Below are 144179 nucleotides of genomic sequence, written 5' to 3'. Positions count from 1 at the left end.
AAGCCAAAACAGTTTCAAAGACTGATTTCCATTACTAGGGCCGCGGAAGCGGGGGGGGGGGGGGTTGGCTGCGGGGGGCTTCAGCCCCCCCCCCCACTTTTTTCCAAATTCATGTACAAAAACGTAAAAATGACCATACGATTGTGATTTTTTGCATGGTCAGCCCCCCCACTTTTGGCTCAGCCCCCACCTTGAAAACCGTTCCGCGTGGAACATAATATACAGTTGACATGATAAACATTAAAACCAGTCATGATAATTTGGAAAAGAGCTTCTTCGCGAAAATCATTTTGAACACGAGTATAGGCCTACGTTTTGGGGTAAAAAGAGGTGCGTTTATGAAAAAATCCAGATGCCCTCCTTTCTAATGATGATTCATCAGGAAGTCTTCTCTTTCCCTTCAGCTCCTAAAACTGTTCAATAATCCAAGGTTTTATCACAGCAAGTCCCTCACACAGACGCAAACACCTTTTAATCTTAGCAAGATTTATTCGGTTTAGTAACAATTTAACTCGATTTAGTCGTTGGTATATTTGTTAAGAATACGAAGTATTTTTAATTATACTGCCATCTACGATCGAGATGGTTGCAGCAATAAGTTTACTTAAAATCCCCAAACTGTAAAGTTAGCTGGATATAATATAAATACGGGTGTCTGGAAAACGAAGACCGAAGACCGAAGACCGGGGACTCATATCACACTCGTGTGAAAGCGTTTGTAGTTCACGCCCGAAGTGTGTACAAACATGGACCTATTCGTAATAGGTCCATGGTACAAAGCAGTGCAAAGTGTGTACAAAACACGTGCGCGGGTTAGAATGGACTTTGGACCTTGCCCCGACACATGTTCTCCCATTGACAATGCACGGGTCCCCGGTCTTCGATCTTCGTTTTCCAGACACCCAACAACAGGTTTGGAAAACGAAGACCGAAGACCGGGGACATGCGTAATGTCAATGGTAGTAAATCGGTTGCAAACGCCAGTTGAGTTGAGTCTGCTTGTACGTGATTGCGCAGTATGAGGTGTATTGTATGCAAGTTTTCAGTTTTATGACAGTTTTCAGAATTGCAATGGCTGAATTCCGTGGGTGAAATATGTACGTTATCCTTAATATCATGCCCTAGCTGATAACGAAATTCACACAAATAACCATAACTTATCCGCAGCCAATCATAGCTGATGACGTATCCAAGATCAGAATATTCTTAAACTGGTGCTGAATATTATAGGCCTATCTTAGCTAGACGAATTGACGCGATCCCCGGTCTTCGGTCTTCGTTTTCCAGACACCCAACAACAGGTTTGGAAAACGAAGACCGAAGACCGGAGACATGCGTTATGTCAATGGTAGTAAAATTGCAAATTAATGTCAGCCAATTAAGAAGGAAAAACCAGTTCACAGAATGTAATTCTGGAAAATGGAAAAACGGCATACTGGTCTAACTGGTCGAGTTCACTTTACTGGACCAGTTAAGAATTAAACTGGTCTGAAATTACTGGTCTAGAGTTAACCTCTAACTGGAAATTTGAAACTGGTCTGATTGATTACTGGAGTTTGTTACTTGTCTCAGTGGAATAGTGGTGTAAAATGGGAGACCTATCCCGCTTCAACTGGTCTAACTATACTATTTATTGACACAAGCAATTAACATGACTTCATTATTAGCCAATTAGTGACATTAATGTATTCTAGATCAGAATATTCTTGAATTTGAGCTGAATAATAGAGGCCTTCATAATGACATTTATAAGTGGTATCTTAGCTAAACGAATGCGATCCCCGGTCTTCGGTCTTCGTTTTCCAGACACCCAACAACGGGTTTGGAAAACGAAGATCGAAGACCGGGGACCCGTGCATTGTCAATGGGAGAACATGTGTCGGGGCAAGGTCCAAAGTCCATTCTAACCCGCGCGCGTGTTTTGTACACACTTTGCACTGCTTTGTACACACTGGGCGTGAACTACAAACGCTTTCACACGAGTGTGATATGAGTCCCCGGTCTTCGGTCTTCGTTTTCCAGACACCCTATAAATACACTATATAGTTGTCGGTTATATAAGTTAACCTACATGAACATTTCGCAGTTGCAAGTTGCAACAAAAACAAGCGCGAAAGTAAAGGCCCAACCCCTATCGTAATTAAATCGAACAAATCATTTGATTACCAGTACTTCAGACATGTTTGACTAATGCCTTTGTTGCACGTACGTGTTACACTCAGTGACCAGTCATGTCCTGTATTTTGGCGCAAGTCATTTTGAGACCCTGGAAATTGTGCTTTTATCGTAGTCAGATAGAGAAGGCAAGCAAGGTTTCCACTTTGGCGAGTTAACATCGCGAGTTATGGCGAGTTAAGCAAGGTTTCCACTTTGGCGAGTTAACATCGCGAGTTATGGCGAGTTATAGCGAGTTGCCAAAATGAGGCACTCGCGATAACTCGCATAAAGCTCACCATGAAACTCGGGATAACTCGCGACAACTCGGCATGGCTCGGCGGAGCTCGTTCAAGCTCGGGACAACTCTCCTTGAAGTCGTGAGCAGTTTCAAAATTTTTGAACATGTTCAAAAATTTTGCTAACTCGCTGTAACTCGTGCTGAACTCACCTAAACTCGTTATATACTCGCAGTACTCGCAATAACTCGTAAGAAGCTCGAGATAAACTCACAATAACTCGTAATAACTCGCCACATCTGAGTATACGCGAGTGCGTTCCGAGTTTTCAAGAGCGAGATACGAGCATTGCGATCGTTTTACGAGTCAAGTGGAGGTGCCCACGAGATTAGCGCGACTTTAGATCGAGCACCCCGAATTACAGCGAGTTTCGTATGAGTTTATTCCGAGTGCGTGGCAAGTGCTCAGAGGCATGCCAGCTGAATAATAAATGTCCAGCGTTCTACATTTTCCCCACATATAAACCCCTCAAAAAAAGTTTGGAAATCTGAGTTTGGCCATTAATTTCTCCCAACTCCAAAATTTTCACATTGCATATTTGACATCATTTAAAAGGTAATTCAATTCTCTTTACAATGATACCATGCTTGTTATGATCATGCCATCACAAAAAGAGCAGGATTCAAAAGTGTTGGATGAAGTCTGAATTGAAAAGCTGCAAAACGAGCAAAAAAGTTTGGACATCTGAGTTTGGCCATTAATTTCTCCCGACACCAAATTTTACACAATGCATATTTGATATCTTTCAAAAGATAATTTGATTCTCTTTAAAATGGTCCCATGCTTGTTATGATCATGACATAAAAAAAGAGCAAAATTGAAAAGTGTTGGATGAGGTCTGAAGTAAAAAGCTGCAAAACGAGCAGAAATAATCATGAAGGGTCAATACAGAACATGATTCTTTTGTCTGCGTCAATAAAGATGAAAATCCATTCAAATCACACCCCTGCTTTTTCATTTCATAATGTTTTGTTGTGGTTTATGTTTGTTTGTTGTGTTTTTGTCTGTGCAGAGGTGTGTTTGATTCCATTTGAATGTTGATGTTAAGGCGCATGAAAACAATTGCTGAGAATCTCACTCATCATCATGGAAGAAAAGAACAGTGACTTTCAATATTGTGTCATTTTGCAAATTTTGAATTTTGACCTTGCCCCACATTTCAAGGCACTGCACCTCCATGTGAGCCAAAATCATATCATGAAAAGTATCATTTTAAGGAAAATTAAATGATCTATTCATTGATATTAATTCAAAATTGGTATTTACTAAAACCGAGGCGGGATTACCGATCAAACTCAAAAGAAACCGCTTAAAAAATTCACTCATCACTACGGAAAAGGGAACTGTGACTTTCAATATTGTGTCACTTTGCAACTTAATTTTGAATTTTGACCTTGCCCCACATTTCAAGGCACTGCACTTCCATGTGAACCATAATCATATCAGGTAGGGTATCATTTTAAAGAAAATTAAATTATATATTCATTGATATTAATAACAATTAATATTTACTAAACCGAGGAGGGAGTTTTGATTAAAGTCGGATTTCCAAACTTTTTTTAGGAGTTTATTTTAAAGTGAGAGCACATTTTAACTGACCCACGCAATGTACACGTACTTTTAAAAAGGCTGTTGCCACTGCATTATTACAACTTTCAACAAATAAGGAGAGAAATATGCCTCGATCCAAGTTGTGGCCATTCAGGTAGGGAAACAGCGAAAGAAGATGACACTCAACAAGGGTAGAAGAAGTGCAGGAAGAGACAATTGAAACTGAAGAGGAAGTCAATGACGAGCAGAGCCAAGGTAAAAGAACAAGACATCAAACTAGACAAGGTCCAAGTGGAGCGCCTCCTGCAGTCTCACCTGCATCACACTATCCAATATAGTAGCAGTGCTGACTTTGAAAACTACTATAAAATAATTATTCACAAAAACACCATTCATACAATGATACAATACTACGTTCATTGACAATAAATGACATTTGACCTTGATCATGTGACCTAAGACTTGTCAGTGATACTTGATTACCCCTATATCGACATTTTATAAACTGTATCTAAACTTTGAAAGTTATGTCAGCAATATAGTATTAATCTCCAAAATGGCCAAAGTTCAATAACCTTAAATGACCTTTGACTCTAGTCATGTGACCTGAAACTGGTATGAGATGTTCGGTGATACTTGACTACTCTAATATCCAAGTTGATGAATCATATCCATAAGTTTTCAAAGTAATGGCAATTCAACAAATACCCCCAACATGGCCAAAGTTCATTGACCTTAAATGACCTTTGACCTTCGTCATGTGACCTGAAACTTGCACAGGATGTTCAGGAATACTTGATTACTCTTATATCCAAGATTCATGAATCAGATCTATAAACTTTCCAAGTTATGATGGTAATTCAGCAGATCACCCGAACATCACTAAAGGTCATTGACCTTTGACCTTGGACATGTGACCTGATATCCGCACAGGATATTTAGTGATTCCTGATTACTCTTATGTTCAAGTTTCATGAATCAGATTCATAAACTTTCAAAGTTATAATGTTAATTAATTTAACAAATACCCCCAATTGGCCAAAGTCCATTGACCCTAATTGACCTTTGACCTTAGTCATGTGACTAGAAACTCAAGCAGGATGTTTATATACTTTAATAACCTTATGTCCACGTTTCATGAACTAGGTTCATATGATGACATTTCAAAAACTTAACCGTAGGTTAAGATTTTGATGTTGATTCCCTAAACATGGTCTAAGTTCATTGACCATAAATGACCTCTGACCTTGGTCTTGTGACCTGAAACTCGAGAAGGATGTTTAGTAATGCTTGATAAACCTTATGGTCAAGTTTCATGAACTAGGTCCATATACTTTCTAAGTTATGATGCCATTTCAAAAACTTAACCTTCGGTTAAGATTTGGTGTTGACGCCGCCGCCGCCGGCATCCATCTTTGAGTGCCAAAAATGTGCATATCCCGCCCCTTGGTCGTATGAAACTCTTATCACTCGTAACAAAATCTTTATAACTCGTTCAGAGCTCGCTTTAAGTCGTATAAAGGTCACCGCAACTCATACTAAGCTCGGCCTGACTCGTTTCGCGCTCGGTTCACTCGTACAGCGAGCGTAGTGAACTCGATGTTGAGTCGTTTGTCACTCAAGCAAATTCCAGGAAAAAATGTAAATTTCACGCGAGCTTGTGCGAGCTAAGGCGAGTTAGAGCTCGCGCAGCTCGCGTATGACTCGCAACTCCAACTCGCCAAAGTGGAAACCTTGCTTTATAGCGAGTTGCCAAAATGAGGTACTCGCGATAACTCGCATAAAGCTCACCATGAAACTCGGGATAACTCGCGACAACTCGGCATGGCTCGGCGGAGCTCGTTCAAGCTCGGGACAACTCTCCTTGAAGTCGTGAGCTGTTTCAAAATTTTTGAACATGTTCAAAAATTTTGCTAACTCGCTGTAACTCGTGCTGAACTCACCTAAACTCGTTATATACTCGCAGTACTCGCAATAACTCGTAAGAAGCTCGAAATAAACTCACAATAACTCGTAATAACTCGCCACATCTGAGTATACGCGAGTGCGTTCCGAGTTTTCAAGAGCGATATACGAGCATTGCGATCGTTTTACGAGGTGCCCACGAGATTAGCGCGACTTTAGATCGAGCACCCCGAGTTACAGCGAGTTTCGTATGAGTTTATTCCGAGTGCGTTGCAATAGCTCAGAGGCATGCCAGCTGAATGATAAATGTCCAGTGATCTATATTTTCCCCACATATAAACCCCTCAAAAAGTTTGGAAATCTGAATTTGGCCATTAATTTCTCCCAACTCCAAAATTTACACATTGCATATTTGACATCATTTAAAAGGTCATTCAATTTTCTTTACAATGGTACCATGCTTGTTATGATCATGCCATCACGAAAAGAGCAGGATTCAAAAGTGTTGGATAAAGTCTGAATTGAAAAGATGCAAAACGAGCAAAAAAGTTTGGAAATCTAAGTTTGGCCATTAATTTATCCCGACTCCAAATTTTACACAATGCATATTTGATATCTTTCAAAAGATCATTTGATTCTCTTTAAAATGATCCCATGCTTGTTATGATCATGCCATCAAAAAAGAGCGAAATTAATAAGTGTTGGATGAGGTCTGAAGTAAAAGCTGCAAAACGAGCAGGAGTAATCATGAAGGGTCAATACAGAACATGATTTTTTTGTCTGTGTCAATAAAGATGAAAATCCATTCAAATCAAACCCCTGCTTTTTCATTTCATAATGTTTTGTTGTGGTTTATGTTTGTTTGTTGTGTGTTTGCTTGTGCAGAGGTGTGTTTGATTCCATTTGAATGTTGATGTTAAGGTGCATGAAAACAATTGCTGATAATCTCACTCATCATCATGAAAGAAAAGAACAGTGACTTTCAATATTGTGTCATTTTGCAAATTTTGAATTTTGAACGTGCCCCGCATTTCAAGGCACTGCACCTCCATGTGAGCAAAAATCATATCATGGAAAGTATCTCTTTAAAGAAAATTAAATGATCTATTCATTGATATTAATTCAACATTGATATTTACTAAAACCGAGGCGGGATTACCGATCTAACTCAAAAGAAACCGCTTAAAATTATCACTCATCACCACGGAAAAAGGAACAGTGACTTTCAATATTGTGTCTCTTTGCAACTTAAGTTTGAATTTTGACCTTGCCCTACATTTCAAGGCACTGCACCTCCATGTGAACCATAATCATATCATGTAGGGTATCATTTTAAAGACACTTAAATGATATATTCATTGATATTAATAACAATTGATATTTACTAAAACTGAGGAGGGAGTTTTGATTAAAGTCGGATTTCCAAACTTTTTTTGAGGAGTTTATTTTAAAGTGAGAGCACATTTTAACTGACCCACGCAATGTACACGTACTTTTAAAAAGGCTGTTTCCACTGCATTATAACAACTTTCAACAAATAAGGAGAGAATATGCCTCGATCCAAAAGATCCAAGAGTTGTGGCCATTCAGATAGGAAACAGCGAAAGAAGATGACATTCAAACAAGGGTAGAAGAAGTGCAGGAAGAGACAATTGAAACGGAATAGGAGGTCAATGACGAGCAGAGCCAAGGTAAAAGAACAAGACACCAAACTATAGACAATTAAGGTCCAAGTGGAGCGCCTCTGGCAGTCTCACCTGCATCACGCTACCCAATATAGAAGTAGTGCTGACTCTGAAAACTATTATAAAATAATTATTCACAAAAACACCATTCATACATTGATACAATACTGCGTTCATTGACAATAAATGACATTTGACCTTTATCATGTGACCTAAGACTTGTCAGTGATACTAGATTACCCCTATATCCACATTTTATAAACTGTATCTAAACTTTGAAAGTTATGACAGCAATATAGTATTAATCTCCAAAATGACCAAAGTTCAATAACCTTAAATGACCTTTGATTTTGGTCATGTGACCTGAAACTGGCATGAAATGTTCGGTGATACTTGACTACTCTAATATCCAAGTTGATGAATCATATAAGCTTTCAAAGTTATGATGGTAATTCAACAAATACCCCCAACATGGCCAAAGTTTATTGACCTTAAATGACCTTTGACCTTCGTCATGTGACCTGAAACTCGCACAGGATGTTCAGGAATACTTGATTACTCTTATATCCAAGATTCATGAATCATATCTATAAACTTTGAAAGTTATGACAGCAATATAGTATTAATCTCCAAAATGACCAAAGTTCAATAACCTTAAATGACCTTTGACTTTGGTCATGTGACCTGAAACTGGCATGAAATGTTCGGTGATACTTGACTACTCTAATATCCAAGTTGATGAATCATATACATAAGCTTTCAAAGTTATGATGGTAATTCAACAAATACCCCCAACATGGCCAAAGTTTATTGACCTTAAATGACCTTTGACCTTCGTCATGTGACCTGAAACTCGCACAGGATGTTCAGGAATACTTGATTACTCTTATATCCAAGATTCATGAATCAGATCTATAAACTTTTAAAGTTATGATGGTAATTCAACAGATCACCCGAACATCACTTAAGTTCATTGACCTTTGACCTTGGACATGTGACCTGATATCCGCAAAGGATGTTTAGTGATACCTGATTACTCTTATGTTCAAGTTTCATGAATCAGATTCATAAACTTTCAAAGTTATAATGTTAATTTAACAAATACCCCAATTGGCCAAAGTCCATTGACCCTAATTGACCTTTGACCTTAGTCATGTGACTTGAAACTCAAGCAGGATGTTTATATACTTTAATAACCTTATGTCCACGTTTCATGAACTAGGTTCATATATTTTCTAAGTTATGATGACATTTCAAAAACTTAACCGTAGGTTAAGATTTTGATGTTGATTCCCTAAACTTGGTCTACGTTCATTGACCATAAATGATCTCTGACCTTGGTCTTGTGACCTGAAACTCGTGAACGATTTTTTGTAATGCTTGATAAACCTTATGGTCAAGTTTCATGAACTAGGTCCATATACTTTCTAAGTTATGATGCCATTTCAAAAACTTAACCTTCGGTTAAGATTTGGTGTTGACGCCGCTTCCGCCGGCATCCATCTTTGAGTGCCAAAAATCTGCATTTCCCGCCCCTTGGTCGTATGAAACTCTTATCACTCGTAACAAAATCTTTATAACTCGTTCATAGCTCGTTTTAAGTCGTATAAAGGTCACCGCAACTCATACTAAGCTCGGCCTGACTCGTTTCGCGCTCGGTTCACTCGTACAACGAGCGTAGTGAACTCGATGTTGAGTCGTTTGTCTCTCAAGCAAATTCCACGGAAAAATGTAAATTTCACGCGAGCTTGTGCGAGCTAAGGCGAGTTAGAGCTCGCGCAGCTCGCGTATGACTCGCAACTCCAACTCGCCAAAGTGGAAACCTTGCTTTAAGTGCGTCTACCTCATTAAAAAAACATTTAAAAGAGATATTTTTACAACTTTTCTAAATTTGTAACGCCCTGTATATTACTAAAAACATGGTCACATTTCCAAAGAAATATAATATTTATATTCTGTCATGTGTTCTGTGTTAAACCAGCAGGTAATTTGGTTACACCTATTTCTGTGGAAAATGCACATCAATGAGTGATCGTGCGTGAGGTTCATTTACTGTTAGTGCATGATACGATTCTTTAAATTCTCCCAGTTAAAAGAAACTCTTCCCTTGTTAAAAAAAATATAACAAAATACTTGCTTTGATACTTAAAAAAATTGGTTTTATCGCAGGAAATCAGGATATTATAACTCGAGTCTGAGTGGAATTATAGATGTTGAGGTAATTTTTGAAATTATGTACAGTATAAGGGTCGGGAACGTTTAAACTCTAAGCAATAAAAAAATTAATATGGGAGACAGAACACAAACTCGATTGTAAAAATGGAGACCGCAAAGAGTGAGTAACATGGCGGGAAGCCAAGTACTTAGGAGGGAAATTTATTGGAGAAGTTAGGGAAAATTGCACCAAAATGCTATTTTGGGAAAAGGCGAAGGATAATAATGTGTATGACTTCTCTTTCGACACTGTTTACGAGTGACAAATCTCATGTGCTATTGGGCCTAGACCGACATCCTTTTTGGAAAGTTATTCTTTTTGTCAGTGTTTGTCTTTTTATCAATTGAACGATTTTCATTCTTGTATACGTGTTTTGATGTTGACAGCCATACATTTTAAAACAAATAGTTGTATTTATATCAAAATTTGTTAGAAATTCTTTTTTTCATGAAATGGTACCATGTGCGGTTCTGCACCCCCCCCCCGAAAACGAATAACGGAGGGTGGAGGGGGGGGGGGGCTTGGACCATGCAAAAAAAAAACAGACGGGCGATTGGAGGGGGAGAAGGATGTGGTATCTGTTGCTGAGAAATTACTCTACAATAATGAATGTTGTGATAATCAACATACTTTTCATGTTGTACAAACAAATATATCAACATGTAAATACATTTATAGTGAGAATGATATCCGGCTTTTTTCTAATAATACCATATACACCAGATACCAGTATAACAGGTAGTGTACCACACCGACAAATGTAAATATACATTCCTGACTATTTAGAAGGAAATTAGTGACAATTTCTGGTTTGTAATAACATTTGTTTCTTATTTTGTTTGTCGGGGAGGGGTGGGGGGTATGGCCATTTTTTTTAATTGATAACCTGTTATTCCAAATAACCTTCCCTTCTCCCATTTAAAAATTACGAGCTTAAGAATTGGCTGATTACTTAGAAAAACGTCATTTATATCATGATGATGATTTACCAACTTCTCAAGAACAATAGAATCGAAGACAGTCCTCGGGATTTTCTTGCTAAAATCGCTAATATCATTCATTTATAATTTATTTCTAATTTCATAGTTTGCGATTGGATCCAAGCATGAAAGAACCATTCTGATCGGTTTCTGGGCAGTGTTTTAAACAATCCGCAAATGTAACATTGATCTGGATTGACCATCACCATTTAGCGATTGATCGCTAATTTTTGTGTTACGGGGCCCTGGTCTGGTTTTCATCACATTATTAAAGAGATGCTCCGGGCTGAAAATAATATGATTTAAATAGATAAAGTAAAATCAGACAAACAGAACACTGAAATTTTGATCAAAATCGGACAACGAATAACAAAGTTGTGGCATTTTAAAGGTTTGCATTATTCCGGTGAAACAGTTCTAGGCATGTCTCATGAATATTCAATGAACAAATTGATGATGTCATGTCCCCACTTGTTCTTTTGTATTTTATTATATGAAATTAGGTTTATTCAAATTTTTGCTACCAACCTTGAACCTTGAAGGAATAATCCCTTAAGCAGCTCTTCCAAGCTAAATTGGGATGGGATGTGCTGTGACAGAAGGTGGTGGTGCAGACAATTTTGTTGGAATTCATTTACAATAAAATTAGTGAAGTGCAAGTAAAAATCATGCTCCTAGTGCTTACAGCATCCTGGAACCTACAGGAGGCTGTAGCCCTCTGATGACAGGAAGAGCAGCCCCCGGAAGACAGCAACTGATGGGGCAGTAACTGCTTTACTTATGTATGGAGCCTGGGTTATGAAGTGTGGAAGCTGGAGATTCACAAGCTGGTGGTGTATTTGATAGACCAAGAACTGAAAAAATTGGATTGACAACTAATTAGTGTATTTGATATCAATTGCTGCAACTTATTTCATTATAGAGGAGATATTGTTCACACATGTATGAACAAATGAAACAGTTATGATTTCATGTAATAACATAAGAAAAGGGAAAGTGGGATGTGACATCATCAGCCCACCTAATGAATATTCATGATGACGTGCATATAACTACTTAAAAAAAATAGTGCTGAACTTTAAAATTCAATGACTTCGTTATTTGTTATTCGATTTGATAAAATTTTCAGCACTTTGCTCTGTGAATTCTACTGTATTTATTAAAATTGAGATATTAATATTTTCAGCCCGGAGTATCCCTTTAAGACATACTCTCATCCGTTCTGCCATTGTTCTGTGAACAACCAAGTGCATAGGCATTACGAGTACTTTGATGGGGGCATGCGCTATTAATCAAACGCAACTTGATGTCCAATCAATTAGATGAGCGCGTTTAAGATTTGGCTATGTATTTTTCAGCGTTTAAGCGCAATTACTTCCGCCATGGACACCTGAACCATTTTCAGAAACGACCCGGTAGCGTTCCATACCAAGTGCCTATTGCAACGCTATGACTGATGTCAAACTTTGCAAGTTCTAATTGAATTAAAAAATAGTTCGCGCCATTTTGCTGAGCATACGACTTTTTTTTTACTAAGCTGTCGGCGTCTCTCTTCTATGACACCACATTTCTGTCGTCTGCTCACATATCATATAGTCCATGAAGAATACTCGACAAATCGATGGTGATAACACCCTGTGCTTCCTGAACACAAGTCTCCGGTGACTCTTTATGTCATTCTCGCTGCCATTCCACAATTTCAACATTAAATCATCGTTTGTAAAGGGTAACAAAATAAGCTTAGGTCTACGCTAGTTTTGTCCTGACGTTTTTCCTTACGAAAAATAAAATAAAAAGATAACTTGATTGATGGAACAAAAACAATGATTTAAGGCCCGTTTGATTTTAGGAACTCTTTCCTCCCACAGCAAAACATATAAATCAGCATCATTCGGATATTTTTCTCTATTTTATTGAACAAATTACGAATCGGATCACCTTTAGACATGGTTTTGATCAGAAGGAAAAATTTTCATTGTTTTTTTTTTATTGGTCTTGTGGAAAAACTTTGGGTTTTGCCAGTGATGTCATGTGTGACGACTCTTTTTGTGTGTATTAGACAAGGAAACGGAATTCATGCAGCACTGAAAATCACTGATGACTTATAGATGATGTATAATGTCTCACGAATCGCATAAATTGTTCGTTCTGCCACATATTTCCAATTCAGTTTGCCCTATGGATACACCATTGGGAAATCAGAGATAGAATTTCTAACTGTCCTCTGGATGGCTTCCCCCACACCTTGTTGACAGTATTCCAAGATTTAGAAAGGCATTATTAACAAATGATGGCTACAATTCATATTGATTTATTTTAAAGATGGTGCTTCTATATATAGTTATTTGTTATTGGTATATACATGTACAATAAAATGCTCTTTAAAGGAATGAATCCATGTGAACTAGAGGCGAAATTTTGTCATGAGAAGCAGGATATGACTCCAAAGGTCATGGGGACATTGAAACTTGTACAGGAAACTTTGCCAGGGATGAACAGCCTTGTGTGCATTTTTATTATGCTTAATTAAACCATCATCTTTCGAGATCTTTCATTGTACTTTTTCATAACATTTTTTTTAAATTGAAAATACTCTTTATTGATACTTTGATAGAATATGTCATTTTATATCTACACAGTAAAAGAAAAATAGCACGTTGTTTAAGTATGTCACTCTAACAAAAAGTTGTTTAAACTTTTTTGTAATTATCAAAACTTTTCAAACAACTTGTTAAAAAAAGATTAAACAGTTGTTTGAAAAGTTTAAACAGTAGCAGTTAAAGTGACGGGCTTAAACAACGTGCTTAAAATTTTAAACAGCGTTTTTATGGTGTAACAGAATTCTGATTACCCTTGCTTCCATGGAGTATGTATGTGGAGGCACGGAACCAGTCATTGTAGTCATACGGGGAAAAGGGCGATGAAGTGTTCTGTTCCGCCAGCAAAAAAAAGGGGGCTACATATTGACCCCCTATAGCCACACCCTTCCACGAACCCTCACAAACTCCAATCGATAATATGTGGTGTCAACAGCTTAACAAAATCTAGGCCCGGGCAATGCCTCACCGTGATCATCGGGGAAATTATAAAAATAATATTTGATACTGTGGACTTATAGGTAAATATCCTGTCGAACTGTGCAGCTTCTATGATTTCACTGCTCCCGCACTGCTCTTGCTAATTTTGGAAAGATATTTTGTTTCCCGGATTAAAGACGGGTCACATTTCGGGTTTAACCAATTTGCCTTCTACCCTCAATAATTATCAAAAACATTCAATACCATCAATGGCTTGAAAGGCATTAAAAGTGCAAAGATCATGTTTAAAACGTCGTATGAATTGTTTTATATTGCGAATTGCGGTAACCGACCAAAAACCAGAGTATTGTTTAAAAGAATATTATTACTATAAGACAGGTCATCTACAAAAGAATTTAAAATCATACAAATGCTCACTGAAGAAATGGCATTGTACCTTTTAAGTAAAAAAAAACGTATTGATCGAAATTACCAATGTGCCGGTGAATATACTTTTATGTCCCATCTAAAATATTGGTAAGGATTGGATTTCTCCCAACGTATATTATCACATTTCAGCAATGAATAACACATTATACAATTAATGACATGAGTAAAGAAGTGAGTTTTTTATTGACTTACACCCTAAAAAAGGTTTACCCAATATTGGGTAAAATGGGAACATGCATGTTGGTTGGGTAAAAAGATTTTTTACGCAATGTTGCGTTGAAATAGCCCAATATGGGGGGGGGGGGATACCCAGCAAAGCATGCATGTTCCCTTCCTACCCAATATTGGGTAAAATTTTACTCAGTGTTTTTAGAGTGTAATGGTACATGATTTTGGATCTTTAAAACAGGATCATATTCATATTTTTCATACCTAAATAACGGCCACAATTGAATGATTAAGAAATAAAAGATAAATAATTCGTGTAAATGGGAGAATACATATGACAAGTGAGGGTATTTTTATGGTCATTAGCATCAAATATTTTGATAAACTTTGTGGTTGATTTTTTAACCTTTATTTTCGTAGAGCATGACTTACATCTAATTTCAGGAAAAATAACAAACAAGTAGTCACTAATTTATATATTCTTCAGGAAAACGAAATTTATCAATCAGTAATCGATTTCTGTCGAAATAGATTGTAAAAGACCTGGACCTTTGGTTCAGAATTATTCATGAGCTATGAAAATGAATATATTTTTAAGTTATAAGGGCACATATCGATAAATATTCAAAAATATAATTTCTACATGATTTCTTTTAACAAAGACTTAATTTCATATCTTTTTGATGGAATTACAATCATGAGATTTAAATCATGAATCAGCAGTGAAAGCTCCGTGGCAGTGACACTGTCGAAGTATCATCTAATTATTTTTTCAACATACTAAAAATAGATACCAATTACTCGTCAACGCACATCACGAGTATTCTATTATTCCATATTTTCTGATTTCCGCTGCTGGTTGTCTCCAACCCCACCCTCAAAATATTTTTAAACTTTTAAGGAGTATGTAGAGCATGGCCCTGGGAAGCCAGGGTGCTGGGGGTCTATAGCACATCCCAAGATTTGCAGGTAAATTGCCAATTCGTCCACTGCCAACTCGTCCACTCACCACATGGTCTACCTTCAGTCTAATGCCATTCCGTCCATCAACATTTCGTCTAACAACCATTTGGTCCAATAACCATTTGGTCCAATCATCACTTCGTCTAATCACCATTTCATCTAATAACCAGTTGGTCTAATACCCATTTTCTTTTCATTCATTTTGCACAATTAACACTTAAGTGTAATTAGACCAAATGGTATATGGAATAAATGGCTATTGGACCAACTGGTTATTAGACGGAATAGCATAAGACTAGATGAAAGTAGACCATTTGGTGAGAAGAGGAACGGATGATAGACCAAATGGTAGTAGATGAGTTGGCAATTGGACGAATTGGCATTAGACGAATTGGAAGTAAACCGATTTGTCTGGGGGTGTTGCGTATGTTATACACCATAATAGGCAGCACCCCCTGGAAATCAGGTTGACCAACTGAAATGTAGACATTTGACCAAAATACCTTCTACTTTGGAGTGTAAATCTATTTTTTTTTCTTTTGGCATGTTATTTCCCCCAAACTAGTTACACCCCTCTTCATAAATCGGCCCAGGCCCCTGATGGAGAGAGGTAATCAAAACGTTTATGAAAATCGGATGAATAATCGATGAAAGTTTGAAAATCCTCGTTTTCGAATAATTATTGATCCTTCTTATTTCTAAATCTATGTCATTTGATGCTCTTGATTGCAGCTACTCTGCTTTAGATGTTTGTTTCGTAATACTTATGTGGATGATGAATATTGTAAGTCTTTTGTTTACAATGAGGAAAAGTTTGAAAACTGAACTGAAGCGATGGAAAGCGTGGGGACAGGCAATTGGGAAAATATGAAATGATGCGGTATATTAATCACATGAGTCCCCAGTCACATGAGTCATAATTAGGCCTACCCGTATCTAATATCATAGAATGGTCGACCAAACTTGGGTTCTGGGTTCTGACCGCTAAGTCTATGCTTCGCGAAAATATCAAACACGTGTGAAATAAAAACCCTCGGAAACAGACAAGTTCTGGTGGGTGTTTCATAAAGCAGTTCGTCATGTTCGTAAGATACGAATGACTTTACGCACAACTGGTAATCCTTTCTTGTGCTATGTGATATCCGTATTTAATTGATTTATGACCTAAGAACATGTTCCAATCGTTCGAAAAGTTGTGCGTAAATTTACGAACAGCTTTATGAAACACCCACCAGTTCATAGTTACCAAATGGGCAATTTCGGTAAAATGACCTTTCATTTCTTTCATTATGATAGGCAGATTTCAAAGAAAGATCTTATGTAAGCATGCCTCACATAGCAGGATGCAGAAATTGCATAGACCAGGTGACCAGAATAGCACACCAATGAACACTCTTTGAAGGTTTTTGTTGCATTTCTTCTTTGAGTGCAATGTACTTGGCCAACTGTTAAAAACCAGTGTTAGTGGATGCATTTTTTTGTGGATGTACTGAAAAACACATTTCAAAAGAATATATGAATAATCAAGACATCTAGAATGGTGCTTATCTCATTAAATATTAAACCACCTCGTCACGTTAGTACAAATGACCTTCTTCTGATAATGCGCAGAATCTTCTGATTATGCGCAGAATGGAACTACGAACTGGCTGTGTCACTCCCCCTTTTTCAATACACTCGATCTCTTTCTAGAGCTGAGTATGTCCTTTGGAAATTTATGAAAATCCTACTTTTTTCAGAAATAGCCCATTCAGCAGTTGTCTCAATCAATTGAATCATCTGTGCGCTTATCTTAAAAAAAGTTTATTCCTTCCTTACTCCATGATGATATCCCACTCATTTTGGTTTTAACCCGTTTTTCTTTAGTTGCTCATGGTTCTATTTACCCTTTGTTACTCATTTGCTTTGCCTTTATTAATGTATTGCCAAAAATGTTGAAATTGTGAAAGTCTTCGAATTGTTATGTTGCTTTGTAATTTTCGAGAAGGCGCATCGAAAGGGACTTACTATCAGTGATACCTATCCGGCGGACGACCAGATCATCTCTCTGGTTTAATTACACAATAGGCGAACTCTTGATAATCTCACTTCTAAACTTTGTTTCCTCAGGCCCTGAAATAAGTCAAGTATAATCATGCTCGCATTGTTTTTTATTACCCGGAGAATAATGTATTGCATTATATTCAGTGCCGTGCGGAATAGATTTACAGATGGGAAAATACCGAAATACTATTTTAAACTAATCCTTAGGATTTCATTGCAATTTTATCATGTGACTGTGATGGTTAAGGTTCGGTCGCATTTCCTAGCATTTTGATTTTTCATAATCTCTGACACAATCTAATTTCGGGAAGCCATTCGTGTTCCCTTTAAAATCACAACTTTTATTTTTGAGTTAAAAGGGTATTAATAGGGAAATTCAAGCTATCATGTATCTTGTATAGGCCAAATTAATGACTGATAGATCGGGATCATTCGCAAGAAAAATAATTCATTCAAAAGATTATCCACCAAGATAGATACAGAGGGCGCAATATCTACGTGTACTGAAAGAGCCGGTTAAAATTCACCGCCAATGCCAAAATATCAGTTTTTCTATAATTATGATGATGTACACTTGCTCTACATTTTTGGTCTCGTGCATCACTTCATGTTTGTCTAAAACACTTTATGTGTGTTATAAATTAAGTCTGAAACGTTTAAGTAATGTCATACTGTTTATTGATAACCGTATGTTCCACAATTGATATTCTACATAGTTGATGGCAGATAATGGATAAAAACATTGTGTGCATTATTTTAATCTACGCTCTTTTTTCGTCTGACTATATACCTTCCTTAAAAGGTATATGTATATGAATCAAGTAAATGTTATTCATGTCTTTTCTTTCGAAATTAATCAAATTATACTTGTCCATGAATCTCATTACACTCACACTTTAAAAAAATTAAGTCTATTTGCGACAGTGTCTGCTTTGAAAGAAACGGTGTTTTCAATAATATTATTAGGCCTACGAACTGTGACATTTTCGGGACTTATATGACTAAATGGATAGATTTACTGAAAACAGCTGGTGTTAAGAGTTTTATTCCGTGACAAATACATTGGACGTAAACATGCTCGATTCGTAAGCTTCTTTTATCCACATGATCCCCAAGCGTGAAATATGACGTATACGTACAGAAAACATTCTAAAAATACCCCCAAATAATCATGATATCAGCTTGATTTGCATTCATTGCAACCATTGTTTCGTCGTCATATATATATATTTTTCTGATGGAATATATTGAAAACAAACATGCTAGCGTCTTAATTTGTATAATTCTGTATCTCATATCAGACTACAACTGATTATTTGGATGTAAATGTCATACTTTCAAATTACAAACACAGCCTACTATTTCGTACGATTTCAATTTGAATTTGAAAGTAATAGACATACAAGAGAGAGAGGGGAGAAATATCGGAATAAGTTATCAGTGGAGCGTTGTGGTATGGTGGATCTGATTTGATTTGATTTATTGTTTTCTTCTGCATCTATGGAACATTCGTATAATACATTTTCCATAACATAATAAACACAATATGTTAGCATTTTTGGCATGAATCATAAATAAAGTGTACTAAAAAAAAAAAAAAAATCCAGACAAAAATGATTAACTACCAAATATTATATGATATTCACAATTTGTTTCGTCATTATATATAATGAAAACAGAGCGTCGCGAGTTCGACTCCCAGCAACGGCGCAATTTCCTTTAGCCAGAAAAAGATCCACTTTGTGTTGTACTCTACCCAGGTGAGGTGAACTATTACCACCTTGATGACAATGACGGCCACTCCCACTACCATCACTATTACTACTACATACTACTACTACTACTACTACTTCTACTACTACTACTACGACTACTACTGCTACTACTACTACTACTACTACGACTACTACGACTACTACTACTACTACTACTACTACTTCTACTATATACTATTCTACTACTACTACTACTACTACTACTACTACTACTACTACTACTACTACTACTACTATACTACTACTACTACTACTACTACTACTACTACTACTACTACTACTACTACTACTACTACCTACTACTACTGCTACTGCTACTACTACTACTACTACTACTACTAGTAGTAGTAGTACTACTACTACTACTGCTACGACTACATCACCGTTTGGACTACGGGTTAGCTTGTTATTGTTACTTGTAAGGGTAAAGATATCATCTGTTATTCCTTTTGATCTGGGGAGAGTATCATGAAAGGATTTGTCAGTGAATTTAAATAAAAACCACCTGAGAATCTTGTATCTTACTGGCAGAGATAAGTTCTTCGGTGTAATTACTGACAAGTTGCATGAAAATAAAAAGAATATTGTTGTTATTCATTGCAAAGTGACTCCATTGCGACAAGGATCCGACAAACCGCATAAAATGAAACAAAATCCAGCAGGCATGGATGTGTTTTAAAGGCAAATTATTACTTCAACTGTAAAACGGGAGCTGTTTTTCCTCACTTTATACTATGTCAACATTATTCTAAAAAAAGGGAAATAAGAACAAGAAAGTGTAACAATAAACCGAAATCATCAAAACAATTTTATCGACAGAGAGTTGTACAGCAGGGAAACATAGCTTGTCCTTTAGAGTAACGACGAGAGTATGGTTTCGGGATTTTAGAGACTGACATTTCAAAATATTATATATATAGGCACATGGCATATTTTTGATTAAGATATTGCATTCATACCACAAAAAGGTATCTTTCCTCGCTCACTTTGCTCGATCGTAATATAAACCTCAAAATGATTTCGGAATAGACTGTAGAAGTGCATAAATTCATATTTAGCAATAATCGCATCAACCCATCTTTTTCCCAATGAATGGTCTTTTCAATTTTTTTTCTATGGCCCAAGACTCTTTGTCCCCTTTTTGATCTAGAATCACGCCTTATGCTATATACGTCACAAATTCTTTTACTAACATAGTGACCGTACGAACAATTTTTATATATAGCAATAAATGGTATAAAATCGTATGTGTTCGTAGAGGCATTTGTGACCGTTGCTTTAACTAAATGCTTTAACTTAATCCTGCAGAGTCGTGTCACAATGAAAAAAAACCCAAAACATTACTATAATACTATTGCTCAAGAAATTGAAATTAAGAAATTTATAACAAATAAGATTATGAAAAGTTCTGCTGGAAGACCAAATTGTAAGAGTCGAAAAAAAAAGAAACCTAACATCTTAATTTGCATTCTTGTATATTCTCCCAACGAGTCATCTTCAGTTAGTACATTTATATTTATTTATTTATTTATTTATTTTGTTTTATTTATTTTATACTGCAGGGTAGGCCTGTTCAGTTCTTAAAACTGCTTTACAAAGGCGCCCTGCAGTTTAAAATACATATCAAGATAACTATGAACAACAACAACAAACAACATCAAAAATACAAAATACAAAATATCTAACATCAGAAACAATTAACACCAAAATATAGAGTGGGAAGTGACAATTTAAACATACATAGCATTGTAAATCAATGGAATATCATTTCGCTCTTTATCAATTCGTATGAAAGGCTTTGCATAATTTTTTAAAAACTAACAAGGAGGTACAAACTTGTAAATTTGAAGGAAGTGCATTAAATAATTTGGGTCCGACATATGCGAAAGATTTTCGTTTATGTTCAATTCTAGCTTTGGGAAGCTGAAGGGGGCATCGTAAAGAATACCGTGTCCTGTATTTCACGGGCCGTTTACATACTAAAGGTTTTAAATAATTTGGAACTAAATCATTCATTATTTTATATACAAGAACACAATACTGATATTTTATACGCTGATCTACTGATTGCCACTTCAGTGACTGCAACAAAGAAATTTGTGATGTATTATAATCTTTTTTCAAAAGCATTCTGGCATATTTAATTTGAAGTTTTTGTATCTTATCTAAATGTATTTTTGCACTGCTTCCCCAAGATGTAATACAGTAATCAATGTAAGGTAAAATCATTGAAAAGTACAGCTTCTTCATAATATCAAAGGACAGTAAGTGCTTAACATTCCTACTACAGTGGCAAGGCTTATTGTGATTCCACGTGACAAGATGCCTTACAGATCTTGGAAGAACACTAAGATTAGAGTCCTCTTAAACATAATCTCTTCCCCTGCCACTCCCATAGACGACAATAATGTCCTTAGAGTTCAGATCAAAGACTGTCCATTTTCGACAATCTTTTCTCCTGTGAGGTCGGCTATTCCTGTCTGGACCATCTCGCCGAGATGTTCTGGAAGGAAGTGTCTGAGATCTGGTTTCTCGGCCTCGATACATCTTGTCACAATGGAGTTGGCGACATCGTCTGCCATCATGACATTGTATTGTCCTTCTCCAATAGCCGATTTATCAACGAATCCTTGAACATGTCGACGGTCGATGATGTTGAGGGATTCGTCATCGAGTATGGCGTCAAAATTCTTTACGAGCCCGTGCAATAAACTGGTTGCTACTGGCCCAGGCTCCACTACACAAATTCTGAAAATATTAAACAACTTTAATTTTGCGTGCATATTAAGAAACATTGGTTCTCCACGATGAATTTTAAAATAGTTTGAGACACCATAGGTGCCTTGAAAAGTCGTCTCCTTTACTATGAGCTAAATGTAATTGTAAATGAATGTCCACTGGTACTTCTCTGAATAATCGAATGATCATATGAGAGCTAATTGTTTCTGGATATTTCTGGAGATGAAAGATTAATATGAAATAACCCTTGCCAGACGTCACACCCTAAAAGAACATTAACAACCACGAATGCCTTATGACTGAATGTCAGCTCACCTAATATTGAACGCACGTAATCCAACAGCCAGGACCTCGAAGAAACCTTCCAAGGCAAATTTAGTCGAACTGTACATCTCGGCGTATGGCATTGCTATGGTAACAAAAAAGACGTGATTAGTGATTGTAGGTTGTTGGGATATTTTGATTAATGAGCAAGCAGAAATGGCGTTTAGCATGATATTTAGTCAAATGCCATCAGGTCCATATTTGGCGTAATAGTCGGTACCTTGCTGGGTATAAGCCAGTACGTATTTAGGCTGTCGGACCTTGGTCGGACTAACTTTTTACCAATTGTGGCTCTTAGAACAAGAGTGTTTCATAGAGCTGGTACAGTCGTCTATTTGACGAGTTTCCTTCTTTCTTTCACCGAATGCGAAATGTCGTACCATTGTGCAAAGAATATTTGCTATTAAGCTAAGAGTAGACGTTGTACACAACAATATGCGCTATAAACAAATTGAATATAATCATAATTCATGCGATTTATAGCACCTCTGGTAAATATGCATTCGATAGAGAGAGAGAGAGAGAGAGAGGGGGGGGAGAGAGGTTTTCATCATGCTTTTGTAATGATATTATGTAGCCTGTTTTCAAAGCTATTACTGCATGGGGTAACTTCTTCGAGTACATGTATTTCAGTTCGATAGTACCTATTTTGTTGTTTTGCTCGCTTCAAGAGAAACTAGGAAAATTTAATGATTATTCTGAACGACATTATTGCTAAGCCCCTCTTACCTATTCTTCCTGACAAACTTGTTATGGTTACAATCTTTCCATCTTTTCTTTTTTTCATCTGAGACAGAACTGCCTGGGTGAGTCTCATCGCTCCAAACACGTTGACGTTGAAGATCTTCTCTATCATGTCACGCGGGACTCGCTCGGGAATCTCAACGAAGCAGATGCCAGCGACATTTACTAGGTCGGGAAACAAAGTGAGAGTTAATACTGACTATACGCTTTCAATATTTTCTACACCGAAACATAAATCAAAGTAGCAAAATGAAATTGGAAACATTTACATGGACGTCAGAGGACAAATTGTCGTAACACCAGTTGGATCGTTATTCCAATTTTCATTAATTTTCACGAGCATAAGGGATGCTTTAGTCTATATTAATGATCGGAGTCGAAAGATGACGATTCGGTGAGCCATCTAGGCGTCTTTAGCGTTCTGGACAGAAATACTGAGAACGGTTCTTATTCGGTATGCTTCGGTCTTCAGTGGTTGTATTAAGGTCTATTGTGGCTGTATTACTGCATGATTGCGGTCAACAACGGTTAAGGCGGTTTCTTAATCGTCACTGACAGTCATGACTGATACTGGACCGGACATCTGAGGATGCCACGAGCCTAATTACATCAGGAGGGCTAAAGATACTCGTTCGACCCAACCCATTCGAATTTTTTCAATTTGATATTGCTGATTGGCAAAAGTGTGTGATTATGATTCAAAATCTAACACTGATTCTAGAAATGGTAACTACTGAACTTCCTTTGCCCAAATTGGGAAGATATATCGATGATTTGGAACTATTTTTTGACTGGTGGAAGAATTGGGGCTATTTTACTGTTTCAGTTGATGAATTTGATCCCATCATAGTTATCTTCATAAATGGCGATTTATTTTTAAAATGAGCTGGCTACGATACCCTTCTCTGGTCAGATATGGAATGTCAGATATATATCCTATCCAAAGGTAGTAAACATTTGACCCTCTAATTTCACATTTATTTTTTATGAATTTTTCTTAAGTGCCATTTTAATACACAAGTCTATGGGGAATGTTTTACGCGCGTGACACCTGAGACCACTTTGAATACATCATCAATGACTTACTAAGTATATCATGGACCTATTATAGGTCCATGAGTATATCGATTCTCCCGTACTCTTTAAGAGTTTTATCCACTACGGACGTGATGTCATTATCCTTTGTGACGTCCAATTCCTCAATAAAAATTGTCTTATTGAGAGCGTCCCCTACGGCAGATACCAAGTCAGTCTTCTCGGATATCGCGATGACGGTAGCGATGACGATGTATCGCTGATTCGGTACCAGAGCGAGACGTTTAGCTGTCGCAAGACCGATACCCGATGAACAGCCGGTCATCAGAACAATTTGAGAAGACATTTCTCTGCAAACGAATGACATGAAAATATGTATGAAAAAAAATCCATACAGTCCATAAAACGAATAGCAAATGATTCTGCACTTCTTGTGTATTTACCCTTATCACATTGATTGATGGTTAATTCATAGGTAGTACTTTTGATACTAAATGTTTTGTGATTTTTAATATCAAAACAGTAACAAACTTAATCCTGAGTGGTATTTTTACTTAGAAGTTCTATTGATCTAAAGTGTCAATCCATCGGGGTTCACACTTTTTTCACAATTTTGCCACTTATTACAGAAACACTTTGGAGAAAAAAATATGGATCTATTCACTCTGCAAAATATTAAACCAACCTATAAGTTCGTGAAAATATGGATCTATTCACTCTGCAAAATATTAAACCCACCTATAAGTTCATGAAAATATGAATCTACCAACTGCTGGATAGAACCGATTTTAATGTAAGCGAACTGTTTGTATGTTCATTTTTTTTTTAATCGACCAATGGATTGCCTGGATAAAATATGTTTAAGGGCGTGCTGTATAGCATGAGCACTGAGAACAGCAAAGGTCATCAAAGTTGACTTTAAATTCCTTCAACCCGTCCAGAGGAACGTCTCATCAATATTTTTGTCCGACAAGTTGTCAGATCTGACAACTTTCCTTCATTTTGATTGGCTGAGAAGTACTGTTACTATGGTAACTGTCGGATAAAACAGGACTTGTCTGATAAAACTTCCGAAATGTCCTTTCATGAAACGTTTTCCTGATTTACGAAGATATCATGCTTCCGCACTGCGACTCAGAACGAATTCAAGAATACAGTTAATGTATTGAAAATGCCCGTCAAATGACAATGAACAGCTGGGAGGTCTTTCTCGAAAATTTGTGAATCGGAACAGCAGTTCTTCCTAGGTTTCGGAGCTGACGAAAAAATACAAATATGTCGTATGTCCAGAGTCCAGGACGAAGTTGCTGCTTTGATTCATCAATTTTCGACAAAGACTTCTTGGTTGCTTATTGTTATGAAGGGCATTTGACAATACATTTTCTATGTTCTTGAAAGCGTTCTGCGTGCCAGTGTGATAACTCCTTAATAACAACAAAAGTAATACGGACAACTACGAACAAATCCCTTTATTCCTGCAAAATAAAACAAAAACGTCATTTCTGGATATGCCTGGTATAAATACTACCACAGAGTATCAATGAATATAGTTGAACTTACCAAGAATATATACCGTGTTTCCATGCTTATTGGCACCGTTTGCAGGGATCTCCTTCCTCTGTAATGTATGAAGCTCTGTAATGATCTTGCTCGATAATAACGGGAATTAGAATGAGACATGCGTTGTTGAATATGGAATTTAACCACTGACGAATATAACGCAATCTTGAATGAAATTCAGTCTCCAAAAAACGCTCTAAGCAAGCCAGGTTTTCAATAAACATGACAAAAAGGGGCTGATTGTGCACACGCGAAGCGCACTTTCAAGGGAGCGGGGATCAGACGTTTCACTCTGCCGTTTTTTCTATGTCCTCTTTGTTTGGTAGAAAGGGTGGGACTGCCCCATTGCCCCTGTCTTTAGTCGTCTATCCTGTAGCCTGGTTTTTGTAAGGTCAGCATTAAAAGATACAAGGTACAGATATTTCAGTCACAAATTGAATAATCACGTACAGTATTACCATCAATGCCATTGATACTAGGCACCAATATAAAAGATGTATGTTGTCATTATACCCCCAAGCTGAACACCACCATGATCACCGCGACTCGTTAACTTAAAGGTTGATAAGTGAATTAAAACAAATTTAAATGCATCTATTGTCATTTTGACAAACATGAAGCATGTACATTTACAGTCCCCGTTCTTTCGATGGAAAGATCTCGCATATTTATTTTGGCATATTTTAGTATATCATATACATCTGCTTTTCTTTGTATATGTGACCTGCCACCCCAAAACCAACAAATAAGTCGACAAAAATGAATATTGAGATTTTTATTGAGCTTGAAAATTCATTTCCTAAGCTTTAAAATGATATATAAATATGTTCAAATTGACCAACAATAACCATTACAAGTGCTTGATTGAATGCAGAGGAAATTCAGCAAGGGCTTAAAAAACAAGGAGAAAACAAGGTTTGAAGTTTAGGGTTCACTCAAGCATGAGATGTGCATACTGTATAATCTCAGTGAAACTTCCAAGCAGTCTGAAAAAGTAGTGTCCAAGAAACTCTTGTACCTTTTCTTTTAATCAACTTCACGACTTCAAATTTTCACAGTATGAAGAAGGATTGTTTTTCAGATAAGCTATTTTTCAATTTTGGATTTTGGAGACTAAATTACTAATTTGGGTATTAACAGAGAACCTTACCAGGAAACCTATATGTGGATTTGGGGTGGTAGGTCACATATACAGTATATATATTTCCAATATATATCACAGCAGAGACGTTCTTAACAGCAAGGTCTCCGTAAACATGCATAATCATATATACATATATATATATATATATATATATATATATATATATATGTTTTATACATGTATATATAACACAAATCGTTGATTTTAGGCAAATTAACTGTCTTTGTTATTGTGGCGTTTTGTTCTGAATTACTCAAATGTGACCGTAACGTGACTGTAGTAAATGGGAAGTGAATACTTCCCACTTACCTTCTCATATCATGTATCATAAAGTCCATGAAGTCAAAGGTGACTGGAATTTCGGTACATAAGGGAAGTGAATACTTCCCTCTTACTTTCCTCAAATCATGTACCATAAGGCCAATAACAATGCACCTCTCTGCTTGTCATGAATTGTGTAATTGGGATTTATATAAAGCTAGTGAGTGTATATAATTCATATACAAGGATATAAGGATGTTTTTGTGTGAGTACATACATGTAAACCCACACCCACTCCCACCCTCACGCACACACCAAACTCACCCAACCTCCCCCCACACACACACATATATATATTTTTTTTTTTAGTAATTTGATAAATAAAAGTAATTTGGTTGAAGTTCTTTCCTCCAGATGTGAGACAGAGAAGGAAGGTCCAATGGACTCGATACTCTGATGCAGAAGAGGCTGAGAGTTTCTATCTAGTTTTTCGTTACTACTACAGCTGCTACTACTATTACTTTTACTACTGCAATTACTACTACTACTACTACTGCTGCTGCTGCTGCTATTTCGACTATTACTACACCACCACAACTACTGCTTCTACAGACAATACGATAATGATGTTGATAATGGAAATGATAATAATAGTTATGATAATGATGATAATGACGACGATAGTAATAGTGATATTAATAATAATAATAATAACAATGATAATAATAATGATATTAAAGATACCAATATCATCTATTGTAGGATTATTAATAATATTATAAGCTCTTTTAAAGTTAATCATTGATCGCAGGATATGATTGAAAAAATATGTATTCTCGCAGTCCAAAAATTAATTTAAAAAATAATTACAATAAATGGGAACAACAATAAAGCATTCGATTCCAGTCAAGTGAATTTAATCTATAGTAGATTTTAATAACGTAATACAAGTAACCATGAAATAGCCAAATATCATGTCATATATAATTATTGTGAGAGAAATTAAGGAGCAGGTTCACTATTATACATATTCAGGAAATCGTTTTTACCATTGACAAAAAACTGTAACAAATTAATATTACTATTATTATTATTATTTTCCATTCATCTTTTTTTATACAATTGCAACTTATTTAGTCATTAAATCCATAAAAGTATCATATACACACAATATATACACAATTCACACAAAAAAATGAGCATTGGATTACATTATGAGAGGGACTGCAAGAAAGGTATATAGATGCCTTATATTAAGATCATCATCATTATTAACAAGTTACATCTTCTTGTAACATACTAGCATTAGAAATTCTGAATATTCGAAGCTCATTTGTTATATAATTCTAGCATTGTTTAAAATATGGTTTACATGGGCTGCTCCTTAGTTTCTAGATTTTGATAATTTAAAAGTGCTTAAAATACACATGTGCACATTAACATTATCGTTAGTGTGTCTTACGGCTTACGTCCTTTATCCCAGGACACCAAGAACTCAAAAGTATAAGTTCATCATGTCTTCTGGTGCGTTAGGTTTGTTTTGAATTCAACAATAGTAACAACCAATATACCGACTTCCCCTGTAATCGAACAACGGAATAAAAAATTGCTTACATTCGATCTACCCGAATTCATGAAGAAATTAACATTCATCCGTGAAATTTAAACGATTTCCTTTCTGTTAGACCGGTCAACCTGTCTGGTATAGGGGTATCCAATGTGAACATCCCACAACTAACCCCTATACAAACATTGCCACAGGCACTATTTGACCAAATCTTATTCATGAAGGAACTTTAATCATTGATTGCTGTGCATTTTCGATGGTCTTCTCTCCCGTAAGGTCGGCCATCCCGATTCGGACCACCTCATTGAGATCCTCTGGAATAAGTAGGTGTCTCAGCACTGGCTCGTCAGGTTCCACGCACCTTGTCACAATGACCTTGGCGACATCCTCTGGCATCAAGGCATCGTAGGAGCCCTTTTCTGTTAATATATTATCTAGTAGTCTTTGGAGCTGTTTGGTGTCTATTTCATCGATGGACTTGTCCTGGTGTCTGGTGCGGAAATTCTCCACAACCCCATCCCTTAAAGCGGTGCGTACTGGACCAGGCTCGACCAGACAAATTCTGAAAAATAGGATGATAGTATAACTTATATGGCTTGTGCAATTAAGATGTGTAACCGGACTATAGTTACATTGAGAGTATATCTCTGTGCTATTCACAGGATGACAATACACAGACTGTTCGACTTTCAATACCACCACATAACTGCATAAGGTGATGGCGTTACGATGAACACCTTTTCCTTTTCAAGATAATTACCCTGGTTATAGTTAGGATTGCCAGGTATTTGTGTTAACTTGGATCTTTATTGGAGTGCCTATAATATATTGAATGTCTATTAGACAAAGAATGAAAGATGACCTAATCCATCTCTCATTGCCTCTTTGAAGTAAAGTTGTTGTATTTTTATCGTTTTCAAAATATTCGAATTCGAGAGGTTGAATAGTGGGCCTGAATTAGATGACGTCATAACGTGTACAAGTTTCTGCATCAGGCATAGTGCGCATGCATGCACATCCAATGCACACGTATATCTGCTCATCAACCATTCAGCTTCTTCCGATGTAATAAATTGACGTTTTGATGTTTTTTGTTCAGCATAGAAACTAGCATAGAAACTGAACGATGGTGCTGTTTATGTTATGTTAGCAAGGCTTGTAGCTCTAATAGGTAAATTGTACTCCTATGTTACCCAAGGTCAACATGCAATTTTCCAGTACGTAAAAGTGCGTATGTACTTAGGGGAGTATATTATGCAACTGAGTTCTACGTCATGTACTTGAAGTTGGTTATCGACCCAAACGATCGCTTGATAATCCCTATAGTGTTGTGATAAAAAGGCGTTGCATGATGTCGCCACCCACTCACCGGTCGAGGATACACAAACATACTACCCTGCTGAATATTCTGTTATCTCACCTAATATTAAACGCACGTAGACTAACAGCCAAAGCTTCGAAGAAACCTTCCAAGGCGAATTTAGTTGAACTATACATGTCCATGTAGGGTACTCCTAATATAAAAGAAAACGGTCAATGTAAACTTCCATTTAATAGGCCGGAAGTAAATCTTAAATTATGCTCCTTCATACTGTTTCCTTTTCCAACACTATTTCTCTCCTCCCCTTTTTATGGGGGCGCGTAATCCGCCTGTCCCCCATTGTTGTTACCCCCAATGCAATCCGTGTCTATGAGAAGACTTTGTACTTTAATGGGGTACTCCAGGCCAAAAATAGTATGATTTGAACAGATAAAAAAAACTCGGACAAAACAAAACACTAAAAACTTGATCGAAAATCGGACATTGAGTAGCAGAGTTATGACATCTGACTTTCGGTGAAACAATTCTTTACATGTCTTCATGAATATTCAATAAGCACTGATGATGCCATATCACCACTAGTTCTTTTACATTTTATTACATGAAATTATGTTTATTCAAATTCCTTAATCCAAGAACGACGATATTGGATTGACAAACTGATTTAATTTATTACTACAACTTAATTAATCAATAGAGAGACATATCATTCTTGCATAACTGAAAACTATGATTTAATGTAATACCATAAGAAAAAGAAAGTGGGGATGTGACATCATCAACCCACGCGTTCAAGACGACGTGCACACACACACACACACACACACACACACACATATATATATATATATATTATATATATATATATATATATATAACTGTTTTGACAATATTGCTTGATTTTAAAATTCAATTACTTCGTTATTTGATTTTGAGGAAATTTTCTGCATTTTGCTCAGTGAAAAATACTCTATTAAATAGATTATATCTAAAAAAATATTTAGATATGATCTTGTTCAACACGGAGTACCCCTTTTAAAACATTATCATGCACTTGCCTACTCGACTGAATTCAGTTCTCTATTGATAATAGCGAGCTTTCGCAACTCTACGCAGAACGAAATCTAAAACACAGTAAATGTATTGACAATGCCCGTCAAATCACAATAAACAACCCCGAGGCCATAGCCGAAAATGGGTGAAACGGAACAGCAGATTGTCCTTATTCAGTTTCGGAGCTGACGAAAAATTGCTAATATGTCGTTTGTCCATCAGAGTCCAGGACAAATCCGCTGTTTTGATTCGACCTCACTGTCACGAAGGGCATTTGTCAATAATGTTCCCGAACCCGTTGTGCGTCGTGGGGGTGAAAACTCTATATAAAGTGTTCTCGGGAACGTTCGCTAGTGTACTGTAAAATAACTATTACCCCACGAAGCCACTGACAATTTATTGTTATATTAAATGCATTTCAAAATGCTTTTGGCTTTTTTTAATTTCATTTTTAATCAGTTCAATTGATACGAACGAAGGAGACCATTTAAATATAGAAATAAAATCGCAATCGATCTAAACATTCATACATCTAAACTACACAAATTTAGATCAATCACAACTTGAGATTGATTTGAATCGCAAGTCTTTGAAAGACGATTCTCTGCTTATCCTTACCATTTCTTCCTGCTGTACTTGACATGGAGATTATCTTCCCTGATTTTCTCTGCTTCATCTGAGGTAGCACTGCCTGTGTGAGTCTCATTGGTCCAAAAACATTAACGTTAAAGATCTTCTCGATCATGTCACGCGTGACAAGCTCGGCAATGTCACCAAGAGCGATACCAGCAATATTCACTGAAGGAATATGAGAGAGAGAAGAAAAAAAAATCAGATGAATGCCAAATGAGAGTAACATTCAAACCATTTCAGATTTACAGACCCGACAATGACGTCTTTTGTCACAAAAATGATGCAGAAATGCCCGTTTTTGTAAATTAGGCTTTCGGGGCATTTGCAAATGACATCAAATGAACTACACATAGCGCATATCTCGGCCCTTGCTATCAGGGTTCATATAGCCTGGCTCTGAGCTCTGAGTTGCGAAATGCTCTGTGCAATCTGAGCCTTATTTTGCAGTAGTTGACAAGTTTAGAAATAAAAATTCAATGTTTTAACATAAAAATTATGTAAATCTTTATTAATTCTTTAAAAAGGGAGGATTACGGTGCTGATAGTAAATAAGGGTAAGTGTTAGGGCCATTTTTGGTAGCCTAACGACGAAATCGTAAGAGTTGGCATCCTTTGAATTGTTTTCTTTGGTGAGAAACCTCAGGGTTACGGTTTGTCGCCCTTCCTTTTTGGACAGATATGCATGTTAGCAGCTAACTATCCTTTAAAAAGGTTATTATTTGAGTTTTTTGATAGTACAGAAAGTGAAGTGATAAATTACTAATTCAGTCGAAACATTGATAAAATCAAAGAATAGTCATTCACACCTTAACAATGAATTTACTTACTACACTGCAATAGTTAATATGATGGAGGTTTTTTTTACGGTAAACACCATGTATGTAGTCCTGAAAAGGACTGTTTTTTATTCTTTCTTGAATGTATGTTAGCTCTGAAAAGAACTGTTAACGACGTTCCGACCAGCGTGTTCTGGTCGTCATCAGGAATGATGGTCCACTTGAAAACTTGGGTTTATAACCAGGTTGGTTATAAAAGTTAATATGATGTCTGGGGTCCGTTGCAGAAAGAGTTGCGTTTAAACACAAGTAAAAAAATCAATAGCAAGTCCCAAATGCGCGCTGTTGATTGGTTGAAAATCAAGTTACGCATGATTTTTAGAGTTGCGTTTGATTGCAACTCTTTCTGCAACGGGCCACTGGTTCAAATTGACACCTCATAAATAAACTTGCTTGTCTTAACGATGTTTCATATAAAGAGCAAAAACACTTACAGAGGATGTCAATACGCCCATGTGATTTGAGAATTTTATCCACTACGGTTGTGATGTCACAATCCTTTGTGACATCCAATTCCTCAATGAAAATTGTCTTATTGAGAGCGTCCCCTACGGCAGCTACCAAGTCGGTCTTCTCCGACATCGCTATGACGGTAGCGATGACGACGTATCGCTGATTTGGTTCAAGAGCGAGACGTTTAGCTGTAACAAGACCAATTCCTGCTGAACAGCCGGTCATCAGAACGACCTGAGTAGACATCTTCGAAATAAATTATACGAAAAATGGAAAGATTTTATAAATTCAAAGGGTTCAAAATCATGTTCGGTATGTCATGGAACCAGGCCTTCGAACCAACAACGTTGACAGGAAGACGATTCTAAGATTATGCAATTTAGCATTACTGACTTTCACACACACACACACACACACACACACCCTCACCCCCCCCCCCCACACACACACAAGACACACAATCGTTTGTGAGACCATTGGGCGAAGAAAACATGGGTCCGTAGGGTAAGCAAAGTCAGAGGTAAATTCTTCGAGTTTATATACCAGTCAAGGGTGGTGATGATAGCAAAAACACTGGCATATACTAAAAGACTCGCTACTCATCCAAAGAAGATAAACAAAGACATGCCCCCATAGCATAAAAGTACAGTGTGTGATTGATCGTGAGCTGATTCCTACGATCGAATGTGTGTGATCAGTAATCATCCAAACAATCAGTTGCTAATTATATTTATTTTCGGGGCCTATGTTTAAAAATTACTCGACACTTGTTACTTGAATTACCTTCTCTCAATGTTGATGAAAAAGTGCAGAGAATCCTGATTTCAACAAAATTGGAAGGCCACCTCAACCAAATCAACGTGGATATAATTTACTTCCAATGCTGCTGGCCTCATTTAACAATGGTCAAATGTAACGCTAACCTTTGGAATCACAAAGCACTCTCGTAAATCAAACATGTGTATAAGATATAGAGGGTGTAATTGGGTACGTGAAGTGCGGGTGGCGTGGGATATTATAACCTATTTGTGAGGTCAAGAAGATCTCTCCTCTGTGCCCATCCATACATGTACCTTTAACCTATCATCTTAATTGATATAATTATTACTATGGTTCTTTTCACTTCTCTTGCACTTTTTACTGTATAACTTTTGTGGAAGGGGTTGGACAGCCCAACCGCTCCATGGCTACTAGTCATATCAAACACCAAGATGACCTATGATCCAACACGAAGAACAAGGTTTGTTATTTGCCATATAAGGTGAATGGCCTCTAAGTGTAGACGTAGATCCAGTTTTTCATCGAGGGCGAGGAATGGGTATACTATACTTCCTTTCCAAGGGGGATCCACAATTTACAAGCTTTGCTTTTTAGTGGATCCCCCTCATTTCCATTTATGCTCTATATTATACTGTATAAGTAAGAATGCCCTTCTGTAAAATTGTACTTGATTTGTATTACTTTATATTACTTTGTATTATGTTTTGAATGGAGATGAAATAAAGAATTGAATTGAATTGAATTGAATTGGTATTTATCAAGAGTTGTTGGGGAAAGAGCCCATCGAGCCCATTTTCTGGTACTTTTACGGATTTTCCAGTGACCTCACCCCCTCAACCATTACTTTCACGGATTTTCCGATGAGCTCACCCCTCAACCCACCATTCTTTATGGGAATCAGATTTACTTTATCCTGACTTACTACATCTGGGAAGCATCCAAACGATGTGATATTTTGTTATAACAGTTGGAATGTTAATGTTTGTAAACATATTTAATTTTGTTGCTTTTCTTAACATGCAGTAAAGTCAAAAGGTTATTATTTCTACCTTTATATATGTATATATTGGATGTTGGCACCAGGGGTACTTTCTGAGGTACAGCGTATGCCACCTTAAGTGTGTTAAGGGTTGAACGAAATCATGTGGAAGCTTATGACAATTTAAAGGCTTCAGCACACTCTACATTTGCCTGATCTTTTTCGTTCGTGTCCGACATCTAAACACATCAGTCAGATACTAGGTTTTCACCAGACACATCACAGAGCTTTCTCATTTGTAGCTATCAGTTCTTCCTGGCTTCACTGAACTACAATGTTTGGACAATTAAGAAGATGCTGCGTGGTCTCAGACACTCCACATTCATTGCTTGTGCTGTAGTCGCTGGTGTATCCCCGTTTGCACTTTAATAACCTGGGCCATCCCTGTGCGAAATCAGTTGAGGGACTTCTATATCTTCCAGACTTGTTGTTCTTGTGATATTATATCTGTGGTAGATGCGAGAGCTTTTCAAGATGATGGTCGTCACTTTAAAAATATTCCTCATGAGGTTTACATGGGGATTCGACTCAGGGCTGGACAGAGAGTAAGACGTCTGAGATTTTAGCCGCTCCACGATTGGTTGTTTTGGTTGTTTGGCGACTATCCTGGCTTTGTTAGAAATGCCTTATACTACTGACTGCTGACCGGTGGAGCAGAATGTACAGACTGTCGATATTTGTGGATATGCATACTTTGGCACAAAAGTGCAAAGGCCGACGGAACCGTTGAGCAAAGTGTAGATTGTTTGGCCTCAACTGGAATTCTCCTGCAGGAGATTGTTCCGCATTTGCGTATCCAGCATCAACTATGACAAAGCAATGTATTGTCCCAAGAGAATTGGGCCCATGAAATGCTTTGTAGGATCTGATGCTGGATACGCGCCTGTTCCTGGTCCTCACTTCTCCCTGTACCTTCTCAATGTGCTGCTTATAAAAGTGACCGGTCTAGGTTGCATAATGCCTGGTTACATATGATGGACGAAGTGGACAATTGGGGAACCATCACATGATTGTGACATCTTGTTCCCAACCTCATGATTACGTAGGTGGAATATCCTAACTTTGGTCTTGACATGGTTAGCATGTAGTATAGTGTCAGGCTGCCTGTGGCGAATGTTAAGGTGGCTTCGTTCTATTTGTTGTTGTCTCGAGCAGCAATACCAATATCGTCTGTACAGATGAAGCCCCTTGTTCTTTGCAAGACAGATCGATTGTTCTTACATATGGCAGTGCATGGAGAACAGGAAGAAGTAATCCAGTATTTATATAAATTAATAGTATTTCCCCTCTTGACCAGCTTTCGTTAGATATGATGACCATCACGGATCGCACCCTAATTCATACTGCCCTTGCCTTTTTTATTTTGTCATACTTGAAACTTTTCGGTCGAGGACAAGGTCTTTCAAGTCAGATCTTATGCTTGAGAAACGCGGTTGTCGAATCTATCACAACTTAGCAAAATCTACGTATTACCGAACTACGTTGTGTCGTGTTCCTTTTGGAATTTGAGTTCTTTCTCCTGTACATGTATGATTCAACGTATTTTTCGAAACCTTTCTCTTTGAATGACTCATATCTCCCAGAGAGACTGGCAAAATATACAATGTTCTTGGTGTGATGTGGAGATGTCTTCATTATTTTCATGACATCACTTTATATTCTCAAGAACGATATAATTTGTCCTTGAAATAAAGGAGACTCACGTTTCCAGAGGCATTTTTAATTCCGACTGTGATTTTCACAACAGACTTTTCCTCGGGTTCTTCATGACGTTTTAGATTATTTCCCTTCCAACGACGATATACAGTCATACCAATGAAATTTATTCCAGATTAAACGAAACGATTGCATTATTTAGGATGATGTGGTGTATGTCAGTGTGATAGGGCCTTCGGTATAACCAAATGAAAATAACGAGTTTTCGCAACTGCAACGGGGACTGATTGAAGAATACGGTGTATGTATTGTACATGCCCGCCAAATGACAATGAACAGCTGGGAGGGCGAACCGAAAGGCAGTTTCGTCCTTATTAAGTTTCGGAGTTGACGAAAGCAATTCAATTAAGCCGTTTGTCTGGAGTCCAGGACGAAACTGCTGTTTTGATTCACCAATTTTAGACCAAGACTTCTTGATGGTGCTTTGTCATGAAGGGCATTTGACAATAGGTTTTCTACGTTCCTGAATCTGTCGCGAGTCGTGGAAGCGGAAACTCCCTATTGAATCCAGTCGTAGACCGAACCAAATGATTGTGTTATATAAAGTTAATGCAGTGCTGTCAGGGTGGTCGGGTATTTGGTGTAGCTAAGGCATAACTGTTGTCACACAGTGAGGTGTAGTTTCAATACGTCCCAAAACGTGACCTGATAACATGCCCATGATGAGTATTTTCTGAAAATTTATATTAAAAAAATCTCCTTTTCATGACTCTGAATTTTGATAGCCCTATCGAAACAAAACATGTAGGTGCACCTCATATGGATTTGGGGTAGTAGTTATTTCGGAATTGCATTTTGCCCCACTTATGTCGTGTTCCTTAAAAGGAGATGAACTCGGGTACTTTGGCAAGGTGATTTTGGAGACCTAAATGGGATGTACAGTTCCCCAGGTACTCTCTGTAGACAGTCTTCTGTGAGTCAGCCCACGTGGACAGTTCGTGACATTATCACACGAAATTATTTCAAACTTGTCTCAAATCGGCTAACATCACGTGAACACCTAGACATTCGCAACAGCGGCTGTTGAACACATCTCCAAAAATAACTGGCAGAAAGTGATAAGATTGTAAGCGTCAATTTTAAAGCGTTCATTTAGAGTACTTTATGTTAAGTGTCATGTTTTTCCCAACAGTTGTACTTTTGCTGTCTCTTGGACTTGAACTAAATTACAAGACTTGACCAAATTTAAATGACATGGGATATACATACACAGGTGTTACTGTAGACAAAGTGCGTCAAAATGAAAATAATTTACCATTAATGTAATATTGTTCATCACAATGAACAAAGAGAAGCTGTCACTAATCATTTGATATTTAATTTGAAAAATGTAAACAATCAATTATATCATTCCATGCTTCCGTAAAAGCATGCACGTAATCGAATTCAATAAAGTCATTTTTACAAAATAATGCCACACATATAATTACAGAGATTTTGAACAGTACACCATATTAAACGGTAGAATCAAAACAAAATTCGAAAAAGAAAACCTAACTAAAAAGTATTATCATGAAGGAACACAGCGATAAATCTAGCAAATATAGTAGTAGTGAAAAACGTGTTTTTCAAAACGACGATTCAGCGAGAACTAACCCATTAATAAAAAAAAATATCATGTACAATGAAGAAAAATGATAACCAATAAGGTGCACGCCAAACCATTCAAACCATTCACCAGTTCCACTGTGCGTCATCTCTGAATTCCTGACATTATCTTTGATCTCTCACGTCTTTATCTCTCCATCTCAGTAAAAGATGTTGCGCACCAGCATTTAAAACATATAACAATTACTTTTACTCTTCGAACCACCTCGTCGAATGATTTAATCTCGGTGCATTCATATTCAATAAGCCAGTTCACGGTTAGCTCATGATCAACTTTTCTCCAATGACCTTTGTGATTTTTCATTAGGATAAGCACTATCATTTCAAATGTAGATGTTGCGTAAGCTTTACCGGTAGAGTATTCAAATTCTAAGAACAAAAGGCATTGTATAGACCAGGTGACTAGAATAGTACATCAGGGATAAAATTTGAAAATCTGTTTTGTTCGCCTTTGGCACATTTGACTATTGTTTAGGCTACTGTCAAATACCAGTGATTATGAAGGCTCTATTTATTACTCTTCAGCTTGGATGTGATAAATATTTTGAAAGGAATACATGAATAATCATCAAATCACAAATGCCTATGTCAGTGAATTTGAAAGCCACCTTCATGGTTGTCTCCAATGACCTTTTTCTGCTCGTGTGCAGTTTACAACCGTGAACAGGCTTATTACATTGACACAATGGGACTATTGACGTCAGATCTTTGAAAGGATGGAGGAGGTAGAAAGTTCCATATTGGAGTGATCACGATCTTGATGATTAAGATCGACTCAACGAGAATTGGCCTCGTCTAACGCAGGTAGGGCCTCCTGAATGACGCATTATATCACAACATGATTCCAGTGGGCCCAGCTTTCACAATGAATCTGTGCCAACATTATTGCAACTTATATATTTTTTTTTAGATTTATTCATTTTCCGTTCACAAAGCACAACAAAATCAAACAATACATAGTCAAATTTGAAGTACAACATCAATCGGAGTAAGGTATAAACAATGAGAACTAATGCGAACTAAAGTAACTTTGACTATAATGACTATATAAAACAGAACGGAGGGGCTTGCCAACAAAAGCAAAGCTTGTATGAGAGGCAAGCCCCCGTAACTTAGTTTCAGTACGTATATTACAAAATTATAATATAAAGGAGAGACGGGAGACAGTTTAAAAGGAGGGAAAAGGAGGCTATATACAAAATATCAAAGGTAACAACGAAAGAGTAACACAAATTAGAATAAGTGATAATAGTAATAATAATAATAAAAAAATAATAACAGTATGGTTACAATAATTGTGATAATGAGGGAGGAACTGAGAAGCAAATGTAGGGAGAGAGGGGGGGTGCAGGTACAATTGGAGGTGCAAAGAGGAGCATGGCAGGTGCGGGAAAAGGTCGGCAGGCAAGTTGTATCCTGGGAGGTTTAAAAAAAAAGTTTTTGTTGTATATAGTTTTGGTTATATGGTAGATTGACTTGTTTGTGTAAAGTATTGGCTAATAAGCATCTTTTTAAGGTTATGTTTAAAAACTGTGATGTTTGGGGATTCCTTAAAGGCGTTGGGCAAGGAATTCCAATATACGGGACCAGAAAAGACAAAAGAATTTTTTGCAAGTAAAGTTCGGGTTGGAGGTAGGTGATAGGAGTTTCGTTGTCTTGTAGGATAATCGTGTACAGAGGAGTTTTTGCAGAACATAATTGAAAAAATTGCGGGGAGATCATTTTTATTTAGTTTGTACATAAATTGGCCGAGTTGGAACAAATATATATCATTAACTTTAAGGATTTTATTTTCAAAAAATAATTTATATGGGGGCCGTTTCATAAAACCTGTTATAATAAGAAAACAATAGCAGCTAAAAGCTACTAAAATCCTTCAAAGGGACCTAGTTCTTCCCGACTAGAGAATTTTGTTAGATCTGCGTAGGTGTCTTGTTAGATATGTTCCCCTCTAAGAACAATATAATGGTATTTACGAACTATTTACATTTTACCGTTAAAGAATTTGTCACATATTGTTCCATGGTTTTATTCTTTGCAAAGACACGGGTTTTTTATATTTTATCTTTAAGGCTACTCTATATAGGACATGCATTGGCAGGGAATCCTCCAAGTCATTGAATCTTCCAGAATAAGAAGAGAACAAGATAGTATCAAATCTATTCCCCTCGATATCTTTTAACCTACACTTGTATAACTTTAGAAAATAGAGTCACAAATGATTCGCCATGGGATATTCTAATTTCATTTGCAATTGCCTTTAGGATTTCGAAGTTCACTACGAAAGTACTGTTCGATTGCATGTGCGGTAAACCTCCCCATCAGTTCATCTTCAAAGGATCTTTCTTCACGATGCAACCAAAGTCTTCATGATGTGTTAATATCAAAGTAAGATGACCCGTAGACATGAATCAGGTCATACACAGAATGGCCCCTTGTGGTTTAGTGAATGCGTCATATACTAAACAGTTACCTAGACATGTTAGTAGAGCCTCGGGGAAAACCCACCTGTCGTAACATGAAATAGCTATGTGCTTATGTGTTATCATCTGTTTAGCCCGTTAACATGCTCAGCCTAGGCATTCGTGTATATCGTTAGAGCCCTTGTCATGAATCTATCTATAACTTCAGTGTAAAGCTTTGCTGACCGTAGACAGGTCACATTGTTGTATGACAACAGATGGTATTACATTTATTGATTGAGTTCTTCTGAGTTCTGAACACGAAAACTGTAAGGGAAAACGTATAACTTTGCACCTTTAGATTTAGAAAGAACAACATGATGTCACAGGACGAGCACCTTTGCACCTTTCTACTATGGAAAAAAACCTTCTAAGTGCAAGGTTGTATCTTTCACACCAGAAAGGTACGAAAATGCAGCTGTAAAAGGTAGACGCCGAGTGGCATTGCTAAAGGTGTTAAGTGTAATGTTTATCTTTTGAATAGAGTGAAGAAAATATAGCTTACAGAATAAAAATACATTGTAGTTTACACTATTATTTGGGGATGGTCTTTGGCACTTTCAAACATCATACGAGGCCCCGCCCCATGTGGTGCCGCCACTTGTCTTTGAAATAAAAATCAAGAGGAACACTAGGAGATGGAATTAGAAGACACCTGTAATCGTGAATATGTTGAAAATACAAAATACATGTCAAAATACAATAGTGTTGGAAGGAATTGTTCGATCATGATTGTGATTATCGTTGGTCTGCAACAGAAAAATCAACAGGCCCCCTATATAATGTGTATATTACCTCCTTGTTGTCAAGCGCGTCATTTGTTGCTTTATTCGGGTAAAGCGGAAATCACATCATCATTCTTCACTGACCCAGACTGGATGACCAATTAACTTAAAATGAGTAAAAAAGGGGTTTCATGTCGATACTTCCCAGACTTCCAAATCGAATGAGTAAGAAAACGTCATTCGAATAATTGGGACAGTTGCGATACGATGAAAAGTTGGACTTCTCTGTCTGTTAAAATTCTCTACTGGGTTAACCAGGGACGTCGTACTGCTTTTTCAAGGTCACCATTTGATTTTAAACCAGACTAATGTGATAATGAACCTATTCAACCTTTTGGCCAATATTTGTTTGACCCGTAGACTTTCAGAAACCTAATCTCTTGGGTCTCTTGTGTACATTAGTCATGGGATAATACGGAGGATTTCTACATACATGTAAGCTTTAACTGTCTAACCTGCTTTAAGTACGTAATATGTGTTGCCAATTTGATGCATATCAGGACGACATATCTAATTATGGGTTAGCTTTAATAAGTTGAATGAATAAAAAAACTACTTTAGAAATATGAAAAAATACTAATAAAAATGATAATGATGAAAAGAACAATAACCATAAGGATTGAAAAAATAATGATAACAGTGGTTATAATAATAATGATATCAATAATAACAATTAGTGATGGTTAATAGTGAAAATGATAAATACAATAATAATGATAATAAAAATGATAAGAATGAGAATAATATTTTTGATGAAAATAATATCAGTAATGATGATGATGATGATGATAATAATAGTAATGAAAAAAATGCTCATAATATCCTGGATATTCCTTAAACTGGAAATATTTTTTTAATTATTTATTTTATGTGATAAACACATTGAAAGGTTTTGCCTGGGAATTTCAAAAAAATTACTTATTTTCCATTAGCTCTTTGAATTCAGTTATACAGGTATCAAATTATTAATTTAAATTGCATTTTTTTTTTTGAAAATTGTGTGAAGATTATTCGTATTCATAAAATGTCAAAACTTGTTAAAGTGTTCGTATTCGATGATTGTCAAAACTTTAAACTGAATTTTTTTTTTCAATATAAGATATCAAAACACTTGCACTGAGTCCTGTCTTTAGCACGCTAATAAACAACTCATTTCTAATCTCATAAACAATAAAAATTTGTCCGACAGAAAATCTATTGTTAAGTGCTTTTAACTAATTCATAGTCTAGAACTGTTTCATAGTGCAACTTGATCTTATTTGTATTTGTATTATATTTTTAGTCTCATTAATAGACTTCCGACCCGTTAATCACAATGGTTCCTATGATATCATTGTTTCTCCAACAAAACCACAGATTATTGTTAGTTTGCCCTATTTTGGACAACGCCATAACAAAATATAATACAATATTCATCAAACTAATAGCTTCTTCCTCATCATGAATCATTTAAAAAGTGATATCAATCCAATTTTGTGATCTAATGAAATTGGATTTTGATATACCATATGGTTTCCTTGAATTCAGGAGGCCGTTTCATAAAGCAGTTAGTTAGTTGAGAATTACTTTAAGAGCAACTGGTGATCATTTCTCTTGGTAAAGGGTATGCACCAAAATGGTCATTGGCAATGGTTTGGCGCGTAAAAAGAGGTTCATCAGTCGTTCTTAAAGTCTCTCTTAACTTACGAACAGCTTTATGAAACGGCCCCTGGTATTTAGCGGAGCTTTTTTGTGGAATGTTAGCATGACAGACAATGCATGAAGAACTGAAAAGGTATAGTTCATTTACCATCTCTATGATACATCCGTCTTTCCTATTAAGCCTTTCGTCCAAACTCTATGTGTTAGAATGTTTGGGCTCTTTTATGAGCAAAGATTAAGAAAATCTATATTTCTCATGGACGATGGAAACTTGTCTATAGATTTGTATATTCTTTCAACCAAACCCATAAATTTCGGTGACAAAATTCATAACCGTTCATATAGTATTTCAATGGATTTAATAGATTGATACCTCACATATAGAAATATCGGATAGACATTTTTTGGACTATCAATCCTGTTAGTGGAAAGACTTTATCAAGCTGGGGAAAATATTGTGTGCTTTTTATAGCTTTCTGAAGTTTGTCATCTGGCTAAATAGAAGGCTTCTTATAACTATGCCTCCAGGTGAAAATTGCAATTTTGTCTTTTTATAGCTCAGATATGTCATTTATTTAAGCAGGTTATCACTATATTTATACATTTTATCAAACTGGCCTGGGTCTCCTAATTTGTCTCACCTTAACATGACCCTTTTAGACTGAGAAAAGTCGACATTAAACGTCGCGCTTGGATTTCTGTTTCCTGCGAATATATTTCCCGACGGGAAAGACCAATGTTAAAGGGGTTCCCAAAATTTGATTTGCATATAAAAGGAATAAAATGCGAGGTTTTTACTCAGTTCGTCATATGGTCGATACTTTAATCTTCCTCTTAAAATATTTTATGTGTACAATCTACTTTACTTGATCTACGTTTACTAAACTGAAATGGATTATTGTCATATTGTCATATGTTATGATTTTCCATTAAATCTTTAATTTCACTTATCAATTATCACATTTTGACTAAGCGGGAAATCATTATTGGTGAACAAATGTAATTACTTTTAAATTAGAGTAAAAAAATTGAAATAATAATTTAATTGTCTCGTCATCAGGGTCACGTTCTTTGTAGGGATTATTAGGTCAGACTGTATAATCAGGTAACATAATTAAATTCTTCTTGTTTTGTTATTCGTTAGTTAGTCTAATGAATATTTACTGTCTCACTCGTTTTAAATTCAACAGTTGTGTTATTCTTAAGAGTTAACTGATTAACTTCACTTTAAAATATGCATAATTTATCCAATTCTGGTTTTAGGAATGATTTTCGTATTTCTATTATGAATTTCAACAAATTTGATAAATTATGTAGTAGTAGTAGTAATTGTAGTAGCATGTTTACAAATAACGAATACTACAAAACGGCTCCATCAAATTACAAAGGTCAAATCATAGAACCATAAAAGTTTAAATACAGATACAAGAACGTTCTTCAAGTGCCCCCATCAAAAAGAAATAAACATGATTCAAAACTCTTTTGATTTGCCCTGACACATGGGACATATTGTAGTGAAAAGATAAAAATGGGCATAAAAATAGGAACTCATGTACACCCTTACAGTCATTCTATGTTAACAAGTTCTTGGCAGTATTAAAGAGAAGAAAATACCACTGATCGTGAACATATATACTCTAGAGATATTACAACTTTCCATCTACATTAAAACGTAAAACAAAATCCTCCTTAAACAAAAATACCCCCAAAGACACACATTAAAGCCTGAATGTACATTATACCAGGCAATCACCCCTAAACACACACTGGCAAGAAAGAAACATAAATAACGAAAAATAAAATGAAAAAGAGCCCTTTCGTCTCACGTTTTATGTTTAATTCCCGATCTGTAGAGGAAATGGCAGCTTTGAATACAAGACATTATTATCATCATTATTATTATCATCATTATTATTATTAAATAATAAAAATAAACTCTTCGTAAAACTTCATAACCAAACAGCTTATTCTTGCAAATACAACGTTGTTCCTGAAACTAACCCAACTGTCATCGTTCTGATAATGCAGTCGAAGAAATATTTTGAGGATGGTGATCAGTTTTCAACGATCAGATCGAAACGCAGACACAGTGGAGAGATAACCATTGATGACAGATCTAATTTCAGGTCGCTTCCTCCGGATTGATCGCGGGAACCCACCGGCCTTTTTTATTCAAATCACCTTCAACTCATCAGAGAATATACAACAAATTAATATCAAGGAAATATAAAGAGAGGGATCGGTGTGCGTATGTGTGTGTGTGTGTGTGTGCAGGAGAGAAAGGGGAGGGAGAGAGAGAAAAAAGGAAAATAGTATGAATATGTTATTTTCGAGAGGCTGTCAGTTGTAGGTATATTAATGAATGATCAATATATAAAGTAGTATGTATGGGTTTGTGTGTGTGGGGTGTGTGTGCGTGTGGTTAGTTAGATCGTGTGCGATCATGTGTAAGGTTGTACATGCGGGTGTGATTGGTGTGCAGTATACATGTATGTGCACTTGCCGTGCTTGCTGAAGCCAATCACTTTTAATTCCGATGCGAACGAGTGTGCATGTACTATGTATTTTTTTTTAAATACCGTGCAATTGTTTATATTTCTATATGTTCATATAGTCCATGTACTTTTTCATTGTATATTGACATGTTGGAGTTCGAAATTTTAATATAAAAACAACATATTAATCAAGCATGTCTATATTTTTTCTACTATGATTATACAAAATACTAATTCCTATATCCGTTTAACTATCACAATCTTGTATTTTTATTATAATTAATCACTTCTACTTTCATCATGGTGGCTCCTTCATGATTTTTTAAAATGAGCATTCATTTTTTTTCCAGCAAAGCCTCCCTCTCTTAGGGATTTGATATGAATGCGTGTATACAAGCTGACGTATGTGTATTAATAATCAAACATGATTTTCTAGTCTGTAAAACAAAGTACAGATGAAGTTGCTTCTTCTGACACATGGATTTCGTTATGGTGGTATATAGTGACTCAAACAGTCTACATCCGATTTAAACAAACTGGTTGACAAGCAAACGATATTAAAGAATTTATTTCACTGAAAGTTTCCCCATATGAACTCATGCACGCGCAAAAACTGAGTCTAAAGATCACGTTTAGATCCAGAATGATGTAGAACAAGTGGAATTTTAATTACGATTTTAGTGAAACTTAAAAGTTTTCAAAGACTATAACATTAGACTAAATTTAAACCAAACGAAAAATGTAACACATAAAGGAATTCTTAAAAAGTGCACCGAGCTTGATAGTAATGATTTAAGGTAAACGTTTAGATTTAATCCCCAAAAGAAATAATGTCAATGTCAGATATTTTCAGAAAAAAAGTAACAAAAAAGTTGTGCCACATTCCCTTAAAAATCATGAAATGTAGTTAATGAATCAAGGATAAGTGATAGAGATTAAAAGACGGTAGGAAGAAAGGTAGAGAGAGAGATAGGAATAGATGTTCCATACCCTAGATTAGGATTTTATTGATTTTAAATGTATTTTACATTTAATATGGATAAGCTTTTCATTTTTAGGTTTTTATTTTTATATTTTATTGCCATACTCTCTTCAGTGAGCCGAAATATACAAACTCTGTGTTATTTCCCCTTACCTTATGGAATGTATAAATACCCTGCTACACAAAGTGAGGATGAGATGAAAAACATGTGGTCGTGCTCGAGGTTACGAGATTTCTGTTTGAACCGTTTCATGAATCAGTCTATTTTCATCAGGCTTTCTAATGAAAAAAGAGCAAACATATTCTCTGCCGCGTGACAATGACTGTTACCTTGACAATGAGTCTGCTATCATACGAACATACCCTGTGGGGGTTATTTCCAAGCTATCGATGATAGGAAGTACGAAACTAAATCTTCAAAAAGTTAAGGAGATCAATTATTTGTGACTTTCCCTCTGTTTATTGCTGTCTATTTTCACTTCTTAATTTATTGGACACTACCAAATGAAGGTCCATATGTTAACGAGTCCCTGTAAATATTTGTAAGGATGGATGTGTGAATGGGTGTGTGTGAGGGTGTGTGCGTAAGGGTGTGTGTGTGTAGGATGTGTGTGAGGGAGAAGGGAGTGGGTTAGTGTGTGTGTGAGAGAGTGTTTGTGTGTATGTGTAGACCCTTAAATGCCTTATGTGTAAATCAATTGGTTTTCATGTTCAGTTTCGAACAAGACTATGCCTTTAAAACAGAATGAATACCAATATCCCATCCTAAAACAGAATAAGTCCTTTCAATCAACATTTGCATCCATTAACAGGCAAAATAGATCATTTACTCATTGTGAGATTTACTGTAAAACACTTCCTTTTCAATATCAATCCAACAAATTTCAGTGTATTCTTCGGAAACAGAATTTCTTTTTACTACTCGAATGCGTTTCCTCCGTATCCTTCTCTCCGTTGAGACAGGGTTTCGGCAATATCACACAAATAGAATGGGATACAATTTCACATAGTCCATTCATGATTCGCACAAAAATACTTTTTATCCCAGTCACCGAATCTCTTGTTCTGTCACCAATATCCTCTACAGTCTGGAACTAAATCAGAAAAAAAAATCAAGCGTATTTGATAATTCATAGTAATGGAAAACAAAGTAAAAAATGTGATTTTTTTTTAAGTTTGAAGTCATCGTCAGATGGCATGAAAGATTACAATAAATGCATCGAGTTTTTTTCTATTTCAGTCATTCTTTCATAATTTGACATGCATAAATGAACCTTTAACATCAAAACATAATAATAATTGGGATTGACTTGCTACAAACTGTAGAATATTTGCAAAACATAGTGGGTGTGTTTGTCATTGGCAGGTCTATACCTCGTCTGGGTGCTCATGCAGAGGTTCACTGCATTTCATGACATAAAATAAATGTTGTATTTAACGCCTATTCAGACTGAAGTGAAAACCATTAATTATTGTGTGATATCATCTCGCTTTTTCAAAATGATGTTAATCAAAAAGTACTTTAAGTGAATATTCTACATGCTTCAGAAACTGCATTATTTCTCCACATTTTATGGAAGGGGGTAAATCCCTAAACGGCCAATGCTCACGAATGTAGCAAATTTTGGACTCAAGCACATAAATTGTCGTTTTTCGTTTTTGTAGATCCAAAAGGAAACGAAAAATGCACTCTTATTGATCATTTAACATATTTATACATCCACAGCCATTTGTAAAAAGTGATGTTATCAAGGCTTCTTTCACATTAGCAAGTTTTCACAGCCACTACGCAGACAATTTCTGGAACGTTTAGAAAACATTGACAATGCCTGTGAAATCTCAATGAACAGATCAGCAGTTTCGTCCCAAGTTTCGGAGCTGACCAAAAATTGCAAATATATTGTTAATCCATTGTCCAGAACGACTCCGCTGTTTGGATTATTCAATTTTCAACAAAGACTGCTTTGTCACGAAGGTCTTTTGACAATATGTTCTCAACGTTCCAGAAAGCGTCTGCGTAATATTGCGAAAACTCCCTATTACTTGATCAGGGGGCCGTTGCAGACAGAGTTGCTTTTAAACGCAAGTCAAAATATCAAGCGCAAGTCCCGAATAAGGGTGTTTCATTGGCTGAAAATTAAGTTGTGCAAGATTTTTTGAGTTGCATTGATCGCAACTCTTTCTGCAACGGGCCCCAGAAGGTCGTATTCTTGTATTGAAAGCCTATACTGTTTCACTCTTTGTCTTAATGCATTCTTTAATGTCCAGCTGTTTCTACCTACATTAAGTTGTGTAATTTACTTATTTACTTACTTTACAATCTTGAATGATGGTTATTTCTAGTAGGTCCATGGTCTGTGTAAGGAATTATCATGTTCGCCATTCAGCATGACAGTGTGACTCATCAAAACATTTTCATTTGACAAAATACCATATCTCTTAGAGTCACCCTTCTCAACCTAAATCCTTTCAGAAAGCCAAAATTGGAAGGAAAACGGAAGAGCTTTTCATTTTCAGACAGGCTGGATTACGTTTCAAAACAATCTCTCGTAGGTTGGGAATAATCATTACAGGATGAACATAAAGACTCCCGCAGACAACAGTGAAACCATTTACAGTTTTCTGATCAGTGGTTTTTGCTATGATTATTCATGCATATCCATTTTGTCAATTACGTGTAGTATAAATTACATTTCAATTAATCGTTTACATTGAATATATTATATATGTTATATTATCAAAGTCGAGGATTTCAGCTGTAGAATTATGCCTCGTTCGTCAATTACAATTGTAATTAATTTATCATAAAGCATGAATTAACATCGGTTTTGTTTCAGTCTTCTATGATCATGATAATCCTTACTATTTTAATGTGGGTCTCTGATCTGTAGGCAGGTCACGGATCACTGAAAAAAAAAGTGTAGAAATGATTACAATAAACCCAATTATTGTGCATACATTCGGGTACATGAAACACAATCACAACACACAGACAGGCACAAAACACACACTCATAACAAACAAACAGGCACAAAACACTCACGCACAAACACGTGCCCCACACCGTGTACCACACCCTTCGTTACAGTGTTACAGGTTTCTCTGCACCTGCTGTTATAAAAGACCTTTTCTCCAGGTCCCTTACTGCATAACAGGATCTAAAATATTCGTCATTACTGATTCACCCACCGCAGAAAATTAGGGGATAAAAGACTACTTTTTTGATAGTCCATGGAGTTATTTAAAACCCTTTCTTCAGCGAAGCTCACGAATATAACTTTTTCAGTCTGTTTTTTTATTATTCTATTAATATTCCCGTGTGGTCCCAAAGATTATCTTGTGTCATATGAACACAATCGACCAGATATTTAACAGTCATGTTGTGGGGCTCTTTCAAACTGCTAAGATACGATCGGTTGTTTCATATCCATCGCTGGCAAGGACCCATTTTCAGTTCCGAATTAGGAAACAGGTAAAGGGGGAACGGAAAGAAAGTTTACGTAAAACTACTACAACTTAGCGTTAGTAATTATTTCATTCAATGTTGTGATGGCTAAATTTGAATGCAATAGATAACTTCTGGTTGCTACGCATGCATTTGGTGCCAAAATGGCGGGTATCCAAGTACCAGATTAAGCACATTTATGCAATTTGTTTAACTGCGATACAGCCAAGAAATATAACGAAAATAAAACAGGATCTAGTTTGCCATGCTAATAAGTAATATACTTCATGTTTATTACACTTTGATATTTTCATAAACATTACTAGATTAATTTCATTTATTATCTAGTGAATTCTTCACTACACTTACATATTTTCAGAACCATTTCCAGATCCCTATCAATATTTTTTTTAATTTACAGTATAATATGTATGAGTGTGTTATGTGGATCCGAAGGTTTTCATTGTAAATGGCTACTTTGTCACAAATAATATTTTTTTATTGAAAGAAGCATGTGATACATGTATATCATGTCAAATTGTGTTTATTAATTAGTGATGAACACCAAACCCTACTCCCACATTCATCCTCACACTTAACTTGAGGCTTGCTAAATCAAGTTGACTCGAATTTTGTGTAATATCAGATACATCAACTTATCAACCCGAAAGATCATAGGAAAAAGACTGAATATAATTAATGAATGCATCACTCGTCATTATCGTCATTCGTTATTCTTCTTTAATATTTCTGTAAAAATATGAAGAATATGAATCTAGTTCCACTAGAAAAACATCTCCATGTTGGTCATGGACTGTACAAAATGGAAAATTGTCTCCGTTAGCCTGCTGTCTTGGTCTAGAACTGGTTGGATCTTTTGTCATTTTGATGGGAGATACGTAGCAACACGAGATCTTAAAAGACTTCTAAAAGGTCGTTTTGACATATATATGGCAGGCCCAAATATGTCAACTCCCCGTGTGCAAGGTTGTTATTAACGTAAAAGACATACTTCTTTTGGACCAAGTCGGAAATTTAGTTATGTTCCAACTGATTAGATTCTGCACCCCTCGAGGTTACCTAAAATAATATTTGGAAGCGGAGAATTGCAAGCAGATAATACGATTCGATATTCAGTATTCCCGGCCAACATGCCAATCGAATACGAGGCAAAATTACAATAATATAGATGTTTTTGTCACTGAAATTGCTAGCCCAGCCGATGCAGCTTGAACACAAAGTGAATTTGACGCTTTATAAGTCACATGTGTTACTATTATTATCAAATAAAAGTTTTAAAAGCCAATAATATAGTAAAATTAGTCTTGATATTTACAATTCTTTTTTATATACATTATATGTAAACAGTAAAATTCAGTATAAGAATAAAATTAAAAATATAATCTTTGAAACTGTAATTATGATATATTTTTGTTTATCAAAATGTAATACTTGCGATTATACTCCATTCGGAAATAATACATGGATCATTATCAGGGAACACATTCATCCGTCATTTACAAATATTCTTAATCTAGTGAAGACGAGAAGAATATTTTACTTGTGTAGCCTGCAATCAACTTTTGCTTGACTTGGAAAATACATGACTTTTATTTCATTGTCAGGAATATTTTATTATCATGATGAGAGAATGAGATTTAACAATCCACTTGACTAAACAGGTTGCTGAAAGGGGAAAGGAAAGTGAATTCCCGATTACGTTACTATTGCGCTAAATATAGATGATTTTGATCAACCCATGGAGGCCCATGTTCAACCTAATACCACTTTGAAGCATTCACCTGTGCACAATTCAGTATGGAAAATATTTTAGTAGCGTGAAACTTGGCCAATACCTACTTCCTCAGTAATGGTCCCAGAAGCAAAAGGTTCAGGTTATGGTCACAAGCTACACTGAGCTATCTGCAGTAGGGAGGTGGGTGTTCCATGAACACACCGTTGCGGTTAAAAACCAGGCAGTCTCAATGTTTCTTACCTTCATTCCATCCCCTTCCTTCGTTCCTTTCATCGATTATCTGTCTTTACTTATCTATCTACATTATATGTATATGTATGTATGCATGTATGTTTGTATGTATGTCCGGGAGGGTGTATGTATGTGTGTATGTGAGTATGTATAAAATATATATCCATATGTTCTATCTGTATCTAAACTTAATATTTATATACTTAATTTTCGCATTAAATACAATATTTAATTGATAAAACACTTTATGGTAAAATTGTTTCTCCTATCCCGTTTTCCTCCGCGGTTTCTGCAATGATATACAAAACATCGCTCACACACAGTCTCCATTCCTACAACTCGCTATTCCTCTCTTCGCACACACACCCACACACAAGTTTTAAAACTTGCCATAACGAGGTATTCCATTGAGCATGCGAATGTGTACCCGTTGCTGCAACAACATTTTCAAAACATCAAGGGGAGCTAAAAATGGCACAAGGCCATCGGGCAATGTGAGCTTTGGTCTGTTTTTCTCTTGTCGGTATAAGATCGCCACTCTTATCCTTTGGGAGTTCAGCACAAGGTTACAGAGGACAGCATGATGACTTGACGGGATTACATCCAGAAGAAAATACCCTTTCTACGAAAATAGGGAGGGGCCATGCGATGAAGCGTGGCGATCAAGCGCAAACTCTCAACACATAGGCACGGGTCATGAGAGGAATCACATGTTCATTAGAAAGATTCGTTGGCTGGTTTCTCTGATTATGTTTAATGGTTTAAACTATCAAGGCTACGGTTTACACATGCAAACAAAATACAGGAAGTGTCGCACATTGTTGTTATCCAAACGGTACTCCCAAGCAGGCATAGACAATGATAAGGGAAAAGGGATAAGTTAAGTGCTTCTCCTTACAACTCCCATGTATATAGTTTACTAAATGCACTGCATTGCTACGAATACTGAAGCTGTGATTTGCATTTTCCCACTCAGATCATTAATCCTGTCTTAGATAAGGGATAGTTGTTCGGTAATTTGAGATGCAAGGTGAAAGAAACCCGCTGTCTAGATTAAACAAGTCTGGAAAGGGAAGGTCACTAGGCCGGTTTCTTAAATGAACACCAAACCCCCAAGAGAAGAGAGGAAAGGATATAACGTCAAGTGGATTCCCCCCGAGGTGTAAGATGAATACTGATTTAAAGTAGCTTACCAAGGGATCGTGAACTGATCATAGATAAGTGAAATATAGAGGAATATGGTTCTTTTAATAATTCTTGCATGACGAAAGGAAAAAAACAACGGGATTGGGTGATCACCTGGGTGGAAACGTTCACGTTTTGAGCGGGATTTGGTTTTCGCCCAAGACGTTTTCATCATAGGATCTGTTTACTAAGTATTAATGATAGAATTGGTATTTCTTAAACGAATTGCTATATCGTAAAGAATTTGCCATTTGTTGTGTAATTCTAAATGTCTGAATATAACATGTTTTACTATATAATCGACTTGCTACGATACCAATTAGACAAAAGTTAAGATTCTAACTGAACAACAGTGTGCAAGATCATGCAGCTGGCCATGATGGCGATTTATGCCATCGGATGTAGTAACCATAATGGTATCCTGTAATGCTCCAAAAAGTTGATCGTCATGGAAAAGTACATTGTGAACTCAATTGATATCTTTGCTATCCATCCTGTTCCATCAAATTAATTAACATTTGGATGATAATTATCATTGAGTAGCATGTCGTGCAAATAGTACTCTTAACACAAACAAACTAGCCATTCGTATAAGTTTTGATGGATTATTGACAGATAATTTTGATAAAGAAATCAAACGTAATTTTATTCGTGGTAATCATGAATATTTGAAAGGACCATTAAAAACCATCAGTAACAGGATAAACAAAATGTGTTCTGTCTTTTCTTTCCATTTCATTTGAGTTAAGAGTTTTGAATGACGTTTATTGTGACCTTAACTGTCATTCAATATTTATGCAGATATGAGTTACAACGATATTACACTTGCCTGGGTGTCGAAATCAAATTTCATTCATGTTTATAATGTCATTACTCTACTGCCATTTGTTCAATTCAATACGACGACCGACGGGCATGACCGTTTGCATTTTTTCATTTACCTGTTTTTGCGGAAAAGCTGAAGTTGACGATCAATTTCAAGTCTCTATGAGATCACATGCTTTTGTGCCATTCGTCTGAGGGAATTAAAGGCACAGATCCAGTAGCTTAATTTAATTTCCATCTGCATGTAACCAACCATTCCATTGCATGACTTTTGCTGGATTATTCACATTGTCAACGACAGGAGGGTGAGGTCTTGTGCCGTTTGTCGAGGGAATCGTCACGTTTTGAGTGTGGCCTGAATCATATGCCTTTTCCGTCCAATATAACAGGCTTTAAAAAAGGAAAGGGCCAAGCATTCAAAGTTAAAATTAAAGGTATTCTTCCATATTATATAAAAGATTTTGTATTTTTACTTTTCCGATTTTCCTACGGAAGATATTTTTCGAGTTTTAGTTGTGTATGTGCAAAGTCATTATGGTGAAGATGACTTTGACATTTTTGTTGGTGCTATGTCAGTTATCGTGAGGAAATAGGTTGCAAATGTCAAAGCAAAAAAAATGACATCGTTATTGGTATATTTTCCTGTATACGTTCCTCAAACTATTATCCGTGGTTCTTAGTGTCTATTAACATTGTATTATTAGGGATTGAATGTAGATGTACGCCACTGCGAAGTACGGAGTATAAAAAGGAGGGAGGGGGAAGAAGTAGAACATAGCCGAAAAGAAGAAGGTGATTATCCTTGAGTCAATCCACTTCTAATAGTCTTGCTTTAAACTTTTATTTCAAGTTATTCAAATGAAAAATGGAAGCATTGGAACTGATAGCTCCTCAATGATAGGAATCTCACATCTGAAGGGCATGGCTCCAATCAAGACTGATTTCTAATAGTGTAGCCTATTATGCAAACACATCTTGGGGTGGATGAGCGTGCTCATAAAATAATATGTGTGGGTCATATAATGTGAGTTTGCAATGGGACTACGTGATATTTGCCGGACGCGCGTTTATGTGTGTGACTTTGTGTTAAGATGTTTGTGGGTGAGGGTGTGTCAGTGTGTATATATTTGGGATTTTTTTCTGTTTTATTGCAACAGGGTAGCCTCTTTTTTATGAATGATTTTCTTCATATGTTGAAAATAGATAGGTACCTGGAGCGACATCTATTTACTTTTCAAGTAAAATAATGTCATCAAAATAGAAAAAGTCTACCCAAACCTGATAATGCTTATAGGCAACTAGGTATTGACACTCTTCTGCAATTTTCCGAATTGTGTTGGATTGGGATTTTTAGAGAAAAAAAATTAAATAAATCTCTTCAGTTTTTAGTTGGTCATTTTATATTTGACATTTCTTTGTAGTTTTCACCAAAATAGATTTGAGTGATTTATATAAGCTTGAGAGCCAGAATATGGGGGGGGGGGGTGTACTCGGCTCAATCCATGACGCGTTGATCTTCAGCCTCGTCAGCCCGACGAGTGTGATTCATCAATTATAGGACATAAAAATTTCACATGAATTGCTGACTGTTTTGAATATAATACATTGGTGTCATCTCATCTCATGTTCAATCTCCCAAGTTAAATATACCTCTGGAACAGGAAACTTGATATTCGGGTCGCATCAAGAACAACCGATTGCATCGTTTATGGGTGCATGGCCGGCCGCATTATTGTGTGTGTGGGTAGGTGAGTTGGTGGTTGAAAGTTGTGGGTTCGTTTGAAAAAAGAAAAGCGAAACGTATGTTCAATCAATAAAAAATGTTTTCCTCCCTGTTTTTTTTTGTTTGTTCTAAAGGCTATCCGCATTGCCAAATGTGTTTTTATTAGCAAACAGTATTATCATGATAATGTCACTCAATGTAAGTTAATGCTGCCAAATTAAATTTAAATCTATATATCTTTATAACCTAAACCCCTCGTCGACGAATCCATACTTCGCCCATCTACTCATTTACCTCTGAGGACTTACGTGTTCCAATCGGTCATTTTTTTAAAAATGAATTTACAAACTAATGTATACGTGAATTCACTTTAAAGGTCTATTCTTGTTGTGTCCCCTTCGTTTTTAAATTTTAAACTTTGAAGAATAACATAAGGAGATTGTTGAAGCCCTATATATGTTTCGAAATATACAAATTCCTCTATCTTGTTAGAAGAATAAAAAACTGATATGTTCATTGTAAACCTAATGTGATACATTCTTCATGATCTATATACTGTTTTCGCTTCATACCTGATTATTACTTTCAAAAGCTGGATAAAATTACCTCCTTAAAAAGAGTGTCTCTTCGTTTCAGGCGAACATTGTTGGAGACAGGTTTTTTTTTCCGCATCCGTTTCTATGTCAATCAAGCACACCTTCATCCTTCTCAAAATATATTCTCTTCACTGCCTTTCACTGTGATACCCTGTTTAAATTGAATCAATTTGTTTACTGTCACAGGGAGGTAATTGATTGCAAATAATCCGCTTGATACCTGCCAAATGTATTCTTTGATCCATGTTACAGGTAAAATGTATTCTTCAATTGGCATTAAAGCATTCAGTACCAAGATTACCACACCCATTTTAATTTTTTGTTTATTCCAAACAGATAGATGCGTCGTTCCCAGAGTTAGCATGGATTGCCGAAGGGTCAGGATTAGTTCCTCACTTTGCTATAGTTTTCATTTTTGTCTTGATATTTTTGACTTGATAATTAATTTACATCCCCCTCTCAAAAAGAAGATAACAAAACAAGAGTAAGGTGATCTCTTTCAACCGAACTTTTAATAAAATGAACTATCTCTACCTACATGTAAATCACCCTGATTGCTATGGATTATCACAATTGGGACAATCTGAAACGGCATGTAGGACATGGGCAGCACTTTGTGAGGTGGGGCAGACTGGCTACCCCAACCCCAATGGTTTTCAAGAAATGGGACAACGAGAAGGAAATAGATTTAAAAAAAAAAGAGAGAAAATCCATTAAACAAACCTTAAAATGATGTAAACCCTAATAGTTCGTCAGGCTCCGCCACATCTAAAATACTTTGGCGCCACCGCTGATTTTGGGTGTGTGTGTGTGTGTATATAAAGTTTGACACTTTTTAATGTTTTTAGATATTAAAAAAATGTTTTTGTCGTAGATCAAAATTGCGAATGTATTCACATTACCTTATGCTTTTTGGAAGTTAAACCGAAGCTTGGTAATTTAGTCAAAATTGTCATAACATTAATATGTGACATGTATTCATTAATGGAGTCAGATATTATACTTCATGGCAAACTGTTGGTGATTGGATTTCATTTGGTTCAGAATCAAACAATAAATTAAAAGAAACATTCACAATAGACGTATAACCAATACCATCACGTGATTTATTTCAAGTATTCATTTGAAATTCATGTTATTTCATTGCTAAATCACTAATGCCTGATGTGTATCATGATACACATCAGTCAGGCTTTATATTCAAACATGCAAGATGCAAAAGCAGTTCTTAAGCAAGGGACCAATAAACTTAATCACACTAATGCCAGAACAAACTGATGTGTATCATTTGTTTTATAAAGTAATAATGTGGATTCTGGTCATTTGGTAATTGAGTATCATATCAAATCAGAACCACACCAGGTTCTATACTTTAAATTCCTTGCCCATGTTGTCACGTGAGAGCTCTCAATCAATTTTATCATCTGATAATATTCACTCTTGGTATTCACGTCAAACTCAAAGGAGTGCCACTACATGTATAGCACTTTTCCTTGCGTTTTGATTGAAAGTCAGCTAACCCTCCTACATGAATTGGCATAGGCAGATCCGTTGTTTGGTATATCAAGGATATTAATTATGATTGTTGCCTCCGAGACCAGCGTCACACGTAAAACACGTGGGAGTTGATATCTAGATTATAATGTTCTTGAAGATGTGACGTAGCATCTGCGTTATTCCCGCGTCACTCGTACGTCACCAAGAAAACGCACAAGTACATCTCAAATAAAAGATGTAGTTCTAGAACTCTCTTAAGACAAGGGAGTTCATTTTTGGCGGAAGGGTTTATCATCAATTTACCTGTACATGAAGACAGGTGTGATCTATCACTCAGTTAATAGCATTCAGACAATGAATGGCCCATTAAAGAACCAATTCACAATTTGGCTTCGCCTCATGTTTGCGCCAATCAAAGGGTGCAGTTCATCCGCTAATTCATTTCGCTCGTTAGTGGATGATTGATGTGTTGTTACATAATGTTATATTTCCTACACGAAACAGGTTTTATTACGATGCTTGATTATTCTAATGTAAAGCTCGATCCTGTGATAATCTATTATTCATAACAACAAACACCTTCATGTTTTTTAGGAATACATAGATTCATAGCATTTTCATTGTTTTAACAATAATAATAATAATAATAATAATAATGATAATAATAATAATGATGATAATAATAGAAGTCCGGTTACTGTTTAATATACCAACAGAACATCAAGTTGTGGACAATGGAAATAATAATGATAATAATAATAGTCAGAAACGCTACACCACGACGCTACCACGCTAACAGGACTTTTTCGTCCACTTGTCTAATTACTATCTAAAGGCCATGTAATTTCATGGTTATGAAAGTCTCTGGATTTCGGAAACAAAATAATTTATCCAGTCATTTAAACCTTTAACAAATTATTATCAGAAATTGAAAACATAGATTTTCTACTTATCGAAATCCACTAAAAGTACAAAGAATGTTCAGTTTTCTCTTTTCCATTTACCATCACATTTTAGTAATGAAAGGCCTATAAAAATCAAAACAACAGGAATTATATGGGTACGGGAATGTTCGTCATCACCAACATTATAACCATCATCAACGTCACCATTAACATCATTAAAATCATCTTTATCATCATCATCATAAACATCATCATCATAATCATCACATCATCTTCTGAGACTCCTCCTCATCATCATCGCCATCATCATCCTAATCATATTAACTGGTCATCATCATACCTTTTATTATTCGTAACTTTTATTATCATCAGCATCATAGCCATACTCACTATCACCATCACCGCTATCAACACCAATTTCCTCATTCCTTTACTTTGTCCATGGACAAACGAAAGATACCCAGTTTCGACTTTTTATTCAATGTGACTCTGTCGTCGACAGTGTCGAAACTTTCATGTTGAAAGGTTAATAAAAGTTCAAGATGTGATCAGTTCATCTTTGTTTTTCGTCTCAAGTGAGACGCACATTTAGGTTAGGATTAATGACTAAAAACCACGTATTTGTCGCTAAATTTGAGAAGCCATGAGATAAGTGCCGTTCTTATGATACAGCAGGAGGACTCCACGTGCAGCGTACATTTTCATGGTCGAACCTCATCACCACTGTTATTTTGGGCGCAACCGGAAATAAATGATAATATCGCTGGATGGCACGGGGTAACCTATAACACCATGAAGACGGTATCATAATCATATATTCTTGTTTTTTTTAAACGTCTATGAGTGGTTGTCACACTGGATCAAAGATTGATGTACACTTTGATAGACACAATGACGTTTCTGCATGTATGCAGGAACGTCATTGTTAGAGGTGAATGAAACCCTTGGAATATTCTCATTTTTATTGACAACACATGAAATTAACAATGGTTATCGATTGAGCAATTTTCGTTTTAGATGTACATCATTAACATCAGGACCATCATCATATATTCAGAAGAAAACCAGGCGTGATAAGCTGTAATCACAAGATGGGAGACAGAATTTGATTTAAAAATTATCTTTCGATATTCCATAATGGTTTTGTCTTATCTCTGATATAAACTTTAAATCTGCTTCTCGCCTAACTCATAGTCTGTATGAACCATGGACCTATAGGTATATGGTATGAACTAAATACAGTATATACCTACCCGTCCAGAGGTTCACCCTGTCGACGAAAAGAATCCCTAAGTACATAATATAATTTTGTGATAATTGGTTACACTGTAAAAACGCTGTTTAAAACTTTAAGCACGGTTTGTAAGCCCGTCACATTAACAACTACTGTTTAAACGTTTTAAACAAGTTGTTTAATAAGTTTAAACAATTACAAAAAACGTTTAAACATCTTGTTGAAAGAGTGACAGGCTTAAAGAACGTTCTATTTTTTTTTTACTGTGTAGGACTTTTAATACCACACCATTGCTAACTTAAAGGTGTTTTAATGCAAAAAAAATGGTTGCCTACTCTCACCAGACTACCACGTAAATAGTCAAAATTACGACGTTCCAACAAAATCTTAGTACCTCTCCATCTTCACGCTAGCCCACCTGTACTAACTTACACCTGTAACTGACCATTATTAATCATCAATGGAGGAGGATTAATAATAATTCAGAGAGAATGTTGCGGTGACCTGTCCATTCAGGAAATACACGTCACCGTATGACATGAGAGTGAAAAGACTGTCCAAGGTGTTTTCATCGGGGTCTCCGAAGTGTCAATCGTTTCTGACATATACAAACTTCGTCAGCGAGAGGGGTGGATTTTCGTTTCAAACTCAGAAGAGGACATGTCAGTTATTAAAGAGGTACACCATTGTCAGTGATTGTAATGGGTGTGTATAGAAGGTAGAGAGTCATAGTGTCCCTTTAAATGGGAACGAAACCTTAGGAACAAGTAAGTTGTGTTAAAACAGTAACAAAAATTAAAGAATAAGATCAAGGAAATTTTTAAGAACAATAAGAAAGTTTTGGGCATTTGATCGTTAGGACCACTGATATTACCCAGACATATCCAACGTGTTTTAGTATTATTATCATTATTATTATTGTTATTACTATTTTCATTATTATAATAATTATCATTATCATTAATGTCATTATTATTATTATAATCATTATTGGTATTCTTATAATTATTATTATTATTGTTAATATCAAAGATATTAGACACCGATGTACTAATGTATTCTAAAATAAAATATATGCATTATAGGGATGAAATATCAATATTTTCATGATGAAATGAGAATTTCCCTCATGTACACATTCCATCTTAAATAGTTACCAAAGTAACAGGTGCAACATAGAGAACGTTGCTTTGGGCCCCTTGAAAAGTATATCACACCTGTTGAGAAGGATAGAAAATATAATTGATACATTAATCGTGATTCACATTGATGATCCATCATAATCAACGATTGCATAATATTCAACCATTCATGTACGATCATACGGTATATGTATGTCCACAGACCTTTAATTGCCAAAGCGCAGCTCGGGTTATTCATAGTCTGCAAGCACAGACCCATATTTGACACCTTAACCAATAACAGGTCTAGAGTAAAGAATAGACAACAAAGGCTCTGCCTGTAAGAGCCAGCCACAGTATATAGTTTATCTAGTCTCACTATTTCAGACTCTGCATTATGCTCTATGCGAATTGCTAAAACCAAGGGTCTGTGCCCGCGGACTAGATTATCCCCAGCTCAACGCTAAATTTCGTTCATAGCTTCCTCCGAATATTCATCTCAAACCATGATAGCCAGCCCTGCGTCAAACACTTGGTAATATCTAGAATCAACCTTAAACCAGATTAATCATGATAATAGCTAGACCATTGTCTCACTTCATCTTTAATCTATAAAAAAAAATCCCTATAACATACTAGATTATTGAGTAATTGTAATTTCTAGTACACCTGTCTATGACTATGTCAGCTATTGACGCATTGCAAAGTCAGGAAATAACGCAGTGGGAATGAATAATACCTCGTCATTCAAAAAAATATGTATCTGATTGTGTTACATTGTTTGTCATAAAGTGCGTTTATGAGGACACGATTGCCTGAATCGGGCCTTTTCAAAAAGACCGATGTCATACTGAGTCATTCGATTGTACTCTACAAAATGTTAAATCCATTGTTTCATTTCGAGGGCATCTTACGTATTGTTTCATTTTTAAGTAGCCCTAATCACTGCATACAATATAAAAACAAAACCTTAATAAGAATAAACGGGATACGGTCATGGATTTTAAGATTCATGTTTTTTTTTTCAGCAGAAAAGTCGCGTGGTTACGGGACGGGACCACCTCTCTCAACGCATTCAGCTTTTCATTATTGAACTGCGATCTCATGCTTAGGGAGTTCTCGCAACAGCTACACCGACTTTTTCTGGAACATAGATAATATATCGTCAAGTGCCTTTCATGACAATGAAGTCGAGGGCCGATAAATAGAAACAGCAGTTTCGTCCCTCACTCTGGAAAGACATTTGCAATTATTGGTCAGCACCGTAACGTCGGACGAAAGTACTGTTTCGATTCACTAATTTTCGACAAAGACCTTTCAGGTTTTCATTACGATTTGACTTGCATTTTAATGCATTTGCTGCGTGCTCGGATTGATTCTGCGACGCAGTGCGAAAACACTCTTAAATATGACATGATGCAAGGGCGACAGAAGACCTGCGCATGTCCAGGGCAAAAAAATAGGAAATTGAGCATGTCGGGGAAAGGTCATTACAAGTCGAAGACGATTATACAGTTTCTGTGTTTATGGTACGCATGAAATGTGACAATATCAGGAATTTAATTGTCTACCTTTAAGATTGAACCTAAGAGTTTGCCTCAACGATGATGAGTAATTCGATAATCCATGGTCATATCACTAGTATGGTGACCTATGCATCATCTTGGGTTAATAGGCTTTGTAACATAATTCTGTGGTCAACTGATTTGCCACCTGTTACGTACGTTGTGGACACTGATAAAGCAAACGCAAAAGCTTTGTAAACTAACTTGATTGATTTTTATATTTTGTTATAACTTTTGGTGTCCAGTCCCGTTGCCGTTCAGCAATTTCTGTCTAGCTTTGATTCAGTGCTGAAAAACAAAATATAATGCAACTGCAGTAATCCAAACACCTTTTCTATTATATAATGCACACAAGTCATATGCAACATTATTTAAGGTTGTGTCAGTGAGTGTTAGAATAACTGCATCGCTGATAATATGCAATCATTTCATATTAATCGAATAGATAGTTTTTCATATTCTTAAGACGTGACTTTGTCAAATAAAAAAAATTATTAAAAATTTCCGTTCTCGACTGCTTTCAGATAATCAATGTCACGCAGAGACAATTGATGTTCATTAACGGGGAGTATTTATAGCAGCTATACGTGATAGAGATCAACTGATAGCAAAATGTCAACATGATGCTTTGCTAGATTGCTCATCCCAATTCATGTAAACCACAGTGATCTGTTTTCACGGAGGAATTATCGAGCCTAGCAACTGAAGTAGGTTAGGTCTATGATCTAAAAAAAAGGTAATACTCAATGACACAATCTGTTAATTGAATTGAATTTGAATTTACTTATTTATTTATTTTTTTGAAATCAATTTTCAACATACAAATTAGAAATACAAAAATACATATAAATGCCAAACAAAAATCAACAAAAAATCACGAGCTTACAGATGGAAAAGGGTAATATCATTGCAACGAAATACAATAAACTCATATCGTCATTTTTTAAATAAAAAATTATTCACTTTCAAAGGAAAATAAATTATTGAGTGCACTGTAAAAAAAAATATTGGGTAAAATTTTAACCAGAACGAGGGTAATTATGTGTCCAACAAATTTGGGGCAGTATTTTACCCAATGCGGGAAGCATATTGTCCAGTAAGGTTAAAAAATACGCAGCAATTACTTTAGAATGGGCAGAATTTTCATCACACTGGATAAATAAAAATGCCCAAAAGAAATACCCAATGTTGGTTTGACACATAATTACCCTCATGGAGCATTTTTACCCAATATTTTTAGAGTGATTATAGAATGTGTAAAAATGTGAATAGAATAACATGGATAATCCTTAGTCTCCAATTTATGAAAAATGGCCGCTGGATTGACCAGTCTATGGATTTGTGTAATTGTTTTCTTAACTGATTTTGTGGTATGAAATTGGGAACGTGGTATTCACCTCCTATTGAACTCATTGAACGAACTGATTGAAGATGTATCATGTTATAAGCTGTCATTCATCTTACGAAGTCTCTCCACTCTCTTGGAAAAACAAAGTTGCCCTCGTGTGGATCTGGCTCATTAAGCTCCCCCCCGACCTGCGCCTCTAAATTTAGTCTCTAAAATCTCCTTTTCCGTTCGGCGGTTGAGCATGTTGACTCGGCAACTGAGGAGAGAGAGGGAGTTGTGTGAGGAGCGTCAGGGTAACTCGTCATACCGTCGAACTGCATGCGATATCCGCGCAACCGCCGTGGGTTTGGAGGGGTCTCACACAGGGGAGTAAATAGTTTTTACTCTCACACCCAGCGGACAGCTTTCAGCCAATCAACGCACAACTTCTGCGCAGCGCGATGCGATGCGTTTTACCGGCAAGCGGTAGATTAATATAAATGAGCGCTCGCTTTGGGAGCATCTATATTATTTTGTCTGGTTTGAACGCTTCACAGGCAGGTCTCAAACCTGAGTTCCACTTGGTACCAACCATTGGAAATACAAAGGACCTTATCATTCCAGATAGCGTCCTCGGTCGTTGTGGAAGCGACTTTAATTATTATTTCAGGGGAAGAGTCGGTGTTAGCAGGTCTCACTGGAGTGCTCCGGATGAGCTAAAACCATTGCATTTTCGTCCTTCAGAGTGCTGGTTCATTCGTGAAGGATTGAAGTCATCTTATTTTTCTACCCATTTTTTCGTACTTTGTACTTTGTGAGAGTTTGTATCGGAAGGTGGAGCGCTGGATCGCCAAACAAGCAACTGATCAACATGAATACATATATTTTACTCAGCCTTACAACTTTGACGTTGTTCTGTCAAGAATGTTTAAGTGAGTATTGAGCATGGCAGAAATGGCAGATACAGAAACACACTCGCATTGTTCTTCTTCCTTTTCTTCGTGGCTTCCTTTTTTATGTTGCGGATTTTTCTTTTATCTTGATGTGTTTGAACCTTTTTCTTGATTTGTTTTAAACATTTCGCTTGTAGCTATTTAAATCTAAGCTAATAGATTCTTAACTGTTGAGTTTGAAAGTAAACGATATTCAGACTGTCAATTTAGATCCTCTCTCCATTGTGCATGAAACAAAACTAGTTCAATACGTTCACTGCAAAGCAGCAGTTCGTCATACAGGGACCTCTCTGAATTAAATTATCTGTGAAGCCAATATAGAACTGGTTAATGTTATAGCTGTGCAGCTGCTTATGTAGAATCTCATTGGACAACAGAGATATCCCCTGAAAATGATTAGTATCCGGTAATGATTAGCAGGGGGGAAACCCAAGCTCTCTTTCTTTCCAGTCCCGTTCTGGGTTTCTCAGTAGGCTAAACCCAAAGGTTTTAAGAACTTTCTTCAAATAGTCTAGGGATCCATTTCAGGATTTACCCTTCTCTTCTGAAGAAGGGATTTTTTTTGTTAATTATAATTATACACCCGATACCTTCCTGCTTCTTGTGGCTTTCCTGATTCTTTTTAACCGACGGCGCATGAGTTACTTGCTGCATACTCAATACCTTTTCAATGAATATGATACCGAGTAGCAACTTTATATTTCAATCATTATTTTGAGGTACTGTCATTTACGAACGATTTATTACCATAATAAACAAATCATAAAATCGCACTGTTTCAAAAACACATTTTAGACTTATCGCATGCCTGTAATTGCCTTGGAACGTTTTAAATAATAATATATATTAAGACTTGTGGAGACTAAGTATTTTTTGTCTACTTTTATCTGATTTCGGAAAATAAAAAAATGAAAGGCCACATCTTTTTAATGAAAGATGGTGAAGTCAATGAACATTTCTGAGAAAGTTTAAGAAGTGGAATTTCGACCGAAGTGCAATTAGTAACACCTCGAGGTCATTGAAGGAACTGTTCGTTTTTCCATTATGATTCGACCCTTGAGCGGAACTCCTAATGAAGCCCTCTCTGGTGATGACTTTCCCTTTTATTATGAGTTTTTATCTAATATCGCATTGTTGATTGGCGGGAAATGATGGACTACTGTTCCGGCTGTTATCTCATTTTGATGATTAAGTCTTATGAGTAATACTTCGACACATCCAATGGTCATGCCTGAAGAGTTGTATTCCAACACCACCTCTTGAAAGTTTCGATGTCCAACTGCCTTTCAAGGGAATTCAATACAGCTAACATTTTTTTTAATTATAAAGTCGAAATTTATTGGTAAAGAATATTGGCAATTTATCAAGCAAATAGCTATTTTTTGTTTATCAAAGTCGCACTCATACTTAAACGGAATGCTATAGGTCGAATAGGTAGTAGGATAGGAGCAATGTACTCCATTACCTACCATAACTTCAAATGTATTTTTCAATTTCCATGTGGATCGACATTTTCATACACTATATATGTTATAAATGTATTTCAACTATAATGGAAACGGCGGATAAAATCGTCAAGTAATTAGGGTTGATTGGGCAAACATGACAAAAAGGAAATCTCATAATACTAATAATCATTTTACAGTTAAGTTTCAAAACAGTCGCCAATTGAGACTTACCTGTAGATCCTACATATATACATTTCAGGAAAATGATAACACTATCTAACCATCTCGTACTTCTTGTCTGAAACTTTTTCTAATTTTCACCACCATGGGGTTTTCTGCTTTTACACAAATGATTTGATTACCAAGATTAGGTTATTTACAAACATCTATAAGGATATGAGCATCGGTATTTTTGGAAGGAATATTTAAACATTCCAGTGGGCTGTTTTAAGTAGTATGATAGTTTGACAACTTGGACCAAGGAAATATGGGGATGGGGTAAGATAAGGAGTCAAACCGGTATTGACCCCGCACCCTGTCATTTGAAGGTCGTGTCGCATGGTCTAAAAGGTTTTGTGAAAGGTTTGCCTTCATTATATCAAATTGGTACCTTGGACCTTTTCCAGTATGATGCACGTGTATTCCTTTAACCAGACAAGTTGAGTGATTCACTCTGCTAAAAGGAGGAGAGTCTGTTTCAAGGAACACATACCCTGTTTTTAATATCAAGAGGGTGCCACTCTACTACTAAGGAAACGCCTGTCCATGCTTATAAGGATGTATACGCAAGGACGCCTTTTTCCTACGGATTCTGTAGTCCCTGGAGAAGTGGAAAACAAACTAAATATAGCCTCAAACTTTACCAAGGATGGTTCTACTTTAAGAGTTTCTACGCATCCAAGGGTTGCAGGAATTAAGTGACCATGGCCGCTTCGGCTGTCTGTTGAGTGATATGACATTAAAATGGGCGATTTATAAAAGTGACATCGTGCCCGACTGCATGCACTTGTCTTAAGGACTTTATTTGGGATTTGTCAAGAAGAAAGTCTCGTCTAGAATGAATCAACTATGGTTTGTAATGTAAGGACAAGTAACACCAACGACCGCTTTATAGAAGTATTTGTTATTGAGATCATTTTCAGAGTAATCAATCATTGATAAAGTTGTGCCACAGATAACCGTAATTTGATTTCTGACATTTGCATAGTAAAGAGGATAAATATAAGCATTTACTTGCTATTGAAACTTATTTTACATATAAATAGAATAGAATGGATAAAGATTAGGTGAGCACTTTAAATGACATAACTTTAACATTTTTCATCGACGTCATTATGAGTTAGTTAAGTAAACAAAAGGTGAATGAATTAGTCTTCGTATTCTGATTTAGACATTCATGGCATCGTTGGATTATATAAGTCAGGAATGGATATTCCACAGTTGGTGCCAATCAATTGTATTGAGTCACAATATCGTGCACCCCATCTTTGGGATATGATCAAGCCCTACTCCAAAACGGGGCCTTAATGCTCTAACGAAACACAATTATGGCTTCATGGCGACTTACAAAACAATAGACGTGTGATTTTTAATTGAGTTATACAATTTAGAGCCAATTCTATTTTAATTGGAATGTATCCAACATCATCAGCATATTTACAGTTGTTGATGAATTTTAAAGGTATCCATTGTGACAAACATCTACCAATGGTTAAGTGAATCAACAACATGATAACCCTACAGATCTGCACAAGGGGTGCCGATGACATTTTAAATCATTAGGTATGTGTTCGGTAAGATGGACGTTGTCTTGAATTTTCTTGCATTCAGTTTGATTAACTTTATTACAAATATTGATAGGAAAGAACGCGTCAGTTTTCTGTTAGGGTTCCCCCTTAGTCCCCTCACTTAACAAGGGCTATGGGACACACCCGATGATGTAATCAACCCGTCTGCTTCTTGTCATGATAACCCCTATTCAGTCTGAACTCCGGCACCACGGAAAGTCTCCTGACGACAACACCCAAATTCGGGTTTTGCATGTTGTGTGGAAGTTTTCCCGCCAAAAGCAAATTCTATTTACGAAAAGTTACATATGTAATTTTATTATGGAAGCAGTGTGAAGATATTGTTTGCATTCTCTCCCTATGTCTGATAAACTGACTCGAATTATAAAGTAAACAGATGTCAAACATTTTTGGCCATCCTGACGATAACAATTAATCAAGAAAAAAGAAGAAAAATAAATGCAATAATCTAATAAGCGGACCTGATAATGAACTCTAAATATTAAGCCGTATCTAATCTTCTCGTAATCCTCACCAATATTCAGTGTTTTATCCCGTCGTTTTCTTTCTTCTTTAGAACACCTGTTGAGTTTCATTTTTTTTAATATGCAGCAAAACAAACTTATCATGCTGCAAATGAAATTGGACAGGAAGAAGGTGATATAGCAGGATAAAAAATCTTTAAAGACAATTAAAGGTGTGTCTAGGACGAAAATTAAACCTCAGGCTTGCAACATGATGAAAATCATAAAATATCCCCAATATCATTAGAGGTAGTATTAACATAAATTGGATTGACCTTCCCAGTATCAAGTACAAATGTAGTATGAATCACAGTTATGTCACACTGACGAAGTCGACTTCAATGCCGAACAAAAATCTGTTGTATTATTTCAACGACATTCCATCGGTCGGTTATAGAAGCCCATGTTTCTTTCCGTCCTAAACAGCTCAAAGATCATTTTGTTCTGATTTTAAAGATAGTCATTTTGGTTCTTAAAAATGGGCTAAACAAAATGTTCATATAGTGTAAAAATACCAGTCTAAAAGCCTCAAAATATCATGATTATGCACAGGATCTATTTTAAAACACTGGATAAGGAAACCAAAGTTTAAAAATGGATGAGGGTTGGTTTCAATGACCAAAGTATTTAAAAAAAATGTACTACTTATGAACTCTGGATGAACCCAGCATGCCTATGTACAGTTTTAAAAAGGCTACTCTGTTCGTCGAGGTTACATTCAACAGAAGGCAGTCCAAGTCCAGCAGAAGTCCAGCCCAAGGACTGTTTTTTTTAATTTGAGAAAACTGGGCAGAAGCTAAATGCGTCTCGGAGACGGCTATCAAAATCAAGTTAATAAATCGTTATTTTAGTCTAATTTATTTATGGCTTTTGAGGACAAATACATGCACTCATACAATGTTTCATCTTAGTTTTAGAATTTTTCAATTCAGCTGCTCACAATGTGAAACGATCCTTTTACAGCTCAAATTAAAGAGACCTACTTGACCTCAGTAGCTCTATGGTATAAACTCATGTAATCTGAAATTGAAGGCCTAAACCCCAATGTTTGCATCCGATTATGTGCATTTAAAGAGATAGTTTGGGGTTATGGAAAAATTGCTGACAGAATCTAGGCTTTTGATTTAAAAATACATTTGCATATTTTTTCTCTACTATGATATTAATGATATAACACCATCACTTTATTGATTGCGTGTGAACATCGGAGACACTTATTTCAAACATAAATTGCAACTTCTAAAAATAGTAGAAAAGTGATATATGTGGAATGGGATTCAAGCATTATGATCCCTTGATCAAGAGCCACGTGAGGTCTAGTCACTTTGAAAATGGGTTTAGGGTGAGCCAATGTAGTAGAGGTATTTTTGGATTCTATTCCAGTACCAAGGGACCATCTTGGGGTAATTTGTCCGCTCGCCTCTCCAAGTTCTCCAACACGTACCGTGATTTGTTTTAAAGATATCAATACTTGAGATGATTAAGCAAACGAGGTTTCTTGAATCATGGAGGGTCCATGCTTGAAGTGACACCTTTTTAAGTCACCTTGGCGATGTCAAACAGTAAAAGCCCTTTACCCCGTGCATGCATACCAATGGAAGTCTTCTCATAAAGTTTCACCTAGGCCATCCTAACGGACTTCTTGTCAGCCCTGTACATGGAGGCATCCTTTTGCTTCAAACTGTCACACATCCCAGGAACTGCTTTGGCGAATTGAAAGGTCACATGTCTGCTAGTAGGTGTCGTGTATTTTAGTAGATCATTACTTGATAACATCCTGGACCTACTACAAGTAGGTCCATGCGATATTATGTATGGGAAGGAAGTTAGTAAGTCCGTAACGCCGCTATCCCACAGGATACAAGCATGATGCTGCATTTTTTTTAAAGATTAAACCAGCGCCCGTTTGGACCTTCTTAATCAATGTAAGCAAGGAATATGTTGAGTACATGGAGACCACAAATAGGAAAGGGTGAAGTACTCTCTGAGTATTATGATTTCGATAAAAAGTAACCTTAAGTTCCTTTTAGCATGCTTATCAAGGTACAGACTTTATCGTTTTTGTTTAATACCCCCACACCCCTGGACATATTTAGATAAAGTGATTTTTAAGAAATAGAAATTAAAATTTTCATAGTTTGGAACGTCAAAAGATTGGACTAAAGGGTCTGGATAATGTTTATTCGTTTATTTTACTGTTACAGACCCTTAAAAGAACTGCTTGTCCGACATGACTGTGTACAAGCGTTGCGCGTGAAGTTCCAATCATGGACGTAGAAAGACCTCCATGTTCCAATTAAGCACGTTGATAAAAATGAGTCATACAACCTCACGGACCCTTATTACCCGGCCACGTTTAAAAATGCGATATAATTTTTCACCGGTGCACGTCAAGGTATCCCCTTCTCCAAATTAATCCGGTAATGACCGATGATGGATCTTTAGTATAATCCACTGACGAACTTTCTGCAGCCCCTTCCTAAGTCACGACTTGAGGCTTTTACACATCTGTCATGTCGTTGACTAACCCGACTTCAGCTGTCTTTGCTGATAATCCTAACCCGTTGTGTTTGAGAAGAGATATTGGGAACTGAGAATCCGAGGTGAAATCCCCTGTTAATGTACAAGACTTTGTGTCTATTGAGAAGTTCGGTCATTAGGCACGTAAGAGATATAAATTGATGGATTCCCTAAGTTACGAAAGATGCATGCTTGATCATACTCAAGAGTCGTCGACGATCTCCCTCTTTATGTAACGGCTGGCGTTCCAGGCAAACGTTCGTTGTCGAAAGATATCATGTTTGTCTTTGATACATGATTGTGAGTTCTGTTTAATATGTTAAAGCGTGCTTGATGTGATGAATTGATCTAAACATAAGTTATCATATATCCATGTCATAAAGTGGTCAAAATGACTGAGACCCCAAATTCACTACATACATGATTGTAACTTATGATACTCAACCTCACAAACGGAACTATGAAAAAAGGGGGAAGGCATGATTTTGATCGGCAAAATAAGAAAATTGATATAGCCGGCTAGGCCTATCGACAAGATCAGGGGATCGGTTCCGCAGTCAGCTCCTGAGAAATGTCAAGAGAATTTCTTGACGTCATTCTGTATTTGCAATCTATCCATTCACTGAAGACAGAGAGAGCAAAGAGGGGGAGAGAGAGAGATAGGAAGAAAGGGCGAAGATGATGAATAAGAAGAAGGAGAAGAAGGAGAAGAAGAAGAAAAAGAAAAAGAAGAAGAAGAAGACGACCTTGTAGAAATGAGAAAAGGCCGGTCACAAGGTCTTTAGACTGAAGGGCTAAATGAGTCAGCTCCGTGTTGAGATGACCGTAAAGTCTGACGAACTGTCACGTTCAAATGATTGCTGATATCCTAACCACTTTCTCTTCATGACGCTTAACCAACCTAAATGCTAGAACGTCACAACGTTTAATACAAGTAACAAGCCACAAATCCAAGGAAAGGCCGAGAATTAGAACATTCTCTTGATTGATTAACACCTACAGTATATGTATCACCAGGTGAAACTGACAAAAATAAATTGGATGATAAATTCGTTTGGACTGAAAATCAGAACCACTTTTAGTTTTGTTTGTCTACATGCTTGCCAACTTTGATTTGTATACGTTATCAATGTTTACAACCACAAGCCAAACCAATAAGCTTTTATCAAATCATGGATTTGATCATTGATTGAATCACTCGTTCCTTAATTTGGTGTATCGGTATTGTCAAGAAACTACATCATTTCTCAAGTAATTTCCGAAGTATATCAATATTAAATTTTCAATCATATGGAAGATATTAAGGTATTTTGTAAAACATTAAAGAGCACGATAAAAGAATGATCAAATCATCTGTTTGTTTGTTTTTATGTAAAATTTTCTTTCCTGGAACAATTCTTTTTACATGAAGGGTATCGTAATGTCCAATGTGACGTTTGTAGTGCCAAACATAATCCCCAGGTTCTTCCAATGTTTGACGAACCGTTGCTTGTTGCGTGGTACTTACAGAGCTAGTATTTTCATTGAATGTCACTAAATTAGCTAGGGCTTGGTATTTGAAACCTCGGATATGATATTATGTACAGATTTTAGAAGTAGTTATTACTTGTAATGTATAAGCTACTGGGAAGACAGTATGATGACTGCTCCGCTTCAGTGATGTGTCCATAATGTTACGATTCAATCTTTATTTTGATTTCTCTTTCAATGACAGGCGCAAACTGGAACTACCATCACCATAGCCCACTGGGTAAGTTGTTAGATATCTCCTTTCCGTTAGATCATATCCATTTTGACGATCAAATGATAATGATGATGATGGTGATAGTGGCGAGGATGATAATTATATTTACTACTATTGTCATCATCATCATAATTATTGTTATTATTATAATCATTACTAATACTATTATTTGTTTGGCGTCACCTGTGCATGGGAGGCGAAAAGTGAAATGAATGACTTTGACCCGCAGGTCTCTACTCCTGATATAACTGATGGGGGTGCAGTGGGTTCTTAACGTGCAATGGTGGTGACATTCCTCTACAAGGGGACTCAATTTATCGTCATATCCGAGGGACGGACTATTTCCAATGTAGCATAGCCCCTGCATCAATGAAACAGGAGAGGGTCACGTTTACACACAATGCAGGCTTCAGCCGTTTATGCATTCACATATGCCTATGCAAATTATTTTAATTAGAATAATATTGTACCCATCCTACGTCTATAGAACCCACTTAGGTCTATAGAACAGAAAATGTAGCACAATCCTTAAGTAGAAAAAATATAATTATTATGATTTTTATATGCTGAAATCTCTATACACCTTCTCATCCTTGCATGTATTTGCCTATTATGTATCAGGCAAAAAATTCTATTTCCTCATTTTTCACTTTCTTCATTAATTCTATTCCAGGACCTGATCATTGGGCGAGTATACCTGGATCGCATTGCGGTGGTAGAAAACAATCACCCATCAATATCGTATCCCAAGAGGCCGTCCAGTCTAACCTCGGAGAATTCATCTTCGAGGGTCTTCAAACGGATTACGGCCGACCAACCCGTAGAAGACACCACGGTTTCAACGCGGGACAGCAAGGTGGTGGTGCTGGTGGTGGTGGCCACGGCGGTCAGGGCTTTGGTGGCGGTAATGGCTGGTTTAGCAGCTGGTGGAGTGGAAACGGTTGGGGAGGCGGTAACGGATGGGGAGGCGGCAACGGAGGGGTGCAACCCAACGTCGGAACCGAACATCCACAATGGAGCAATCCTTTCGGAAACCTTCGCATGGGGCCTAAACCAACACGAAATCCATTGCAGCCTTTTGGCATGAACGGACCGGAAAGGATGTTCACCACGGACAACAATGTGAATAATTACGGTCCTCGGTCACTCCATGGGTACAACAGAGCTCCTACGACCAAAGTAGAGGTTTCAAACGACGGGCATACTCGTAAGTATCTCTCTGAATATAGGCCTAATTGCGTCTCTGCATCAACACCTGAAAGTGAGACGTATACTCTTAATTGAGACTTCACACAATCTAACGATACAATACCATGCATTCAATATTCATACTTATTTAGAATTTAAACAAGTGAGCAGAATATGAATAGGCCAAAGTGAATTTAAATTATGATATGCAATGGCCCTGTTCTCAGTAAAGTGTACCTTATCACGTTTCAAACACAAAACGAACGGGGGAAGCAGACAAATTAGAGACTGTCGATTTGCATTACCTGAAACTAATTATCATGAGTACTCAGTGTCATTTATTAATCTGAATCTACCAAACCTTTCGTTGATTTCGTTTCATAGTGAAAGTAAGTACAGAAAATATGTACGTACTGAGAGGTGGAGGACTTCCATTCGATGCTAAACCAGCTCAACTTCATTTCCACTGGGGAGCCTCTCATGAAAAAGGGTCAGAACATACCATCGACGGAAGACCATTCTCTGCAGAGGTAAGAATCGTCTGGACCGGTCATTGACCCGACGCGTAGATTTACTAATTGGGAGTTATCGCAATAACTACGCATTCGCTTTTATTAGATTCAAGATTCAAGATTTATTAAAACATATGATCGCAGCTTGTTAAGCTGAATTGACAAATGTTTTACAAAAGAGCATAAAAATATATAAAATAAACAAAAAAGTAATGTTACAAAAGATTCAAGAAATTACAAAAACAATTACGGTATAATCATGATAATAATGAAGTGATCTTAGTTTTGGAAAGCTTTGAAAAAAGTAAATATGTTGGAAAAAAATACACTAAATATAAAATTATTGTGATGTAATATGGGTTTAAAGAAGAATTGAAATTAGGCCCCATTCCACAGAGGGGAGACCTTTGAAGGACCTTTGAAAGACCAACAATTGGCAAGGTCTTGCAGCAGTCTCCAAGATAACTAAAATTTTCCATCTCTGTGGAATGGCTCAGAAAGACCCCTCAAAGAACTCTGAAGGACTGATGGATATTTCTTGTCTTACTGGTCTTAGACTAGTCCTATAGAGATCTTTCAATGGTCTTTCAGAGATTGTTTATGCAACAAGATTAGTGATCTTTCAGAATTCTTTCCATGGACTTTGCCTGGTCTTTCAATGATCTTTCACTGACCTTTCAATGGTCTCTCATAAGTCTTACAGTGATTTCCGCAAAAATCTTGAGAGACTGTGGAAAGATCATGCAAATACTAATAAGAACTTTGAAAGTTTATCGAAAGACCACTGAAAGACTGCTGAAAGACTATCAAAAGACCATATTCCTGTAATACCGCCGAAAGCCTGAAAGACTGTTTTGAACCGCTTCAAGAAGTTTTGGAGATCATGAAGACCATGAAGACCACTGAAAGATCCACTAAGAACCGTGAAAGACCTCGAAAATCTTTGAAAGTTCATTGAAAGACCCTTGAAAGATAAAGCAAGTTTCATGGTCTTACAGCAGTCTTTCAGAGGTCTTGCTTTCTGTAGAATGGAGGTTTTAACGTAGAGAATCTTTAGTCGAAAGTCCTTCAATGTCAAAACAGCCTTTGTCGAAAATTAGTGAATGAAAACAGCAGTGTCGTCCTGGAATCTGGACAAACGATATATTTGCATTTTTTCGTCCGGTCCGAATTTTCGGACGATCTGCTGTCCCCGTCCGCCAGCTTTCGACAAAAAAAACTTAATGACCGCTAATCAACGGTTATCAGTAAAGTATAATGACCGACCATGGTTTTGAGATGGTTTATCAATTAACAAGGATTCATATCAGTATCCTTAAAACCGCATGCATCATTTTTCATCATCGAAACAGTCTAATCAACCTCGGCAATGCCTCGAGTACGAACTGTTCTAAAGGTACCTCATGGTGAAATCATAAATGCCTTTAATGTGGTTCGACGATGCGTTTGGTTGTAAACAAATAATATACCACTTGTAAGGGTGATGATTAATAAATAGCAATTGTGCAACGGGGACGGATTCCACAACGTAGTAAATCTACTGGAAATGCATGGCAATCACAATGGACAGCTTAGAGGTTGTTGACGAAAATTGGTGAACCTGGACGTCTGATCGTCATAAGATTCTGAGCTGACGAAAAATTGAAAACAATTATGTCGTTTGTCCAAAGTCCAGGACGAAACTGCTATTTTGATTCACCGATTTTCGACAAAGATTGCTTTGTCACGAAAGGCTGTTTACAATAGAATTTCTATGTTGTAGAATCCGCCCCTTCGCAATTGCGAAAATGACCTACTGTCCCTGTGAAAGCGCAGAGGTAGTTAGTGTCCATTCTTATTTCTGCGTATTCAAACTTGATTTAGAACGCTGTCAGCGTGGAGACTGCGATATTCCACTGGACTAACTTAACTAAACTTGATTATGTCAGAGTCAAAGAGTAAAAGGTACATCTAACTCGGATAGACTAGACTCACAGTGATTTTTTGTTAAACCTTAACCCGTAAAAGTACGAGTTTAACCTTTTTTCACTGAAAAACCCGCAATTTAACACACACACAAAAATAGAGAGAGATTTTTTTTTGTGCTTTCAGACCCCATAGTTTCGATTTTTAATAATTTCACAGAGTTTTTGATTGCAGACTTGTTTTCTTTTCTTTTTCTTTTCTTTTACGAAAAAAAGAGTCTGTTTTGTTACTAATAATAATAAGAGTACTTGTCATAGTTCTATAATCATACACACAGACAAATCTTACTTTAAATCTAATTTTCAACAACCCTCTTCTTTTTTTTATTGTATAGCTTCATCTTGTTCATTACAACGTTAAATACAGGAGTATAGCTGAAGCGATGAAGCAACCTGATGGCTTGGCAGTTCTCGGATACTTCATTCAGGTTTGTCGCCTTTTATGGTTATATTCAGTGACCAGCGAAGTCATTCACTTAAAAAGCGCTTACAGAATTGTATTCCGTAATATCAAACTGGAGAAAAATCATTATCAATCGTCATTACTATGTTATATCATTTTTTTTTAGATATAAGACATTCGTTGACATTAAAACAGCTTGGAAAAAACAGTTTGGATCGCATAAAAATAAGGTTATATTGATTAGGAATCAGAATTCGTCATGCACGTAGAAGAAGTCGGAATTTTAGTTGAAGATATAATCATCAGAATAATATTAAAAGAAATCATGAACTATAAACACAGTCTGAAAATACAAATGAAGAGTGTCAACTAAAACCTATTTCTAATAGATTAATAAAGATGAAAAGTATGATTCTTGGTTAGTGATTGCATTACTCCATATTAAATTAGAGCAAGGAAACTGAACCTCATGTATAAGTATTTGTAACACACAAACGTTCTTCTGTTTATTCACACCAAGAAAAATGTAAAAGAACTCTAAAGGCAATATTGAATTAACTACAGTGAGACTTTTCATTGGCTGAGGGAACTTCGTAGAGAGTTTTCACATTTACTACGGAGTCGCTCTCTGCAACGCACAAATTCCTTTTAAAATACAGGTCAAATCACATTGGAGAGCTGAAAGGCTTTTGTCAAAAGTTGGTGGACCGGGACAGCAGATCTTCCGAAGATTTGCACCAGACGAAAAATTGCAAATGATATGTCATTGTCCAGAGTCAAGAGACTACGCTGCTGTCCTGGTCCACCGACTTTCGACAAAAGCCTCTCAGCTCTCAATAGTGATATGACTTGCATTTTCAAAGCAATTGGTGGGTTTGTGCAGAGAGCGGCTCTGTGGTAAATGCGAAAACTCTCTTATATCTCATCCATGACGCGGAATCTTTTAATATGGGGACATTTAACTGGCTGCGCATGCGTGAAGTAATCGCCAATTATTATACAATCGTTCTCAGCCAATTCTGCGTTATCACCAAAGTTGCGGCGTGGCAAATTTGGCGAAATTTTATTGAGGATGCGGTGATGACGGAAAGGGTATAGCAACATCAGCAAGTAGTGGTAGAAGGAGGAGGTGCCGGGTGGAAGGGGGGGGGGGGAGGGTTCTAGGAGTAGTTGATGTCGTTGAAGTAGTAAAATATCATGAAGTATCAAACATGAAAACGTTGTTTAAAATTGTTCTACAACGCTGTTTACCTTATTGAAAATTCTTGCAGTAGTTGTTTAAAAGAGTTTAAATTCTGAAACAACGAAGTTAAATTTTTAATATTCTAATTCTTGATACATTGAGCGTGATTGTTTAAACTGTTAAACAACTATACTGTAAGGTTCATATAGGAAACAGCGTTGTATATAATTGTAAACACCGTTTCTACTGTGGTGCTGCAGCAGCAGCATTAGTAGTAGTATAGTAGGAGTAGTAGTAGTAGAAGTAGTAGTAGAAGTAGTAGCAGTAGTAGTAGTAATAGCAGTTGCAGTTATTGTCGTAGTACTACACTGTAAAAACGCTGTTTAAAAATTTAAGCAAGTTGTTTAAGCCCATCTAACAACTACTAGTATTGTTTTAAACTTTTGAAACAACTGTTTAAACTTTTTAAACAAGTTGTTTAAAAAGTTTAAATTACTTGTTGTTAGAGTGACAGGCTTAAACAATGTGCTATTTTCTTATTTACTGTGTAATATTTCTGGATGTAGCCATATTTTTTTTCATCACTGGCGCCATCATGTTTTCCCATTCTTCGTATTTCATCCATTTAGGCCACAGATATTCCAAATACTGCATACGATGCTATATTAGATTACACGGCAGGCGTGAAAAGAAAAAGTAAGTACTTGCATCTGACGTCATTTTTTTACGATTAAACACACAGTTTACACTTTACCTCTTTGTTCATTGATTACAGGACAGTGGCAATATTGATAACCCTGCCTTTGATCCACTCCTTGATATCACAGAAAATGTTAAGTTCCGAGGTGAGTATTGCGATGGATTTTGTTCCCATGGCAACCCATCTGTGTATCCAGCTGATCCTGTCATTCGCTTCTCCGGCAATTATCCTTACATGTATGTGATTGCATGAAGCAATACACTCTCCATCTTTTCGCTTCTTCGTCATTTATTCGTTTATCCACCACTACCCTATTATTTCAAAAAAGTGAATTGAATCGAGTTGAATTTATTAGAACGTCACTGGCATTCGCAAACATTTTGTTCAAAACAAGAAGTACGAAATAATACAAAACAAATATATACAATTCAAGGAATATAGGCAAATCAACAAAAAGTGAGCAAGGGGCTTCAAAACATTCCATTTTCTCTTCCCGAACGGGTGAGGCAGAAATGGTTGAACCACATTTTCACTGCATCGCAAGGCAATCACAAACATAATGCCAACTTATTTTAAAATAGAAGAAACAAATCATTCATTGTTATGCCTGTATCCTTTTGTGTCATGTACAGTATGCAATTATGGCACTACTAAGCTCGCATAGTCATGGAAAGACTATATTACTTTGGTATATCGTTTGCTTCATTTTTTTCCAAAGTAGTCTGCGTCATCTGCAAATTTGATCAAAAAAAAAACACCAAAACAACTGTCTGACATTGTTTCATATTTTTATAAGGATCGCGGTATGCCATGCATATACTCTGAGAGTTAATTTCCGGATAGTTTGTTACGCAATTTCTCATCGAGAAGATTTTATAAAATATTATATATATATATATATATATATATATATATATATATATAGATATGAACAAAAGAACGATAATTTTTTGGTTAAAATGGATGCTATGGAAATCATACTTCGTGATATAGTACCCAGTAAAGTCATCAATCGCAATTCAAGCAGTTTGAGCTTTTTTACGCAAAGTCTAAAAAGATTGTCGATAATTGCATTTTATGCGTCGAATCGCGTGCCTGAGATATGAATTGGCATCTGCAACTTCGTACTATGATGACCACAATCATGAATTTTTACTTTCATGCAAAATTCTTCACTATTAATTCTTTTCAAATGATGTTTTAATTGAATGACTTTATTACACATTCGATTAATTTGTCTGATTAATAATCGGTTTGTCAGAATTTCTGTACTATCAAAACCGTTTTTTAACAACTGAGAGAATAACACTGATTAGTATTGTATTATAGATAGTTTTAATATTGTAACCCCGCTTCATTACAATAGCGTCATTATAATGGACGCGGGATTTTAACATGCTTTTAATCATCTAACGCTGTGTAGCATGGTCGCATGACCAGGCTTGAATTAAGTTTAATCAGTAACATATACCTGTTGAATGTTAACCATTTCATCGCAAGTAAATTATAAAACAGCACGATAAAAAAATAATCACATTTTAGTCAAATTACTTATGTCACCCATCTCATACAGCTTCACTCTTTTATGCACTCTCCAAAATGACCACTGGCAAACATTATAAGCCCAATGAATGATCTCATCTTCAGAGCCCAACTCCTTTATACACTAAGAATAAAAGGTATATACAAATTTGCACCCCAAACGCAACAACAGGAGTTTCCTTTAAGTGCAACGCAAAAGAAGGGTGCTCAGATGCACTGCCGTTGTGTAAACTTGAATAAACCCGATCAAGCCAAGTTTTTTTTTTTTCGACACTATTTATCGGTCTCATTCGGCTTGATTGGGTTTATTTGGGTTTGATCGGGTTAATCAGTTCAGCAGAAGGAACCTAAAAAGGAACCCGTGAAGAAGTTCCCGTTGCAGAAAAAGTTTCAAATTTGATATTTTTTGTAAAAAAAGTGTGTTCCACATACTATACACAATCCTTTAAACATTACCTTCAACTTTGTATACCTTCAACTTGTTTGTAGCCCAACTTCTTTGCTTTTAGAGTTTTCCCTTGCTTTTTAACCATCCCTAAGTATAGTGCACTGGAATGCAGTAGAATACATCAAATCGCAGTTTATAGTAAACAATGTTTGTTCTCCCTTAAAATTGTATTTTTGTGCTTATGACTCCGCCTTTATTTTGTACGAACTCCTGGCTTCTCAGCATGTAAGATCATGATCTATAGTCATTACTTCATAAAGTATGTCATGAAATCCTATTTTTAGAAATAGATATCATTATTTCCGTCTGCAAGAGTAAGCCAACACTGACATTAAGTTGGTTTCAATAAATGCAGAAAACGTAGAGAAACACACTGACAAAGGTTTGGATATGATCCATTATAGAGAGTAGCCGAGTTATGTATTTTTTATATTTCTAAGTTTGTGACGTCATAATGTCATCCATCAGAAAATTTAAATTGATTTTATTTTGACATTTGTATGACAAGATACATTAGACCTATTTCATCCATACGTCTATAATATTTTTTTTTAAATAATTTAGTCTTAATGAATCACTAACAAAATTGAATTTATTGAATTTATGTGACATCACTTTAGCAGCCCCTTGCATGAGATGTCACAAAAAATGAAAAACTTTCAAAATTCATTTCTTTGCTATTAACTCTTTTAATGGATTTTCGTAGAACTTTCGATCAATATTCTCTATTATTCTGCTTTTAGAACCATGGTGTCAGGGTATATAGGCTTCACGTCGAAAGAAGATATTATCTAAAATAATAATAATAACTGTTAACTAACATGACAAAAAGTTGACCGAGAAAAAAAAAGCCAGTCTGGATACTCTCCGCGTCATCTTAGCGTGGGCTAGAAGTCGTTGAAAATAGAAATAATATCTATGATATAAACACTGTTAAAAATAATTTGACCAACACTGTTTACTATGTGAATCGCACAGTAGTTGTTTAAACAGTTTAAACAAGTGTCTAAGATCTTAAACAACCATGCTTAGATTATTCATTATTAAATATATGAATTTAAACTTTGTTGTTTAAGATTTTAAACACTTGTTTAAAATGTGTAAGCAACTACTGTGCGATTCACATAGTAAACAGCGTTGTTCAAATTAATTTTAACAGTGTATAGTCGCCGCATGCCGCAATTAACACGACAGGAAGAGAAGCAAATAATAAAAACTAATGCGTTATTAACATATGGGTAACAAATCATAAATTTAATTTATATGCACCCTCCAATAGAAATTAAGCTCATAAAATACCAAGAATTTGCGTTCAAAGATGGCCAAATACTGTGGATTGCAGATATCAATGGCTCACTCGGCTCATTACAGAGCACACGCATTACTCCAGGTTTTCAAAACCACTTTTGGTACAAAACTAAACTGTTCGGCGTGCTTGCTTTGGAAATTTTAACCCCCTAAACAAGTGTGATTCCTATACATTTTGATCTATAAATCATACATAAACTTTTCCCCGATTGTCGGCATTTATGTATGCACAATCATCCGTCTGGAATGTTGGTGTTTTCAACACACTTCCCATCTGAGTACAGACCTCGGAAAGATTTTCAGTGAAAGACCTGAAATAAAGAAAACCTGTCGATCCGACCATTGCTCATGAGACCGAAGTCAAGGTGTAGATCACAGATATCTTTGCCATGCCAGCTTGCTTGCCACTGTTGATACCCCCAACATGATTAGATCGGATCAGGTCATCGGTTCGCGAACCTTTGTGTAGGTGTGGTCAGTCGAGCTCTTGAATCTAATCCGGATCAATCTTCTATCAAGTCTGCGGTGGGGTCGACAACGTTGTCGACGACAACGGCCTGGATAACTACTTGAACGTTTTAGAAATATTCAAATATTCGAGTAGGTAACCAGAGCGATCAAGATCAAGATAGACCGAGCCGATGATGGTAGTTTGACCATGGACCTATTAATAGGTCCATGGTTCGACCTCGGATTTCCTTGCCGATCTTGACCGACTACATCAACAGAGTGTGAGGAGCCCTGATCGCGGGTATAGGTGTTTCATAAAACTGTCCATAAGTTACGAGTGACTGGTTATCCTCATCTGGTGTATATCATGAACCACAAGAAAGGATCACCAGTCGTACGCGAAGTTGCTCGTAATATTCCATTGGGTTCCTATGACATCAAAATTAAGTCTTTGTGAAAGATACCATGTTTACTGACTTTGTATATTTGATTTTTAACACTTCTATATTGTCGTTCATGTAACCCTACTATTACAGATACCAAGGTAGAATACTACGCACATCTACCCCTCCGTGATATGTTGCCAAGCGACCTTACATGTTTCTACAGATACAACGGCTCTCTGACAGTTCCCAAGTGCTGGGAAAGTGTAACGTGGACCGTCGGATGTGACGTCATTCATCTCTCACACAACCAGGTGAGGGAAAACTGTGATTCTTTCAATATTTCCAAACAACACAAATGTGGTTGAAGGCTACAGAATAGAAGAATATTTGGAGGCCTATGTTTTCCCTTCCTACATTAAAAAACGATAATTGTATCCCATGAAGTTTTTTTTACAATTTCATTTCTTATTCCCCCCCCCCTTTTTTTTCCTCAGCTTGACATGTTCCGTGAACTCTACCAAGGATTTTTTCTGGAACCAAGCGGTCAACTGGAAATGATGCACATCGAGGACAACTTCCGACCCGTACAGCTCCTCAACGGTCGACAGGTCCTGAGGAACGGCCATCCGAATCAACATCCCTTTCAACCCGGTATGGGGTACAGTGCAGACAACAACTCTGGAAATATCATCTCTGTAAATCTTTTCCTCCTCCTTTCTGCGTTGATGGGTGTTATCTGCCGTTTACTATAGAAATATTTAAGTCTATTAACTCTCCCTCGTCTTTCTTCATTCCCGAGTCTGTTCAAACTTTATTTTTGTATGATTCTCCTTTAGCCAGAATCCTGCAAACTTGGCTTCCTTTCTTTGTATGTTTTGTCGTACGTCATCATGGGGAAGACTATACGCGCGAACATTATGTAATAATGCGCATTTTTAAAATTTATTTTATTTTTGCGTGAGTGGCTTTTGATCAAATCTAATTTCATCGTGCCTTTAAACTCATAGTAGTTTCATGTTGTTAGGAAAGTCTTCAAATTCAACCGCTATAGATATGAAATATGAAATGGATTTCTATTTCAGTGGCATGTTGTGTATATATTAATTTCTATCTATATATATTGTTTTTAATTGAGATGTGCAATGGTTCAAAGGAAAGATCAGGGGCCTGTTGCAGAAAGAGTTGCGTTTAAACGCAAGTCAAAATATCAATCGCAAGTCCCGAATACTGGTGCTTCATTGGCAGAAAATCAAGCTGCGCGTAAGATTTTTTAGTTGCGTTGATCGCAACTCTTTCTGCAACAGGTCCCTGGTAAATTTATTTAATAGGTGTAACATGTATATCACAACTTAAAAAAAAACAGATTGGAAGAGTTCTCTTAACTGTTTTCCCTTGAATGTCATATTTCACTGCTTTTTAAAGCTGACTTGACAGTTGCCGACCTCTAAAATTGAGTAACAGACAGAAAGAGTAGTATTTATCCAGCTCATTCGATAACAAATAGTTATTATGGTTGAATGGAAAAAAAATGGAATTAGGGCAGTCGTATTCCTTTAGCATTTTATTAGACGGCGTCGATTTGTGTGAATCTGTTAGAATGTGTACATAATGTGTGATAACTGCAGATATTGTCACGCATGCCATCAACAGGTACTTGAAGAAGTGGAGTTTTCTGAGATGACGCGCTGTTTTAAGTTACGAACCATTGTTTCTTCCATATTCTGCTTAGTATATGTTATTGATGTTTTGCGAATTTATGCTAAACTGTTACCATTCTCTATCGGAATGCTTTGTCATTTTTTTATATAAAAAAAGAAAACCGACCGCATTCTTGATTCCCAAATACAATATTAGGCGCAATCTAGAACGATGCTATCACAAACTATAATGATGTAATCAAGAGTCGTCTGCTTATCACGTGCTCTGTTATTAAAAAAGTGACGTCAACCAAATGAAGTTGACGTCATGAAAATCTGAGATGAAGTTTATCGAGTACTATATAACTTTGGTAAAGTTTTGGAAACCAATTATTGCTCCAGGAAAGTGTTTTAAAAGTGTATACTTTCATTATAAACATATAGTCTCCACTCGTTTTCAAAACCTGTGATAATGAATACAAACAGCTGATGATTATGCTGTTTGTCGCGCGGAAAAAAAATACACAAGAATATATAAACATTAGATCACAACGTTCCAATAAAATATTAAAAAACATATAAAAAAATTAATCAATTTTGCTTTTCTGTCTTTTCTCTGGAGTATTGTTTTTTTTTAATAAAGAGATGTATGCAGGGCCGTAGCTAGAAGGGAGGGAGGGGGTGGGGTGTGACCCCACCAACATTCATGGCAGTCGGCAAGTTAATATACCAGTTTGCAAAATGGAGGAAGGGGAGAAAATAAAGAGAGAGAAAAGAAAGAGAAAGAAGGAAGGAAAAAAAGAAAGAAAGAAAAAAGAAAGACAGACAGAAAGAAAGAAAAAAGAAGGAAGGAAAGAAAGAGCCTGATAGTGGTACTACCTTCGAAGAAAGTTACAGAATGTAGACTTAATAGAGTAAAGACTACCAGTTGGTAAATCCAAGTCCATGTAGATTCAGATTCAGATTTATTTCCAACAAAAATAACATAAATATTGATACAAATCATTTTCATTATAATCATAGTAAAAAACATCCATGATAATTAACATATAAAGATATATACAAAATGTGGTGCGTTTCGTAGACAAATTATAATATATAATTCAAATAGAAAAAAAAGGTATCTGTGGAAATAGGAGATTCACTCAAAAGCAAAGCTTGTATAATGTGAACATCCCTCAAGGCAGGCTTAGGGCCCTATCTGTCAGCAAAATACAAAGGACAAAAAATGGAGCTTTAAAATACAAAGCAAGCCACAAAAAAAGCTTAGGAGTTTGCAAATTATACCACAACTAATGACAATTTGACCTACACACTAGTTTTGCAAAATAAGGAGAGGCAAGAGTAGGTAAAGAATATGGGGTGGGTGAATTTCCAAAGTTGAGCTTAAATAATTAAAGCCACGGTATAATTGGCAAATTATGAAGTAGGCCTATTAAGTGGCAAACACTATCGTCTCTACCAGTCGGTAAAGTGCTGTACAATTACTGCCTAGTCGGCAAAATGCAGATCTGAAAAGAACAGAACACAAGACCTTAAGACTGGTAACTCATGTTCAGCCATGTAATCTGCAGTTGGCAAATTCATGATGACAAGTCAACAAGTTTGCAGTTGGCAAAAAACACAAGGCCTACATTTTTACGAAATCTTGCCGTAGAACATTTTCTTTAATGCTGCTAATCATCTGCCCTGATTCATGTTAATAGTTACCGTTAATATTGTTTGATTGAGATCCTGAAAGTTGAAACAGGTTTGCATGGGTGGCGGAACTGGGAGAAGGGCACTTGCCCCTCAAAATTCCTAGAAGGAAAAAATCCCTTTATTCAAAATGGAAATTTATCCTTTTTCAAAATGAAATGTGCCCTTTTTCAAAATGAAATACCTTTTTGAAGAAAAACATTATTTTAGATTAGAAAATCACATTTTTTTGGCTCGCGCTTCGCGCTCGCATCAGTTATTGTTTAGTAAGGTAGGCATACTCATTCTGTCCTTGGTTACAAAAATGCTTAGAATGAACAGTTTCATGTTAGAATATCACAAATTTTCGGCTCGCGTTTTGCGCTCGCATCTATTATTGCCGTACTTATTGTGCTCTTGTTACAAAAAGTGCTTAGAATGTCCAGTTTTCAGGTTGGAATTGGAATATCACAAATTTTCAGCTCGCGCTTCGCTCTCGCATTATTCAAATGGTGAGATGTGAATCCTATTAATCAGTCCTTATCAGGTCCGTTTTCTGGTCAGTATATTAAACATGTCACCTTGCGCCTCGCGCTTGTGTCAATTTTCTTAGATACACAACTTCTTCATGATAAAAACTACTTGGAATGTTTAATTTTCTTAATTATATGTCCAAAAGTTTGAGCTCGCGATTCGCGCTCCCAACATCTCGCTAGGGTGCCCTTTTAACAGTAATCAGCGCCATAATAGACCAAAAAGCAAGTTTCACACCTTCAGATTTAAATTTTTTCCTGGCACCTTGCTGCATTTTTTCCATCATAAATTTTATGGTATTCCGTAAATTGATACCTTATACAGGGCCGTAGCCAGAAGCATTTTGTTGGGGGGGTGTACCAGCTAAATTTGCCAACTAAATTTGGCGTGACAGCGCCAACGTGAGCACAGGGGGAGTCTGATGGGGGATGTGCCCCCCCCCCCTACAATAATCACATGCTAAAAGATTTTGAATTTTTAGAATTGAATTAGTGGCATTTGGTGAATACTTTAAGGTAAATTATACAAAGATATACAAAGATATTTGCACTGCAAAAATAAACATTTTGGATCAAAATAGAAAGGCTAGTGTGCCGTAGTTGCTAACTTGCAGTATAATGCCCTATATGCATTTTTAATTGACCTTCTGTGCAAGATGTCTCAACTAAAATTTCAAGAGTGCTACTGCTAACAGTGGCGTACCGTGGGTCACGGCATTGGGGGCGGCAAGAGCAAAAAATTGATTCATTAAGTGGGCGCGCGAAGCGCGCTCAATTGCCAGGTATACTGACCTAATAGAGACATTTTAAGGACTGTGCCATTAAACGGATATGTATCTTAGTGATCAAATAATGCGAGCGCGAAGCGCGAGCTGAAAATGTTTGATATTCAGTCCTAAAAAGGGACATTATAAGCAAATTTTTGTAATCACGATATGTACCTGTCTCACAAAACAAACAATGCGAGCGCGAAGCGCGAGCTGAAATTTTTTGTATAACTTAAACCTAAAAAGGGACATTTTAAGGACTATCTTTTGCAATTTATGAAGTGCGTACGTATCTCATCATAGTCATCCAATGCGAGCGCCAAGCGCTTGCTGATTTTGTTAGAATTACACTGGTACATGAAGCACTTTTTGTGGTCATTGTAATCATGAACGTGATACGTATTTCACTAATGAAATATTGCGGGCGAGAAGCGCGAACTGACAATTTTTGAAATTCGGACCTGAAGAGGGGCATTCTATGGCTTGTTTGTAGGAATTTACTATTGTTATAATTAGATCAGAAAAAGGGACATTTTAAGGACTGTCTTTAGAAATTCGTCCACTGCAAAAACGCCAGTGTTGATTAACACCACTACCAGCCCGGTATCTATATCGGTCCACACCAATGCGAAGGTAAGCACAGACTGGAAATGTTTTATTAAGGCCTTAAAAGGGGGCAATCACTTTAAGTATATAGTCATGAAAAAGGCATATGTCACTACATAAAACAATAATAACTTGAAGTGCGAGGAGATAATTTGGTGCATAATCTTTATGGACTTAAAATACAACAGGACTATATATCTCATTAGTCAGACAATGCGAGCACCAGGAATAATGCAACCCCAACCTGCCCCCACTCCCACCCATTCCCACCCCAAGCACATTCTGACACCATAAATTAAACAAAATTCTTCAGCGACAGAATTTAGTAAAAATAACTCAGAACATTTTTGTGTTTTTTGCTAACTGCAAACTTGTAGACAAGTCTACAAGTTGTAGACTTGTCTTCATGAATTTGCCAACTGCAGAGTTACCATTTTTTTAAGTCTTGTGTTCTGTTCTTTTCAGATCTGAAATGGGGCAGTACTTGTACATCACTTTGCTGACTGGTAGAGCATATAGTGTTCTGCCACTTTAATAGGCCCACTTTATTATTTGCCAACTATACTTTTGCTTTGATTATTCAACTTAAACCTTGGAAATTCATCCCGCCCCATATTTATTTACCTAGTCTTGCCTCTAATTTTACCAAACTAATGTGTTTGTTAAATCGTCAATAATTGTGGTATAATTTGCCAACTCCCAAGCTTGTTTATATTGGGGGAGGACAGGGGGCTTACTTTGTGTGTTATTATAGCTCCATCTGTTTTGTCCTTTGTATTTTGCTGACTAGTAGGGCTCTAAGCCTGGCTACATGGACTTGGATTTGCCAACTGGTTGTCAAAGTCGTAACCTTCTTCGAAGTTAGTATCCCTATTTTTCTTTCCTCTTTTTTTCTTTTTTTCTTTCTTTCTTTCTTTCTTTCTTTCTTTCTTTCTTTCTTTCTTTCTTTCTTTCTTTCTTTCTTTCTTTCTTTCTTTCTTTCTTTCTTTCTTTCTTTCTTTCTTTCTTTCTTTCTTTCTTTCTTTCTTTCTTTCTTTCTTTCTTTCTTTCTTTCTTTCTTTCTTTCTTTCTTTCTCTCTCTCCCCCCTCTCTCCCTCCTCTCTCTCTCTTTCTTCCTTTTTCTTTCTCCCCCCTCTCTCCTTCTTTCTTTTTTCTCTTCCTTTCTTTCCCTCTTTCTTTTTCTCCCCTATCCTCCATTTTGCCAACTGGTACATGATTTTGCCGACTGCCTTGAATGTTGGGGGGGTGTCACACCCCCCCATACCCCCCCCCTCTAGCTACGGCCCTGAATTATATTTGATGGTGTGTATTTGAATTGGTGTTTCTTAAGTTTATGGAATTTTCACTGTAATATTGCAGTTTCACCTTAAAAGATACGAGGTCTTTTCTACAGTGAGCGGTATTTCATAAAATACTAAAAGAGGGGAAAATTATCATTTTCCAGAAACTTATTTTCTACTGAAATAGTAGCAGAAGAACTAAATACTTTCGAACTTTTCAACGAAACACGGGAGAAGAGGGGCCGCGCACTTCATACAATTTTTGAACAAAAGGGGACGCACGCGACAGGAGGCGAAGGCGGGAAAATGCCCTTTTGTAGGCCTGTTTGCCTCTGAGTGACCGACTAATTTAGAGTATATACTGTTTACTACGGTTACCCTTTTCATCCCTTTTCTTTATCCTCTTTTTCTTCCCTTTTCCCCCTTTTCACTACTTGTTCTTGAAAAATCATGCCGGGCCTGGTCACCCCATGCAGCCTTAATCCCACCCCTTGTAGCATCGTCCCTCACATGCACTGGCGGATCCGGCCGGCACGTGCCCTCACCCCTCCCCCCTTGAGAGGCATAATTAAAATTTGTAATGTAAGAATGCCTTTAAAACAGAAGTGTGCCCTCCCCCTTTCGAAAGTGAAGACCCTTTTTTGAGAGTGGACGAAATCCCCTTAATTTTTGGTTGAAACCTTTTGTTTTTTTGCTAGTCGATTTTTTTCCTCTGGATAATGTGCCCCCCCCCCTTTCGAAAAATCCTGGATCTGACCCTGCTCACATGGAAACATGATTTGGAAGAGATCGACAAAGGCAATTATTGATTTTATCAAATGGCTGTATTATTTGTTTTTCTGCAGTAGGAATTTTAATTAAAATTGCTTTAGCTAATGAAAATTATGAATCGGTTATTGATCCACATCGAGCGAGACGAAGAATGCCTGCCCCCAAATCGCGATTCTCTGTCTCGCTCGATGTAACCCCCCCCCCCATGATTTTTCAAGGACAAGTAGTGAAAATGTTACAATAATAATGATAATCTTCCTTGATAATTCATAAGAAAGATGATGGTAAAAGTGAAAAGAGTAGTCAATCCACTGGCGTACCTAGGATTCTCCAAAAGGGGGGCAAACTTTTTGGAGGATATTTCGTCCGCGAAAAAAATTGACAAGCAAAAAAAAAAAAAAAAAAGGTCTTCAGGTTCAAAAGAGGGGGTACACGTCTGTTTTCATTGCATTTTTACATTACATATTATTAATTTTGCTTCTCAAAAGGGGGGGGGCACGTCCCCTGTATCAGTTTTGACTCGTCAGGGGGGCAGTCTGCCCCCCCCTCTTAGGTACGCTAGTGAGTCAATCCTATTTTTATGCTCATGAAGCAAAGAATTTCAATAATTGTAATTTCAGTTAAAACCTATTTGAATAGGCCTCTTTGTCGACAGCATTCTCGTACATTATATTCACCGATTTTCCCTTTAAACACTTAAGAACGCAGTCAAATCGGTCATGTCTTTCATAATTTTTTTACGACTAATAAAATTCGCGAACATCACTATTAAATATACAGATATATAGGTTAATAAATTCAAAGCGAATGAATAGAAGGATAACCAGCTTGCGGTTTGAAGAACAAAACATGTGAGATTAATCAATGACTCGAAATTATATGGATAATCAGGATTGAAACTAATTATATTCAAATAAATAGAGCAAAATTCATCGAGCAACACGCTGGAAATTCATTTTGTATCAAAATCTGATTACAAAATTGAATTTTGAAAAATAGCAATATTTTGTGGGAAAAAAAAGTTTTATGCATGTCGTCATGAATAAGCAATAGGTGAGCTGATGATGTCATGTCCCCACTTTCCAGTTTCTTGTGATATGACATGAAGTCATAGTTATTCCATATTTTCATACAAGTGTGTATAATATACATCTCCCTTGTAACAAAATAAGTTGCAGCATTGATGATTATCTTACACCTTGAACCGGTAGTCAATCCAACGTTGTTTTTTTTTCATTCTTGGCCGGCAAAATTTGAAGAAAAAAAAGTGATTTCATTATCATATAATAAAATACGAAAGAATAAGTTGGGATGACATCATCAGATTGCTTGCCGCACAGTGTTTCAGTGTCTTGTTTGTATAATTTTACTCCATCCACTTATATTATATTATTTTGAGCCTGGAGTGCGCCTCTATTTGCCAATGTTAAATTGGCAATTAGAGGTTCAATTTATGAATTTTCACGGGAGACGAGAGGGAAGTTAATGAGATTAATACTTCAGTCACATTTGCTCTACGGCAGGATCGGCAGCCGTACGGTGAATCGAAAGCGGCAATTTTTTTTTTCAAACCACCTAGTATAATGTAGCTATTTTAAAAAATGTTTAAACGGATGTTTTCGACTCGCCGTACGAACGCCGGTATAAAACATTGAGAATTTATGATATCGAATTATAGTGATGGACCAGTTTTCGATAACACTTATGGTCATGATGGTGGCGCTATTGATAAAGATGGTACTGAAACAATCCAATAATCGTGAACAGAATACCGAGTCAGTAAAAAAGGAAATAGGCCTAAAAAATTATAAAATACTGAATTCGCTACTTTAGATAGAGTATTTTCTCATGTTTTGATACCGTTACACACGGATAGTATATGGCAGTAAAATTCACCGGGAAACTTCATTTTTTAATTACATAATTGTTCAATAAATACTGTGTAGTCTTATCATGTTAAATTCATTGGAAATGTATTTTGCAATGAAGTTAACTGCCAACCAATGAAGGGAACTTCGAATCGTGGACAGTCATACTTTGCATCATAATTGGACACAAAACGAATATTTAATCACAGCAAAGAATACCTTCTGATTATCCAAGCGTAAAGATATACATATACCACATGAAAATGGTTCCAAAATATTTTTTGAGAAGATACACCTTAATTGTTTTTGTGTGTGTGTGTCATGACGGGTTTTTAACATTTAACTGGTATCGTTTGGGGTACTACTCACTCGCCATTTGACGCCATTTCATGTCCAGAAAAAAGACGCTCATATTGTAAGTGGTATTTATTTGGGGGGAGGGGGTCGTTTGGGATTTTTTCTTTTTGCCACTTTACGTTATTTTTATTTTTTGTAAATCCCAACCCCCAACAATTAATGTTTTCGTGGGGAGAGAGATTTAATCCATTTTATTATAAACAAGTGGAGCGCCTCTGGCAGTCTCGCCTGCATTACGCAATTCATTATATAGCAGCAGTGCTGACCGGTTGCTGACTTTGAAAACTACTATCAAATTCATTCACAAAAAACACTATTCATATTTTAAAAACATACTTCGTTCACTGACCCTAATTGAAATTTGACCTTGATCATGTGACCTAAGTCTTGTGCAAGATGATCAGTGATACTTGATTACCCCTCTGTCCACATTTCATGAACTATACACAACAAAAAAAGTAAGTCCCCCCTGAATCAAAATGCTGTAACTTTCGAACGGAATAATTTTGAGACATAATATTTCGTAGGTGGTTTTTACATATACATTAGGCAACTCCTGGAGGAAAATGAGATTGATCGGTTGGGTCATGCATGAGTAATCAAAGATTGAATTAAAAATGACAATTTTTGAAAGTAACAAGAGTCGTTTTTCAGATTGTGTAAATACAAAGTTGGGCAAAGGTTGTTTTTGGTGAATTTTACGGCAATAATGTTGTTTTAATATCCATCATTTAGCCACTCCTCACAAAATTTTGATAACGTATGTTCATGGTTGAGTGAGCACATTGTTTTGGTGATGACGCGTCCTCTCATATGGGTTTATGGTAGTATATTCTGTAACTTGTTAAAACATGTTAAAATTGGAAAATGTTAGTGGCTCCCCTCCCCAAATTTCACTTTCAAATTCTGGATCCACCACTTATTTGTCCATAAATTTAACTGATCCTGAAAATTGTTAAGAAAAGAATACATTTATGCAGTAAATTGAGTATTAATTCCCAAGTTTTCGAGTGTGCTCACTCAACCATGACAGTGTAAAAGTTCGGAAAGTGTGTGGTGATAAAAATGATGGATGATAAAAACAACACCAATTAAGTTACATCTGAAACCGTTATCTGCCCCCATTATTCACTTTATAACCCCCTCAAAATGAGTCTGTGACATTAAAAATGCCCCTTTTCCCCATTTGAGGCGTGCTCACTCATCCATAAACAAACAAATCGATTTCATTTTTGCATATAATTCTGCCCATAGGTTGAAAAACATTACTCCCAAATGATAGTGCTAAAGATAGCTTTGAAAAAAAGTTCCACCATATTGAATAGGGGTTACTTATTCTCAAAAATATGCACCCATAGTGTACACAATGTCTATGAGAGAGGAAGTCAAAATTTTAACAAAAGTGAAATAAGGGTTTTTTGTTTAATAGACAGTTTTTGTTACTTCTGCCAATAATTTTCTCATGAAACTTCGCACATGGCTTCAGAGTGACACTATCCAAAGGGCTCGCACACTCAAATAACCATATAACCATTCAATACGGCACAGAGCGGGGCCAAGGCCTTGAACTTTCTTCTCATTTGCATAATTTTCGAATATTGTGTGCTCACTGAAGCATTAAATATCGGGATTTTCATAAAAATTAAATCAAATTAACTTTGCAAGAAGGTTTGTGACATATTTCATTTTTCCCAATAACGTAAAAAGAGCTTATCACATTCCACATGTTCATTCAAGCGTAAATGCTTAACTAAACGCCTTTGAATCATTTAAACATATTAATTGGTTGAGAAAAAACAATTTCAGTTACCAAATTGAAGCATTACTTGCCAATGATATTTGAAAATCATTAACCTTAAAACTCGCATGGGATATGTTCAGTGATACTTGATTTCTCTTATTTCCAAATTTTATGAACTAGATTAATAAACTTAAAGTTACGATGGTAATTCAACATGGCCAAAGTTCATTGACTCTAAATGACATTTGACCTGTCATGTGACCTGGAACTCGGGAAGGATGTTCAGTGATACTTGATTACTCTTCTGTCCAAGTTTCATGAATCAGATCCATAAACTTTTAAAGTTATGATGGTAGTTCAACAGATACCCCCAACATGGCCAATAGTTGATTACCCTTATGTCCAAGTTTTATGATCTAGGTCCACATAATTTCTAAGATACGATCTAATTTCAAAAAGTTAACCTTGGGTCAAGATTTCAATATTGACGCCGCCGCCGTCGAAAAGCGGCGCCTAAAATCGATCGATTTGTGTAATATACCTCGGCACTGCACTGGTCACCTATCTTTCTCCCATTTTTTTTTGGGGGGGGGGGGGGCAATACTATATTCATCCTCCTACCCCCCCCCCCCCCCCATCCCACCACCATACAAAGGATTGACTACATGTAGGCTTACCCACTCACGATTCAGTGTTAATTCAATTCAAAGTTAAATCATGATTGGATGAGAATACACATAAACAACAATGACCATAATGCATACAAGATATTTTGAATTGGATACTTGCCACTTCTTCTTGAAACAGCACATACTTTCACTGAAAAGGCTGCATCATTACTTTATCTTAGATTTGAAGAAATTCTACTGTCCCTTGTTTAATTTTGTACTCCACTTAATTACCATTTGGAATCCACTCATGTATAAAAGTGGGCAAAACAAACAAATAAATGACTCGAGACGTAAATAAGAGATAAATTGCTATAAGACTATTTAATTCCATATTTGTAATCATGCTTCATATAAATTGATTTGGCGTAATAAAGATTCTACATTCACATAAAATACAGAGTTGTATGCATTCAAACAGCTAATCTACATTTCTTCTTCCCTTTCTTGGTTTTCTTCAAAATTTAGTGTACATTCATCTTCACACTCCTATATATGTATATGGGAAATTTAAAAATACATCAATTTCATTTACTGTCAATGAATGTAGAACAGCTGTCAAGAATGACCACTGCCCCCCTGGATTTAAATCCTTTACACTTATTTCTAAGTCTTAAAGATTTCAATCTAAATCTTACTCAGCTGATCTGGATTTATTTCAAATCCAAGTATTACTTCGATTCCATAATGTCATTAGCACATGCAATCATTCATATTTTCTTTTCTTAGAAAAGGCGGCTTTGTCATCATTCAAAAGCTTGTGTATCACACATGTACAGCATGAGGATACAAGACATACATGCATTGATATTTTTGTCCAAATGCTCTGATACTGATATTTCATTTCAATACAAGACATTTATTATGTCTGAATGCTTATTGCACAACAGGCAATTGTGTCTGAATGGTCATACATTGTAAATTCATATCACATGTATGTACACATACTACGTTTTTCTTCGACTACTTCACAGATTTTCAATGAGTTTTTTAAAAAAATTGCCAAAATCAATATCACTCAGTCCCTGGCTATACAACACAGGTGAATTCGTTACCAGTATTTTCACTTTGTGACTTGTATCACTGCATTGTAGGATTGAATAACATAGAAAGCAGGAACATAATAAAACCATGGTAATTACAGTATCATACCTTTCACTGATATGCCTACAGTTGTGGCAGTAGTTAAAATTGACCATAAGACACATTTTTGTAGCTGCAATGATCACGCTGTACAATTTATCATAAAATTCCATCGTAGGATCATTGTTGGGCTTTCTTTAATGCGGGTTTCTAATGGGTGTTTCATCAAGCTGTTCGGAAGGTAAAAGCGACTTTAAGAACTGGTGATCCTTCCTTACATGCTAAATATTCACCAATGAACATTTAATGGTGAATATAATTTACCACAAGGATCACCAGTCGTTCTTAAAGTCACTCTTAACTCATGAACGGCTTTATGAAACTGCCCCCTGGAATGGAAACCAAGGTGATGCAGCTGCTTTTTGAGAGCCCTCGATTATAAAATGTACACCAGTGCTTGAAGAAGAAGAAGTCCATATATATATATATGTATACATGTATATCATCATCATCATCACATACTTTATCTTTATGACTATATTCAATTTAAATCAAACAAAAAAAACGTTGAAGTGTTACAAACAAAAATACAACATGCACAATACATGAGTAAGATAATATTTGTGTCAAAGACAAAATAGATAGATTACTAAAGAAAATCAAATACATTTAGTATGTTCTGAGGAAAGTTTTGAATAATCAAAATATAATGGTCAACAATCACAATCGGACTGATTGATCCCAATGTATCAAAGAGTAATGTGTGACCAAGCAATTATTAAGCCAAATGGGCTGTTTTTTCTTCAGACTAGTACTGTGTGAGTAAAAAAAGCAACTTGACACCTCACAAATCCCCAATTTGAGGAAAAAAAATTTCATGAACACATAATTATCATATATCATCTGAACGAGTATGTCATCTTAAATAATTTGATACCATATTTACGTGGTATGTGTTAACGCTTGGATGATCAGGAGGTATTCTTTGCAATGGTGTAAATTTTGATTTGCGCCAAAGTAAGGCATAACTGCAATTAATGAATCCAGATGTCAATGTCATAATCCTACAAGAGTTTCAATAACATCCATTTCAAAACACCTTTGCAGTAATTTACATTATAATTGTTTAATAAAGGCATTTTAGTATAAATTCTCAAGTTAATTTCATTGAACATGGATTAGCAAATATGTTTACTTCTGTAGGATTTCGACATCATTGACATCTGGATAATTCATTGCAGTCATGCCTTACTTTGGCACAAGTCAAAATGTACATCACTGCAAAGGATACCTTGTTTGGGAAAAGATGCTCTTTCCAGCCATATATGATTGTGTGTTCATGACAGATTTTTTCTTGATTGGGGATGTGTGAGGTGTCATTTTTTTTTACTCACATGATATAGAAATTATGATTGCCACACTACATCAATCTAAAAATGAAACAAGTGTACAGTGAAGTGCAAATAGGAAGGAAAACTGTTTTTGGTCACTTCAGGGGGAAATTGGAGTTTCCTGTACATTTCAAAGAGTTTTATTCTTCGGAGAAAAACCACACCTTCCTCATAGTGTTCAAAGAAATAAACTACTTTTAAGTAAATGAAAAAACACTTATGAAAATAAGAACAGTGATTATAATGACACTGCTACTGCTACTCATGATGATGATGATGATAATAATATTAATAATATATAATAAATAATAATAATACTAGTAATAATAATAATAGTATTTTAAGAAGAAAAACAAGAATGATAATAATAGTAATATATGAAATTCAAATAACCACATTCCCATTCTCTGAATGCAAAATATGCTTTGAAATTAAAAAAAAGCGGAAGAATAAGAATATCTCATCTCTCATTCATTTCATAAATCTGACTTGTAGCTGTAATGTCTAAGTTCTATTTCTTTTTTAGGTGTGTTTCAGGTTTTTTTTTTGGGGGGGGTGGGGGCTTGTAAATTATTACAGTTTCAAATGCTCTCCAATTTCAGCAAATGAACGATGACTTTTCTTATGACTTGTCAACATACATAAAATTTATTTTGGTCAAGAATTCCCCCTCCCACTCCTCTAAAGGCGACCGCAATACGATCGGTCTGCAACCCGATTTTAGAATAACATGTAGTAGAATATGATGCTAATATTGAGACATGGAATATCTTACTGTGTAATGTTAGAAATCATTGTACGAATACCTATGTTCAAATCTGTGACTATGCTATCATCCTTCTTAGAATAAAAGCGAATTTAATATATAGTCGTAATGACGTCATAGCAGTTGTACGATTGGCTACGTTTTGAATCTAAATTGGCCTTTACTCCAAAATAAAGGCTTGCAATCTTTCAAAATGGTTATATTAGTATTCTTTCAATTAATTTCAACCTCTAATAAAATGATATGTTCCATTCATATTCTCGGAAAATTAGCAAAATGCGATTTGTTCCAAAATCGGATCGCGAACAGTCGTAAGGTGTGCAGTGGCCTTTAAAAATACTGTAAGAATCTAACAGTACACAATCCATGTCACGCAAATACATGTATGTCTAATCCTCCTCTATATTATGTAGAGTCACATCGTACATGTACATGTAATGTAACTCTATAGGGTATTGTATTAAGAAACATACAATCAACTGCAATAAAATTTTGGTCTTGCAAATCACATGTTACTACAAACTTGCACTCAATGCCTAATCTGCATGTTTTTTTTTAAATAATTGAAAAGAATTCTAGTTAAAACTGATCCATCAATTGTAACTTGCAACTGATTGTAAATATTTTCTTACAACACCTCGCATGGTGCACAAAGTACATGTAGATCATCAATTTGTACAACAAAAGACTTGAGAGTACACTGACAAATCGACAAACAATTTTCGGCCTTTTCTTACATCTACACAAATAGCTACTACAAAGTAGAAATAAAAAAAAGTTAAAGCTGCAGTTTATTATTTACTTAAGCCTTGCCTATAATGTTTTACAAAATTGTTAGTATAATAAATTGCATGTGATAAGTATACTCTTTTCCTAAAAGCACCATGTACATGTATGTACTCCAATTAATTTTGGTTTAATAAACAATGTTTGGTAATAAATCCCAATAAATGCATCTTCTCATTTTCATGAATAAAATCATTAATATGTATGAATATAAAGCTCTGATAAATATTTGTTTTATATACATGTACCACAGCAAAATATATTTTGTAAAACAAAATTATCAATAATTTTCCATCATACTTAAAAAAAATCTAAATGGACACACACACACTCGGCGAGAGCCATGCCTAATTAATCTGAAAAGAAAGTTTGCAATTTGCTCATATATTTCATTGAATGAAACAGGTTATTGAATAAGTACGCATTTGGTAGAAGAGTTGTTCAGCCGAGCAAAGTGAAAACAGTTTTACGCATTTATTAGGAACATTAAGGCCAACACCATAAAGCAAAATAACAAATCCCTTATCAAGTAAATATCAAGATGACTTTTTATACTGTAGGCCATGGTAGTTATCTATGTGTAGTGGCTTGTTACTCCTACATCCTTAAAACTCAAACAAAAAGACAATAACAAATAATGATGTCATTTATAGTACAGTAAACTACATACATACTCGTGCATTATTTTGGCACAATTTGGATTGAAGGGGATCGATTCATTGGTGAGAGCGGACCAATAATGGTAAATTGCCAATTCCACTCACCACATGGTCTACCTTCATTCAGTCTAATGCCATTCCGTCCATCAACATTTTGTCTAACAACCGTTTGGTCCAATAAACATTTGGTCCAATCATCACTTCGTCTATGACCAATTCGTCTCATAACCAGTTGGTCTAATATTCGTTTTATTTTAATTCATTTTTCCCATTTAACACTTAGTGTAATTAGACCAAATGGTATATGGCTATTGGACCAACTGGTTATTAGACAAAATGGTGAGTGGACGAAATTGAAATTAGACCATGTGGATATTGGATGAACTGAGGATAGACCAAATGATAGTAGACGAGTAGGCAATTGGACAAATTGGCATTGGACCAAATGAAAATAAACCCAATAATTGTTGGAAATGCCAAGGTGGTTGGGACAAGACAGTTGAGTTTAGATTTCTGTACAGTGATATGAAGTATACATGTTGCAATGTATAAAGAATATTGCTCTTAACCCACTGGCAGAACCCCCCCCCCCCTCCCCCAGCATGTTTTGTTTCAATTGTTGCTATAAGGAATATATGCCACTATTTATGTCAATTCCAAAACATAAACAATGGGCTGATTTATTCATAATAAAAAGCTCATTACTGCTGACACCATAGCCACATACCATTCAAGCCTTTGTAACAAAATCTCTTTGTCTATTGTTAAACCCTTTCTCATTAATAAAGGCTAAATTGATCGTACATAATGCATGGATTCTGAATGAATTCAGGCTATAAAATCTTTGTAAATTCAGGTCATGAAGCTATTAAGCTCTTAATCAATTAAACTCTTTTTTTGCTTATATCATACATGTACATATAAGCTAAAAAATTAATACATTTCAATAGATTTGCTTGCTAGAACACTATTAAACATAACATTTCTCAAAATTTTACGTTTGAGTTGAGGATTTATTTATTGTAAATAAAAGCAAATCTCAATGGTCAAACCAAAAGCAAAGAATACTCCTAATAAACAGTAATAATAATTTTCCTGCATAGCGCATATCAAACTATGATTATTATATCTCTATGAGCTTCCAAAAGACTCATTCTTGCCTAAGCCTTGTGGCCTTTTACAGCCCTCATCCAAGGAATTAATTCCTGCCAGGTACCCATTTACCTCGCTTGAATTCAGTGCAACAAAATGTGAATCGATTTCTAACTAGAGAAAACTATGCAATGGCTGGGATTCGGACCCATGACCTTCTGTTTCAAAGTCCAGTGAGTAATCAACCACTAGGTCTCAACACTCTTGAAAATGTACAAATAAACAAAATTACATTAACTGAAAATCTCTTTTATGAACATTGCAGAAAATATCTTTATATCGGGAGATAAATGATATAAATTGATGATCTAGGATAAAAACTGCCATAACAAAACTTTAAGTACAGAGCTTCTACTGTGCATTTTACCTGTTGTTCTGTGTATTTAAACTGATTCAGTTTTCAATACAGGTACATGTACTGGGGAAAGACTTTCAGACAGAGATGAAAAACAAATGATGGGATTTCCAATGATGTTCAAGGTACATAACATAACTCCAGGGTGTTCTAGCACAGTCTTGTTTGAAGATATGTCTCTTACACAAGCCAGAAATAACAGCCAAAGTGCTGAATATAATGCGTAGCATGTTGTATACAGTTATCTTTGCAAACGTGGTCGTACACAGAAGGGGAATGGGGGGTACAAAACTTATGTTTTAATATCAAATGTTCCTGAAGTAAGAATTCCTGCTTAAAATTCATTCCCCCCTCACAGCCGAAACCAATCCAGTGCAAGGCCATTTTTTGTTATGTTGCTCTTGCCTCTTAGAAATTCTCATTCTAATCAATATAAATTTATACACTAAGCCTAATGTACACATATCTAGTTCAACACACATATCACAAAATATACTTCTACATGTATCTTACACAAGTCATCTATTTTCTTTTTACTTAAATGAAAGTGTCAGACTTTTTTCTAATCTATATACTTTATATAAGGAAGCAGTTTATTTTTCAAGGGTTTAATGTGACAACTGCTCCACATCACTTACATGTTGCTTTGTCTTGCAAGCTTTTAGCTTGCCAAGAACAATATATTTGTTTTAATTATGTAAATTTGAATATAGGCTACACGTTATGAATACATGTAGGTCTATTATTAGAAGCTGACCCAGGGTGGTTTTCATAAACCTGTTTGAAAGTTACACAAAACTTTATGAATGACTGGTAACCCTTTCTTATACAAAATGAGGTACCCTCATTTTCTGCTTCTTTTCTAATCCTGTAACTCTCATCAAACCTTGAAAATGATTGAACTTACACATTCAGATAAAAAATCAGAATTATAATATATAATCAACAAATATCAGATTTCAACCTAAGCTGATGAGAATCAAAATGATAAAAATCTTATGTTAAACACTGCCCTGGCAGATATAACATATCTAAATCATTGATATAAAATAATTGGATAGAGCTCTGTGTATACTGCTGCATACAACCTTGAAGCTACAAGAACAAATACTCCATGACACAATTAACAGTACATGGGGGCCATACCAATATGTAAGAAACACACGCACAAGCACACACAAGAGAAAAAAGTGTGTTGGTGCTCTATCCAGGTTGTTTATATCGATGGTCTAAACAGAGTCAACATTGGATTTGAAATAGTCAAGACAACGACGCAGCTAATGTTCTACTAACTGGACTTCGTCCATTCATAAGAATACATATATATGACAGAAACTGGAACTTTGGAAGCTTCCAAGTCAACTATTAGTCACCTAAGTTCAAGATGATCCTGAAGTTTTCCTCTGACGGAACAAATTCATCTTTCTCACAATAAGCATTCCGAACTCCTCGTGCATGTCTGAGAAAGTCCTGACATTTTGGTTGTGGACATGGAAGACGGACTGTCCAGCTTGGGCCGACTTGGGACCCTGGGCAGCGGCGTTGCCTCCACGGCCAAACACACTCTTCCTGGAGAGTCTGGGACTGGTATCGCTGGACCCCGACATGAGAGGCATGTTGAGATTTTCATAGAATACAGACATGACCTTGCGACCTTTTGATGCTAACCTAGACACATGCTGACCGTCGGTCTGGTCAGCCTTATAGTCTGTTTGGGCGTTCTTGTTGGAGTTGTTTGCAGAATCTGATGGCTTTACTTCGTCATCCTCACTATCACTGCTATCTTGCTCGACTACAAATTGGGGTATCGGCTTTGCAGCTCCATTTGATTGTTCAGGAGGATTTTTGCTTGAAGAAACAAGGGGGTCCCAAATGTCATAAGAGGGGTTACTGTAATTGTTAAATGGCAATGAATTTCTTTGATAGGCACTCTGACGAGGAGCCCCCCTATGAGCAAGGGATTCCGTCTTGCCCCGCTCGTACGTGCTCATGTTTTGCTTCGGGGGCAACTCCAAGACGTGTTCGGGTATTGCAGGAATAGAACTAGGTGCGGATCTGCCTGTTGCACCATCTGCCTCAGGGACCTCAGAACTCTGAATGACCGAGGTCCGGATAACCATAGCGGGAGAGTTTTCACTATTTCCATGTGAAAGATCGTCGAGCTGTTTCTGAAGCTCGTCCACCATGGCTTTCATGTAGTCATAGCTGGAGCAAGACAAGGCCTTCATCCAAGACTCCATCTCTTCCTGGCTGGTGGCTGCCATGACATACGTCCGTGAATCCTTCAGAGAGAAAGAAATCTGAAAGCAGTACAGGCAGTCCTCCAGGTCAGCAAGCTCCACTCGACATCCTTCCAGGATGATGACCCCTTGGGGTTCCTTGTCCCCTTCCTTGTCATAGTAGAAGAGTAAATTGCCTTTCAACACAAACCAGCGCTTTTGAAAGTTGCGGTGGTTATCCGCCTTCTTGAGTAAAGACCCAGTCTTGTCAACTGGCGAATTGCATGATGCAAAGTAAGATACATTCTTCTCGTTGAATTTCATCCTGACGTCTGTTGCTCTGCACGAATCAACCGATCAAAACACAATGCAGCTCTTCGCCAAATGCTGTGTCTGTGTGTTTCAACAGGTTACACATTCCTATTCATCATTTCTTCCTTTACCAAATGTGGACGATCCTTGTTCATGACCAAGATCAAGTGGAAGGATCAGTAACTTAAACTCACTGACCTAATACAAGCCACTTGATGTATCGCACCAATGCACTGGTTCTTCGCTGTCCACAATAAGCACAGCATGCCATGAACTCAACCTCATACATACGTAGCCGGTTTACACAGCAATACACTATTCACAGCCTGTCGTCAAAACTGGCAACAAGCCCACTCAAAAGGAAATGACCGTTATTCTGCAGATATTAGGCAACGAGCGATTTTGCACATTAGGGCCAAGATTCCTGTCTCCCCCGCGCGAGAGAACTGCAGCTGCCAACAGGAAGTGTCCGATCATCAAAATTCCAATAAGAGCTATTCACATCAGGAAGTTCTGCAAAAAACAGTAAATGAAATTGAAAATATGTGTAAATTTACAAGATAGCTATCACTTTCATCATTATAAATTATACAATTAAATACATTGCATATATGTTGCTCCAAATAGCGCAACCAAACCTTTTACTCTTCTACAAATACAAAACCTGATCATAAGGTTTGAAACTACATGTAGATGGTTTCTTGATTGCATGCAGTCAAAATGTATGCCTAGATTGCAAGACTAAGGGTATAGGCCCCCTACATGCACAGGTGCATCGAACTTCTAAAATGTTCAAATCCACTCAGATTATCATTCTGAAACGAAATCAAAGGTGATCCCTGAGAAGGCTCTTAAACTACCATCATCACCCTAAAGTCCAATCAGATGACCGCCATTCGCATGAGCCAAGTTTGAGGTGGAAACTCAAATAGTTCTTTAGTTATTGTGAGAACAAGATATTTTCAGGAATATGAAATGACCTCTGTGAATTTTGACCTCATGACCCTACAATAATCACATGATCACATTATTGTTGCTCCCATTAGTCCCATACATGTATGCACACATGAGGCAAGTTTGAACTTGAATCGTGAGACACTTCCTAAGTTATCACAAGAACAAGATACTTTCAGGGGAGCGTTTCATCAGAATTTTTGTCTAACAACTATCCTTGATTTTGATTGGATAGTTGTCAGACAAAAATTCAAGTCCGAGTCCTTTAATGAAATGCTCCCCAGGTACACACAATGTATATTATAACATGTGACTTTTTGTGCTATCACATTTTATACTCAATTAACTAGAACTTTCTAGAGCTGCAACATTACAAGTATTGCATTCTGCGAAATAACTATTTAAAAAGTCCTCAAAATGTTATGTATGGGACACTCCTTTAACACAGCACATTTTCCCCTGCCAAATAAACCATTGGGGTCCAAGTGTCCTACCTACCTCATTCAAGAATACAAGGTAACCATTTTGCCATTTGTCAAGCATTTGACCGTATAGCAGACAAAAATCTTCTCAAAAATTTGCTGTTTATTCCAAATTCAAATGTCTTTACTTCTGTGATATGCCCATAAGCTAGCCCAAAGGAAATGAGGAGTATTTCCTTCTTTCTTGGCTCTGAAAAATTGATTTCTGGAAATTTGAATTAATGTTGGACTAATAATATACGATGGCATAAATGGGACAGAATCACATTCTGGCAAAGGCAACAAAAGTATAAATTTCACAATTCACAGGCATACAGTATAATAATGTACATTTTACATATTTAATACACACAGCACACAAAAACAAGGTTTCACAGGAAATTGACAGTACAGGAAATCCTGATTTTCTAACAAGAATTGTGTACATACACAACATGTACATGTATATTGGAAAGGTCAGGTGAAAATCATTTTACAACATGTAGAATCCGTGGGGGGGGGGAGGGGGCACTCACATACATTGGTGCTACAGGGATGTGCCACTTAGAAGACCCCCTTTTTTCAAACCTAATTTTCAGTTCCCTAGATACTCCGAATCACAAAAGCTCTGTTCAGCGGCCGCCCGCCCCACTCACAAGATCCACGTCACCCCAGCCCTGCCTAAATTGTCCAGTGCGAGTATGGCTTTACCCAAACCAAACATGGCTAGTGCCCAGTTACACAGCGCTAGCGTGCACTGTACCTAGTAGTACCGCGATCCCGTTGACCCTTTTTCACACCGCCCGGTATATTTTTAGTTCCCAAGACCCCGTATTTTACCCTTGTAGTCAGTTCTTTATACCCCATTTCAGGGTTTTGTGAGGCACACCCCCATCGAAATATAATTTGAGTCCCCCCCCCCCCCCTGGTAAAATCACTGTTAGTAAAGGGAAGCAGGGCAGATTGGTGACCAAGATAATTACCATAAAGGAAGCCATCCAATCAGCTAGGCCTTTAAAAGTTATTCTTTTTTTTAAATAGTGAACATTGAACACTATGAGGCACTTTCTGACAGGAATCCCAGGCAGAATGAACTACTGTTATCTCCCCCCCCCCCCCCTCCTCCACCTCCACTGTACCAACCAAAGAACCAGAACTACTCCAGGCACCCTCTCTATAAAGCGGTCACCATAACACTGGTACCATTTTGATATTCCCATCAGCATTTTCATTTTGAATTCCCATACTCGCCTCAACACCTGCAAAATGGTACCTGAGTTTAAAGAGGATATTATTTTGAGCTGCGAATATAGCAATCTCCACAGAATGCTCATTGGCAAAATCCCCTACCTAGGACTTTAACAGAACTGCTATGTAGATTTACATGTTGGAACTATATATCCTGTCAATTGACACTGATAATATTAAATAATGGATATTATTTCCTCATCTCAAACATTTTTATTTTCAAGAGAATTTTAGAAATATTTCAGGAACAGGAAATCACAATTCAGGATACAATAAAAAATAATGAGTTTTAAACACATATATTTTTTCCCCTCTACAACACTTAAAATTAATGAAAAAAAAATTTGCTATTCAAAAATACATCCAGATGTTCTTTTGATTAATTCATCACATCATACAATTTGAAAAAAAAATGACAACTGAAATAAAAGTTGAGACTGTATTCTCGGTGACTATACAGTGCGTCCCAGAAAAAACAAAACCGAGATTTAGCGATGATTTATCATAACTTAATCACAAATACAATAGACAAATGACCTACCAATGTAAAGCTTAGAATCTCCTCTTTCATCTGATATTACTTAGATTATTCCTCATTCACGCATGAGTGAGCAAAAACAATTTGAAGAAAGGATACCAAAAACTCATTTGGCGGGGGGTATCTGAATTTTAAAAAGAAAATCACATGCCTAAAAAGTTCAATATCTGCTCTTTAATTTGATACCTTAATCACAAAAATGGTCAAGAAGTAAAAAAGTTACGTTTCCTCGAAACAATGCTTGTATTTCCATAATTTCATTAAATAAACGTGTTTTCACCGGTTTCCCACAGAAGCTATCGCATGGTTAACAAAAGACTTCATGCATGGCTGATCGTCAACAAAACGGAGTGTTGAGTGAGTTTGAACGCTAGCCTGTAAAACCTCTTCATTTTATGAAATTATTGAAATTCGAGCCTTATTTCAAATAACCAGCACTTTCTTATTTCTTGACCATGTTCTTTCATTGAGGTATCAAATTAAAGAGCAGATATTGAACTTTTTAGAAATGTGGTTTTCTTTTTGAAACCCAGATACAGCCCGCCAAATTACTTTTTGGTATCCCCTCTTCAAATTGTTTTTGCTCACTCATGCGTGAATGAGAAATAATCTAAGTAATTTCAGATGAAAGAGGAGATTCTAAGCTTTACAATGGTAGGTCATTTGTCTATTGTATTTGTGATTAAGTTATGATAAATCATCGATAAATCTCGGTTTCGTTTTTTGTGGGACGCACTGTATAGTCCAAATCTGTGTACCACAATGGGTTACTTTTTTTTAATATCCTACATGAATTAAATCCTGCATGCTTATTGGTCTAAATAGCATCATGTGACCAAATATATTCTCAATATTTTGCAATGATGTTGAAAATTAAACGCCCACTAAAGTGCATTATTCCATCATTGACGTCAAAGATCATGCAATCTCTCGGGCACACCGGTCAGCGAGGTGAATCTACCAGGCAAGTCCCGTGGAGGGACAGCGCAGGCACCAATCCGCATAAGCTAAGCACATGGCTTTGGGAAAAGTAGATCAGTCAGCGCAGAGCTTTATCTTTATTTTGGTTCAGATTAAATAAGGATGAACTACGTATGCAAGAACTAGATTATCAAGATCTACTGTTCTAACTTATTAAATTGACATGTACATTGTACATGTAGGATATAAAACAAATATACCAGGCATTTATTTCGAAAGTATAGAGGAAATTATTCATCGTTAGTTGTACTGGCTCGTCTTCAAGCTCGTCAGGGGGGGCAAAAAAGGTCTTTCAAGCTCGTCAGGGGGGTAGGGATACGTCCTTTGCATGGGTTGTGGCTCGTCAGGGGAGGCAGACTGCCCCCTCTGCCCCCCCCCTCCCCCATAGGTACGCTAGTGGCACTATACTTACTCAAAGCCTGGTATATTTACACAATATCCTCTGACCATCTTCTCATGCTAGAATAAAATTTGTTTGTTCTCATTCCACACTTGTTTTGCCTTATAAGTCTTACTGTAACTTAATTTGGGGTCTGATGTATGAGCTATTTTTTATCAAATATGTTTTTTACCATTTTCATCACTTTCTATTCAAGACTTTCAGGTTCCCTTTGGAAGGATGTTGCAACGTTTTAAGCGAATTGAAATTAATTTCCGATGCGATAATGCGCGCGTTCGGTAAAAAATACAATGAAAGGGGAGGGGGCCATGTCTGCGCACCTAACAATTAATATCTATCATAATTTTTCCTTAATTTCAAGAAAATTTTCAGCTGATAATGTTCCTTGTATTCTTCTGTCAAATGTGTGCCAAAAATCTCATAAAAATTTGAGAGAAATATATGAATTTATAATTTTCTTGGAAAAAACCTCGGCCAGTCATTTTCAGATTGAAAACAATGATGCCCCATGTCTGCGCACCCATTCACTTTGTAAACACACGATTCAGGAATTTTTATTTTATGAAAAGGCAGCATTTTGAGGCCGTCACATGAAATGCCAGAAAATCATTGTTTTTCCACCATTTTGAGTCAGATTTTTTAATGAACATGGGCCTGTTGCATGAAAGGGTCTTTCGTAGAACCGTTCTACGTAAGAACGAGATATCGCTCAACTGTTTCACAAAGTCGATTTGGGCAATACAAAGCATGGTCCTTGGAAAGACACCTCCAGACATGTCCTACGTAGGCATGATCTTCTTTGCACACCGCCCGCCGCTGTCGGCATTGAGAAAAAATGCTTTTACGGCAAGCCACACTGACATATCGCCTTATAACATTTTTGGGGGGTCATTCCATCCGATTGCAGTCTGATGCATTTTATCTGGGATGGCGCCAAGTTATTTGTTATATATTGGGGGGCTAGTTGTCATCAATTTCAGGTCGTCTTGCATGGCAAGACAACCAAAAGCGGAAGTCATTTTAACTTCTCCAGGTAATAGGCCCAAATAGTTTTTTTAGTATGTTTTCTTTTATTCTCCCTCCGTCTTTTCCCCACCCATTTTCCTTTTTTTTAAAAATAAAACTTGAAATATCGAAATGGGGGGCAATCTCTCTGATCCCTCATGCTTTCTCATTAGATAATCAACATGAAAAAAAAAAATTAAAAAAATTATGTATGGTAAAAAACGCGTTAATAACATTCAGCAAAAAAAAAAAGATACAAAACTAAGATGTTACTAAACATGCTAAACCATTTATTTTATTTTTATTTCGTTTTCATTATAATCATTTTTTTTTTTGTTTACTCCATTCAAACCCTATTTTTACCTCAACAAATAACATTTAACGCATAATTTGCAAAATTATCATTATAATAAGTATTCTATCAAAAAATCAGAATATTGAACTAATACAATGTCAAAATTAAATTCAAGTTTTATGTCGAACAAGGGTCTCTTTCATTGAAATATCAATGAAAGGTGTCTCTAATAGGGCACCATGTTCTAAATAAGAGAAATATTTAATGAACATTTTGATTTTATCCAGTTATGTTTGTGAATCTTTAATTTTTTTCTTCTCTTTTTACCTCATTAAGTAAGCTCCATACATCAATTCTACAATCAGTAAAAAAGAAAACATTATTTGATCTCCATTTATTGAAGTATATGATTTTATGAAAAGTCGTCATTCCGAAATAAAAGGTTCAGGTGGTGATGAAGACTAAATATTTTTCCAATACTATCGATATCAAACGTTGTCGCTGACTTGGAAGACAAAATTGCCTTCGTGAAACTGAAAGTGCTGATTTGTCGCCTATCTTCCTATCTCGGAAGAATGGTCCGAGGACATTCCTATGTATCGCTCATCTCGTCATGCAACAGGCCCAAGCTTTCTTTGTATCGCACGTGGAAAGTCTGTGGTCATCACGTATCTTCTTTCGCTAGAATCGCGCAGATATCCGTGCCGGTGTGTGCAGACAGACAGACAGAAACTTAGACAGTCATGACAGTACAAACTGACTATTAAAGTATTAACATTAGACACAATGTCAAAAGTGAATCATGCCACACCCAACTCAGACATCGAGTCATTTATTCAGCAACTTAAATTAAGGCCAAGCCCAGGCAAGTACTAGAACTTCTAGTATGAGTAGATTTAATTTTAAGTTAGATCTAGACAGTAGATTCTAAATCTACATTTTTCACAGCCAAATATAATGACATTATTTAATTATTAGATCTAACTTTTTACTTTAGTCTGGTATCCTTGACCTAGCATGCCTAGTCCTAGGGCCTAGATGATATTGATAATGATATATTTGGCTGTGTCATCACGAGATTGACCAATTCCACAACCATGACAACTTCCATGACTTCATTACAACACTCAACAGTTACTTAACAACATTTAACGTTACTCACCAACATCTTGATTAACTTTGTTTGTTTTCACTTAAGATGTAACAGTAATGTAGGACTAGGCCTAGTAGTACTAGTACTATATAATATAGTAGGAGTAGGACGTTTTGTCAGCATCCGGATCGGAGCATCCACAATATAATTAATACTACATCACATGCAGTGCAGTGCTATACTACGTACCCGGTACTTGCAGTAAAGTGGACACCTCCAAAATAGTGTCCAATTTGTCTGCTTCAACTCAAAATGAGATGGTACCTGAAAATCAAAATGAAATATGATATTCTAAAAATTATTATAGATATATTTTAACTGAAATATTTATTTAAAAATCAAATATATTATATCACATAATTTTATCTAATACTTTCATAATATGGAATACATATTATTGATTGAAAAAAAAAGAAGCGCTCCAATTCAGAATTATTGACACAGTCCCATGTGTTAAGAAACGTGTGCAGGTGAATCTGGTATTTTTATTTTAAAAAAAAATGAATCCAAGCGCCAGAATTATGACTGCCTTCATGAGAACTTTGAAAACATTTCATATCACATCATTGAGTGTTCAAAGTCGAAGTATTTATCTGTTACCAAGGAGGAACGCGACAGATTTTGTTCGTGGCTTCTTTTATCGGAGTGATGAGAGCTGTCTCCGCCTGAACTGTCGGCGTAATAATTATCGAAGCCCAGCTCAAAATCAACCGCTCCAGCTGCATAGATTTTTGTGTTCTACGGCCACTTGCAACAGGTGGGAATTTGGGCTTGGCCTTGCCCTTGGAAAAGTCATTTGCCGCAACTTTTTCTGTCTCAACGAATAACATATGCAGTTAATAGATGTCTAGATCTAGTTTAAGTTAAATGCCTAAAAAAAAGTATGAAAAGCTAAGCCTAAGTACTAACATGATAATCAATCAATGAATCATGCATCACTTTTTTTGTCCTCATGAGTACGAGTCATGTTAATTGATATGGAATATGGTTTGAAATTGTTTTTGATTAAATACGTTAAAACAAAACAATTCCTCAGTTGGTAATATATTAACCTAAAGCACAAATGATAATATTTCTATAATTGTTAGAAATGCATTTTACTTTTTGTTGTATTGGCATTAACTATGATTAAGCATGTTAAGGCATTACATTAGACCTCTATCCCTATTTGAGTAATTCTCGTGTCGCATTTGACTAAAAATAATTGTTTGATCTATACAGTTTAAATTGATTATCAGAGACAGAGAGTAAAACTTGAACAATGGTGATCATTAAGTTTGCATTCTCACTCCCAGGCCCAGGCAGCCAAGTTTTGCTCTCTGAGCTGGGAATCATGAACTGTTTCAGTTTTTTTTTTTTTTTTTGTGTGTGTGGGGGGGGGGGTCACTGATAAATAATTGAATTGTATATTTAATGTATTGATTTAAATCTAGGCCTATTTTTTTCTTTCTTGTTACAAAATAAATGTTTGATTAACACCAGAAATAGAAAAGAGCATGTTGAAAAAATCCTATAGACATTTGAATTTGTAATATCCTGATTTTTTTATCAACATTTCTACCATGTGATTGAAATTAAAAAAACTTGACACCTCACAAATACACAATTTAAGGAAAAAATACATGTATGTCATGAACACATGATTCTTTCATATGGCCTGAAAGAGTATATTCTCTCAAATAATCTGATATATTAATATGGTATGTGTTGACACTTTGATGACCAGGATGTTTCCTTTGCACTTTTTGCAGCACTTGATGTAAATCTTGATTTGCGCCAAATTAAGGCATGACTGCAATGAATGAATTTAGATGTCATATTCCTAAAAGGATTCCATTAAAATGCATTTCAAAACACCTTTTCAGTAATTTACATTATAATTTTTTGATGAATACAAAACTATAAATCCTCAAGTTAATTTCATTGAAAAATATGTTTACTTATTTAGGATTATGACATCAATGGGCTTGGCACCTGGATTCATTCATTGCAGTCATGCCTTACTTTGGCACAAGTCAAAATTTACATCACTGCAAAGAATAGATCCAAGCGTTAACACATACAACATAAATATGGTATCAAATTATTTGAGAGAAGATACTCTTTCCAGTTTCCAGCCATATAGGCCTATAATGATTAGGTGTTCATGAATTTTTTCCCCTTAAATTGGGGATTTGTGAGGTGTCAAGTTTTTTTTTACTCACACGGTATATTGATTATTGGTCTCTTGAAGCAAATGACACTGAAAATCAACAAAAATTTCCACTTGAGCGAGCACCACTGCTTTAAAAAACTTCTTGTAAAATTACCTGCAGCTAAAAAGTCAGAAAGAGTTAATGGATGAAAGTGGGCCTAAATGGTTGATTTAAGAGCAAATACCCTTCAGCTAAAAAGATCGATTTGAAGACTTTTCCCCATTTTCCTTGCCCAACACAATCCATCAAATCCTCACAGCTTCTTCTCAATATATTTTCTTTCTTGTGATAGTGGATCATCAACTGATAAAAGGCCAGAGAGTAAACTACCTAAAATCTATACAAGAACTGGTGATAAGGGTGAGTACCCGTACATATTGTATATAGTCTTCAGAAAAGAAAAGCATTGAAGGAGATTGAAAACCTTGTAACAAGTTTGCTTACAAGTATGAAAACAGAAAAATCAAACAAATCAATACAAATTTGTTATTATGGAGATGCTCTCATTGGTAATGCATTCAAGAATAATGATGTCACAGAAGTACAACTCTCCCCTTTGTACACTGAAAATATATTAAAAAAACATATATTTTTGGTCATTCTAATGATAGTAAAAACTTTTGGTCCATGATATATTTTATAAAAATTTCTGTTGTATATCTTTCCATGACAAAAGACACTTGATCTATGGATAGACTTGATAAAAGTGACAATTATAGATGTAACTTATTTAGTAAGTAATTGGGGAGTTGTAAAAGTCTGACATCACACATGTTGGTCGCATTGCCAATGGGATGATGTCGACATCATTGGTGGTCTCAACGTTCAAAATTGTTAAATGCTCATAACTTATTATTTGTTCATCTTTTCTCAAACACCGCTTTGATTTGTTCCCAGTTTCATTTTCCTTTATCTATTGACTTTGATTTTTTTTTTTCATTTTAAATGATGACATGTCATGATAAAATGAATAAATAAATGAAAAAGGACAGGAGGAAGGATGACTGAATGGATGAATGGACGAATGGATGGGTGGGTGGATTGATGGATGGATGGAAGGATGGGTGGGTGGATGGATGGATGTGTAGGTGGGTGGGTGGGTGGTGATGGATGGATGGATGGGTGGGTGTGTGGATGGCTGGGTGGATGGATGGGGGGGTGGGTGGATGGATGGATGGATGGATATGAATAAATAAATAAACAAACAAACAAATAAATAAACAAACAAATAAATAAATGGATAGATAGATAAACAAAAAATAAATGTATGTTATGTATCTATACAACAGGATGCAGTATTTTTAGGTGGTCTGTCAACGACAGATCACCTATTGATTTCGCCAGAATTTTTATTTCTTCCGTACACTTTTTTGTACACACGTTCACTCGAAATCGACATGGTCAATTTCCTTCAAATTTCTGTCAGTCATCAAGCCCTATGATTTCAAGTTAAATCAACATTTTCAAGGTCATCAGGACATCGTGACGTCATCCAGGCGCCATTTTGTGAAATCACATTATCAATCATATCTTCATGATGTGCAATCAAAGGTCATTCATATTCATATCACATTAACTTCAGGTCACGGGTCAACAGGTCATGTCATCTAAGGTCACCTGGAGGTCACGACGCGCGCGTACGCGCGCGTCAAAATTTTCAATTGCTCAAAATCACTTTTTGACCAAAGTAAAGTACGTTTCAGGTCATTTTAAGCATTTCAAAAATTTGCGCGCGCACACGTATGCGCGCGCGTTTCCGCGCGTAACGCCTTCAACGCAACGCAGAAACGCCGTTTTTTTATATCATTGCATTGATAATATAATTCTGAGCAATTTGATACCTTGATCAACCTTCTACGACCATTAATAACGAAATTAACACCCGTTAAAGTTTGCAGCACGTGTGCGCGCGAGCTCTTACTATAGGCCATATATGGGCAAAAACATGCCTATTAAAAATACACTGTAGTTCTTTAAATAGTCCGTTGACCCCCAATTTTTTTTCATATATCGATAGAGTATGAGTTGTAGATTTGATTTCATGTCACCATTGTCCCTCAATTTGATCATGACATCATCAAAATGCCGTCGGAAGTTAAAATATCAATTTTCCTTGTTATGACGTCATAACAATTATGCAAATTAGGCTCTAACTCCCTGAATATTGGTCAATTTTCGCCCATTTTTCGATATGTTGTAGCTTAAGTCTTACTCTTACTGAATTATTGCCTTTAATTTTCATTTTAATAAACGGATCATCCTCAAAAATTGCAAATAATAAAGACATGTCATTTTTCCTCATTTTGCGTGTAATCTCTATGGGACATGACTTTTTCTCAAAACTAGATTCGACATTCCTCTATTTCGTGAGCCATATCTCCATTTCTTCTTGTCAGTTTTTCCTGAGCTTTTAGTATGTTGTAGCTGAGATTCTAAGCTTTCGAAAAGGTCACCTATTTTTTCGATCAGATGCCGGGATCATGCCCGTATTTCACTTGCAAAATTGGATTGGATATTCTCGTATTTTCCTTACGTGTAAAGTCTATGGGAAATATTCTAGCTCAATTCTTTCTTCTTTATTAGGTGGTCTGTCAACGACAGATCACCTATTGATTTCGCCAGAATTTTTATTTCTTCCGTACACTTTTTTGTACACACGTTCACTCGAAATCGACATGGTCAATTTCCTTCAAATTTCTGTCAGTCATCAAGCCCTATGATTTCAAGTTAAATCAACATTTTCAAGGTCATCAGGTCATCGTGACGTCATCCAGGCGCCATTTTGTGAAATCACATTATCAATCATATCTTCATGATGTGCAATCAAAGGTCATTTTAAGCATTTCAAAAATTTGCGCGCGCACACGTATGCGCGCGCGTTTCCGCGCGTAACGCCTTCAACGCAACGCAGAAACGCCGTTTTTTATATCATTGCATTGATAATATAATTCTGAGCAATTTGATACCTTGATCAACCTTCTACGACCATTAATAACGAAATTAACACCCGTTAAAGTTTGCAGCACGTGTGCGCGCGAGCTCTTACTATAGGCCATATATGGGCAAAAACATGTCTATTAAAAATTCACTGTAAATCTTCAGAACGAACGGGAACCCCCAATTTTTCCTCACTCTTGGATATAATCAATATCTCATTTGGAGATTTTGTGATGACATCAAAATTCCATTCGAAGTAAAAAAACATTTTTTCGGCAATTCATCAAGTTTTTATTTATTTAGTATTTATTTATATTTGGCTGTATCTTCGTTATTAGTGGTCAATTTCCTCTAAAATTTTGATATGATGTAGTGAAGACAATTCTCTACAAATAACATGTGACTAATTTTCACTTTTGACCACAGCATCAGCGTGTTATGACTTGTTTAAGTTTTTGCTATTTTTTTCTGGACCTAATTTTTGAGAATTTTGTAAAGAAAATGCTTCATTAATCAATTGTACGGTCTTCCTGAAAATTTTAAGCCCACCTGCTTTGCGGTTACTTATGTAGGAGATATTTTGTAATTTTGCCGGAACTTTTTAAGGGGCAATTTTAACATTGTAAAACATCATTTATGTATTTTTGTAGTAAACGCTGCAATATTTAAACGCTATTGGGTTGAAAATTTTTATTCCGGACATTTTGCGGAAATTCCTGGATTTTTTTTCTGTTTGTTCATTTTTACTAAATATAACGTATAACAAATTTCCAGGTACCTTCTGTGAAATGAAAAAATTTGTGCAATTTAGTTAATTACACATGTTCCCGAAATTTTGCGGGAAAATCGCCAGTATTTGAATCTTTTACCTGACTTTTTTCAGTAAAAATCATCAAGAAAGAATTTTCAAGTAAATGTCAAAATCATACACAATGAATAAAAAGATATTGAAAATTCTTGACGGAAAATGTTATTTGAAATGTTTAGAAATTTGCAGAAATTTGACAAACATTTAGAAAAAAAAATCTACTCGGTTCTTTTATCTAATACATCACTGATGAGTTTTGATGTGAATGCTGTGAAATTATAGCATTGTGAAACTTCTCATTAAAATCTATTGAAATGTAGCAGAAAATTTGAACAAAAATATTCAAGATATTTTAGTTTTCAAAAAGTATCACCTATAAATTTTCAAGTCTTCTGTGAAATTAATACCCACTGACATTGTGAAATGTCAGTGGATGAAATCTTTCAAAAAAATGCTCAAAGTACAAAGAATTTTTACAAAGATTTTGCATAAAAAACATCAAACTGTCGATTAAAAATTAGCTGCTGTGAAAATTAAAGCGCCTTTCATTGCGCAATTTTGGAAAGCCAATTTCAGTAAAATCGTCTGGAGATTTTTGAGTTTTTAACGCATTTTACGTGCTCCTAACTTTATTTCGTATTTAACATATTGCATTATCACCACCATCATTATAATCATCACTACATTTATAATCAAATTTAGCAATTGTCAAAATTTATTCCTCTGATATCTATGATCAAGATTATCAATCATATCTGAATGATTTATTCCCAGGATTCATTTTATAGAACATTAGCCGACAATGAATGAAGAATCATGACAGACCACCTAATTCGTCTGCATGACGAATTAAAATCTAGTTTTTTTTTATGGTTTCCTTAAAATCTTCTTATGTCATTTTGATTCATATCATATTCCATAAACCATTTCTTCACAAGAAAAGGAGAAAAGTGCAAAAAGATGAAATGATTTTCTTTTAGAGGCATTTATTTTGTTTAAGTGTGAAGTGATGATTGTCAATGGTAGTGCATAAGAATAAGGTAATTCCCTTGAGTATTAATAATAACTCAAGTGCTTGGGCAGGTCACAGTTTTAATGACTTATGAATTTTAATAATGACTATTGCTTTGAGGCTCTTGTGGCCTATGACAGATGAATGCTCCTCACACATTCAGGATGAAGATGAATAAATAAGAGGGACAGGAGACAGAAGACTGGTTTGTGGAAAACTGGTTAAGATGCACCTTCTTAGCCAGAATAAAAACAAATATTGTTTATTTAGAACTTGATAGGAGTGGTTCAGTCCTGTACTTATGCTGCAAAGTGATATTGTAGGAAAGAGGAATTCATTGATCAGTTACTCTCGATTTCATTTTGGTTTGTGTTAGGTACATCTGTCACGATAGCTGGGGACAGGAGGCCGAAGAATGATCAAGTCTTTGAAGCTCTTGGGGCCACAGATGAACTTTCCTCACAGATAGGGTAAGGAATTGATAACAAATAGAAATACTTGCACTTTTACTCTGTACCGTACAATTGGTTTCTTGCTCTGCCTTTTACCAGTTTACTTTAAATTCTTCCTTTTTTCTCTCTTTCTGAATGTAACCCCTCATCCCCCCTCTCTATTACTTGCCTGGCTGCCCATTTTCACCAGTTATTTCACCCCCTCTTTTGCAGCAGAACACATGTGTGCATTGATGAATGTACAACAATTCTTGTTATACTGCCATAGATTTATGTTTTTCTTTCCTTTTTGCTATTTTTCTCAATTTCTAGTATTTTTGTCTTGTTTTTCTCGCTCACAGGCTTGCAAGAGAGTTTGTGCTGGCAGCAAATTTAGAAGCCACAAATCTACAGCTAGAGGAGGTAATTAATAAAATATATATATATATTAGCTTATATAATGCTTATATTGATAGTAATTGATCGGTAAGTGCTTTACAAAATATGCAAATGGATACAAATTAATATTTAGTGCATGTTTTCAAGCAAAATTTGAAATGAAGATTCAAATTTTGAGTAATTTCCTTTTATAGATCAAAGTGATTGTGATTTGGAGTTAAAGTATACTCTCACATATTGTCCAACTACTCTTCAGTATAAGGAAAATGAGGTTGCATTCAAGTTTTATCTCATCAATTTAGAAGCCATTAACTTTTGCTTTTTATATTTATTTTTTGCTTGAACATACATTACTGTACATAAAGTTCATATTTACAGTAATTTTACAATGATTACCATCACCTATGTTTTGCTTTATTAATTTTGGTTTAAGTGGAAAGCTAAAATGGTTTTTCTACCAACTAACACTTGTAAAGAAGTATTGGCTTGGACAGCCCATGAGCATACCTCCATTTGAATCATATTTAAATCCACTCCCCCTCCTCCCCGCCCCACCACCCCAATCACCACTACACCTAACATCACCAATTATCACAACAATAATCCTTAATCACTCCTTTTGTAAAAAAAAAATGGGTCTTCTTCTATTCCAAACCAATGGAAGCCTACTTCTAAAAGAAACCCGGAACCCTTTCTTGTTTATACCTTTTTAGTCTAGCGCCATCTCATGATATTTATGTGTCAATTTAGAATTGAGCATTTTAGCAAAATAAAGGTGTTTCATTCATCCAAGCAATTTTTTTTTAGCACTGCCACCTTTTCCCCTCTTTACAACAACACTCAGTCAGTCAGTCAGTTGTCCAAAGTTTGAAGAAAAAAAACTTGTCCCTGTGAACAGAAATGGTCAGATTCACCTCACACTCATTGCAACAACCTTTACCCTTCCCTTAACCTTATGCAATTCAGTTCATCCTCCATCCTTGACCCAACCCTCCTATTGTTCTTCTGCACTTGCTTCTTCCACTTCTTCTTTGGTCATCCCTTTCTCCTCAAACTCAGAAGCCCCTTTTAAATCATGCCCATCATCCCTCCTCAACACATGCTCATACCGTCATGCATCTTAAGGCCACAGCACACCTTACGACCCGACTGGTCTACGATTGGTGTGCAACTGAGTGAGGGGAAATGTGACGTCACAACTCTTGTCAGCTTGAGAGTCGCAGACCGGTCAGAGACAAGTCGCAAGGAAAATTGTAAGGATTTGACATGTTGAATCCTTACAACTGCATCGCAAGCTCACTCCAACTACCAGCCAATCAGACAGCAGAGTCGCGACGCGTGCATGATATGCAACGCGCATACGCAGTAATAAGCGTCATTTTTTGCTATGGCAAAAAGCCAAAAGCGCCACAGACAGCAGAGTAATCGGATCGCAAGGTGTGGGGTGTCAAGGCTTATGACTGCCTTGCGATTCATCTCCTTTCACTCAGTCACAGACCAGTCGTAAACTAGTCGGGTCATAAGGTGTGCGGTGGCCTTTATACCGATGCTGCTTTCATCGTTTCAGATTCAATGCATTCTTCAAGATGCAGGTTCCAACATTGCCACTCCTAAGAGTTTAGCTTCCAAGAATCAGCTGGGTAAGTGCTTTGGTAAATTGCCAGTCGGTCAACACTTGCTTCATCTACTTTCCATTTCATCCAATCCCTCATACATGTAGTCTAATTTTTTTTTTCTACACACAGTTCGTCTACTAATCATAATCTCATCGTCATTTAGCCCATTCACTATTTTGTCTATTTTCCAGTTAGGCCATACCCATCTCATCTGATATCTGCTTGGTCCAACACCGCTTCATCAATATTTCTAGATGAACTGTTCATGAACCAAATTTTCATTTTACAAAGTAAAAAAAAGTAATATGTAGACAAGGTGAAAATTAGACCAGCTGGGCAAATGACTAAATGAGAATTAGACTAAAGTGGGTATTAGGCCAAATGTAGTGTAGACTGAATGGCAATTAGACCAAAGTGATAGTAGACCAAACAGATTTAGTCTGTGTGGTATTAGACTATCTGAGAAGTAGGCCTACTGCTCGTAGACCAAGTCAATGTAAACCATCTTTACAATAATAATTGTCCATACATGTAGGAAGGTTGAAAGAGTTGTGGTCATGACAAGTAATCCAAAATGTACAATCAATAATCATTATTATTACTCCAATTTTAGCTCGAGCTGCCCTGTCAGTTGTTCAGTGCATTTAAGAAATGAATACTGCTAGGTATCTCAAGTTCAGCTACGTGATGTGGGTAGGATATATACACCATTAAGCAGGCATGGATCCAGGGGGGGGGGGTTAAGGGCAGAGAGGGCACTGTACATTACCCCACCCCCCTTTAAGGACTTTTTTTAAAGGAAAATGCTCACCAGGAGTCATGATCATTTTTTTTTCATTTCTTTTCTCCATAAGTGCCCCTCCCCTCCTATTAAATCCTAAATCCACCCCTGTAAATAAATAAACAATCTTTCTTCAAGAAAGAGGGTAGGTAGGGGAAGGCAGAGTTTTCATATATTGGGTTTGGACATTTTATGATCTATGTTCTTTTTCTCTTGTTCAGTTCGCACTATATCAGTAGCTCACTCTGTTGTGATTTATTTGTTCCAGCGATGACGGAGTTCAACAATGATACTGTAGAGATGTTGGAAACTTGGATAGATGAAATGACGACGTCTCTGCCTCCACTGAGAAACTTCATCCTTCCGGTGAGAATATAGGGGGAAAAATTTGATATTTTTCCATATTCACTTCCATGAAGAAAGCGCAATATTTAGTGATTACATTTGTATGTGATCAACATTGTTTGCATATGCAATCTGTATTTTGAAAACCCATTCATTTAGACATTTTTCCAAAAAGATTGTGCTGTAATGCTTCTAAACTTTTGAAATGGATATCACAGTCTGATCTGATATTAAATATGAATAAATGTATTTAATTTATGCTGTAGGTAGTGAATTCTGATTCATTTGCCTGATTATTTCAGTTACTTGGCAATCCAGTATTAAAATCATCATTTTGGAGGTGTCAGGTATCTTTTTACTCACCTAGTAGACCTATGGTTGATAATTTGCAGTCCTGATGTGGAAATGAAAGCTACATCCCACTATATGATTTTGCTTAACTAAAGCTGTTTCTCACTGCCGTGTGAACATGGCCGTAGAGTGTGGTCATCATAAGTGGAATATCAACTGAAGCTATTCCTCACTGCCATGTGAACATGGCCTTGATAGAGTGTAGTCATTATCATAAGTGGCACGTCATGGTACTTGAATAGGAATGTATTCACCAGGATGAGTTATGTCAACACTGATGTCATAGGTGGATCCAGGATTTAAAGAAATGGGAGACAAAGAGGCCCGTATTCTGAAGTCGGGTTCAACTTAGACCATGGTCTAACTCTGTGCTAAAATTATGGGAAGCCAAAAGTGTCAAAATTTTTATTAAGTTGTATGTTTCTTATGTTTACTGTGCTGTTTCCTAATTCATCGATGGTGAAGACAATCATCTATTTATACTTCCTAGACAATTATGAATGATTTGCGAGCCAAATGAGCTGAAATATGATATCTCTACTGTTAGTGATTTATGTAACAATTGGCTTTCCATACTTAAACCACAACTTTAAACCTGAGTTTAAGTTAAACCCGACTTCAGAATACGGGCCAGAAAGTTTTGGAGAATTTTGTAGATGGCCCGCACTTCCAAACAGATCAAGTTTTCACATTTAAAAATCACAGAAATGGCCCATCACTCAGAAAAGGACCTACTGTATTTTGTGTCCCCCTTCCCTCAATCAAGGGGTGCAAAAATTTGTAACTTCAGGGTTCCCAGCCCATCAGGGAAATCAGGGAAAATTTATTTACCTTTTTTCCAGTCAGGGAAAAATCAGCCTGGAATTTGATGAAAAATACCTCAAATCAGGGGAAATGCCTCAAAATAGGGAAAAATCAGGTAATTTTGATCGACCCCAAAAACAACATCCATTGAATGACTGGTTATGGTGGTACTAATTCGTTTTACATGACTGTTTTTATACTGAACATACATGTAATTCACTGCAACAACTTAGAAAACATGCGAAACTGGGAATGGGTTTAAATAATTATCAGGGAATTTTTAAATTTCATCAGGGGAAAATCAGGGAAGTTTGTTTTCTTTTTTCTTAAAAAGCTGGGAACCCTGAACTTGTTGCCAAAAAGGGGCACACTCAACCCTCTGAATATCCACCACCCCCAGCCATCAGTGTAGCCTGGTGTTCATCATCATAAACATTTATGTACTAGATGGGAAACCTCTGACCTGAGAGTATGTTGCATGCCAACTGATAAAAAGCAAACACTTGATCCATAACTCTTTTCTTGTGAATTGGGGCTGTTCACTGGCTCTAGTATCAAACAGGAATTTTGTGTTTAATATACTGTGAGGGAAATAAGGCAACAAATTGGAATCATTTACTTGTCATGGATTTTGATCATAATATTTACAGAGAATACCACATTGTGTTAACCATGAGTTTGCATGTACCCACTTCCATACCTATAAGGGGAGGGGCAGGTCGGGCAGAGTCAGGGTAGGAAATAATTTTTATTTTTAGGGGCTATCTTTTTTTCCACTTTGAGACGATTGCCGAATTTTGGGGGCTGATTCTTTCATTTAAAGGGCTACTTTTGGGGGCAGCAAGCAATTATGCAACAAATGCAAATATTATTATTCTGCCATAGTTCGAATATTGATTTTCTACGTAATCTTGAATATTCTGTGACAGATCTTGGGGCGACTACATAGAATGGTTGCCCCATAGCATGCCTTTTGGGGAATTTAAGGGGTAATTTGGGCTGTCATGAGGGCGAAATCCCTGTTGCCCTCATGTAATGACAACTTTATGTTCAGGAAAAGTGCTCTTGTACAGTGCGTCCCAAAAAAAACTATACACTTTTGAAATGGCTGCCAAATAAAAAGTATATCACTTTGGGGGGAAAGACTTATACATATGGAAAGCCGATAAAGTCATCTTTCAAATTACACCAAAATGTTGGAAAACTATTCATGCTTGAGTGAGCACTACCCGCTTAAACAAAGGGTATGAAAATTAGGGTGGGCAGGAATTAGCCTTTCGGTTTCTTTCAGTTTTTGAGAGGCGAGTCTCTTGGAACTTGCAAACTTGAGAGTGTTCTGATGAATTGATGGTCATTCATTATCAATTTAAATTGTTAGAGCAAATTTCATGAATTATCAAATTGAAATTCCATGCATGAGTAAGCATGAATTGCAATCTTTAGTGAAGCATTTTAACTTACAATGTGGGTCTCAGCAGTGTGTTCATTGGAGTCAGGAGAATAGGAGTAAGAAATGACTTCAGTGTGTGAAGTAAGCTGATGGGAAAAGGGTCAACAGAACGTTTAGCCTCCCTCCTACAGGTCCGTCCCTCCCCCCTCCTGTTGAGATTGAGACTGATTGCTATTACATGTACGCATTAAGTGCAAAGCGGACTGTCAATTTGATAATAAATTCTGAAAATTAGATCATCAACTTTTATCTATCAATCATTCAATCAACAATCTGTTAGTAAATAAACTCAATCAATGTCATCAATCAAATATTCACCTTTTTCAATACATTATCAATCAAACATTCAGCTTTTTCAATAAATGATTTCATAAATTATCATAATTAGTCAAGTTCTTAATAAATCATTCAATGGAAAAGAAAGACCCATCAACCATCAGTCACTTGGCATTTTAAGTTTTAAATACCAACCAAGAGAAAGAAAGGGGTGGAGGGCGGGGTGAGTACATGACATGTAATTTGTAAGAGAACACAAAGAAGAATGCCCCTTTAACCCAGTCTTACCCTATCTCATCCCCTTGCATGTAACAGGTACCATCACATTACTCTGACTCTCACAAGCACACTTGCTAAGATCCACATAATAAACGAAAAATGCTACACTAAAATTACAATTCCTGTTTACTCATGCATTACATTTCAATTTAGTAACTCGTGAAATTTGCTTAAGAAACCAAAACGGATCTCCATTTATCAGTAATTTAGCATAACACCCTTAACTTTGCAAGTTCCAAAGGACTCACCTAAAAAAAAAATGGAATTAAGGCTAATTCCTGCTCACCCTAGCAAAGGCTAGTCTCTCAGGAGGGGTGAAAGGGGTAGAGAGAGAGAGGGGGGGGGGGGGGTTAAGTGTTCTGTTGACCCATATCCCGTCAACCTACTTCCCCCACCTAAGTCCTATCCATATTCTGACTTCCATGAACACATTGCTGAGATCCACTTAAAAAGTGAAAAATTGTATTTCATGTTCACTCATACATTAAATTTCAATTTAATAATTCTTACAATTTGCTCTAAAAACCTAAATTGATAATGCTTGATCATTGATTTATCAAAACATCCTCAACTTTGCAAGTTCCAAGGGACTCGCATCTCAAAAACTGAAAGAAATTGGAAGGCTAATTCCTGCCCACCCTAATTTCCATACCCTTTGTTTTAGTGGGCAGTGCTCGCTCAAGCATGAAAAGTTTTCCAACTTTTTGGTGTCATTTTAAAGTTGACTTTATAGGCTTCCATGTATGTAAGTCTTTCCCCCCAAAGTGATATACTTTTTATTTGGCAGCCATTTCAAAAGTGTATAGTTTTTTTTGGGACGCACTGTAGAATGACTGATCTTTGACCCTTTTTTAGTTGTTTGAATACTTTTGCCCCTTCTGACAAGATTGTTTGTCATTCGCCTTATCAATTATTTTCTTTACTCATTGATTTTATTCTTATTGATTGCAAAGGATAATTATTCAAGAATACAAAAATTCAATGCAGTAAGTATATTTGCCATACTTAGTGCAAAAATCATAATACATGCCATGCAAGTCGTTTTATGTGAGGTTTGACTCTAGGGGTATGTATAATTGATAATTGACAGTTACCAGGACACACACTCCTGAGTAATAAAAGGAACATGTCATCCAATGTGTTTTTTTTTTTTCTTTGTTTCTTTGTTTCATCAGTCGGGAGGGAAGGCTAGCAGCGCTCTCCATGTCGCGAGATCAGTATGTCGAAGGGCAGAGAGAAGGTGAGTGTTGATATCCAGATAAATCATTACATAGTTGTGGAGCGTTATGGCGCAGTGGATTAATAGTATCCGGACTTTGAAACAGAGGGTCGTGGGTTCGAATCCCAGCCATGGCGTAATTTCCTTCGGCAAGAAATTTATCCACATTGTGCTGCACTCAACCCAGGTGAGGTGAATGGGTACCTGGCAGGAATTATTCCTTGATATGCGTGTGCGCTGTAATCTTGGTAATTACGGCTGCCAAGCCACAGCTGGGGTAATAGTATCCAAGTCCTTTGGAAGCGCATAGAGACATTATTCATAATTGTGATATGCACTATACAAGAACTGTATATTATTATTATTATTATAGTAACACTCTCCATGTATGAATATATTGGCTACCTTATTTAATTACTGGTACAGAAAAATAGTTCAAAATAGCTAAATATATATGGACATACGTTTATTGAGGTGCTAATATATCAAATATGACATCTTTGCAGTCAAATATCAAGGTGCTAGCATCTTAAAAGTTACATTTATGTATTGCTGTAATATTTCAGCTTTTTTGCTAATAATACTACATTGTTCACTATTTTTTTGTGGTTCATTTATGAGGGTATTCACCATTTTTGGATATTTTTTGCAATTCTTTTAGTTTTGCTGTTCTTTTCTCTTCTTGATCTTCATATATGAATTTTATAAGATTTTATTTTTTATATATTATCTTATATAATGCGTGTTTTTATGATGGATATCTAGTTAACTGAGGTTTTTGTTTTCATTCATTGATTCTGTATTATTCACTCCTATATTAAAATTTGATTTTTTCATTTGAATGTATTCATTCCTAACTGTTCATTTGCATTCGGCAGTTTTGTGTGTGTCATTCTTTTACATTCATATCTTCCTTCATTTATTCTTTGCTCATCCTTTCCTTCGGTTTGTATTGAGAAACCTTTTGCACCCCCTTTATCTTTTTGTCATGTCATTACTAAGTGATATCATTTTATTTCTCTAATGTACATGTAAGCTTATCCAAAGAAAGCTAAATCCAAGATCAGAATGTTGGTTTAGTATAGATCATATTTTTTTGCATTTCCTGAAAATGAAAAAAGAGGAATTTGGAGAAATACCATTCATAATGTGGTTCAAAATAAATAAAAGTAGGTCATTTCATTCTTTACTCTCTTCCCTCAGTATATCATTGATTTTATGAGTACATCTGCCATGGATTTATGTGCTCTATCGCCATTATCTTAAGAAGTATGTGATATTATTGAAATCGGTTGCTGATAGGTGAATACAGTTGTAACTTATAAAACATTGACCATTTGAATTACCCATCATGCCACTGTTGCCACCCAACTAGGGGTCAAAGTTCAGATGTCAAAAGTTATCGTGCCATGTCATTACTAATTGATATCATTTTATTTATCTAATGTACATGGAAGCTTATCCAAAGAAAGCTAAATCCAAGATCAGAATGTTGGTTTAGTAGTGGTCACATTTTTTGCATTTCCTGAAAATGAAAAAAAGAGGAATTTGGAGAAATACCATTTATAATGTGGTTCAAAATAATAAAAAGTAGGTCATTTCATTCTTTACTCTCTTCCCTTAGTATATCATTGATTTTATGAGTACATCTGCCATGGATTTATGTGCTCTATCGCCATTATCTCAAAAAGTATGTAACTTTATTGAAATTGGTTGTTGATTTGTTGATAGGTAAATACAGTTGTAACTTATAAAACATTGACCATTTGAATTACCCATCATGCCACTGTTGCCACCCAACTAGGGGTCAAAGGTCAGATGTCAAAAGTTATCAGGTGGAATACTAGAAGACATTATGAGGCCAGTGACAGTCATCAAAATGTCATCATGTGGAGCGAATAAAGATCAAATTTATATTGTTGAGATTCCTAAGTCCATAAATTCTTTAGTTAGAAGCTGTTAAGTGATAGTATAAGTTGACAAATGGAATGTTTTGGACACCCTTGTCAGTATGTCTTACAGCATGGATATTACTTTCAAAGAAAAATACCTGTAGAAAGGGAATTGTAAGTGGCATTCCCTGCCGTTAGTACCTGTAATATTCAGCAACAAAAACAAATAAAGAATTTGTTGTTATCAAGTAATAGCTGTTTGTAATTTATGAATAAACTTCGTCAACAATGGCATTGTAAATCATTTGCCTGTAACTGATTATTTTTGTGATCATACAGTTTACCTATAAAATATCTCTTAAAACTCTAAATCTTTTAACAAAAATAGCCAAACGACAAAGAGAACCACCTGAAATCATTTTTTTAAAGGAATATTTTACTATTATATGGTTGAGGGTTGTCTTGTCCCCCACCTTCTCCTAAGCTGAATTACATTAATTCAGTTGATTAATTAACTGAGATTGCAATATTTTATTATTCTTTATTTTTTCAGAAAGATTGCTTACATGTAGTATGCATCCATTCCATACATAAAATATATCTTGAGGCTTTTCCCCATTTGTTTTGTTGTAGATTTTCAATTGATCTTTTTTTTCTCTCTCAATATTCCTATTTATAATCATCCTCAATTTTCTTGTCAGAAGTCCCCGAAATTTGAACTGAATGTAATTGGAGATGATCCTTCAGTAGATCATCTATCTCTATTGTGTATAACACTAACTGATTTATGGGCCCCCTCAAAGGAAGAATTGCATCTGAGGCAAGTTCATTGACCTTTAGTCAGACCCCCTTGACCCGAGCAGCCACCGAATGTAACCAAATGAAAAATATTTTTATGAAGTAGATGATCATGAAAATTAAAGATCTAGAAACTTACTTAGATGCATAAAACTGACTGGGAAATAAAGTTAAGATATAAAACAGTGAGAGGAAATTATTCAATCAAGTGTGTTTGAATTTACTACTTTAAAACAGAAGTTCTTTGGAAATGCTTGAAATAAACAAAATCCTTTAAAAATTAAAATGAATATTACAGCACTTATCATAACTAAGCTGACACATCCACACAATTATTTTAGTGCTTCATATTTATAATTACATGAAATATTTCCCAGTTATATGACAATTACTTGCTTGGATTGGCAGGCATCAGGCCATATTAAGCACATCAAACAAAAAGAATTACTTTGAAAAATTAAAATTTGATTTCCTTAATTTTCTTTTTTATATGCAATCACTAAATCTGTCCTGATAAGCCAGGCTTCAAAGTGTACCAGTGGCCTGTAAGCATTTATTATTAAAATTAGAATTAATTATCATATGCACAGGGTATATATATAAGCATGATTGTAGGTCAAACTTAATTCCCTGTGAAACAGCCCTCAATGTGATTTCTATTTTTGCTGAAATCTCATTGATTACCCCTTCCCTTAATACTTCAGCATCGATCAAAATACAAAGAAAGACCATGCAATATTTGCTATATGAAGAGATTATGAAGAAATATTCAAAAGAACAGTTTGAATTGAGGCTGTTTTTAAGAAGTCTTTTCTCTATCTGCGCATGTCTCATATCTGTCGTCATAAAGCATCAAGGAACCTGTGGTAGACTGATCTGAATGGGAAACTTTTCTAAATTTAGCCACAGTTTTATTACCATGTAATCCATACTCCATGTTGGTATTTAGAGATTTACGGGTCCCAGAAAATAATCTAGTGAATTATCATGCTTATACAGTGCATCCCACAAAAACATAAATCCAAGAATTATTGATGACTTATCATTCTAACTTAATCACAAGTACATATGATTGTAAGAATCTCCCGTTTCACCTGGTATAACTCAAGACGATTCTCCGTTCACACATGAGCGAGGAAGAACACTTTTGAAGAAAGGATTCCAAAAAGTTGATTTCATAGTGTATGGAGGGAAATGGGAGGAGGGAAGGTATAGTAGGAGATTTAAGTTTATCAAGATACTGCATAGCCTGTCAGGGTTCCCAGCCCATCAGGGAAATCAGGGAAAATTATATTACTTTTTACCAGTCAGGGAAAAATCATGGAATTTGATTTTTTTTAAATACCTCAAATCAGGGGAAAATGCCTTAAATGAGGGAAAATCAAAATTTTGATCGGCCCAAAAGTCGAAAGCATGGAAGTCAGTCAGACTCTGTTGTATTTTGTTGAATATCAAAACAACATCCATTGAATGACTGGTTATTGTGGTACTAATTAGTTGTATGAAAATACATGTAATTCACTGCAACAACTTGAAAAACATGCAAAACTGGGAATGGGTTTAAATAATTATCAGGGAATATTTAAACTTCATCAGGGGAAAATCAGGGAATTTTGTTTTCTTGAAAAGCTGGGAACCCTGCCTGTAGTACAGCGATGAATGTATCCCGCTTCCCTCCCCCCCCCCCCCCCCCTCTCGTGCATGTGCTACAGAATAAGGAGGCACTCCCTTTTGAAATCTAGGTCTGGAAGGGAAATGATTCTGTCTGAAAGTAATTTGGATATAATTTGGATGTGGCCAAAAAATGCTCTTAACACCATGATGTTAATGCCTGTCATAAATTTTGATAAAGGTTTGATAATTCATATTGGAGTACTATCCCAGGAACATTCGCATCTTACAAAAGTGACCTTTTTTAATACATGAATTTCATATTTGAGGGTATTTAGCAGTTAGCACCCTCTTGATAATATTAAAGGCTTGCTTCAAAAAGGGTCCCTACAAAATTTAGTTGTTGCATATCAGAAAGCTATATACGGATTATGTACTGAAATTGTTGGCCTATTCAATGCATGACATGTTGGTTAACAACAGAAGGATTGGGATCCTGACCAAAATTAAGTAAAAACACAAAATACATTTCCACTAAAATATATCATCCACAACTTAGTTGTTTTTTTACGCCCGTCCTAGATGCATGGGACGTATTGTGGTATCACGCTCGGTGTCCGTCCATCCGTCTGTCTGTCCGTCCGTTAACTTTTTGGTGTAAACGCGATAACTTCAGTTTGACTTAACCTTGGCTCATTTAATTTGGTGCATGGATCCCAGGAAGCCTATTGATTTTGAGGTCAAAATGTCAAAGGTGAAGTTGCCAAATTCCACTATTCTTGCTTGATCAATAACTCCATTTTTCACATTACACGTGGGCGTATTGTGTGCTCGCCTTAGCAACACTCTTGTTACATACATATAGTGAAAACTGGAATAGTGACTATTAGTTTAGTGGGTATTTACCATATCTGAAGAGAGGCTCTTTGCATGATGATGGTAGTTTTATAGCAATAGTATTATGCCATCGTAACATTCAGTGGAGCAGATTCCTAACAAAACTTTAGCATTCAGGTGACGGTCGGAAGTTCGGAACATTTGAGTCATATTTCAAGTGATAAACATCAATTTCATTATCATTATGTTTCTTTTACTTATCATTATTTCTATTTTGTCATTATTTTCTCTCTTTTTTTTCATTTCCAAAGCATTGCACCACTTTGTACAAGTGATGAAATTGATCTTGCAGTTGGTAGATTCATCAACAGGTATGTATGGTACAACTGTATCTCAGTTTTCAGTATTTTGGATTTTGAACTAAAGGGATGAATCAACTTTTAAGAAAGATGAAATTTAGTTTCTGACAAAATGAAAGGTATAATGTTATCTCTTCCTATTGTTGAATAAAGAATACCCGAATGTTTGGATGAAATGGAAATCATTAAAGGAAAATGAAACCCAAATTCGAATACCATATAATGTCATTGAAAAATACAGGACATTCAGTTCAAAGTCTGATGGAGATCGCCATTTTTGCGAGGTTAATTCAAAATTTTGACATCAGCGATGAACTACATCTCTAATACATTTGCCCCTTATAGATTCTATTTTACCATTAAAAATCAAATATACACAGTAAACTCTTAGAAATATTGTTCCAAATGTTTTTGATATATTATATTTTCAAAATATGATTTATTGAATTTTAAAGATTGATTTTACACCTTATTTACATTTTCGAAATTGGCCAATTATAGCTAATTAGCCAATTTCGAAAATGTAAATATGGGTGTAAAATTAATCTAATCATATTTTGAAAGTATGATATAACATCAAACACATTTGGAACAATATTTCAAAGAGTTTTATGTGTATATTTGATTTCTTAACGGTAAAATGGAATCTTTAATAGGCAAACGTATTAGAGATGTAGTTCGTCACTGACGTCACAATTTTGACCCAACCCCGTGAAAAATGGCGATCTCCATCCAGAGACATTGAAACTAAAGAAGCCCAACTCTGGAGAGGTGGTACTCCATACTAAGAAAACGGATTGGGGTATGTGTGGATTCATTTTGGTTGTCCTGTATTTATCAATGATATTTTGTGGTATTAGGTTTGGGCTCCATTTTTCAGTATCTAAAAAGCCTATAAAGAATCAACAGGGCCTATACCACATGCTTGAGAACACCCATCAGGTAAATTGCATTGGTCGCCCAGCACAGCAGCGTGCGAGACACAGAGACCATGCCTGCTAGAATAATTCTGAACAAGAGTATGGTGCATCTCTATTGGGAAATTCTAGCTGTCTTGGTGAATACCTGATCACTTGTCTATTAGAGCTCTGCCTTTTCAGTATGACCTAAATAATTTTATTTTGACTAGATTTTTGCAGGTTTAACAAGAATATCAATTATGCAGTTTGTAAATTGCAAGTTTGATCAAGATTTTTTTTACTAATATTTAACATATCAGTGTAGAATGCATTTGAGTGCAATGTTTGCATTTTCTTTCTAATCTCTGAATTGTTTTGTTATGCTTTCACTTGAGATTTCTTAATTGCTGTATCTCTCTCCTAATTGATTGATTGATTTTAATTGCATTATTGTTTATTGCTATCTGTCTCCTTGTTTTTCTCCTTCTATCTCTTGATTGCTCTTAATTGTCATGTCTGACCATCAATTCTTTTCTCTCTCTCTGGGTATGTCTTCCTTTCTGCTTGTCTTTCTTTCTAGTTCTTGCCTGCTGAGTGTATATTGTTCATTGCTTAATCATGCTCTCTCTCTCTCTCTCTCTCTCAACCTTAGGTTAAGTGACTACTTGTTTACAGCTGCTAGATACGTTGCCCAGGAAGAAGGGAAGAAAGAAACCATCTACAGACGAGTCAAGCCAAAAGACAAGAAGTGAGACAAGGAGAATGAGTCTTTTATTCATACAGTTTTATGTTCAATGTCCCTCCCTGTCACTGCATTCTTCTTTTCTCCTCAACTTTATATATTTATGAACTATTATGAATTGTATGATGAGGATGAGAAGATGAGAAAGCAAGCTCCATGATATCTTCTAATCTTTTCCCAGGAAAGATGACTTTAAAAAGGTCCATGATCTTGTCTCCTTGTATTACCACCTTGAAACATAAGCATGACAATAAACAAGATTTTTTTGTTTATTCTCGCCTATCACATTTGACAAGTTAACTTAAAAAGATCGTGGATCTTGTCTCCTTGCCTCACCTTCTTAAAAACATTCATCCTGGCAATAAACAAGATCTTGTCTGTGTCCTCTCACTTTTACATTTATCAAATTAACTTGACAAGCTCCTGGATCTTGTCTCCTTGTCTTACCATCCTGAAAAAAATCAACATGACAATTTCCATAATATCTTATTTTTGTCTCCTCATGTTCCAAATTTAACAAGTCGACTTTAAGATTGTCCATCTTATTTTCTTGTCTTCTCTTCCTGCGAAATTTGACTTCATGTGATTCAGGATCTTGTATTATTGTCTTCCCAGCAAAAAAAGGATCAATTATATCAGTAACAAGACTCTTCACTTTGTCTCCTTGTCTTTTCATTCTGACAAAGTCAACTTGTTAAGATTTATCCCCTTGTCATATTGTATTATCGCTGTGACAAAGTCATAAGCAAGATCTCGGATTTTGTTACTTTATATGCCCATCCAAACAAAAAGATCAACCTAACAAGATGCCAGATCATGTCTCCTTGTCTTTTCATCCTGAAAAATCTTACCTGATGAGATCTAGGATCTTGTATTCTTGTCCTCTCATCTTCTCGTCCTGACTAGGTTGACATGCAAGACCTTATCTCATCTTCTTGATTCATTTTATCTCCTTGTCATGAATTATATCACTATCTACATATAGAAGCATAGTTAGGCTCCTGTATGAATCAGGTCATAAAGAGAAGAAAAGTACAAATTCTATAGAATATTGTGCAATATATGGTGTATATGCATTTATTTTTGCTTGGAGATATAATATTCCATGTGGTTTGAATCAATGCAATTTTCCTTTAATAGACAAACTTGTTTAACTGAGTAGGAGCATATAACTATGCCAAAATAAATAAGGGCTCACCATTAAAATCTTTCTGCTACCTTCTACAAAATAGTTCAGGGACCTGTTTCATAGAGCTTGTTATAACATCAAAATTATAATAGCAGTTTAAAGTACTGAAATCATTCAATATGATTGCCTGATAGTAAATTTGTTATAGAAATTGGGCAACATAAACCAGTATTTGTGAATCTCAGGGCCCAGTGCTGCTTTTTTTTTTGCGCCACCATTATCCCCAACTGGTCTGTCCATTGCAAACACATCGTTCATGGGTAGCATGCTAGTGGCACCATAACATTCTGATCTGATAAACAATTGGAGAGTTAAACACTTGCGAAAACACTCTGATTGAGGTGTACTGGCCCCACAATTAGGTCCATCTATCTTTTGATTTACTTTTAACAAATTGAACATTACAACCATGAAATATACAGTGCATCCCAGAAAAAGGGAAACCAGGATTCCCATGTCTTTTTACTTCAGAGGCAAATAAATTTTGATATTTCATTTGAATAATCATGTAATTCAATTATTCCTCTTTATTTTGATAACCAATTTAAGACAAATACTTCACGCATTAATGAGCAAGACGAGTTGGAAATTTTAATGTCAAAACCAGGTTGTGCAGAAAAATTGGGACAAGATTGGTTCGTGATACGACAACTGTGCATATTCGACGATTAGCAATTAGCATTTCTTTTGTATTCTTTGTTAAGTGTCTCTCACTGATCCCTGACATGAGAGTGGAATCAGATTCACACATCAGTTTCTGCAAAAAATTGTTTCTGATATGCCTCAATATTTATTGTTTGTAATCTGACATGCATGACCCACTTGCTAAGCTGTTGGTTTCACATGAGAGATGAGATTCCACTCTTGCCAGGAGTATCAAATTTATAGTACATGTAAAAACATATTTAATAATTGTGAAATCTATCTCTGAAAATGGGTTTCCTTTTTTTGTGGGACGCACTGTATAGGCATACAATCACAGCTCTCATTATGTAAAGAGAAGATTTTACAGGTGTTTTGTTTTTTCCTATGTTTATAGGCTGTGAGACTTGATCAAGGGTTTCAATATGATAAGATCTTCTACACTTTCTTCAATGATATGTGCATTGTAAATTGATATATAACTATAATATCACAATATGTTTGAATTCCCAAAAGAGCTTTATACCAGGGCCCCGTCTTACAAAGAGTTATGATTGATCCAATCAATCGTAACGATGGAAATCCATCAGTGTCATAATTTTTTTCTACAGGAAATTTGCAAAATGTCCTTTGTAAACTCAGGAGAACACACCATTTGTCAATTGTCAAGAAATCAATGAATTGATGGATGTACATTCACATCTAATTTTTTTAAAACAAACATGCATTTTAGATGTTGACTGTGCTGGCTTTCCATAGTTGCGACTGATTGGATCAATCCATCAAATCCATGGACTGTGCAGATTTCATGCACCATTTGAAAGAAATTGCACATTTTTTTCATTGTACTTTCTCAGTTTATGCGCTGCATTACACTATGGATCTGCATCGTTGCATCTTAATTGTACCCCTTCCTGTTTTTTGCCTCTTGTGAATGTGGACCATATTTAATGTTTGTAAATAAACACAGAGACACTTTGGTCTATGAACCTGTTTTACAAACAATTTATCTAAAATCAACTTAAGATTTACTCCGGGGGGGGGGGGGGGGCACTTCCATTGATAAGTGGATACTATGCGTGACCATGAGGTTTCAAAAAGCACCCTAAATAAGCATTTTCCATGTTCTGTAAATGCACCCCCCCCTTAACAAGTATTGGTGTATGAAACCATACCCTTAACAAGTATTGGAATTTGGAAACAAAACGGTACCCTTGACAAGTATTCCTTGATTTGACCCCCTAAACAAGTAGGGGTTATGTTACGGACGTGATCATGGATCATTACTTTCATTGGGTTTAGTACCACCGTACACACCTTGCTCAAATTGGACCCTGAACGCGCAGTGTTGGGGCAAAAAGGTATTTTAATCTTTTTTATTCCATCACAAATTGGACCATAAACAAGTAGTTTTCCTAGCGAAATATATACCCTTTTTTATTATTTTAGTGTTTTGAGACACCCTTATTACATTACATGTGTAACATGCCCTATCTTGAAAAAAAAGATCCTTTTTACCTGTTTTTTGGTCACGTATGGTATCCACTCATCAATGGAAGTGCCTGGCCCCCCCCCCCCCCCCCCCGGAATTACTTCAAGTTTGAGTTGCAGTCTCAAAGAAATCACTATCAAATCTGTGATTGATGTGAATTGATAATAAATGTTTATGAAGGTGAGCCTTGGCATCGTTCTTTCTGCTCTTTTATGTGTAAACTATAAAATTGATCATACCTTGTTGATTAAATATATTAATGGTATTATATCATTGATATTTTGCTGTTATTGACATTTTATTTTACCAGTAAGAAACGTATATTCCATTTTTGTCATAACCTGTGTAAAAATACCACCGGTCTATGTAGATCACATGTTTGGTTTCCCCTTGAGTGGTTTTCCCGGTTTATTTCCAATTCGTCTAATGCCAATTCATCCAATTGCCAACTCGTCTACTATCATTTGGTCTACCATCAGTGCATCCACTCACAACATGGTCTACTATCATTAAGTCTAATGCCATTCCGTCTGATAAACAATTGGTCCAATAGCCATTTAGTCCATACATCATTTGGTCTAATTAAACTAAATTGTTAATTGTGCAAATTCAATTTTCAATTTAATTCAATTTCAATATATTTCATTAAAAGTAAAAAAAAAAATTACAACATAAATATATATATACAATAAAATAAAATGTGGAGACAGCTTGGAAGAACATTGAAGTCCTATGAAATGCTGCCACCAATGATACAAAATGAATGAAAAGAAAATGGGTATTAGACCAATTGGTCATTAGACGAAATGGTAATAGACAAACTGGTATTTAGACAAAATGATGATTGGACCAAATGGTTATTGGACCAACTGGTTGTTAGACAAAATGTTGATGGACGGAACGGTATTAGACTAAATGAAGTTAGACCATGTGGTGAGTGGACGAGTTGGCAATTTATCGTTTTCCCCCACTGTAACCTGCCTAAAAGGGCTTGCTCATTAATAATAGCCTTTCTCATCTCCATTCATAGAAGACCTATGTATACATTATTATAGGCCTATTTATTTATTAGTTATTCATTCATGTTTTATCTATAACAAATGATAAAATAATGTGGAGGGTAGTTCGGCTCAGTTATAAAACTGCTTTACAACAAAGCCTTCCCCTTTACAAACAAAGAATAGAACATAAACATGATAATATATACATAAAATACAAGTGAAAATTAACATAGAATAAAACAAAAGTTATCTATAAAATAAACATACTTCTCTCATACAAGTAATGTTTATGTACCTGATCAATTAATAAGTTTGTTTAGTAAGCAAAGATTAACGGTTTATTTCAAATTCGTCTAATGCCAATTTTTCTAATTGCCAACTCGTCCACTATCATTTGGTCTACTATCAGTTCGTCCACTCACCACATGGTCTACTTTCATTTAGTTTAATGCCATTCCATCTAATAAGTTGGTCCAATAGCCATTTAGTCCATTTGGTCTAATTGGACTAAGTGTTAAATTGTGCAAAATGATTGAAAATGAAATGGATTTTAGACCAACTGGTTATGAGACGAAATGGTCATAGACGAACTGGTGATAAGACAAAGTGATGATTGGACTAAATGGTTACTAGACGAAATGTTGATGGACAGAATGGCATTAGACTAAATGAAATTAGACCATGTGGTGAGTGGACAAGTTGGCAGTAGACGAATTGGCAATTTACCTGATTAACTAGTGTTAGTGATCTTTCATCATACATAGTGTATAATATAATGTTCATTACACTTTTACTGAATAGAACATTTTGCTGATACAAGAAGTGGTTATATATCCTATCAATAAGTTTTTTTAGTAAGCAGATGATTCGGGTTTGTGGAGGATCTTTCAGAAGTGAAGCTGATGAAAGATCAGTCAAGGGCTATGGTACACAGGGCACAGCTTTTTAAAGAAAAAAGTACATGTTTCATCACATTTTCATAAGAGCATTCTACAAATAATGAGAATGCTCATTGTGATTTCAGAGAATGCTGCTGTGTGTTTGATGCCAAAAATAAAGAGATGTTAGAAGCTAAGACACAAGTTTGGCCCTGCCTCACGGACCAACTTCCTAAATATACCCAACTGGTCCTGTCATCTTTTTCTAAAATGGAATGGAACTATTTATGGCTTTGTTCACTCTCATGCTTCTCTCGAAAGTAGCCCAGAATAGTTCCTGACCGTCTACATCCTCTGTCCAGAATATATGAGGTCTGTTTCTTCTCACAAACAACCTAGCAAGATACGGCAGTTGGTCTTCCTCAATGTCCTCCAAGAAGATCAGGATAACCTTGTCAAATCCTGTGTCATTGACATGCTCCAGGGCCATACGGAGTTTGGTTCTGATCCAAACATCATCAACAGAACTGTTGCTTACCAACAGGACAGTTTTGAAGCTGTTCTCGATAGCATGTTGGATGGCATTCACATAGAACATTCCAGGGCAGAGATCTTTGTCTCCATAGACGATATTCTGCAGATGCGGCAACCTCTCCTCAATTGCCGGTTTAAGAATCTGGTCGACCCATTCCTCTTGTGACTCGTGGAACATGAGGTTTAGGTGAAATGTATGGTTATCTGCATCAAGGCTTTCCACCACTTGAAGGTAATCAATAATCGCTAGTTTAAGAGGGGACAGTTTATCTTTGACCTGGTTGCGATTGATATATGCCAGTATGATCAGAAATCCAACCAAGATGCCAGAGAAGGATAATGGAATTATCATAAGCTCAAAATTAATAGCACAGAGTTTTGGATCAAATGATAGTATACCAACAAATCTGTCAATGGACATACTGTAACACACTGTTTGATCAGGATTCTTGAGGTATATGTTGCTTTCACCAAGCCGAGATATAAACCAGTTTAAATCACAGGTGCAAGAGAAAGGGTTATCGTGAATATCGAGATATAATGTCCTGTTGGTAGGGAAAAACATATCCTTCTCAACTTTAGTCAATCGATTACCTGAAAGAGAGAGATAATGCAGATTAGGAGTCATCTTGAATGAGTCTTTCTCGATCACTTCTATTCTGTTGTCGTCGAAGTAAAGGGACTCTAGGTAATTCAACCCAGAAAGAACATTTTCAGATATTTTGTTTATGTTGTTAGAATCAAGGTTCAGACGTTTCAGAGAAATCAATCTATGGAATAAACCGGGCTTTATGACTACAATGCCTGCTTTAGACATATCCATTAAAGAGAGTTTGGAAAGAGACTTGAACGTTTCTGGTTCCAAATGGTTTAGGTTGTTTCCCTGGAGGTGAAGCTTTGATAGAGAAACAAGTCCATCAAAAAGGGATGATTGTCTTTCACTGTCATAGATGTTAGAACTATTGAGTGTCGTAAAACTAAGATCTAACTCTTCTAAATTCATTGTTTCATTGAATTGGCAAGTGGAGGTTAACGTAATGTTGGTTTGAGAAAGATCCAATTTGATGAGACTCTTCATTTTACTGAATACTCCATTGAGATGTAGTTTCCCTCCATGTTGAGACTCAAGGTAAATCTCTTGAAGTAGCTGTACATCTTGGAATGTCGTTGGGGATAGTTTATCTAAGTTATTGCCTGAAAGTTTTAATTTTTGAAGGCTTGACAAATTTCCCTCAAATTTTGTATCACTGAGATGTGTAATTTCGTTTCCAGAAATGTCAAGAATACGAAGTGCTGGGTTGTTCCATTTCGTGCCAAGAACTTCTGCTCCATTTATTGATATATCAAGTTGCCGAAGTGCCAAGAGACCACTGAATGACATTGGATTTAGTTTATATATGCTGTTGTGTGCAATCAATAATATTTGCAATTCTGGATTACAAGAAAACATTTGAGTAGGTAAGTACTTTATTCTATTGTAAGAAATGTATAGGTTAGTCAAGGAATCGAGACCACAAAAGGATTCATTGTTAACTTTAGAAATCTTGTTCGAACCAATATTTAGTTTTCTTGTCTCGCTCATTCCCCAAAATGCAGAGCTTGGGATTTCACGAATTTTATTATCACGCAAGATTACTTGATAAATTTTAGGGAAAGTGACGTTGATGAAACTATAGTTTTTCAGTGGAATGATAAGATTTATTCCACAATCGGCGAGTAACAAGGTACCTACTGTCACATTTCCAAGAAAAGTGTCCAAGTTGAATTCTCGTAATTTGTTTGAATTAAGATTAATAAGATGATAGACATTATTGAGGTATGAAAAGATCAGTTTTGAAATATTACGGAGCTGGTTCGAAGACAGGTCCAGTGTGTGCAGGGAAACATTTCGTAGGGGCTCAAAGTCTGTTGGCTGCAGTGAAGAAATAGAATTCCCTTTTAAACTGATGTTTGCTCTGTTGTTTGTATGAGAGAAAGCAGCGAAGTCTGCCTTCTTAATGAAATTATAATCAAGACGTATATTTCGTAGCTGGAGTGAGTGTAGTGCACGAGTGGGTACCGATGATAGATTGTTCCTGGATAGCACCACAGTTGTCAAGAACTGTTTTGATTCAAAGATGTTATCAGGTAAGTGAGCTAGTGAGTTTCCAGTCAAATCCAAAAATTGTAGGTGGGTGAGAGGAGTGAATGTTCCAACCTCCAAGTGGTAAATGTGGTTTCTTACAACTGTTAACACAATAAGTTGACAAAGACCTGTAAATGAGCTATTATGGAGGACTTTCATTTCGTTGAAGGAAGCATCCAGGGTAGTAGTTTCACGAGGTAGATCGGTTGGGATCCCGGGAAGTGATAGATACGAGCAGTCAGCTTTGACCCCAGAAACTGAGGTGCTAAGGTGGCAATCATGGTGACCCACCTCTTCAGCAAACGCAACACTCGATAGTCCTCCTTTTAAGGCTGAAATCAAGAGTATAACGATGAACTGCATTTTGCTTGGAACGACTGATCGTTTTCTTGAGGAATGCATGAGCATGGTATCTCTAAGAAACGCAGGATAACCAGATAAAAAAAATGCTTATTGTCTTTTAAAGTTCAATAACAAAGCATTTCTCTTTAGGTAGATATGCAACTAAGCTGCAAGTGTCTACATGAAAGAGTTTGATAGAAGTAACAAAGCCCGGGGTAACAAAGATAATGTAGCAAGAAAATAATGTAGAAGCATGTATAACCATGGGACACAAACGATAAAATGAAACACTGTTGTAAAAAATGCTCAGAAATTAAGATCTGCATGTCTCCATGTATGAAGCGAAACCGCAACAGTGTTGCATGATGATTAAAAGTACTAATTAAAACGATTAATTTCACCCCGAAGATTCATGTTTGTATAATTTATCTCCTATTATTAGTAACGAAACTGCCTGTGCTTTCTTTATCAGCGGGTACTGGCATATAAATTGTCCCAGTTATTAGCGATGAAAGTTTCCAGTCTCATTTGTCTTCATTGTGAGATATTTTAATCAAAAATAAAACTTGAGAAAAACAAAATAGTAAACGAAGACCATTGCCTTATGAAGCAAGTATACCACACTCGCTTTGAACCTCACAAACTCAAGACAAAAGATACTCTGTCATATGATTATTGGATCCTTTCCTACATTCTAAAAACACCGAGTAAAAGTATACCCAATATTGGGTAGAAAGGGAACATGCATTTTTTACACCATATCTTTTTACCCAACCAACATGCATGTTCCCATCCTACCCAATATTGGGTAAACCTTTTTAGAGTGTATAGGGTTGCATTTTTAAAAATTAAGTCTAGAACAGTCGCGACACCTTTGTTGGAGAAACTAGTGGATCCCTCCATTTTCTCAGAATTTCATTTTTTTTGTAATGATTATGATATTTTGCTTATATAAAATACTTTGTTTTGTTTTACTTATAGAAAAATATCATATATCGTACATGGCTCAATTTATATTGTCTGTATAAGTTCATTGTAATTATTTCGACTACTTTACTTTGTTCTGTTGAAAATGAAAAAAATTGAAATTGAAAATTGAATTAAAAATTATCAAAGATCACGTCTTAATCAAAGTTCAGTTATTGATATCACATGAAAGGATGTCAAATATTACTTAAACATGATACCCACTTTGTGGGCATATGATGTATTCCTGTTGAAAGTTTCGGAAATAGGGAAATTTCCTAATTTATTCAGAAAATGGAAAAATTCTCTTATCTTTTTTTTTTTCATGAAAATTTTTATCTTAAGGATTCTTCCTTGGATTAACTTTCTTATGTACATTTTACATGGCCTAAATATTGAGCATATATATGTCTACTATCCTTCGAAAGCTATATATCCATATTATATAAGTGATGCAAAACTTATGTCAAGAGCTTGTCATATTCGATATTTTCGAACTTACAGTGTAAAGTGTCGGTCAAGTTCAGGTCTCGTCTAGTTGATTTATATTTATGTTTCCATCACCAAACCGTGTCTTAATGGGGTCCAAACTGACAATTTCGACGGCCATCTTTGAATTTTTATGAAAAGCTAATTCATGATATTTTGAAAGCAGATAATTGAAAATACTGACTGAAGTAACTGATTGCGACCATCTAGGCCTATAGTTACTGCCAGACGGTCTTGTAAATTATTAACACTAGTCTTGAAAGTTTTTCCTTTTTTATTAAAAGAGCAGTCGTGACACCAATCATCAAGAAATCCAATATTTCGGCCGATGATCTGTCGAACTATCGTCCAATTTCTAATCTCTGCTTCGTGGGAAAATTAATTGAGAAAGCTGTTGTCAAACAACTCCAGGAATACCTGTCCGAAAACAATCTGCACAACCACTTTCCGGCAGCTTATAAGCCACATAACAGTGTTAAAACTGCGCTGCTCAGGGTACAGAATGACATATTGGTCTCTCTGTTGATCTGATTTAACCATGACATATTGATAAATCGGTTGAAACATTTGTATGGTATCGATGGGTCTGTATGGAAGTGGATATCATCCTACCTCTCACATCGTACACATGTTGTAAAGGTGAAGGAAGCTGTTTCCAAACCAATCACTGACTTATGCGGGGTGCCTCAGGGATCGATAATTGGTCCATTGCTATACACGCTATACAGCTCTCCAATATCAGCAAGTATCAAGTCCCATGGCCTGGATAAAATGCTACATGCTGATGACGCTCAAATGTATTTAGCATTCAAACCACATGATCTACAGAAAAAAATACTTCAGCGAGACAAACATTAATCCTGCTTGTAACATTCTGAATGTTACAAGCAGGATTAATGTTTGTCTCGCTGAAGTTCTGTCTTGGGCCCGAAGAAATAGTTTGAAAATCTACCCACAGAAGAATGAAGTGATTCATTTTTCATCTAGGTTTAATCCTGCTTTAACACCAGCTTGTATTGAAGTAGATGGGGTGGATGTAGATGAGACAACCAAAGCACGCAACCTTGGCGTTCACATGGATCAACACCTTCAATTAAAAGAACATGTTAGGATTATGAATCAATCTGCAATGTGTTCACTGAGAAGAATTGCAAAAAAAAATATCGGAATTATTTGTGTAAAAAGACCACTGAAATGTTGATTCACGCTTTTGATTCTTCCAGAATTGACTTTTGCAATTCACTTTTATATGGCCTGCCTGAAAAAGATATAAGAAAGATACAAAAAGTGCAAAACAGCGCAGTCAGACTTATCATGCGTGCAAAATGTAAAGATCCCATTACGCCCTTGCTGTCGCACTTTCATTGGTTGCCTGTACAGAAGAGAATTATTTTTCAAGATAATAGCAATATGTCATAAAACATTAGTAAGTCCCCATTGTACCTGTATGATCTGATTACTGAAAATGTCCCACAAAGAAATCTCCGCTCTTCTAGCCAGAATTTATTAACTGTACCAACGTCTAAAACATGTTCGTTTGGTGATCGTGCCTTTCAGTCAGCAGAACCTGTACTGTGGAATAAACTGCCTAATAATCTGAGGGCCATCACATGTACTTTCACCTTTCTCAAATCTTTAAAAACATACTTGTTCTCATGTTAGATTATTTTGTTAAGGAAAAGCACCATGTATGTTACAATGTTTTGTTATTTTTTCATTTAGTATTTATGTATTTTATTCTAAGTATACCTGTATTAGACTTAATTACCTCTTTTGTAAAGGGCATAGAGATTCCGTCGAATATTATGCGCTATATAAGCATCTATTATTATTATTATTATTATTAAATAAATATGATGGTCGACCTATCAGCAAAGTGTCGTCTGACAATCATGACAATAGATACATGATTAATCCTAGTAGATTTAGACTATCAAAGACGACACGTTATCATTTTCGTTGAG

The 144179-nt window shown here is 36.1% G+C and overlaps 6 protein-coding genes and 1 long non-coding RNA gene across 10 annotated transcripts; 2 read left to right on the top strand and 5 right to left on the bottom strand.

The window, feature by feature from the left end:
- Positions 1-21625: 21625 nt before the first annotated feature.
- LOC129272577 (retinol dehydrogenase 8-like) lies at positions 21626-24393 on the bottom strand. The gene is made up of 4 exons (XM_064095609.1): positions 24129-24393; positions 22998-23177; positions 22260-22353; positions 21626-21953 (listed from the first exon to the last, which is right to left on the bottom strand). Exons 1-4 carry the CDS (start codon positions 24391-24393, stop codon positions 21626-21628), a joined length of 867 nt encoding a protein of 288 aa, XP_063951679.1.
- A 3516-nt stretch (positions 24394-27909) lies between these two features.
- LOC129272587 (retinol dehydrogenase 8-like) lies at positions 27910-33789 on the bottom strand. Its single transcript, XM_054909710.2, has 5 exons — positions 33659-33789; positions 32857-33121; positions 31572-31751; positions 30000-30093; positions 27910-29141 (listed from the first exon to the last, which is right to left on the bottom strand). Exons 2-5 carry the CDS (start codon positions 33119-33121, stop codon positions 28796-28798), a joined length of 885 nt encoding a protein of 294 aa, XP_054765685.2. The 5' UTR covers positions 33659-33789; the 3' UTR covers positions 27910-28795.
- Positions 33790-64074: 30285 nt separating this feature from the next.
- LOC129254381 (carbonic anhydrase 1-like) lies at positions 64075-85081 on the top strand. Of its 4 annotated transcripts, none has more exons than XR_010297768.1 (9): positions 64319-64725; positions 72740-72775; positions 73443-73976; positions 74342-74487; positions 76769-76861; positions 78795-78864; positions 83004-83164; positions 83348-83998; positions 84158-85081. XR_010297768.1 is itself a non-coding variant. In XM_054892845.2 (8 exons), the coding sequence occupies exons 1-8, from the start codon at positions 64665-64667 to the stop codon at positions 83603-83605; spliced, it is 1356 nt and encodes a 451-aa protein (XP_054748820.2). In that variant the 5' UTR covers positions 64075-64664; the 3' UTR covers positions 83606-85081. The 4 variants fall into 4 exon arrangements, 2 of the variants coding, with proteins under 2 accessions (XP_054748820.2, XP_054748819.2); XR_010297784.1 differs by lacking the exon at positions 78795-78864 and adding an exon at positions 78649-78715; XM_054892845.2 differs by lacking the exon at positions 78795-78864 and adding an exon at positions 78649-78715 and having other exon boundaries at positions 64075-64725; positions 83348-85081.
- Positions 85082-95063: 9982 nt separating this feature from the next.
- Positions 95064-97501, bottom strand: LOC135158990 (uncharacterized). Its single transcript, XR_010297754.1, has 2 exons — positions 96727-97501; positions 95064-96633 (listed from the first exon to the last, which is right to left on the bottom strand). It is a non-coding gene; the product is annotated as an uncharacterized LOC135158990 (long non-coding RNA).
- A 1054-nt stretch (positions 97502-98555) lies between these two features.
- Positions 98556-110734, bottom strand: LOC129254384 (PH domain-containing protein DDB_G0275795-like). The gene is made up of 2 exons (XM_064115493.1): positions 110526-110734; positions 98556-103994 (listed from the first exon to the last, which is right to left on the bottom strand). Exon 2 carries the CDS (start codon positions 103491-103493, stop codon positions 102330-102332), a length of 1164 nt encoding a protein of 387 aa, XP_063971563.1. The 5' UTR covers positions 103494-103994; positions 110526-110734; the 3' UTR covers positions 98556-102329.
- Positions 110735-110929: 195 nt separating this feature from the next.
- LOC129254371 (corrinoid adenosyltransferase MMAB-like) lies at positions 110930-136157 on the top strand. The gene is made up of 9 exons (XM_064115497.1): positions 110930-111273; positions 113004-113071; positions 117845-117938; positions 118262-118322; positions 119866-119938; positions 120964-121061; positions 125376-125440; positions 130869-130928; positions 132468-136157. The coding sequence occupies exons 1-9, from the start codon at positions 111017-111019 to the stop codon at positions 132565-132567; spliced, it is 876 nt and encodes a 291-aa protein (XP_063971567.1). The 5' UTR covers positions 110930-111016; the 3' UTR covers positions 132568-136157.
- Positions 136158-136906: 749 nt separating this feature from the next.
- Positions 136907-141309, bottom strand: LOC129272606 (toll-like receptor 13). Its single transcript, XM_054909729.2, has one exon. It carries the CDS (start codon positions 140824-140826, stop codon positions 138025-138027), a length of 2802 nt encoding a protein of 933 aa, XP_054765704.2. The 5' UTR covers positions 140827-141309; the 3' UTR covers positions 136907-138024.
- Between the last annotated feature and the right edge of the window lie 2870 nt (positions 141310-144179).

The sequence above is a fragment of the Lytechinus pictus genome, chromosome 2, assembly GCF_037042905.1.
Source record: "Lytechinus pictus isolate F3 Inbred chromosome 2, Lp3.0, whole genome shotgun sequence".
Taxonomy (NCBI): domain Eukaryota; kingdom Metazoa; phylum Echinodermata; class Echinoidea; order Temnopleuroida; family Toxopneustidae; genus Lytechinus; species Lytechinus pictus.
This window is presented reverse-complemented; position numbering and strand designations above follow the sequence as displayed.

Coding starts and splice junctions, on each gene's coding strand:
- LOC129272606 (XM_054909729.2), bottom strand. CDS start 140,826: ATGCTCATGCATTCCTCAAGAAAACGATCAGTCGTTCCAAGCAAAATG.
- LOC129254384 (XM_064115493.1), bottom strand. CDS start 103,493: ATGAAATTCAACGAGAAGAATGTATCTTACTTTGCATCATGCAATTCG.
- LOC129272577 (XM_064095609.1), bottom strand. CDS start 24,393: ATGTCTTCTCAAATTGTTCTGATGACCGGCTGTTCATCGGGTATCGGT. Junction 23,178..24,128: donor CGGGAGAATCGATATACTCA/TGGACCTATAAT, acceptor TTCCCGACCTAG/TAAATGTCGCTGGCATCTGC. Junction 22,354..22,997: donor AAGTTTGTCAGGAAGAATAG/GTAAGAGGGGCT, acceptor TTGTTACCATAG/CAATGCCATACGCCGAGATG.
- LOC129254371 (XM_064115497.1), top strand. CDS start 111,017: ATGAATCCAAGCGCCAGAATTATGACTGCCTTCATGAGAACTTTGAAA. Junction 111,274..113,003: donor TCTACGGCCACTTGCAACAG/GTGGGAATTTGG, acceptor TTCTTGTGATAG/TGGATCATCAACTGATAAAA. Junction 118,323..119,865: donor CAAATCTACAGCTAGAGGAG/GTAATTAATAAA, acceptor TCATCGTTTCAG/ATTCAATGCATTCTTCAAGA.
- LOC129254381 (XM_054892844.2), top strand. CDS start 64,665: ATGAATACATATATTTTACTCAGCCTTACAACTTTGACGTTGTTCTGT. Junction 64,726..72,739: donor GTTCTGTCAAGAATGTTTAA/GTGAGTATTGAG, acceptor TTTCAATGACAG/GCGCAAACTGGAACTACCAT. Junction 83,165..83,347: donor TTCATCTCTCACACAACCAG/GTGAGGGAAAAC, acceptor TTTTTTCCTCAG/CTTGACATGTTCCGTGAACT.
- LOC129272587 (XM_054909710.2), bottom strand. CDS start 33,121: ATGTCTACTCAGGTCGTTCTGATGACCGGCTGTTCAGCAGGAATTGGT. Junction 31,752..32,856: donor TGGGCGTATTGACATCCTCT/GTAAGTGTTTTT, acceptor ATATTCCTTCAG/TGAATATTGCTGGTATCGCT. Junction 29,142..29,999: donor CTACGTGCGTTTAATATTAG/GTGAGATAACAG, acceptor CCTATTTTTCAG/AATTTGTCTGGTCGAGCCTG.